Source organism: Oncorhynchus keta, chromosome 5 (assembly GCF_023373465.1).
Source record: "Oncorhynchus keta strain PuntledgeMale-10-30-2019 chromosome 5, Oket_V2, whole genome shotgun sequence".
Taxonomy (NCBI): Eukaryota; Metazoa; Chordata; class Actinopteri; order Salmoniformes; family Salmonidae; genus Oncorhynchus; species Oncorhynchus keta.
In genome coordinates this window covers 7,718,263-7,840,158 of record NC_068425.1, presented here as the reverse complement: position 1 = coordinate 7,840,158, position 121,896 = coordinate 7,718,263, and the positions used below count along the sequence as shown (strand labels likewise).

The window sequence follows — 121,896 nt, the reverse complement described above, 5'->3', positions numbered from 1 at the left end:
CCATGCTTGAAAATAAGGAGGAAGTTACTCAGTGATGTGTTGTGTTCCATTTGTCCCAAACACAAGGCTTTGCATTTAGGCCAAAAAATGTATTCATTTTCCGTGTTTTTTTCCCCCAGTATTACTTTAGTGCCTTGTTGCAAACATATGCATGTTTTGGAATATTTTTATTCGGTATATTTGTATTATTATTTTCAAAATTGTGGAGTCCCTACAATGTTGTTGATCCATTTTCAGTTTTCTCCCATCACAGCCTGTAGCTGTAGCTCTGTAGCTGTTTTAAAATCACCAATCCCTAAGCAGTTTCCTTCCTGTCCTGCAGCTCAGTTCAGAAGGACAACTGCCTCGTTGATGTGTCTGGGTGGTTTAATACATCGTCCACAGCATAATTATTAACATGACCCATGCTTAAATATATATTCAATGTCCGATTTGTTTGTTATTACCCATCTACCAATCACTGCCCTTCTTTATGAGGAATTTCAAAAAAAGCTCTCTGGTCTATATAGTTAAATCTGTGTTGAAATTCAGTACTTGACTGAGGGACCTTACAGATGTTGTATATATGGGGGAAGGATGAATGAAATCATGTCAACCACTATTATTTCACACAGAGTGAGTCTATAGAACACATTATGTGATTTGTATTACAATTACATCTATTTCAATCCCACCTTGTAATAAAAAAACATGAGGTGGCGCACACTCAGAAAAAAACATTTTATGTAGAGGTGTTGACTAACGGTGAATAAACTACAAGCTATAAAAATGAAGAGAGTCGCACACTCCATATATGCACTGTTGGGTAAAACTTTGTAACACAACAAAATGTGAAAGGCACTGTATGTAAATGACTCCAGTTGTGTTGGGCAGGGCAGAGGTGTAGAAGCTTGATGCTCTCTCTGCAACTGCTTGGAGAAGACTTAAGGAATTGGGGATCTGGAACCTGAGATGACTGCCTTTGACCCCACGGTGTGTTAAGAAGGCACCTGGCAACCTGGTCCCTAGCAAACAATCTACAGAGATTGTCTCTGAGAGAGGGCTGTGAGATGGTGTGCTAAGAGTCACCGGTAGGTCATTCTGTAGCACCACTTGTACAGCTGAAACTTGTATGTGTTATGTTTGTTCCTTATATAATGACAAACCGGGGCGTAGGTTTAACTACTTTTAATGAACATACTGTATACTTCATCTAGAAGACTCCCTGTTTAGCCATGCAAGGCATTCTTCAACCTCCTGCCCTCCTGCATAGCCTGCTGGGTAACGTAGCCTAAATGTTATTAACACATAACAACATATTTTTTCCTTTAAAAAAGTTAACTACTTTTCTATGTAACTACACATGTCACATCACATTTGTTTACTCAATCTGCATAACATGCCATTTTCAAAAACACACATTTCTTTCCCCATTTTTTTTTTATTTTTAACATTGCTCTCATCACTTAAGAGGCAATAAACATCTTCTGATGTATTGTTATTCTTTTTTTCAACTAAATATAGTCTGTCCAACAATACTTTATTGTGGCTCTATTTCTTTTCACATAAACAAAACATTCTGTCACGACTTCCGCCGAAGTCGGTCCCTCTCCTTGTTCGGGCGCTGTTCGGCGGTCGACGTCACCGGCCTTCTAGCCATCGCCGATCCACTTTTAATTTTCCATTTGTTTTGTCTTGTTTCCTTCACAACTGGTTTGCATTCCCTAATCACACTGCATGTATTTATTCCTCTGTTCCCCTCCATGTCTTTGTGTGAAATTGTTTTGTGTTATGTGGTGTTTCGCGTATAGCTGGTTTGTTCGTGTATTGTGTACACGTAGATGGTTTGTTTGTTAAAAACCTTATTCAGGTTGTGATTTCTGGCGCTGTACACTTTTCCTGCCAAATAAAGTGTGCGCTTGTTTCACAACTCTCTGCTCTCCTGCACTTGTCTTCTTCACCAGCAGCGCCCAGCCTTAACAAAAACTTAGAGCATTGTATTTGGTACAAATCATATCCTATATTCTAGACCTCAGTTGAATCTGGTAATGAATGGTGTGGCTGTTGAACAAGTTGAGGAGACTAAATTACTTGGCGTTATCTTAGAGGTTACTGTCATGGTCAAAATATATAGATTCAATGGTTGTAAAATGCAGTGGTTGTAAAAATGGGAGAGGGCTGTCCATAACAAGGAGATACTCTGCTTTTTTGACACCACACTCCAAAAAGAAAGTTCTGCAGGCTCTAGTTTTGTCTAATCTTGATTATTGTCCAGTTGTGTGGTCCAGAGCTGCAAGGAAAGACCTAGTTAAGCTACAGCTGGCCCAGAACAGAGCGGCAAGTCTTGCTCTTCATTGTAATCAAAGGGCTGATATAAATACTATGCATTTTTTTCACCTTTATTTAATTAACCTTCTAAGAGCAGGCATTCCGCTAGCGGAACCCCTCGACAACATTCCACTGAAAAGGCAACGCGCGAAATTCCAAAATATTTTTTTTAAATATGTAACTTTCACACATTAACAAGTCCAATACAGCAAATTAAAGATAAACTTCTTGTTAATCTACCCATCATGTCCGATTACAAAATGCTTTACAGAGAAAGCACAACATATGATTATGTTAGATCACCGCCAAGTCAAAAAAACAGCAATTTTCCCAGCCAAAGATAGGAGTCACAAAAAGCAATAATATAGATAAAATTAATCACTAACCTTTGATGATCTTCATCAGATGACACTCATAGGACATCGTGTTACACAATACATGTATGTTTTGTTCGATAATGTGCATATTTATATCCAAAAATCTCAGTTTACATTGGCGCGTTACATGCAGTAATGTTTTGATTCCAAAACATCCGGTGATTTTGCAGAAATACTCATAATAAACATTGATAAAAGATACAAGTGTTATTCACAGAATTAAAGATAGACTTCTCCTTAATGCAACCACTGTGTCAGTTTTTTAAAAAACTTTACGGAAAAAACAATCTGAGAACGGCGCTCAGAGCCCAATCCAGCCAGAGAAATATCTGCCATTTTGGAGTCAACAGAAGTTAGAAATAACACTATAAATATTCACTTACCTTTGATGATCTTCATCAGAAGGCACTCACAGGAATCCCAGTTCGACAATAAATTACTGATTTGTTCCATAAAGTCCATCATTTATGTCTAAATAGCCACTTGTTGTTAGCGTGTTCAGCCCAGTAATCCATCTTCATGCGGCGAGAGCACTTCGTCCAGATAAAAACTCGAAAAGTTCCGTTACAGGTCGTAGAAACAAGTCAAACAATGCATGGAATCAATCTTTAGGATGTTTTTAACATAAAACATCAATAATGTTCCAACCGGAGAATTCTTATGTCTGAAGAAAAGCACTGGAACGAGAGCTAACTCTGCTGGGAGACTGGGACACTCTGCCAGACCATTGACTCAATCAGGTCTCATGAGCCCCTCCTTTATAGTAGAATCCTCATTCAAGTTTCTAAAGACAGTTGACATCTAGTGGAAGTCGTAGGAAGCGCAACTTGACTCCATAGACACTGGTAGGCGAAGCTTTGAAAAACTACAAACCTCAGATTTCCCACTTCATGGTTGGATTTTTCTCAGGTTTTCACCTGCCAAATGAGTTATGTTATAGTCACAGACATCATTCAAACAGTTTTAGAAACTTCAGAGTGTTTTCTATCCAATAATAATAATACTATGCATATATTAGCATCTGGGACAGAGTAGGAGGCAGTTCACTCTGGGCATGCTATTCAGCCAAAAGTGAAAATGCTGCCCCCTATCCCAAAAAGGTTGGAAGGCCAATTGAGAACAAGTTCTCATTTACAACTTCGACCTGGCCAAGATGAAGCAAAGCAGTGTAACACAAACAACAACACAGAGTTCCACATGGAATAAACAAACGTAAAGTCAGTAACACAATAGAAAAGTATATATACAGTGTGTGCAAATGAAGTAAGATTAGGGAGGTAAGACAATAAATAGGCCATAGCGGCAAAATAATTACAATTTAGCAATTAAACACTGGAGTGATAGATGTGCAGAAGATGAATGTGCAAGTAGAGATACTGGGGTGCAAAGGAGCACAAAAAATATATTATCAATATGGGGATGAGGTAGTTGGTAGGGCTAAATAAAGATGGGCTATGTACAGGTGCAATGATCTGTGAGCTGCTCTGACAGCTGATGCTTAAAGCTAGTGAGGGAAATATGAGTCTCCAGCTTTCAGAGATTTTTGCAAATCGTTCCAGTCATTGGCAGCAGAGAACTGGGAGGAGAGGCGCCAAAAGGAGGAATTGGCTTTGTGGGTGACCAGTGAAATATACCTCCTGGAGCGCGTGCTATGGGTGGGTGCTGTTATCGTGACCAGTGAGCTGAGATAAGGCGGTGCATTAGCTAGCAAATATTTATAGATGACATGGAGCCAGTAGGTTTGGAAATTAATATGAAGCGAGGGCCAGCCAAAGAGAGCATACAGGTCGCAGTGGTGGGTAGTATATGTGGCATTGGTGACAAAAAGGTTGGCACTGTGATAGACTGTAGCCAATTTGTTGAGTAGAGTGTTGGAGTCTATTTTGAAAATGACATCGCCGAAGTCAAGAATCGGTAGGATAGTCAGTTTTACGAGGGTATGTTTGGCAGCATGAGTGAAGGATGCTTTGTGAAATAGGAAGCCGATTCTAGATTTTATTTTGGATTGGAGATATTTAATGTGAGTCTGGAAGGAGAGTTTACAGTAACCAGACACCTAGGTACAGTGGGGCAAAAAAGTATTTAGTCAGCCACCAATTGTGCAAGTTCTCCTACTTAAAAATATGAGACAGGCCTGTAATTTTCATCATAGGTACACTTCAACTATGACAGACAAATTTAGAAAAACAATCCAGAAAAACACATTGTAGGATTTTTTAATGAATTTATTTGCAAATTATGGTGGAAAATAAGTATTTGGTCACCTACAAACAAGCAAGATTTCTGGCTCTCACAGACCTGTACTTCTTTAAGAGGCTCCTCTGTCCTCCACTCGTTACCTGTATTAATGGCACCTGTTTGAACTTGTTATCAGTATAAAAGACACCTGTGCACAACCTCAAACAGTCACACTCCAAACTCCACTATGGCCAAGACCAAAGAGCTGTCAAAGGACACCAGAAACAAAATTGTAGACCTGCACCAGACTGGGAAGACTGAATCTGCAATAGGTAAGCAGCTTGGCTTATTGCACTGATCTGTTCCTGGAGACAATTACATACAGTGGGGCAAAAAAGTATTTAGTCAGCCACCAATTGTGCATGTTCTCCCACTTAAAAAGATGAGAGAGGCCTGTAATTTTCATCACAGGTACACTTCAACTATAACATACAAAATGAGAAAAACAATCCAGAAAATCACATTGTAGAATTTTTTAATGAATTTATTTGCAAATTATGGTGGAAAGTAAGTATTTGGTCACCTACAAAAAAAGCAAGATTTCTGGCTCTCACAGACCTGTAACTTCTTTAAGAGGCTCCTCTGTCCACTCGTTACCTGTATTAATGGCACCTGTTTGAACTTGTTATCAGTTTAAAAGACACCTGTCCACAACCAAACTATGGCCAAGACCAAAGAGCTGTCAAAGGACACCAGAAACAAAATTGTAGACCTGCACCAGGCTGGGAAGACTGAATCTGCAATAGGTAAGCAGCTTGGGTTGAAGAAATCAACTGTGGGAGCAATTATTAGGAAATTGAAGACATACAAGACCACTGATAATCTCCCTCGATTTGGGGCTCCACACAAGATCTCACCCTGTGGGGTCAAAATGATCACAAGAACGGTGAGCAAAAATCCCAGAACCACACGGGGGGACCTAGTGAATGACCTGCAGAGAGCTGGGACCAAAGTAACAAAGCCTACCATCAGTAACACACAGGGACTCAAATCCTGCAGTGACAGACGTGTCCCCCTGCTTAAGCCATTACATGTCCAGGCCCGTCTGAAGTTTGCTAGAGAGCATTTGGATGATCCAGAAGAAGATTGGGAGAATGTCATATGGTCAGATGAAACCAAAATAGAATGTTTTGGTAAAAACTCAACTCGTCGTGTTTGGAGGACAAAGAATGCTGAGTTGCATCCAAAGAACACCATACCTACTGTGAAGCATGGGGGTGGAAACATCATGCTTTGAGGCTGTTTTTCTGCAAAGGGACCAGGAAGACTGATCCGTGTAAAGGAAAGAATGAATAGGGCCATGTACCGTGAGATTTTGAGTGAAAACCTCCTTCCATCAGCAAGGGCATTGAAGATGAAATGTGGCTGGGTCTTTCAGCATGACAATGATCCCAAACACACCGCCCGGGCAACGAAGGAGTGGCTTCGTAAGAAGCATTCCAAGGTCCTGGAGTGGCCTAGCCAGTCTCCAGATCTCAACCCCATAGAAAATCTTTGGAGGGAGTTGAAAGTCTGTGTTGCCCAGCAACAGCCCCAAAACATCACTGCTCTAGAGGAGATCTGCATGGAGGAATGGGCCAAAATACCAGCAACAGTGTGTGAAGACATTGTGAAGACTTACAGAAAACGTTTGACCTCTGTCATTGCCAACAAAGGGTATATAACAAAGTATTGAGATAAACTTTTGTTATTGACCAAATACTTATCTTCCACCATAATTTGCAAATAAATTCATTAAAAATCCTACAATGTGATTTTCGGGATTTTCTTTCTCATTTTGTCTGTCATAGGTGAAGTGTACCTATGATGAAAGTTACAGGCCTCTCTCATCTTTTTAAGTGGGAGAACTTGCACAATTGGTGGCTGACTAAATACTTTTTTGCCCCACTGTATATGTAGTCGTCCACATATTCTAAGTCAGAACCGTTCACAGTAGTGATGCTCGACGGATGGGCAGGTGCGGGCAGTGATGGGTTGAAGAGCATGCACTTTGTTTTATTTGCATTTAAGAGCAGTTGGAAGCCACGGAAGGAGAGTTGTATGGCATTGAAGCTCGTCTGGAGGTTTGTTAACAGTGTCCAAAAAAAGGCCAGAAGTTTACAGAATGGTGTCGTCTGCGTAGAGGTGGGTCGAGAATCACCAGCATCAAGAGCGACATCATTGATGTATACAGAGAAAATAGTCGGCCCGAGAATTGAACACTGTGTCACCCCAATAGAGACTGCTAGAGGTCCAGACAACAGGCCCTTCGATTTGACACACTAAACTCTGTATGAGAAGTAGTTGGTGAACCAGGCTTGGCAGACATTTGAGAAATCAAGGCTGTTGAGTCTGCCGATAAGAATGTGGTGATTGACAGAGTAGAAAGCCTTGGCCAGGTTGATGAATACGGCTGCACAGTATTGTCTTTTATCGATGGCAGTTATGATATAATTTAGGACCTTGAGCGTGGATGAGGTGCACCCATGACCAGCTCGGAAACCAGATTGCATAGCGACGAAGGTACGGTGAGAATCGAAATGGTCGGTGATCTGTTTGTTAACTTGGTTTTCGAAGACCTTAGAAAGGCAGGGTAGGATAGATACAGGTCAGTAACAGTGTGGGTCTAGAGTGTCTCCCCTTTGAAGAGGGGGATGACCGCAGCAGCATTCCAATCTTTGGGGATCACAGACGACACGAAAGAGAGGTTGAACAGGCTAGCAATAGGGGTTGCAACAATTGCGGCGGATAATTTCAGAAAGAAAGGGTCCTGATTGTCTAGCCCAGCTGATTTGTAGGTATCCAGATTTTGCAGCTCTTTCAGAACATCAGCTCTATGGATTTGGGTGAAGGAGAAATGGGGAAGGATTGGGCAAGTTGCTGTGGGGGTGCAGAGCTGTTGACCGGGGTAGGGGTAGCCAGGTGGAATGCATGCCTGAATTCATCACTCTCATCTCTTCTTTTTATAAGAAACATTAATCTGATGAACATGGCAAATTGTTTGCTTAGTCAATTTACACACAGCTCTTACCCCACCAGACATGTATACATTTTTTCCCACAGTCCCCGAATCCAGAACAAATTCAAGAAAGTGTACAGTGTTATATAGAGCCATTATTACATGGAACTCTGTTCCATCTTACATGAACGATGCGACTACGTGTCTCAGCAGCATGCCGAAAACCAGCCCAGCCTCACACATTCAATTCGCGCATATATGTACACAATGTATTTCAACAGATTTCGTGCGTTTTTGTTTATTTTTGTGTGGTTCAATTCGTTCGAAAATACACGCATTTATGTGCTGCTTAATTCGTGCGAAAAAAAACACGAATTTAACCAGTAGGCGACACACAAGCCTTTGCAACAACCGTACATTTCAAAGCACCAAAATAACAAGGGTTACAAAAGCATCTCTCTCCATTGAATATACAGGCGGTTGACGTCCAGAACCCTTATTGAATATTCAAAAAACGATTACAATAATGACGTAACACCAATATAAAGAAAGGATAGACGGGAGATAGATAGACAGCCGCTGTGCGGAAATCGACTCCCATTGTTAGGGCAGAGAGACTTGTTCCTGGTCAATATATCCATAATCTTTGGTTTACCCTCTGATTATATTTGCTGTGGATTTTCTTTTTTCAATAGTTAAATGACTAGACAGACTGGACCATCGTATAATTGTGTGCAAAAAGGTTTGTACTTTAGCCTTACTTTTCACTTAGCAGTTTTACAATTGTGTTAGATTTTTCCGTTTGTATAGACTAGTAGGCTTAAATCGTTTTAAATGACTGTTTTGTATTGTCTGGAAACTCACTTGTAGAATTCGCTTGCAGTAGGTCTCTTAAAAAAGAGAAGCCGTACAAGGTTATTAAACAGAGGTGCCTAGTTTTTCTTATTTTGTTGATATCAGGTAACCCTGGCCCTGATATGCAATGTCTCCAAACCTCCTCTGATTTTAAATCAAGATCTGGTTATGGTATTTTTCATTTAAATGTACGCAGCCTGTTGTCAAATTGATGGGGTTAGGATTTTGGCTAAATCAACTGATGCAATTGTGTTTTCTGAAACCTGGCTGAGCAAGTCTGTTTTTGATAAGGATATTTGTATAAATGGTTACAATGTTTATCGCACTGATCGAGTTAAGAAAGGTGGGGTTGTGGCTATATATGTAAAAACTAAATTCCCTGTAAGTGTGGCAAAGTGTGAAACTATTTGTAAACAGTTAGAATTTCTTGCTTTGAATATTGAGGTTTCAAATAGTCTCTCTATAACTGTGATTGGCTGTTATAGACCCCCCTCTGTTCTCGGTGATGCATTTTCATCTTTGACGCACCTTATGTCAACTTCTTTACAGTGAAATGATCTTGATTGGTGATCTCAACTGGTGTTGGTTAAAGCCGGTGTCTGATGATTTAAAAATGTTTTGGAAGTCTATGTATCTTACCCAGTTGATTAACTCCCCCACTCGCCCAAATCTTAAATGCCCAGATAAATCTACCATGATTGATTTGATATTGACAAATGTTCCACAGTGACCAATGTGCTGTTGTTGCTGTTAGAGATACTACGGTTCCTAAAACAAACCCACGTTTTATTCGTAAGAGAAATTTGAAGTGTTTTAATGAGCAGACTTTCTTTCATGATTTGTTTTATTTTGACTGGAGGAAGATTGAGTTTATCCCTGATGTGGAAACTGCCTGGGAATTCTTTCATTATGGTTTTTTCCAAATAGCAAACAAACATGCCCCATTCCGCAGGCAGTATTATTCACGACCGTAATGTAGCCTGGGCTAAAGCAAGGAAATCATGTTCTGATGCTGATTGGTTTTTATTTTTAGGCAGTTACGAAACAAGTGTTCTTTTCTTCTCAGGAAGGCCATGTTTGAATATTTTATGTCTGTAACCATTGATAACTTGAATGACCCTAGCCTGTTTTGAAGGCTATTAAGTCTGTCTGTTAACAGAAACGTTAATGAATTACCTTCATGTGTTTTGAAGGACTCTGTTGCTGTATATGACAACTGAAATGCTGAATTGTTTCAATGAGCACTTTGCATCATCTGGTAGGCTGCTTGATTCAGTGTCCTCTGTACAAACCTGTGTGGATGAACCAGTGAGAGCTGGTCAAACTTTTAGCTTTTTGCCATTCTCAGTGCAGGTCCTTAGATCAGAGAGCCTGCAGGTCCTGATCTTTTGGATCCCTGCTTTTTAAATCTGGCAGTTGATTTCATAGCTGAACCACTTACATATCTGTTCAATATAAACCTGGAATGTAATGAAATTCCGAAAATCTGGAAATCAGCATTTGTCCTACCACTTTTAAAAGGGGGAGATCCAACTCTTTTACATAATTATAGGCCAATCTCAAAGCTGTCACCCCTGGTGAAAATACTTGAATCCCTTGTAAGTGAACAGCTAAAATAGTTTTTATTTACTAACTCTATTTTATCAATAATCCAAGATGGCGTAGCAGTCAGACGTCTTTGTCCTGTCGTGTCCCTTGTATATATCGTTTTACATATATTTTTTCCGTCACATATCCTTTAAAATATTTTGCTAAACCTCAACTTCTAAATACTCCCCTGCAACCCGCCTCACCCAATGTGGCGTGGTTCGTTTTTCTAAAGTATTTATATTTACTTCGGATCTGGAATCCCTCAACTGAAGCTAGCCAGCTAACTACCAGCTATCAGTCAGCAAATCATTGCCAGCGGTCATCAGCTAACCTTCAGCTTGGAAAGCTCTCGCCAGTTCGAACAACGTGACTCTAACCAGAGCATAACGGACCTATTAGTTTTATCCCTGGATTCCTACCGCAAACTGAACATTTTCATCTGGATATTCACAACTAGCTAATCGCAATCCCGGATGACTACTCCTGGCTAGCGTTTCCATCCCAGAGCAAGCACCAATTAGCTTGAAGCTAGCCCGACCAGGGCTCCTGTGCTACTACCGAAGCACACTCCTGGGCTACAATATCCGGACCCCTTTCTACAGCCGGTACGGGGCATGGAACCCCGCAGATCCCCTACGACTGGAATACCGACATAATCTGCCCGAGGACTCCAACAGGCCCCTCAGATGCGACGCCCGCTGAAGGCCCATTAGGCCTGCTAGCTACCTAGAGCTACTTGGAACCCTACTAATTCCACGACTGGTCTATCAACGTCACCGCACAAAGAGGCAAAAGAAAAACAGACTTACCCCCATCGCAACGTCCCCCAAAGGCTAACTTTCTAGCCACTGCTATCTGCTTGCTTGCTAACCCAGTCTGCTAGCTGCTAGCTTGCCAGGCCCGGTCTGCTAACTGCTAGCTTGCCTGCCCGGTCTGCTAACTGCTAGCCCCTGCTAACTGCTTGCTTGCTAACTCGGCCTGCTAGCTGCTAGCCTGCCCCGGTCTACACTCTGCCAACCCAGATGTCTTAGCCGTGTCTGAATCCTGGCTTAGGAAAACCACCAAAAACCCTGAAATAGCCCCCGTGATATGCAACTTTTCAGTGAAGTTAGGAACAAATATACACAGGCAGTTAGGAAAGCAAAGGCACGCTTTTTGAAACAGAAATTTGCATCCTGTAATACTAACTCAAAAAAGTTCTGGGACACTGTAAAGTCCATGGAGAGTAAGAGCACCTCCTCCCAGCTGCCCACTGCTCTGAGGCTAGGAAACACTGTCACCACTGATAAATCCACCATAACTGAGAATTTCAATAAGCATTTCTTTACGGCTGGCCATGCTTTCCACATGGCTACCCCTACCCTGGTCAACTGCCCGGCACGCTCCACAGCAACCCGCCAAAGCCCCCACCATTTCTCCTTTACCCAAATCCAGATAGCTGATGTTCTGAAAGAGCTGCAAAATCTAGACCCCTACAAATCAGCCGGGCTCTTTCTAAAATTATCTGCCGAAATTGTTGCAACTCCTATTACTAGCCTGTTCAACCTCTCTTTCGTATCGTCTGAGATTCCCAAAGATTGGAAAGCTGCTGCGGTCATCCCCCTCTTCAAACGGGGTGACACTCTAGACCCAAACTGGTACAGACTTATATCTATCCTACCCTGTCATTCTAAGGTCTTCGAAGGCCAAGTTAACAAACAGATTACTGACCATTTCGAATCCCCCCAATACCTTCTCCGCTATTGAATCTGGTTTCAGAGCTGGTCATGGGTGCACCTCAGCCACGCTCAAGGTTCTAAACAACATCATAACTGCCTTTGATAAGCGACATTACTGTGCAGCCGTATTCATTGACCTGGCCAAGGCTTTCGACTCTGTCAATCCCCGCATTCTTATTGGCAGACTCGACAGCCTTGGTTTCTCAAATGATTACCTCGCCTGGTTTACCAACTACTTCTCTGATAGAATTCAGTGTGTCAAATCGGAGGGCCAGTTGTCCGGACCTCTGACAGTCTCTATGGGGGTGCCACAGGGTTCAATTCTCGGGCCGACTCTCTTTTCTGTATACATCAATGATGTTTCTATTGCTGCTGGTGATTCTCTGATCCAACCTCTACGCAGATGACACCATTCTGTATACTTCTGGCCCCTCTTTGGACACTGTGTTAACTAACCTCCAGATGAGCTTCAATACCATACAACTCTCCTTCTGTGGCCTCCAACTGCTCTTAAACGCAAGTAAAACTAAATGCATGCTATTCAATCGATCACTGCCCGCACCTGCTCGCCCATCCAGCATCACTACTCTGGGCGGCTCTGAATTAGAATACGTGGACAACTACAAATACCTGGGTGTCTGGTTAGACTGTAAACTCTCCTTCCAGACTCGCATTAAGCATCTCCAATCCAAAATTAAATCTAGAATCGGCTTCCTATATCGCAACAAAGCATCCTTCACTCATGCTGCCAAACATATACCCTCGTAAAACTGACCATCCTACCGATCCTTGACTTCGGTGATGTCATTTACAAAATAGCCTCCAACACTCTACTCAGCAAACTGGATGCAGTCTATCGCAGTACCATCCGTTTTGTCACCAAAGCCCCATACACTCCCACCATTGTGACCTGTACGCTCTCGTTGGTTGGTCCTCGCTTCATAGTCGTCGCCAAACCCACTGGCTACAGGTTATCTAAAAGTCTCAGCTAGGTAAAGCCCCACCTTATCTCAGCTCACTGGTCACCATAGCAGCACCCACTCGTAGCATGCGCTCCAGCAGGTATAATCTCGCTGGTCACGCCCAAAGCCAATTCCTCCTTTGGTCGTCTTTCCAGTTCTCTGCTGCCCATGACTGGAACGAATTGCAAAAATCTCTGAAGCTGGGGACTCACATCTCCCTCACTTGCTTTAAGCACCAGCTGTCAGAGCAGCTTACAGATCACTGCACCAGTACATAGATGGGCTGTTTACAGATGGGCTATCTACCTACCTCATCCCCATACTGGTATTTATTTATTTATTTAGCTCCTTTGCACCCCAGTATCTCGACCTGCATATTCATCTTCTGCCGATCTACAATTCCAGTGTTTAATTGCTATATTGTAATTACATCGCCACCATGGCCTATTTATTTCCTCAACTTACCTCATTTGCACTCACTGTATATCGACTTTTTGTTTTCTTTTGTTCTACTGTATTATTGACTGTATGTTTAGTTTATTCCATGTGTAACTCTGTGGTGTTGTATGTGTCGAATTGCTACACTTTATCTTAGCCAGGTCGCAGTTGCAAATGAGAACTTGTTCTCGACTAGCTTACCTGGTTAAATAAAGGTGAAATAAAAATGTACCAATCGGGCTTCAGGAAGAAGCATAGCACAATTACAGCAGCCATGAAGGTTTTAAATGATATCACTGAAGCCCTTGACAAAAAACAGCACTGTGTCTCACTTTTTATTTGTCTCTAAGGCTTTTGTTAGAGTTGATCATGCTATACTAATGCAGAGATTGTCGAGTGTAGGTCTTTCAGAGCATGCAGTTGCATGGTTTGCTAACTATGTCAGATAGAACTCAGTGCACTCAATTTGATGGGCTTCTGTCTGTTAAATTCTGTTTAATGGTGTGCCCCAAGGCTCTGTACTTGGTCCTCTCTTATTCACTATTTATATAAATGATTTAGACAAAAATGTTCAAAATGCGCAACTTAATTTTTATGCTGGTGATACTGTTATTTACTGTTGTGCCTCGCCTCTTACAAAAGCTTTCCAGAACTTGCAAACAGCTTTTTATACTGTTCAACATACCTTGTGTCAATTGAAGCTTATCCTCAATACTGACAACTAAACTAATGGTGTTTTCTAAAGCAAGAAATAGACCTCTGAACCTTTCACCTATTACTACCTGTCAGGCCAAGGAGATTGAGGTTGTAACCTCATAATAATATATTGGAATTTTAATTGATGACTGCCTCTCTTTTAAATTGCATATTCAACAACTTACAAAAAAATTGAAGCTGAAATTGGGATTTTATTTTAGGAATAAATCCTGTTTTTCTTTTGAAGTCAGAAGGAGGCTAGTATCAGCTACATTTATGCCTTTACTAGACTATGGGGATATTTTAAATATGAATGCTTCCGCTCAGTCATTGAGATCAATTGAGATTTATTTTAAACGGCAAAACCCTTACGCACCACTGCACTTTGTATACCAGGGTTGGCTGGCCTTCCCTAGTCACTCGTAGGCTCAGGCACTGGTATACTTTTATTTACAAAGCCATTTTGGGTTTACTACGTTTTTATTTGGGCATTTTTATTGTTCAGAATCTGGTGGGTACTCTATTTGTTCGCTGGGCTTTATCCTGCTAACTGTTCCAAATGTCCGAACTGAATTTGGTAAAAGGGCTTTTATGTACTCTGCGCCATCGTCTTGGAACGCCTTACAAAATAGATTTTAAATCTCAATGAGCCCTTCCTGGTTAAATAAAGGTTTAAAAAATAATAGTAAACCTACGGAACATTCATTAAATGAATAATAAACATTTGCATATTGTCTTATCCAAATGTAAATGTTTATTATTAATAGCCTATTATTTATAGGGCTATGGCTATATTATTATAACACGTTTTTTTGTATTTACATTAGGCTATACAACTTACATTTTATTGTGGTTTATCCATTTAATGAGGATCTGTAAGCCATTCTTTAAAATCGGTCGATTTAAAAAAAAATATATATATATATATAACTGATATTTATTTACCTAGGCAAATCAGTTAAGAACAAATTCTTATTTACAATGAAGGGCTACCCCAGCCAAACCCTAACGACCCTGTGCCAATTGTGCACCGCCCTTTTTGTGTTGGTAATTTTGGGAGATATGCGGAAAATATTTATATATAACCATCATATTAAACATGGAGTCACGTGATGGTGTTGTGTGGTACTCCTATATCCCTGTCAATAGGTGTAACCAGACCTCACCTTTTTTTAAAATGCAACCTTAATGTAACTTGACAAGTCAGTTAAGAACCAGTTCTTATTTATACTGAAGGCCTACTCGGGCCAAACCCTATGTCAGTTGTGCACCGCCCTTTTTGTGGTAATTCTACCTGACATGCAGCAACTATTGATATAATAACATCATAGTAAACATGGAGTCACGCGATGGTGTTGCGTGGTACCCCTAATATGACTCAGGAAAGCATGCAGTTTATTAGGCTACATATCAAATATGTTATGAACTGATGGGTTTCATACTACAATAAATATCGAGGGTCTTATTCTGGTGAAATTATGATACAGTGCCTTTAACCACTGTGGCACTCGGGAGCTACCCTTGAATGTTTATCTCGTTACAATAGGTGGAACCAGACCTCACCTTCTTTTTTGAAATGCAACCTTAATTTAACTTGGCAAGTCAGTTAAGAACAAGTTCTTATTTACAATGACGGCCTACTCGGGCCGAAACCTAATGACGCTGGGCCAACTGTGCGCTGCCCTTATGGGACTCTCAATCACGGCCGGGTGTCATACAGCCTGGATTCGAACCAGGTACTATAGTGACGCCTCTTGCACTGAGATACAGTGCCTTTTAAACCACTGCGGCACTCGGGGAGCTACCCTTGCTTAATCCAGTTGACTCTCCAGTAGGAAAAATGTGTTTCTCCTTCCTCAGAGCAACATATCTATACGTGCTTTATTTCAAAGGGATATTGGATCCTTATGTCACTGGAATACATTTGTCACTAATATATGTCGGAACAAATCTATATATCTAATTGTGCTAATGGCAAAACGTCATATTCATAAATCTAAATTCACTCATAAAAAAGTTGTTCATGTTTTCTACAAGGAATTTAGCAGTACATTAAGAACAGTCCAAAACTGAAATTTATTTAGATATGATTATTATATCAATATTTCCGCATGTTTCCACTGCCATTTCTTGCATAATTACTTTTACAGACACAAAAAGATCCCACCATGTCAACGAACAAATTAGATCGGCATTTATAAAACCGTACCGAAACTTCCTGTTTTCATCACAACTGTCATTACTTTAAAAAAAAAAAATATATATATATATATATGGTATGCCTTTATTTGTATAAAAACTTGCAGAAAAACTGTGGTTGGAAACGTGATGATTGAAACTTTTGGCAAAACAATTAATAATATGCTGCTACTAACACTTCACTTTTGTTTTTCATAACCCTGTCATTCAAAGATAATTCTTAAAAATCCAAATAACTTCACAGATCTTCATTGTAAAGGGTTTAAACACTGTTTCCCATGCTTGTTCAATGAACCAAACAATTAATGAACATGAACCTGTGGAACGGTCATTAAGAAAGTAACAGCTTACAGATGGTAGGCAATTAAGGTTACAGTTATGAAAACTTAGGACACTAAAGAGGCCTTTCTACTGACTCTGGAAAAACACTAAAAGAAAGATGCCCAGGATCCCTGCTCATCTGCGTGAACATGCCTTTGGCATGCTGCAAGGAAGCATGAGGACTGCAGATGTGGCCAGGGCAGTAAATTGCAATGTCCGTACTGTAAGACAGTGCTACAGGGAGACAGGATGGACAGCTGATCGCCCTCGCAGTGGCAGACCACGTGTAACAACACCTGCACAGGATCGGTACATCCGAACATCACACCTGCGGGACAGGTACAGGATGGTAACAATAACTACCCGAGTTACACCAGGAACGCACAATCCCACCATCAGTGCTCAGAATGTCCGCAAAAGGAGGAGAGAGGCTGGACTGAGGGCTTGTTGACCTGTTGTAAGGCAGGTCCTCACCAGACAACACTGGCAACAACGTCGCCTATGGGCACAAACCCACCGTCGCTGGACCAGACAAGACTGGCAAAGAGTGCTCTTCACTGACGATTCGTGGTTTTGTCTCACCAGGGTTGATGGTCGGATTCGCGTTTATCGTCGAAGGAATGAGCATTACACCGAGGCCTGTACTCTGGAGCGGGATCGATTTGGAGGTGGAGGCTCCGTCATGGTCTGGGGCAGAGTGTACCAGCATCATCGGACTGAGCTTGTTGTCAATGCAGGCAATCTCAATGCTGTGCGTTACAGGGAAGACATCCTCCTTCCTCATGTGGTACCCTTCCTGCAGGCTCATCCTGACATGACCTTCCAGCATGACAATGCCACCAGCCATACTGCTCATTCTGTGCTTGATATCCTGCAAGACAGGAATGTCAGTGTTCTGCCATGGCCAGCGAAGAGCCCAGATCTCAATCCCATTGAGTACGTCTGGGACCTGTTGGATCGGAGGGTGAGGGCTAGGGCCATTCCCTACAGAAATGTCAGGGAACTTGCAGGTGCCTTGGTGGAAGAGTGGGGCAACATCTCACAGCAAGAACGGGCAAATCTGGTGCAGTCCATGAGGAGGAGATGCACTGCGGTACTTAATGCAGCTGGTGGCCACACCAGATACTGACTGTTACTTTTTATTTTGACCCCACCTTTTTAATGCAGCTGGTGGCCATACCAGATACTGACTGTTACTTTTGATTTTGACCTCCCCCCTTTGTTCAGGGACACATTATTCAATTTCTGTTAGTCACATGTCTGTGGAACCTGTTCAGTTTGTCTCAGTTGTTGAATCTTATGTTCATACAAATATTTACACATGTTAAGTTTGCTAAAAATAAATGCAGTTGACAGTGAAAGGATGGTTCTTTTTTTTGCTGCGTTTATTTATATATATATATATATATATGATGGCAATAACGCTGATTCAACCAGTTTGATCCCAGTGGGTAGCCCCTTCAAGATTTTACATTGCTTCCCTGGTCAGAATTTGATGCTCTTGTCTTCTACAGATGGGCAGTCTTCGACAGATGGGTCGAGGCACGCAGATACTTGTCCTAGCTATTTTCTGTCTGTCAGCATCAGTGATGTACTTCTTCATCATATTTCACTATAGCGCAAAAGAGGAAGACCCAGATCAATTAGTTCCTCAGCAAATAAGGTACATTTTTATTTTTTAGCAACTGTTTGTTTGAGCTAAGTTATCGTGAAGGCTGAAATCACTTAGACATTTCAAAATGTAAAGGTACAACATACTTGTTTTTAAGACCGTTCTGCCATCGTGAAAATTAATAAAGTACTATACCAGTTTTAAAATGGTATATCTTCAGAAATGGAACCTGTCCAGTTTTTGTAGACTATGTTCTATTTGTCCCTGTGAATCAATAGAGCCTTACCATCCAGCAGTCCCAGACAACCCAATTGCATCTGTCAGGGAAGCGGAGTGTTTGTACTGAAAGATCATATTCCAAAAGACCAGTATGATGACATAGTCAAACGAAGAGCTGAGGAGTACAGGAAGCATCATATCAGGTGGGTAAAATACTACAAATGTAACCTGGTGTTACGGAAATCAAGTAGCTTGATTAGTGAGTAACCCCCAGTTCAAGAAGAATATCCACTAAGTTGATTGTTATGTCTTAAATATGCACATGCATGCTGTCCTCAGGAAACATTTATGGGACCATTTGATCTTCTCCTAGGACAAGCTCCAGTCTGAACAGGCTTATCTTTGCTCCATCCAACTCCCCTCTTCAGTATCCAATCCAGGGGTTCACTGTTGTCCCACTTCGGAAGACATTGATACCAGGTAGTCTATGCAAGAACCGCTTGTTTTACGTAGCCTCCATCATCAACAAAGAAACTGTATACAGTATGTTCTCTGCAAAGCAGTTACACAATAGATTAGTATCTCAATATTTAAATTGTGCTATAAAAATATTATTTCAGGTTTAGTTCTCCATGCAGCAAAAAGACAAAATTACAAGGTTGGTTCGAAACGCTTTGAATGGATAATGGACTTGAGGGTCTTATGTTCTCCATGTTGTAATGAACAACTGTTTGTTGGTGTTTGATTGGAATCTTTGGTAAGACTTTACAGTAAGGGTAAGGGCAGAACACAAACAATGTACATTTTACCCTTAATGTTAAGAGTTACCTGCTCTTTTGGTGGTGGTTCTTTACATCAGGTGTCATATCTACCATTTTCTGCTTAGCTTTTACTTCATGTAGGGAGGAACCGGGATGAAAGTAACACTTCGTTTTTTCCTATTTACTCAGAGATCGATAGTGCTAGAGAAACCATATTTTATGATAAGCAACTTACAGTATATATGTCCTCTACCATTAGCAAGTGTAATTAAATGTCTAGGACTAATCACTTTTAACTAAAAATACAGAACGAAACTAGCATAATGCTACTTTTGTACTAGCCAGGTGGGTCTAAACTAAAAACAGGTTTGGGTCAAAATTAACAGCTGGCCAAAAGTGCACAATATCTGTCTTATTTAAATTGTTCTGGTTTGTAATGCCCCTTACTTTCAACAAAGGTACGATCAGCCATAGGTTCTTGTTTGTGTCGATTCAATAAATAAGTATATGGGTTCGAAATTCATTCAAATTAACCATGCGTCAACATCACAATGTTGCGCAAGCACTATTTTCATTTATTTAGCCTATTAATCGGACTAAAATAAACAATAGCAATATTAGCCATTTCTTTAATGGAAACGTCCAATGACTATTCATGTTTATCCCTACAAATCATGACTAAATGTTTAGCGCTACAAATCAATTGTCTTTGTCAAGTGTGCTCCTCGTGTCTTGATAAAAATGTATATTCTATTCTCTTCACAAATGGCAAACTCATCTTGCTTATCACATTTCTATGGCTTGAGGTAATTGACCCCCAGAATCATAGCTATATATATTTTTAAACCACTAACCTATCGATAAAAGCAAATGGTCAATTAAGGCATTATTTTAATGTCATATGCGATTTTTAAACATTTCCAACACTATGAAAGCAATATGAACTATAAGAGACAATGGCCAGTGCTTAAACATGTATTTTATTCCAGGTCATCAATTTTGTCCCACCTGGCTCTCCTGTAACTTCTCCCAGGCTAACACCCAAGACTAGCTAACATGATACTTAAAACCTATGCTGTTGTTTAGTCACTAGATGGGTTAAGACATATGTATGCACAACTCTACAACCCCAAAAAAAACATTTTGGGGTCCGATGCAGGGAGGTCATCCTTTCACATTCTAGCTTCTGTGTTATCTGAGAAAATGGGCATATTACTTTCACCCTGTGTTACTTTCATCCAAGTGTTATGATACTCCTGATTTGTCCCACAGATGGTCTGTTTTATGTTTCTACCGTTGTGACTAGATGGAGTAAGCCTACACCAGCTTAATCTCGTGGACACATCTGTTGTTGACAACCGTAGCATTGTAGCAAACCCTAACCTATTCTCCAAACCTGCTGCGTTACTTCTCCTAACCTGCCACGTAAATGATCCTAACCTGCTATGTAAACAAACCATCTGTGATGACAAATCATCAGTACCATCAAACCAGTTCTCCCTGTGTTCCTTTTTGCAATGAAGTAAAGCAGCAAATTGTTTTTCCCCCACTGGTCCATTCCTCAGTCACCGTATGTATGTATGTATGTATGTATGTATGTATGTATGTATGTATGTATGTCTGTTGAGACTGCATTGATATGAACTGGATTGACAAGGTAAATATTTGACATAGCTAACTGCCTTCCACAGACCGTTGCACAAATATTAAAGGCACTAAAGGCCCATGTTCAAATGCAAGTTTTACCATATAGAACAAATTAATCCACCCATTTCTCACATTTGTTTACAATAACAGAATTGCCTGCAAGTTTTGTGCTTCAAAAGATACAAATCATTTTTGAACTATACATCTAAATGCTAAATCTCAATTCACATGGTGTTGTTCAGCTTCAATCTAACTTCTAACAACCAAACTTAATTTGAATACACCTTTTGAGGAACTCAATTGATTAGAGAGAGAGAAGTATGCAAATGCTAACAACAACCACATTGATTCAACAACTGTACAATCACATAAGTTCCATAGGAAGTGGAAAATGGTCCTTCTCAACCTTTGGCCTGAGTTTATGAAAACTCTATGGTGTTATGTACCTGCAGGTGACTCTGAGTGTGTCCAGTGGTGTCCTGGCCATTGAGGCCCTTGGAGAGGGGGACAAAGAGGGACAGGGAGAGAAAGAGATCACTGTCCAGTCGACCAGCCTATCTGACCTCAACAATCTTCTGGGACAAATTACCTACACCAGCACTGTGTACCGAATGAGGACTGGAGATCTGGGTAAGGCCTTAGAGCCAGGTTTCCTACAATACCCATGGCTTCCTCTCTACATCTGAGACCATCATATGACACCACCCTTCCCTGCTCTTTCACCAGCTCACTTCACTTTTGAACACCATGAGGCTGTCTTCCCCATTGTCATCCAGCAGACATCAGTGCCTGTTTTATATGACATAGGAAATGGTGAGATCCCCTTTATTCCCTTGTAATGTAGCCAGTATATGAATGTGAAAATGGGGAGAAGGAATCAACCATAGGGTGAGGATCAAGACTGGTGATCAGAGGAGTGGGATATAAATAAAGGCTACACGAAAGATAATGTGATTGTCAATCCATTGTTTTTGGTCATGAAGCTTCTACAGATATGAGCAAATGGCAGCGTCTTTAAACTGCAAAACTTAGGGCTAACATCAGGTACCAAGATTAGGTCATTAGGAAGAATTATGACATCACCCCTCATAAACTCAGCAAAAAAAGAAACGTTCTCTCACTGTCGATTACGTTAATTTTCAGCAAAGTTAGCATGTGTAAATATTTGTATGAACATAACAAGATTCAACAACTGAGACAAACTGAACAAGTTCCACAGACATGTGACTAACATAAATGGAGTAATGTGTCCCTGAACAAAGGGGGGAACAAACTCAAAAGTAACAGTCAGTATCTGGTGTGGCCACCAGCTGCATTAAGTACTGCAGTGCATCTCGTCCTCATGGACTACACCAGGTTTGCCAGTTCTTGCTGTGAGATGTTACCCCACTGTTCCACCAAGGCACCTGCAAGTTCCCAGACATTTCTATGGGGAATGGCCCTAGCCCTCACCCTCCGATCCAGCAGGTCCCAGACGTGCTCAATGGCATTAAGATCCGGGCTCTTCGCCGGCCATGGCAGAACACTGACATTCCTGTCTTGCAGGAAGTCACGCACAGAACAAGCAGTATGGGTTGTGGCATTGTCATGCTGGAGGGTCATGTCAGGATGAGCCTGCAGGAAGGGTACCACATGAGGGAGGAGGATCTCTTCCCTGTAACACACAGCGTTGAGATTGCCTTCAACGACAACAAGCTCAGTCCGATGATGCTGTGACACACCGCCCCAGACCATGACGGAGCCTCCGCGAATCGTCAGTGAAGAGCATCTTTTGGCATTCCTGTCTGGTCCAGCGACGGTGGGTTTGTGCCCAACGTTGTTGTCGGTGATGTCTGGTGAGGACCTGCCTTACAACAGGCCTACGAGCCCTCAGTCTAGCCTCTCTCAGCCTATTGCGGACAATCTGAGCACTGATGGAGGCTATAGGTTTATATTTTTGTTAAGTATACAAATCAAACAGACACGTCCACCTCCAATTGCAGTAGGATCTAGGATGTCGCTGCGTTAAACCAGAGATTATCTCTCATTGCAGATATCAACTCCCGGGTGACCATCGTCACCAAGACGTTTCTGAGATACACCGAGCTGCAGGCCCTCATCAGTAGCATAAGGACCTATTACAAGGACATCAAAATAATAATCGCCGACGACAGCCTGGAGCCACAGAAAGTGAACGGCTCCAACATTGAGCAGTACATCATGCCCCCAGCACAGGTACAAGCTGGTTTTGGTCAAATTGAAAACCTCAGTGGACATTCAATGTGAATTGATGATGAACATAACATACATATTGAGCATGTGTGATTGAATTTCTGAGTTGAAAGGAACAGAAATAAGATTTTATTGAATTGTTAATTATTGTGATGTGCATGTCTTAAATAACCCAGGTATACAGTGGGGCAAAAAAGTATTTAGTCCGCCACCAATTGTGCAAGTTCTCCCACTTAAAAAGATGAGAGGCCTGTAATTTATCATAGCTACACTTCAACTATGACAAACAAAATGATGAGAAAAATCCAGAAAATCACATTGTAGGATTTTTAATGAATTTATTTGCAAATTATGGTGGAAAATAAGTATTTGGTCAATAACAAAAGTTTCTCAATACTTTGTTATATACCCTTTGTTGGCAATGACAGAGGTCAAATGTTTTCTGTAAGTCTTCACACACTGTTGCTGGTATTTTGGCCCATTCCTCCATGCAGATCTCCTCTAGAGCAGTGATGTTTTGGGGCTGTTGCTGGGCAACACGGACATTCAACTCCCTCCAAAGATTTTCTATGGGGTTGAGATCTGGAGACTGGCTAGGCCACTCCAGGACCTTGGAATGCTTCTTACGAAGCCACTCCTTTATTGCCCGGGCGGTGTGTTTGGGATCATTGTCATGCTGAAAGACCCAGCCACGTTTCATCTTCAATGCCCTTGCTGATGGAAGGAGGTCTCACTCAAAATCTCACGGTACATGGCCCCATTCATTCTTTCCTTTACACGGATCAGTCGTCCTGGTCCCTTTGCAGAAAAACAGCCCCAAAGCATGATGTTTCTACCCCCATTCTTCATAGTAGGCATGGTGTTCTTTGGATGTAACTCAGCAATCTTTGTCCTCCAAACACAACGAGTTGAGTTTTCCCAAAAAGTTATATTTTGGTTTCATCTGACCATATGACATTCTCCCAATCTTCTTCTGGATCTTCCAAATGCTCTCTAGCAAACTTCAGACGGGCCTGGACATTTACTGGCTTAAGCAGGGGGACACGTCTGGCACTGCAGGATTTGAGTCCCTGGCTGCGTAGTGTGTTACTGATGGTAGGCTTTGTTACTTTGGTCCCAGCTCTCTGCAGGTCATTCACTAGGTCCCCCCGTGTGGTTCTGGGATTTTTGCTCACCGTTCTTGTGATCATTTTGACCCCACAGGGTGAGATCTTGTGTGGAGCCCCAAATCGAGGGAGATTATCAATGGTCTTGTATGTCTTCAATTTCCTAATAATTGCTCCCACAGTTGATTTCTTCAAACCAAGCTGCTTACCTATTGCAGATTCAGTCTTCCCAGCCTGGTGCAGGTCTACAATTTTGTTTCTGGTGTCCTTTGACAGCTCTTTGGTCTTGGCCATAGTTTGGTTGTGGACAGGTGTCTTTTAAACTGATAACAAGTTCAAACAGGTGCCATTAATACAGGTAACGAGTGGACAGAGGAGCCTCTTAAAGAAGTTACAGGTCTGTGAGAGCCAGAAATCTTGCTTTTTTTGTAGGTGACCAAATACTTACTTTCCACCATAATTTGCAAATAAATTCATAAAAAAATTCTACAATGTGATTTTCTGGATTGTTTTTCTCATTTTGTATGTTATAGTTGAAGTGTACCTGTGATGAAAATTACAGGCCTCTCTCATCTTTTTAAGTGGGAGAACATGCACAATTGGTGGCTGACTAAATACTTTTTTGCCCCACTGTATGTAATTGTCTCCAGGAACAGATCAGTGCAATAAGGGCAACCTGCCATAGTCCTACACGTACAGATGTAGGATCTTAATTTGAGCCAGTTTGCTTCAGCAGGAAAATAATCCTGCAGCAACAGGAAACGTGGAGTATAATAAATGGACATTTTATTAGGGGGCTGGTGCTTTTTTTCATTTGGGAAAATTAAGTCAGTGCAAATTACAAGCGTTAGCTGTGCAAGAAAATTATCAGCAACAGAGTACATTTTATATCCTACATATTGTTAGGTTCTAATACTGAGTAAAACACTCAACGGACATTATGAAAGTTTAACCAAGTTTATTCTTCCCAGAGGATCAATACAGCTGCATTAGACAAAACATGCTTCCACCACCACAAGTATATGTATGTATGTGTATATATATCTATATTTATTACTCCAATTTAGGCCCTCCTCCTTTCCAATCTTTACATATTTTATGGTTTGACAGGAAGACAAAGTTATGGGGTAATAAAACATTCCTTCTCCCTTAAGGTTATCTAACCTGGAGTCAACCCCCTTGATGTCCAATCCAAAGATCTCCACACGTATCACCTATAGCAAACCTGTGACTTCCACCTCTCTACCCATATTCCACAGCCATCTGGCTCGTACAGATAACCATTAACTTCTGATGTTAAAACCAGTCTCTATCACCCCTCAGATACTATAGTCTTACTTCTGATGTATCATGTCTCTAGGATAGCAATGTTCCCAGTTTAACCCATAATCCAACAATATGTAACAAACTCCAGTCGGCCTCACTGGAATTGAATAAAAAATACATTTGAGAAGAACGCAGACAACCACCAAAGCCTTGACAAGTTTGAATGGTCACTATCAGTAGAAGCAGTCAAACAAATTAACAGGTTTAAGCAACAGCCTTCGCAAGCACGCACGTTTGTTTAGATGACGTAAACATACGTTTTTCTCATTCACAGTGGCTATTGTTGAAGCAAAAGGTCTGTTTAAATGATTGCATTTACACAGGTCTTTTGTCCAATCATATCAGCTCTGAAAAAGAGCTGATGTGAAAAGATCTAATGTGATTGGTCAAAAGACCAGCGAGTGGAAAAAATATTACAATTTGGCAGCCGGCGTAAACACAGCCTACCTGGCTCGAACATGAGTCCTTTGCCCTGATCTTGTCCACATTCTTATTGTGCCCACATTTTTAGACAGGTGTAGACAATTAAGAGTCATTGTGATCTAATTGTTATCACATCTTCATGACCTCCTCCCGAGGTCGACACGCATTGTGTCTGGATATCTTACAAGTGTAGATGGATGTGGACAGTGAAATCGTTTAAATCATCATTATCCCGCCCTCTAAAATCATTGACAGGTGACGCCATTGACTTATGGCATCAATATGTCTTAAAATAAATATTATTTAGAATATCTGTCAAATATTTTGTATACAGGGAGGCACTAGAATATGGTCACAATGCAGACACAGTGGAAGGTTTAGAGACATTTTATTACCATGTGTAGATGCAAACGTTTTACAATGGGGACAGGTGCGTTGTCAGTGGGGTGGCAGGGGTGGAACCCACTTAAATTTGATTGCCTCCCCATTCGCACTGGGTCAGAGCGCTGTCAAACTGGCTCAGATTGTAGGTAAATGTCCGCTATTAGCAGTTAAGTGGTTTTGGTTTTCTTCCTACACATTTCGCTCTAACTTTAATCATGACCCCATTCCTGAGCGGTAAGACTGTTTCCCTTCACAATGCTCACCAGCCACGCAAGAGACATTAGAAGGTACTGTGACAACCGCAATTGAAAGAAATTCAGATATTTTTCAATATTTGTATGATGCATTTCAGTCACTTACTGATGCAAATACAAATTGTTACACCTTTGCCATTATTCAAGTCATTTGATGTATTTTCTTATTGGCCTTATCAACAGAAAATTGTTGTGGTTTTTGTGCTACAATGGTTAAAAGCTATTCTGTAACAATATAGCTAAAACCACTATTGTTTGTCAGTGTCAGGGTAGCCTGTCATTTCGGTAATTTATGTGGTATTAAAAAAGATTCTGCTAACTCCAGCAATGTTAATTGCTTTCACCAATCTAACCATATCATATTTTATTTTGACTGTCAATATATATTGAGCAGTGGAGGGAGGAGCTGTAACAGGACAGGCTCTTTGTAATGGATTTTTAGTTTATTTTTAATTTGACCTTTTAGGCAAGTCAGTCAAGAACAAATTCTTATTTTCAATGACGGCCTAGGAACAGTGGGTTAACTGCCTGTTCAGGGGCAGAACGACATTTGTACCTTGTCAGCTCGGGTTTGAACTTGCAACCTTCCGGTTACTAGGCTACCCTGCCGAAATGAAATATTAAGAGAACACCTTCCTAATATTATTGAATTACCCCCCTAATTAATATAATAGTTTGATTAAGACATTTACATGCTTTGTAAAGAACAATTTCCGTAACAATCCTGTTTACATGGACACACCTGAAATCAGGCTACCTAATGCTACTTTGATAAATGCAGACAAACGCCAAGTAAAATGAATGTTCTAACACAGCGATAATGTTATTTTTGGGAAGCATGTTTTATTCTGAGTTCAGACATATAAAGTATGAATGTGAACTACTTCTAAGAGGCAAACATGCAGTTGTTCCCGAAAACACTTCACTCGCGCTAAAGAGGGAGGCTCGCTGGGCTGGTGTTATCACATGCGCAAATCCAATACCTCTGGTACGCTGATTTAAGGTGTTTACATGTCCTAATCATTTGAAAGATTGCCCAGAAAACCAGGTGTTTTAATCAGCCTATGCTTACTTCGATTTTGACCTTACGCCAATTAAGATAAACAGAGTAAGGTGTTTAGATGACTATTGCATAATCTGCCTACTGCCATAATCAGTTTAATATCCAATTATTCGTGTGCATGTAAACGTACTCACTGATTGAAGTGGATTTAACAAGTGACATCAATCGGGGATAATAGCTTTCACCCGGATTCACCTGGTCAATCTCTGTCATGGAAAGAGCAGGTGTCCGCCCATTTGTTAGACACCTGCAGCTGCTAAAGAATTTCTGTTAGTGCAGGGTTTCCTTTCCTATGTTATACGGGTGTAGGATCTTAATTTGATCACTTTTGCTGGGAATTTTACTTCACTGCAGAAAATACAGATGAGCTACAGATGAGCTTTGAAAACCCATACTCACTGGAAACCCATACTAACACATGGCTATTATTATTATATTATATATTAACAGTATTGCACTTTTTATTTGGTGTAATTTTGGCCAGCTAATAGCCTAACCACCAATCAAGCAACATTATGTACTAAACATTCAAATTCCTTTGCTGCAGGACTATTTTGCAATGACAATGCTGGTCAAATTAAGATCTTACATCTGTATGACTTTGAACATTCTGCAGTTACAATTCTTTTATAGGATAAAACAAAATCACAGATAGGCACTGCGACAAAGTAATTTTGAGGACATTTTCCTTCCCAAAGGGCTGGTTTGCTGGCAGGAACCTGGCTGTCTCTCAGGTCACTACCAAATACTTCTTCTGGGTTGATGACGACTTCCTGTTCACAGACAAAACCAAGATTGAGAGTCTGGTGGAGGTGATGGAGGCCACACCAGAACTAGATGTGGTGAGCAGAGTAACTGTAGCCTGGTCCCCAATCTGTCACCAGGCTACCTGTTTTGCTTAGACTTGGGCTGGAACATTTTCTCTTTACAATATTGATGGTGTCAAGGTCCTCCCCTCCAGTGAGGTTCGAAACCTTGGTGTGATACTTGACAGCCAGCTCTCGTTTGAGGCCCTCATCAAAAGTGTGACCAAAGTCCAATTTTTCAATCTATGGAACACTGGCAGGTTACGACCTATGCTGTCACAGTCTGCAGCTGAGCCACTCACCCACTCCTTTATCTCATCCTGTCTGGACTATTGTAATGTCCTGTTTATTGGTACATCTGCCAAGTGTCCAAAACTGTGCTGCACATGTTTCAAGGACCTCTGCTAATTCTATTTTAATGTCCTCTGGATCCGACAACACATGAATATAGCTTTGTTTGTTGTCTTTTTTTCCAGAATCTGGGGGAAAAAGGGGTCCAAAAGGGTTCTACAGTTGTCCCATAGGATAAACCAATTTGGTTCAAGTTAAAATATTTTTGGTTACGGGTAGAACCCTTTTGGGTTCCATTGTAGAACCGTCTGTGGAACAGTTATACTACATGGAAGCAAAAAGGGTTCTACCTAGAACTAAAAAAAAAATAATTATTCAAAGGGTTCTCCTATGGGGACAGCAGAATAATAATAATTTTAGGTTCTAGATACACTCGTAGAAAAAAAAGTGATATGTGTTTTTCTGTGCTTTGGATAGTTTTTATTGTATTTTTTTCCTACGCATTGGGTCTGAGAAATGTGCTTTACAAATGAAATTAATAATTATTATTATTTCTACTACATGTGGACCTGCTCTGTTCTCTGCCTCCTGTGATCAGGTGGGCGGCTCTGTGGCGGGTCACGGCCAGTTCTACTTCTCTTTGGTGTACGAGGATGGTAATGGGGAGGACGGGGGTTGTCTGAACAGAAAGGGTGCAGTGACATACCAACCTGTTCCAGGCTTCCCCACTTGCTCCTTCACCAGCGGGGTGGTCAACTTATTCCTTGGTCGCACAGATGCTGTGCGCAAAGTGGGCTTTGACCCCCGGCTGAAGAGAGTGGCGCATTCAGGTGGGCTTTATTACATTTTTATTTATTCAACCTATATATCCAGCAAGTCCCACTGAGGTTTGAAGATCTCAATTAGGAGGGATATGAAAGAACACATATGGAATCCTGTAGTAACCAAAAAAGTGTTAAACAACTCAAAGTATATTTGAGATTCTTCAAAGTGGAAATCTGAGAGAATGCCAAGAGAGTGTAAAGCTGTCATCAAGGCAAAGGGTGGCTACTTTGAAGAATCTCAAATATAAAATATAGTTTTAATTGTTTAACAGTTTTTTTTGCTTACTACATGATTCCATATGTGTTATTTCATAGTTTTGATGTCTTCACTATTATTATACATTGTAGAAAATAGTAAAAATGGAGAAATACACTTGAATGTGTAGGTGACCAAGCTTTTGACTGTTTATATATATATATATCCTTTTAAAATTATTTTAGGAGGGAGACTTGGCCACTATGTATTCTGTATGTAGATATACAGTATGAGAAGTGCACAATGTGTATGACAGAGGTATCGTGTAATATATGTACAATGTTGAGTGTGTAATGTACAGTCAGTCTATTTTGTACTGTCTTAAGACAATTTTCCTACCAGGGACATTTTAAAGTTCATCCTATGCTAAGAGGGCAGTTAAAAGCCCAGTAAAAACAGTTGCACACATTTCACATTTACATTTTAGTCATTTAGCAGACGCGCTTATCCAGAGTGACTTGCAGGAGCAATTAGGGTTAAGTGCCTTGCTCAACAGCACATCGACAGATTGCAGCAAGTCTGTAAACTATGTCAAGAGGAAATCTGGAAAGCTGCGTCAATAAGAAAGACAGATGGACATATTTGAGAGTGATGTTCAGTTTCAGTGTTGTGTTAAGTTTTGAAGAAGTCAATTGTTTCTATAGATTATTGTTATCATGTTGCTGATATTACGCTTAAGGCACTGCTCTGTCTTTGGTAATTCATCTTTGGTCCATTCCATTTTCCCTGTCCATATGTTTGTTTCAGAGTTCTTCATGGATGGGTTGGGCAGTTTGCTGGTTGCCAGCTGTAGTCATGTCAGCATCGACCACCAACCCAAAATTGAAAACGCAAAGTACTCGTCGTTCCGAAATCAACAATCAAAAGACATGGAAGACAAACTAGCCCACCACTTCTTCAAGAACCACCTGAAATGTATCCATTATGGCTAGTTTACAAAGAAGTAAACAGTGAAAATAGTGGCGCAATAGTGAGGTGCAATAGTCAAATATGTAGTCGCGGCATCCCATCTGTAGTGGCGCAGTTCTCTTCAAAACATGTAAAGCCACAGGGATCTACAGGAAGCAAATGAGTGAGGTGATCGTCGGGTTGGAAAATTGAACCCATATGGCTTTCACTCATATCAATCACACCATTAAAACAATCAGGCGCATCACAAAGAATGACATCCATGGTTTTGTCATTATAGCCCAAACATGAAGGACACAATACACCTTGAATTGGTATCTATTTTTGACATTTTATGATAAAATGTTAGTCACATTTAGAGCTGTCTAAAAACTGTGTTGCTCTAGGTACTTTCTCTACTGAGTTCTGTGGTCACAGGAGTGACAGAGAGAATATAGTAGACTGTTGCTGTCAAAAAGTGATTGAGTTATTCCTGTATCCTGTGTTAATGACCTTTAAGGACATCCTGTTTGAATGTGCTCATGCTATTTCGGGCTTATGTAAATTGATAGTGAAGCTGTCTCTTTGAAGTAAAGCACATGCTTGAAATAAAATGTCATGGCCTGGTGATTGATGTGTGTGTGGTGTAGAGACCTTATAAAGAAAAAGTGTTCGAAATTTGGAAACAGGTTTTGTAGTGAACTTATGAAGCTCCTGTGTAGTGAGCTTGTGACCCCTTGTAGAATGAAAAAGTAAGTTATAAGTAAGTGCTAGACTTGTCCTGTGATCACTACGAGCGACAAGAAACCTCAAGAGAGAAACTACAGAAAACATGTATCCTAGACCAATTCTAGGTGTATTGTGTCCTTCATGTCTGGGCCACAATGACAAAACCATTGATGCCATTCTTTGTGATGCACCTGATTGGGGGGTCTTGATTGCATTGGGAGGTGTCAGGTTACAAGCTATGGGTTTACAAGCAGAGGAAAGTACTCAAGGACTTTTTTCTAAGATAAAATACATTTTAAAACAGTCTTTACAACCCAAATAATTATACTTTACCGTTCAAAAATTTGGCGTCACTTAGAAATGTCCTTGTTTTTGAAAGAAAAGCACATTTATTTTGTCCATTAAAATAACATTAACTTTATCAGAAATACATTGTTAATGTTGTACATTTATTTTACGAGGCAAGTCCGTTAAGAACAAATTCTTATTTTCAATTATGTCCTAGGAACAGTGGGTTAACTGCCTTGTTCAGGGGTAGAATGACAGATTTGTACTTCTGTCAGCTCAGGGATTTGATCTTGCAACCTTTTGGTTACTAGTCCAGGCTCTAACCACTAGGCTACGCTGCCGCCCCAATTAACTATTGTAGCTGGAAATGGCAGATTTTTATGGAATATCTACATTGATGTACAAAGGCCCATTTATCAGCAACCATCACTCCTGTGTTCCAATGGAACGTTGTGTTAGATAATCCAAGTTTAACATTTTAAAAGGCTAATTGATCATTAGAAAACCCCTTTGAAATTATGTTAGCACAGCTGAAAATATTTTTCTTTGCAACTCGGCCTAGGAGGACAGCATCCTGGAGACAACTCTTCACTGTTGACATTGAGACTGGTGTCCTCTTGCTCAGTTGTGCACCGGGGCCTCCCACTCATCTTTCTATTCTGGTTAGGGCCAGTTTGCTCTGTTCTGTAGTACAGTATTCTAGGAGATCTTCAGTTTCTTGGCAATTTCTCGCATGGAATAGCCTTCATTTCTCAGAACAAGAATAGACAAACATGTTTCAGAAGAAATCCTTTGTTTCTGGCCATTTTGAGCCTGTAATCAAACCCACAATTGCTGATGCTCCAGATACTCAACTAGCCAAAAAAAAAGCCAGTTTTATTGCTTCAGCACAACAGCACAACAGTTTTCAGCTGTGCTAACATTATTGCAAAGGGGTTTGTAATGATTAATTAGCCTTTTTAAAATGATAAACTTGGATTAGCTAACACAACATGCCATTGGGAGTGATGGTTGCTGATAATGGGCCTCTGTATGCCTATGTAGATACTCTATAAAAAATCTGCTGTTTCCAGCTACAATAGTCAATTACAACATTAACTATGTCTACACTGTATTTCTGATCAATTTGATGTTATTTTAATGGACATAAAATGTGGTTTTCTTTAAAAAACAAGGACATTTCTAAGTGACCCCAAACTTTTGAACGGTAGTGTATAAACATTCATTGGTTATTAAAGTGTAGTATTGTATAATAATAATAATAATAATGTGTATGATTTTATATAAAGGTTTAGTAAAAACATTAACGTTATAGTTTAACATTGCACAGTAAACGTTTTAATAATTGTAATATGTATGCATTTCTGTACTAAAGATTTTGAAGAAAATAAAGGGTTTTAAAGGTAAATTACATTCTTTTAATGAAATCTCTGTCTTTCTCTGTCTCCCCAAGCTGTTTCTATCTTTTTCTCTACACAAGAGCGCTTGGTTCTTGGGATGTGTGCATGTGTGTGTAGTGTCTTTGAAGCAACTGTTTTACACACGAGTTCTCAGCTATCCAGATGTAATGGTCAACACGTTGTTAATCTAGGTGGTCCTAACACACAAGCGGCCAATATGTACACAAGGGGCACCCCAAAATGTCTTTGAAACAACTGTTTTAAACCTGTTTAACCTTTACCCTTATAAAAAGAGTTCTCAGGGTGGGCAAGATATACCCTTTACTGCTGATCCTAATAAAATACCAAACCTTTACCTTTAACCTCAAGGGGGGCATCTGGGGGGGCATCTGGGGATGTCCGTGGAATGTCCGGTGGATCTCTCCAAACCCCCCCCAAATAATCCAGGTGCCTCACACCATTATTGAAAGGGTTATTGTAAATCTTAAAGATATACCCTTTACTGCTGGCCTTAACAGATACCTTTTAACCCCCCCAAGGTCTTAATTCATACTCTTTGTAGACAATAGATTCTGCCGTCTTACACTGAACCCAAACCGGCTGCGCACGTGCATAAATGTATTTTGTCCCCCTACACCAAAAGCGATCACTATACGCAGGTTAAAATATCAAAACAAACTCTGAACCAATTACATTAATTTGGGGACAGGTCAAAAAGCATGAAAAGTTTATGGCAATTTAGCTAGTTAGCTTGCACTTGCTAGCTAATTTGTCCTGGGATATGAACATTGAGTTGTTATTTTACCTGAAATGCACAAGGTCCTCTACTTCGACAATTAATCCACACATAAAACGGTCAACGGAATCGTTTATAGTCATCTCCTTCCAGGCTTTTTCATCTTTTAACTATGGTGATATGGTGAATGGCATCTAAACTTTCATAGTATTACTACAACGACCGGAAACACAGTTCGTCTTTCAATCATCCACATGGGGATAACCAATTAGGAGATGGCATGTGGGTACCCGCTTCAATAAACCAATGTAGCTCAGTTGGTAGAGCATGGCGCTTGTAACGCCAGGGTAGTGGGTTCAATCCCCGGGACCACCCATACGTAGAATGTATGCACACATGACTGTAAGTCGCTTTGGATAAAAGCGTCTGCTAAATGGCATTTATTATTATTATTATTATGGGAGAGGCAGGACTTGCAGCGCGATCAGCAACAGAAATAGAAAGGACTTCTATTTTAGCCCTTGGCAACGCAGACGCTCATTGCCGTGTGTGATTTGATTTGATTTGAGCAGTGTGTGTACAGTAATTGAATAACATAGATTGCGGAATATACTTTGCACGCAACGCGAGCAGTGTGGTCAGCCTGTTAGGTTCTAACTGTTAGAAACTGGGACATGCTTAACACCCCGGCCGTCCTACAATCTAAACTAGATGCCCTCAATCTCACACAAATTATCAAGGAACCTAACAGGTACAACCCTAAAACCATATCATCCTGACCAACTTTCCCTCTAAATACACCTCTGTTGTCTTCAACCAGGATCTCAGCGATCATTGCCTCATTGCCTGCGTGCGTAATGGGTCCGCGGTCAAACAAACACCCCTCATCACTGTCAAACGCTCCCTAAAACACTTTCAGTGAGCAGGCCTTTCTAATCGACCTGGCCCGGGTATCTTGGAAGGATATTGACCTCATCCCGTCAGTAGGGGATGCCTGGTTGCTCTTTAAAAGTGCTTTCCTCTCCATCTTAAATAAGCATGCCCCATTCAAAAAATGTGGAACTAAGAACAGATATCACCCCAGACTTGACTGCCCTTGACCACCACAAAAACATCCTGTAGCGTTCTGCATTAGCATCGAATAGCCCCCGCGATATGCAGCTTTTCAGGGAAGTCAGGAACCAATACACACAGTCAGTTAGGAAAGCAAAGGCTAGCTTTTTCAAACAGAAATTTGCTTCCTGTAGCACTAATTCCAAAACGCTTTGGGACACTGTAAAGTCCATGGATATTAAGAGCACCTCCTCCCAGCTGCCCACTGCACTGAGGGTAGGAAACTACTAATCGATAATTTCAATAAGCATTTTTCTAGGGCTAGCCATGCTTTCCACCTGGCTACCCTTACCCCGGCCAACATCTCAGCACCCCCTGCAGCAATTTGCCCAAGCCCCCCACTCTTCTCCTTCACCCAAATCTAGACAGCTGATGTTCTGAAAGAGCTACAAAATCTGGATCCCTACAAATCAGCTGGGCTAGACAACCCTCTCTGTCTAAAATTATCATCCAAAATTGTTGTAATCCCATTACTAGCCTATTCAACCTCTCTTTCTTATCGTCTGAGATCCCCGCAGATTGGAAAGCTGCCGCGGTCCTCCTCCTCTTCAAAGGTTGAGACACTCTAGACCCAAAGTGTTATAGACCAATATTCATCCTGCCCTGCCTTTCTAAAATCTTCAAAAACCAAGTTAAAACTTGTTCAGGATAGGGGGCGATATTTCTCTTTGGATGAATTGCGTGCCCATAGTAAACTGCATGAAAATCCGTCCTAAATTGCTAATATATGCAAATGATTATTATTATTGGATAGAAAACACTCTGAAGCTTCTAAAACCGTCTGTGAGAATAACAGAACAGAACAGGGCAGGCAATTTTCCAAACTAGTTTTGAGATCCTGAAAGTTGGGGCAACTTTGACGTCATCGCCCCCTCCCTCCCCAACAAGTTATGGATCTGGAAACACTTCCTATGTCTTCCACTAGATGTCCTCATTCAGTAGAGCATTTAATTGTGCAAATGCTGTGAACTTTGACCCAGTGAGGCGAAAAACTTTGAGTGTCGCGAGGATTTCCATGTGCGTTAGGGCGCGCATTGGGCACAGAGCTTCATTTGTTCCAGCTAGCCCTAGATGAACTATGTTTGTCCGGTTGGAATGCCATTCGTTTTGTACGTTTATAACATCCTAAAGCTTGATTCTGCACTTAGTTTGACCAGTTTAGTCAACCTATAATATGTCATTTGGAAGATTTGATGCGCAATTATTCTGGACCTGAAGTCATTTTTTGGGCATTTGAGCTGAAAGTGGTAGCATATGCTACTACATGGACACTAGAATTTAAACAAAACGATGTATTGGGTAAGTATGACTCCTTCCACTACATTCTGATCTAAGACCATCAAAGGTAAGGGAATATTTATGTTGTAATTTTGTATTTCTGTTGACTCCAACATAGCGGAGAAATAATGTTACGTCTGAGCGCCGTACAATTTGATTTGATTTGAGGTAATGAGTAATAAGATGTTTGACTGTTTATCGATGTGAAAGACATATAACTTATAGAGTTTATTTCGGGAGATGGTAATTCTTCCATGGTGCCCCAGATTAGACAAAACTAGAGCCTGCAGGACTTGCATTTTGGAGTGCGGTGTCAAAAATCACAGCATCTCTTTACTACGGACAGACCTCTCCCTATCTTTACAACCATTGAATATATATGTTTTGACCATGACAGTTTACAATCTAAGGTAACACCAAGTAATTTAGTCTCCTCAACTTGCTCAACAGCCACAACATTCATTACCAGATTCAGCTGAGGTCGCGAACTTAAGGAATGATTTATACCAAATAAAATGCTCTAAGTTTTAGAGATGTTCAGGACCAGTTTATTACTGGTCACCCATTTCAAAACAGACTGCAACTCTTTGTTAAGGGTTTCACTGACTTCATTTGCTGTGGTTTCTGATGCGTATATGGTTGAATCATCAGCATACATGAACACACATGCTTTGTTTAATGCCAGTGGCAGGTCATAGGTAAAAATAGAAAAGAGTATAGGGACTAGAGAGCTGCCCTGCGGTACACCACACTTTACATGTTTGGCATTAGAGAAGCTTCCATTAAAGAAAACCCTTTTAGTTCTGTTAGATAGCTCTGAATCCACGGTATGGCAGAGGTTGAAAGGCCATAACACATATGTTTTTTCAACAACAGGTTATGGTCAATAATATCAAAGGCTGCACTGAAATCTAACAGTACAGGTCCCACAATTGTCTTATCACTTTCTTTCAACCAATCATCTGTCATTTGTGTCAGTGTTGAGTGCCCTTCTCTATAAGCATGCTGAAAGTCTGTTATTTTGTTTACAGAGAAAGAGCGTTGTATTTGGTCAAACACAATTTTTAGCAACAGTTTGCTAAGAGCTGGCAGCAAGCTTTTACAGGTCTGCTGTTAGAACCAGTAAAGGCCCCTTTACCACTCTTGGGTAGCGGAATTACTTGGCTTCCCTCCAGGCCTGAGGACAAAGACTTTCCTTCAGGATTCAGATGAAAAAATATGACAGATAGGAGGGTCTATATAGTCTCTCAATTTGCAGTAAACATGCTAGTCAGATATGCAGCCAGACTTATTAGCCACTCCTTTTGCCCCATCTCTTTCATCCAATCAGTTTTACAATTCCTCATCAACCCATGGAGTCTTAACAGTTCCAACAGTCAGTTTCTTAACAGGTACATGTTTATCAATAATTGGAAGAAGCAATTTCATAAATCCATCAAGTGCAGCGTCTGGATGCTCCTCATTAATCACATTAGACAAACAAATATGTTTAACATCATCCACATAATAGTCACAGCAAAATATGTTGCATGATCTCTTATACACTTTAGGCCCAGCTGTTGGAACTTTGACTTCCTGGATATAGCCACTGTATCCAATGGGTACAGACACAGCTTTAGAACAAAGTTCTACAATATTAGTAAAAACGTGATCAATACATGTGGATGATCTTGTTCCTGTAGTGTTTGTAAACACCGTAGTAGGTTGATTAATAACCTGAACCAGATTACAGGCACTGGTTACAGTAAGAAGCTTCCTCTTGAGAATACAGCGTGATGAAAACCAGTCAATATTCAGGTCCCCAAGAAGGTAGACCTATCTGTTTACATCACATACACTATCAAGCATTTCACACATATAATTTAGATACCGACTGTTAGCACTTGGTGGCCTATAGCAACACCCCAAAAGAAAAGGCTTTAGATGTGCCAAATCAACCTGCAACCACAACACTTCAAAAACACTTGACAAAAGATCTTCTCGTAGCATTACAAGGATATGGCTCTGAATATATACAGCAACCCCTGTCCCATAAGCATTTCTGTCTCTTCTATAGATGTTATATCCTGGTATTGCTACTGCTGTATCATCAAATGAATTATCTACGTGAGTCTCAGAAATGGTTAATATATGAATGTTATCTGATGTTATCAAGTTATTGATTTCATTTACCTCATTTCAAAGACTATGTTACGGATACCAGTATCCTGTGTGTGTATCCTGTGTTGTTTTCTCTCCTTCTCCCCTCACAGGTGAAAATCATCACTCCCCAATCAGTCAACAATCCAATCATCAATCAGAAGACACACCTCCTCCTGTTTCCTACCCAATCACAGTTCCTTTCCCTTGGTTTAAGAACCCCATCAGTTGTTTGCTCTAGAGCTCAATCTCTCTGTAAATGCCATGTCTGTAGGTCTCTGTTTCACTCTCTCTTTGTGTATTAACATCTCTTTTGTTTGAGCACCTCCATAGCACTTTGTCCTCACCTATGAGTATTGTTTTTGATTATTGTGTTTGTTTGTTTGCTGGTGGGAAAAGGGGAAACCAAGACAAGTTACCCATGGGCATACACTAACAGTAGGTAGACTTTGTTAAATACACTAGTTAGAACTGGGTGGACCACCCACTGTATTTTTGGTTGGTTGTTGTTAAAGTAGGCTAGTCTAGCTTAGGGATGTTTTTGAATACTTGTTTCTTTCCTTGGGTCCAGCTCAGCACCTTTTCCTGTTCCCCCCCCATTACTGTGTGTTTTACAAACCTTGAGTTTGACTTTAGATTTCAGTTGTCCTGGTTATTTTGTTTCACTTTTACTTTGCCACTATAATTTGCATGAGTTATGTTACGGGTCTCACTACCATCCCCTCTAGATTGTCGGACCAAAAGGGATTCGTAACAGCCCACATTAATATATGTAGCCTATTTTCAGCCCTTTCCTGGGTTGCTTATCAGAGACAGACATAATATAGACAAGAGCAAACCATGCAAGAGAAATTTATGTTCAGCAGTCCATTAATCAATTGGTGTGTGTGCTGCAGGGTTGAAGTTATGAACCCATAGGCTTGGCTCTCTCATCCCTTCCAGGCTTCTGGATAGTCCTCGTTGAGGAAGATATACGCTCCTCAAGTTATTGGCTCTTTCCAGAACAGCTACCTTGTCCTTGAACCTCAGGAACTTGACTATTATCGGCCTATCACCTGGGCTGGTGGCCGGTTTTCCGTCCTGTGGGTGTGCTCCACCTCAATCTTCCTGTGGTCCATTTTCAATTTCTCAGAGATAATTTCCCTCACTTTGTCCTCAGACTCCGTCCAGGTCTCATGGATATTCTGCAATTCCGTCCACAACCATGTTCCGACTTGATTGTACCTCACGATAGTCTGATTTATCCGTCAATGTTATCATGGATTCACACACAGAACTGATATCCTCTCTCAATGACTACGGATTTCCGTCATCTTTCCGTTCTCCTGTTTCAACTCATCAGGGTGACTCTGGGAGAACTGAAAACTGTTCCTCGGGTTCTTGACCTCTCTTGGCAGGTTGTCCATTCCTTTATTAGTTGAATCCACACTTGAAGCTATTTTGTTGTTACAATTGCTTGTGGGACTTTTTGATAATTTAAAAGATCCTTCACGTGTGTCCTCAACGGTACTGCCACCGGCTTTGGTCTTGGTAGCTAGCGACGTAGGTTACGCTGTTACTCCTCGCAGCTCCAGGCAGGGCAGCGTGTCCAGTCCTGCTCCAGGACAGGAGCCTTCCTCTGTGCCGAGGCCAAGTCCGGGCACGGCATTCTACCCGGCTCCATGGCCGGACCCGTGGTCTGGGCATGGGCAAAGTCCCACACCAGAGCCGCCACCAATGCTGGTGGGTACTTCCTTCATTGGAAAAAAGCTGTGTGTCCGGTGTCTTCGTGTGTGTATGTCAGCTTGTCAGCTGCAATGTGTATTGTAACAGTGGTCACGAAATATTCTGTTTTAGTTTACCCCTCCCCCCACACACAAACACATACAAGTGGAAGTTACAAGGTTCAGTCATTAATCTAATGGATTAAGACGGACAAGACTCTGAAATGGGATTGGGAGGATTTGACTCAGGAAGCGTTCTGTCTCTGGGCTAAAAGGGTTGGTCTGGGGCGATCTGGGATTGATACACACTTTTGGATTGTTGATATATAGCCTTTGATTGTTGATGAATATCAATAAATGCCTCATGAGATTAGTTAAACTGTCTTTCTCCATCACAATCCAAAATGTTAGATTTTTAACTAAATTATTGTAAGCTTCAAAACATTATTTTTGATAAAATGGATCAAGAAAATACCATCTATACATGTGACATTGTTACATTTCTCCAGCCCTACAGGTGCAGGATCTTCATTTGAGACAGTTTGCTACAGCAAGATAATAAGAGTGGTTGATGCAATTTCCGTTAGGGCAAATGAACTCGGACATTTTAAAGTGAAAATGATAAACTTTAGAAGCCTCTTTTAACATTGAATACACTAAGTTTGCATTTCCGGCTGTTCAGGAAAATTCTCAACAACAAAAGACTGATCAAATTAAGATGCATCTGTATTCATCGATCCTACATCTCTATCTGTCTGAGATGACGTGGGGCCAGATACCAAATGGGACAGGCCTCAGGTCCAGGTGGGACAGAAGCAGACAACCAGCAAGGTCACTGTTAAGATGCAAAACGTGAGGGATTGGAATTGTTTGAGCAAGTGAAGTCCTGAAGGATTTAGAAAAGTTTGAATGGGGCTTGACTAGAAACCAACTCATAAGATGCCTGACAATTAAACAATATGTCTTTGTTACTTTGTTATACTGTATAGGTCTTATACTGTAAATGTTCTTATTACCCCTCCCCAATTCAATCCATCACAAGGTCTGTAAGTGGACAGTTTTAAAATGATTTCCTGGTCAATCAGAATGCTCATATCCGTGTTCCATTTCAAACTTTTTTTCTCCCGTTTCGACCTCTGAGAGTGACCCAGGTGAGAGTGGAAGTTGCTCATAATCAGCACAGATCTAGGGCCAGTTTAAACTTTGAAACCCCATGATAAAGGTCAGGATTGGCATTGTGAGAGCTGATCCAGGACCTGTGGTTTGGGAGCATTTGGCTGGAGCTGATACTCTCTCTGTCCTCCTGTGATACTCAAAGGTAATTTGTGATTTTTGAGGTTGACATTTGGCGCAGCTAATTATAATAGACTAATCTGATTAGGTGGGGGGGTCTGTACAAGAGTCTCCTGTCATCGTGCCATCTGGAGAACTCTCCCGAAGAGGAGAGTTGAGGAACAGGGTAATTCAGTTGGACAACCCAAACACTGCGGTCCCATAGAGGGTGAGACTACACTTTCCCTGTATCGACTGTCCCCACAACCAATAGGCGAGTGTCGGCCCGAGGAAAGGAAGTAGCGACTAACTTCAGTCTTGGCCATTAGCCTGGACCAGTGTTCAGGGAGATTCTAGCTCAACTGAGCAATTCACTCAGTTAAATGTATGCATGTGGAACGTCTTTTTCAATTTTATTTTTTTATTGAGGGATGGATTTATTTTTATTGACGGGAGTCAACAAAGCCATACTACTACATTTTATTTATTTTTATCAAAATTCGAATAGGATCAATTAATCGGTGTGTTTGTATAATTGACTACCCTGAGTTGTTTTCACTATTGTTAGACAACTCAGGTCTCCTTCTAGACTCATAGGCTATATTAATGGCCTTTTTGGGACAGAAATAAATGGATGACTGCAGTGTGTTTCCTCAGTGTGGCCAGAAGTCGCAATGTAATAAATTTGTTTGCACAACCCACTGTCACAGTGGCTCATTTTGGGTTTGGCTGGTTGCCTGATTATGTAGGCACAGCGTGTTGGTAGAGGGTAGGACTGAAGTAGTACCCAAAAAAGAACACCCACCACGTAGCCTTCATGTTTTTCCAAAGTTCAGCTGTATGACATTCTTTTAGGATAGGGAAGAGTCAACAAGGCCATGGAAACAGACATGTCAATAGTTAATTGGGTTTGTTCATACACTCGGATGTCGAAGGCTCTCATTTTGCAGGCCAGCGGATTCATTTCCCTCCCCCAAAAATATAATATGTACTGTATATATTTTGGAACTCAGTCGGGGTATTCTCACATCCCCATGGCAAAACGTGTAGAATTGCAGGAAATTAACTCTACAACTTAAAAAAATGTCTCTCTGCTGTCAAGTGACCAGCGAGCCACTGCGGGCCCTCATGATCAGTTCAGTTCAGGTTTTTTTTTTTTTGTGGCCCCCACCCCATCAAAGTTGCCCATGACCTGACATGTCTTTTACTGTGTCAGTGCAAACCCATCGAGATCAACTCTACTTAAAAACATGACGTTATTAGAGTAGAATTCCTAGCGACTAGCCATACAAAGCTACACAATGGATAGGGTGATCTTATTGGCTAATCCTGTCCCGCAACATTCTTTAGCTTGCTGTGACATCCTACAGTTATTTTACCACATGACATTCTTAAGAAAGAGGAATTCTATGGATTTGAAAGGTAAAGATTAAGGTCTGGGTTCAACCCACTGGAAGCACGTTGTTCAAGACTGATACAAGAATGGCACATACTTGTTTGATAATCTGTTAAGTAAGTGAATTAATTCACAAATCCAAATTTTAGATTCATTTGGATCTTTACTGACGAGCAACTGACGATCAGAGTTACTCGATGTTTATTTTGTGTGCCCTCTCACTGATCCTCTTCCCCCTCCTTCCTTCTCAGGGCAAGATGGCTCGGGATATGTCAGACATTGACATCCTTAAGATGGAGCTGGAACAGCTGAAGAAAAGTCTCGACACCCAGGGAGCCTGTACGTAAAATCAATGGGTCCATAAAGAGAAGCTCTGTAGCATAACAAAAGGCATCACCGTGCACTGATACAGTCCCATTGAACTGAATTGGAATGCTTCTATTGACCCCTCTCCGTTTCTCTTAGGTGTCCAGGACATCCAAGGACACCATGGACTGGTGTGAGGCTGCGTCTGGTACCGACTTCCTGATAACTGGAGTACCAGATGATAAGAACCCCTATAAGCCTGAGAAGGGAGGCTGCATAATCACCTAGTCCTCCCGGGGGGACAAACAGCCCCAGGTGGGACACAGGGGGAAAAACATCATGTTGTACTTACATTGGAACACATGGCAAACTTATTGCAGCTATGTATCACTCTTTACAGTGCTGAAGAGGCTGAAACTGGAGAGAAGAAATCTGAGAGACATCCACTAAGTTAGCCAGTTTAGGACAACACAACATGTCACACTGACTAGGCTACACAAGGTCACCGGGAGCTGAGGAGTTTTATCCAGGGACGATTCAGGGGATTAGAGGGATCACTTGGTTACAATGGTGTCCTTCCTTTCTCCTTGAAGACCTATGACCCTATCCCTCTCACCTGTCAGTTGCCTCTGGCGGTTATAGAGCTTCCAAACAGGCTCTGGAATGTTCCAATTGCACCCACCACTGACTGGCTTTTGTTGAGCTTGTAAATAAAGTGTACCCAGTACAGCAGGTTCTTTGACTTCTTTTGGTTCTCTCTGACTTCTCTCTTGTTTTGCACCTCATATGAACACAAAGTCCACAATTTGGTGTTTTGCTGATGGTGGTGGAAAACAATGTCTCAGGTGCCGCTCCAGAATCTCCCATAAGTGTTCATTTGGGTTGAGATCTGGTAACTGAGACGGTCATATGGTTTACATCATTTTGATGATCATCAAACCAATCAGTGACCACTCGTGCCCTGTGGACAGGAGCATTGTCATCTTGGAAGAGACCCCTCCCTTAAGGATATAAATTATTCACCATTGGTTGAGGGTGATTGTAACGGTTTTCCTCCTCTTCTGAGGAGTAGGAAGGATCGGACCAATATGCAGCGTGGTAAGTGTTTGTCATTTTATTAAACTGAACTGACCACTACAACGTGAACAACCGAAACAGTTCCGTCTGGTAACTAATACAAAGACAGAAAACAACTACCCACAAATCATAGTGGGAAAACAGGCTGCCTAAGTATGGTTCTCAACCAGAGACAACGATAAACAGCTGCCTCTGATTGGGAGCCATACCAGGACAAACACAGAAATACAAAAACATAGAACAACACAGAATGCCCACCCCAACTCACACCCTGACCAAATTAAAATAGGGACATTAAAAAGGAACAAAGGTCAGAACGTGACGGTGATCACACAGGGCTGGCTGTGTGTTTAATTGGTGTTTACCTTTCCCTCTAAGGGGATGAGAGGACCTAAACCATGCCAGGAAAAAAAAATGTCATAATTTTTGCAAATGTTTAAAAATAATCAAATAAATATCTAATTTTCATAAGAATTCACAACCCTGAGATTACATATTTTAGAATCCCATTTCACAGAAATTACAGCTGTGAATCTTTCTGGGTAAGTCTAAGAGTTTTGCACACCTGGGTTGTACAATATTTGCCCATTCATTATTTTTTAAATTCTTAAAGCACTGTCAAATTGATGGTTGATCATTGCTAGACAACCATTTTCAAGTCAAGCCATAGATCTTATGCAGATTTATGTCAAACTGTAACTCAGCCCCTCAGGAATATTCACTGTCTTCTTGGTAAGCAACTTCGGTGTAGATTTGGCATTGTGTTTTAGGTTATTGTCCTGCTGAAAGTAAATTAATCTCCCAGTGTCTGACGGAAAGCAGAGTGAACCAGGTTTTCTTCTAGGTTTTTTCCTGTGCTTAGCTCCACCCGTTTATTTTTAGTGTAATACCCACCAGACAGGGCCAAGGGCCTCAGGGTTAGGGAGGCAGTCTGTAGTTTCCATTCTGATGATCAACCTGTTTTTCTATATGGCTTATTTTACCTCCTTAGAATAAATTGCTTTTCTTTCTCCTGTTATTGTTTCTCTTGTTGTGATGTGTGTTTTGTCCTATATTTACGTTGAATTTATGCTTTTTTTAAATCCCAGGCCCCGTCCCCACAGGAGGCCTTTTGGTAGGCCGTCATTGTAAATAATAATTTGTTTTTAACTGACTTGCCTAGTTAAATAAATAAAAATAAATAAATGTACCATTTGTGTTAAACTTGCTAGATAGCTTGCGTACTCCTGCTAGCATTGTCATTCAGAATGCATCACTATTTAGCATGCTTCTTGGCGATTAGCATTTGTTAGCATTTGTCTATGGTGCTAGGCTATTTCCGGTTGTAGATTGCTCATGCTTGTTATGTTTTATAATGTGTAGATATTGCTACATTGCTCAACTGTTCTTTATGCATCTAGCATGTGTTTGGGTCCACAGTCTGTTTCGTTGTTGACATGCAAATAGGCATATATTTTCCCATAATGTGCTATAGCCTAAGTTCTCCTCTTTTCTTTACAGAACCACAATTAATATCAGAGAGAGTGGTGTTGTGGGTGGGTGGCGGGGTGGGTGTGTGTGTGGATCTTCATTCAACCCTTGAACTGGAACTACTGCTTGTGTTCTGAATGGACACCCTGTGGTGGTTGCTACCAGCCTCAAATCCTTTTTTTCTATCCCTTTTTATTGGTCCTTCCGATTCATAAACAAACCATATTTTTCACTACCAATAGGGGCCCTTCTTTACTAGGCATTGGAAACCCTCCCTGGTCTTTGTGGTTGAGTCTGTGCTTGAAATCCACTGCTCGATTAAGGGACCTTACAGATAAATTGTATGTGTGGGGTACAGAGATGAGGTAGTCATTCAAAAATCACGTTAAATGTCATTATTGCAAAGGGGTTGAATGCTTATCGACTCAAGACATTTCAACTCTTCAATTAATGTGTACAAATTTTAAAAAACAGAATTCCATGTTGAGCCTGGCACCTACTACCTACCGTACCTTGTTCAAAGGCACTTAAATCTTTTGTCTTGCCCATTCAGTCTCTGAATGGTGCACATGCACAATCCATGTCTCAATTGTCTTGAGGCTTAAAATCCCTTATTGAACCCGTCTCCTCCCCTTCATCTACACTGATTGAAGTGGATTTAACAAGTGACACCAATAAGGGATCATAGTTTTCACCTGGACTCACCTGGTCAGTCTATGTCATGGAAAGAGCCGGTGTTCTGAAGCTCCCATTTGAAATAGAATGACGAAGTGAACAGATGCAGTTGTTCGTAAAGTGGGAATCATGCCACCTTGCTACCTGTTTTTTCAAAAGCAAGCACACGAATGGAACGTCTGGCTCTTTTTGACATTACGTGGTATCAACACTAGGTGGTGCTGTTGACCACGTTTTCAATGGTAAACTTCCAGCCAAAACAGATTGTTTTGGTATGGTTCCAGATTACTTGCATTGGAAACTCAGCCCAAGGCTAGATATCTGTACCCTTTATCTAAACTCTCTGAAATCGGTGAGTGGAGGAAAATGTATTCTCCAAAATGGCTTAATTTGCAAACCAGGCCCAAATATTAAGGACATAATCTAACATGATTTAAAGCTGTCTTTTTCCCCCTTTTCTTTTACTGAATGTTGAATCTGAAAGCCATCTAAAATACAGCAGGGCCTTCAGTGTACTCCTCACATATGAAGTACATCAGTTTTGGATGGCTTTATCCCAGAGATTTTGAAATTGTGTGAGCGTGCATGCGTGCATAAGTGATTGGTGCATGGGTGTATGTGAGCAGGCATGTGAGCAAGTGGGCATCTGTGTCCGAGCCAGCTCTGGAAACACTTGCTATCCTACTGTGTGTGAACTGCAGATCTGTGTATGTGGCAGACTTGTGACAGTGAGAGACAACCTCCTTGAACCTTCATTCACTTCACTGCTATTTCCCCTTAAAGGAGTGATGGTGGTGACTAACAGGCTTGGAGCTCCCCCTGCAGGTCAAACAGCCTCATAGCTTGCAGAGACATTTCCCCCCTGCTGAGACTTTCCAAAGCTGGGCTAGTAATACTGCACTACTTTTGAGGTCTCTGGTCAAACGTGGTGGGCTATATAGGAAATAGGGTTCCATTTTTGACGTAGAGAATAATAGTATGAAACAAATGCTGAGAGGGTATATTCTGAGACCTTAGTAGAGGACACATTGGAAGTGCAATTGAATGCATTTGAACAAGAAACAACAGGCCCTTGTTGCAGCTTGTATCATAGCTTTCATAGCCACACCAAGTGGCCTACATCACAGAAAAGTAATTGTAAGGAGTTGCTGACACCAGTTCCTCCCAATAAAGAAGTTGCAAGAGAACAATTAGGTGAAGTGTTTAGTGGGCCCTTAAGCATCAATTGATCCAAGGTAAAGTGGACTTGGAGCAAGATCTTAAGCATGAATCTGCTGAGGGCTCTGAGGAAAAAAAGTGCTAATCTTTGCTTTAGCTCAGGCACATATGGTGTCATGGGGGTGGTCTCACAGTAGGCTGCTCCTGCCACAGCACAGGCTCCAGATCAAAACCTATGGGTCTGCACTCTTAGAACCTGACACACACAGGGATTAGAAATGTAACAGCAACTTCTAGCAGTTTAAGGTTTGAAATATGCGTATTTGTGTATTTTTTGTATGATTGTGCTTTATTTTTTTATATTTTTTATTGTTCTTTGTTTTTCTTATGCTCCTGCCTTGATTGTGTACGTGTTTGGTCTTGCCATGCAGGGCTCCCTCGCAAAGGAGACCTTGGTCTCAATGGGACTCCCCTGCCTAAAATGAAGGTTACATAGATAAATAATACATATACTGTGGTCATGTATCAACATTCACTTATGGACACATCGGCATTTGACGACACCCTACTGTTCACGCAACAGATTCATCTCTCCTCATATTTCCCTGGTGATGTCATATCATTTGGTTACAATCCGTTAACTATTGCAACTGAAGAGCTTCAAGTTGTCAAGGAACGAACTAAATTAGTCAAGCGCATGCTTGTCTGCAGCCTTTGATGTTTCTTGGCAAAATATTGACAGAAGAAATGGGTGTCTTCTCTGTTATTCATTTTTTTTAAATGCCAGCAATGGAGTGACAGATCTGTTTATGAGTGTCGCTATGTCTCCTTAGTTCTGTAGCTAGGATTGAAGTAGGGATGTATTGTAAGAGTGTAATTCCTTGATACAAGTCTGTATTATCTTTATTCTACAGGTACGTCGACCACAATGCATCTGCATTTTGTGCACAAAACAGGATTTGATGCAGAGGCATTTGATGCAAAGCGAGTTGATGCCCTTTGCTACACTGTGAGGTAGAAGGACCGATGGATGGACACACACACAGACACACAGACACAGACACAGACACAGACACACAGACACAGACACTCCACCAGAACATCTGATGATACTCATGTCTCATATCCTGTAACAGCTCTGTTGCCATTATAAGATAAGACACTATGGAACATCTCACTGGCCAATCAATATTCACCAGGTGGGTGGCTACTAGTTACTGCACTCATACAACCCTCTAGAAATATATGTTTTACCTCAAGTTCACAGCATTAGGTACAGTAGGCCTCTTAATTAAACATGGGCAAAATGTAAAGTGGTGAAAGTGAGCGGTTACAAGGCTGGCATTTGAATATGAAAACAGTTTACCTTTGGAGGTGTCTGAAGGCATCCTCATGAGAATTTGTCTTCGCCCAGTGCGTTTGTTTACCAGGGGCCTCGCGGGGCTCATCCCCCCCCAGGTCGCCCTGACCCGTGTAATCGCCCAGGCAACTATTTTGACTGGGCCAGAATCAAAGGTGCTGTGGGAAGCCGTCGACTTCCTAGGACTAAGTGGACATTTCCTAAGGAAACACGGAACAGGTTGACTGCGCCCAGTGTGGCAACCTGGAGGATAATGCCCTCTTTGTGAGGAACTGGCTAGCAGCAGCTCACCTACCCCTCCTCTCTTCTCTTTACTCTCCATCTCTCTCTCTCTCTCTCTCTGTCTCGTGAATTAATGGAAATATATGCAAATTATTTTTAATACCATTTAAATGTAGATGTTTTTTGCATTGGATATATTTACCATAACATATCGAGACAGAAACATAAACCTTTTACCTTATCATAAGTAGAAATCATTTCAAATGATTAAATCCTTCCAATAGACATTGAACTGTAATTAAATGAGTTGACTCTTCAACTCATGGGATGATTTCACTGAACAACAAAATAAAGGAAATATTGAATGATCCCCAATGATCCATCACATCTCCCAAAAACATTTTCAACCTACATCTATAAAATGAAACTAAGCTTTGGTTGTCTTCCTTTCAGGCTTCCATGTCTTCTCCCTGGACCTCCTCAATGTCCACCTCTTGAACATCAGACTCTGAGGTCTCATCTTCACTGCCACTTCCCAACCTTGTTGAGGATGGCTCATTGTTAGGCTCAAAAAGACTCAAATTTGAGGCAATAGAGGAAAGAGCCTCAGATCCACAAAGTCCCTTCCACCAGGTGGCTGATGAGATATGTTGGCACGACTGCCATATTGCATCTCCATCCCAAAGCCCTTGCTTGGAAGTGTACTTCGCCAGACTGCCAAGAAACCTTGCGCTCATCCAGGCCAAGGTGGCGAGACATGGAAGTGATGACACCATAGGCCTTGTTGATCTCTGCACCAGACAGGATGCTCTTGCCAGCATACTTGGGGTCCAACATGTACTCTGCGGCATGTATTGGCTTCAGGCAGAAGTCTTCACTCTTTTTGATGTATTTCAGAACTGCAGTTTCCTCTGCTTGGAGCAACAGTGAAGTGGGCAGGGCAGTAGGGATATCTTCTCTTACATCTGCAAGCAGAGTCTGAATATCAGACAGGATGGCATTGTCTCCATTAATTCGAGCAATGGCTACTGCTATAGGTTTCATGAGTTTCAGGCTGCTTACCGCTCTCTCCCAAAATACATCATCCAGGAGGATCCTCCTGATGGGGCTGTCCATATCGGCAGACTGTGTTTTGGCCATTTCTTGTAGAGACTCCTTCCCCTCCAGGAGACTGTCAAACATGATGACAACACCACCCCAACGGGTGTTGCTGGGCAGCTTCGATGTGGTGCTCTTATTCTTCTCACTTTGCTTGGTGAGGTAGATTGCTGCTATAACTTGATGATCCTTCACATACCTAACCATTTCCTTGGCTCTCTTGTAGAGTGTATCCATTGTTTTCAGTGCCATGATGTCCTTGAGGAGCAGATTCAATGCATGAGCAGCACAGCCAATGGGTGTACTGTGAGGGTAGGACTCCTCCACTTTAGACCAAGCAGCCTTCATGTTCGCAGCCTTGTCTGTCACCAGTGCAAATACCTTCTGTGGTCCAAGGTCATTGATGATGGCCTTCAGCTCATCTGCAATGTAGTGACCGGTGTGTCTGTTGTCCCTTGTGTCTGTGGTCTTGTAGAATACTGGTTGAGGGGTGGAGATGATGTAGTTAATTATTCCTTGCCCACGAACATTCGACCACCCATCAGAGATGATTGCAATACAGTCTGCTTTCTCTAGGATTTGCTTGACATTCACTTGAACTATGTTGAACTCTGCATCCAGCAAATGAGTAGATAAAGCATGTCTGGTTGGAGGAGTGTATGCTGGGCAAAGAACATCCAGAAATCTCTTCCAATACACATTGCCTGTGAGCATCAGAGGTGAACCAGTTGCATACACAGCTCGAGCAAGACATTCATCAGCATTTCTCTGACTACGTTCCTCCATTGAGTCAAAATAACTTCTGATTCCAGGAGGACCATGAGCTGTTGCTATCGATGAGGTGTCTGATTCATCATTTTCACCTCAAATATAAGTAGAGGGACTTTTGTCAGAGGTTGCTCGTCGTGAGCATTGATGCATTGATGCACTTGTCCTGGTGATTCTGCATCTTTATTTCATTCGCCACATACGATTTGGCACAGTATTTGCAAATGTACACAGCTTTTCCTTCTACATTAGCTGCAGTTAAATGTCTCCACACATCAGATAGTGCCCGTGGCATTTTCCTGTAAAAAAAACAGAGTAAAACAAACCCAAATACAATGTAATGTACAGATAAATAGTTAAGCAGTTAGATTAAACAACTCCTTTGTAAGATACATGTATGGAAACAGGTGAATTAACACCTCAGTTAGCAGGCTCAAGCAAGCTAAAACCCACAAGGTAGCAAAAACTAAGTAGCAGAATTGGTTAACAAGTTAGAAATGATTTAAACACACTTTGCTGTAGGCTACTGGTTAACAAAAAATGTAATAGAAAATATATTCACCCCACCCAGTATTGTAATCAAAGCTTACCAGAAAGCATGTAATCCTTGTCTCAGTGTTGTAGTGTGGGCTCAATAGCATATCATTGGTGTGCAATATCTTGAGAATCAGCTGTACATGTGATGGAAGAGTGCACTGTCCATGCAGAGGGTTGCAATTCCATTGAATTGTGGATAGTTTAATCAAAATATGCCACAATACCTAGAATTGCCTTGTGTATCACATGCAAAAAGGTTCACTGTTCAACTTTTTGGGGGGATGAATTTAAGCAAAATTCCCCAAGACTTACCGGAAAGTTTCAGACCCTTTGCAACCCTACTGTGGAGCATAAGTGATGTGCTTGTGGGACTTGTCAATATTTTTGTCGAGGCCTATTTCTCCATCTTGAGAAGAAACCTTGGAAGAATTGCATAGTCTTTGAAGCGAGTAGACGGCAGGACATCTAAAGGCCCAGAGGCGGTCATTATAACGGGTCAAAAGTAGTTTATTGTGTGTACTTTGTGTGTACAATGGCATCTTGAATGGTTTCCCACCCTTTAAGATTGCAGAGCTGATGGATAGAGAAAGGAATTTTAGCCGTTTCCAAACATAACTTCTAAACTGTTGTTCTTTTTTGGAAGAGTTTATTTTTCCTTTTTATACATCCAAGGTGAGCAATGAGCTCAAAACCCAGTCAGCATCTTTCCCTAAGCCACATGGGCAAGTATCATAGTGGAATTGTTTGCAGGAGCAGGACGAGCAGTGAGATATATTTATCTTAAATACTGTAATACTGCAAATAATAATGTGCTCGCACGCACTCGCCCAGTGTGCATGACTGTTTGACCCCTTGTAGACTGTGAGCAGATGACCTCTCCCTAGGGAACTCTAGCCAGTCACAGAGCCGAGAGCATGGCCCGTGAGTCACAGTTTGTGGGTGTGGGATCGGCCTGACCAACACTGGCAGTGAGAGCAGTCAATTGTACTGGAAGTAGCATTTTCTCTGGGTGTGCGCCAGCTCATGTTTTTTTATTCGAACGTTGAAAGAGTGAAAATGTTACAGAAAAATCACTAACACGTTTTTGACCAATTTTGATAAATGCCCAGAATAGAGTCGAAGATACAGAAGAATAGTGCCAGGGACAGGCTGATCAATTCCTGTTATTTACTATCTGTGATTCTGGAAATATACATAGCCATGTTCAGTAGGACTCGTGGTTCAATTGGGAATTCAGAGATGGGGGAGCCCTATTTGGAGGGATTTAAGGTAAGGGTTGAACATAAGACTAGGTTTAGGGTTAGCAGCCCGGAGAGAGACGAGGGCTCAGGTTCAACTCACACGTGGACTTTCCTTAGAGGTGTAAGGTCCCAAAGTGAGTTTCCCTGATAACTATATTTATCATTAAGTGGGCCTTGAAGAAACCCACATTAGTTGATTGTTTGAGTGGGTGATGGAGATTGTGGTGGAACTGTTTGATTATTGAAATTATTATGGTTTTATTACCCTAATTGAACACTGAAAATACTGTATATTATGGTTCTAGATTATGACAATGTGTTATGATACAGTATGAATTAACGAGAGAGAAATGGGCCATAGTTACTATTGTGTAAAGGTTGAATTACATAGATCATGTATAGGTTGAATGACTTAGATTTACACAGACACTGAGCCCAGCTCTATAAATACTAAAACAAATACTTACTCCAGTCTCTCTACTCTAGAGGAAGTAGAACCAGACTGGCTGTTCAGCTCTACTTACTGTCCCCCCTCCCCTCCCCTACAGTACTCACTCTCACTCACTCTGTTTCCTCTCTCTCTCTCTCTCTCTCTCTCTCTCTCTCTCTCTCTCTCTCTCTCTCTCTCTCTCTCTCGTTAGAAGAGAGATGTGACGTCATCCTGAAGTAGACTGACTCCTCCTGGTTTCAATATGGCTCTCTGTACTGTCTGTAGTCAAGAGGAGTTCTCGGTAGCTGCAGTGTACAGTCAGATCAAGGGGACTGGCACTCCCTGCACTAGCAATGTATCGTACTACCATTGGGTTCAGCTGTTTGTAATATTGGCTGAGCAGCGTGTACTATACACATAAATAATGCCACATGCTTCAGCAAGCCCAGAGAAGAAGGGAGAGACTGAGGCCCTTATAGGGGGAGAGGACACATCTAATGTATTACAATCTACTGCTGTGATAGGGAAACTTGGAAGCACTGGAATGGCTAGTCTTGTCATCTTAAATTGATTGTGTCTCCAGTTTATGCTCAGCCATTAGTATGATCTAGATGTTAGTACACTCTTAGAAAAATACATTGTACCAAAAAATCAACTGAAATCAGTGAACATTCTTACTACTTCACTATATCTGTATCTACAAACTCTTGGTGAACAAAAAAGGTTCTATCTAGAACCCAAAAGGTTTCCACCTGGAACCAAAAAGGGTTCTTCAAAGGGATCTCCTTTGGGGACAGCTGAAGAAACCTTCTGGGTATTAGATAGCACCTTTTTTCTCTCCAAGAGTTTGTAGATACAGATATAGTGAAGTAGTAAGAATGCTCACTGATTTCAGTTGTTCTTTTGGTACAATATACAACGTGTGTGAAATGAGCACACTTTTGCCTTTCAGGGATATCAAAATGCCACATTGTGTGTATCATAAAGCACGAGCTCATCATCGTGACATCCTTTGTGTTCCACAGTTAGCCGTTGCTACTTCAATCTCCTATCCCTACCATTGATCTACTGTAGGAAAAGTTGAATAACGTTGGGAGTGAAGAGTGCGGTGGAGTAGGTGGGCTGTCAAAGTCTTATGAGATAGAGCGTTTGCTGGCAGAAGATCAGTCTCTTGCCTGTATCGGCAGCTATCTAGTGGAGATATGTAGGTAACAAACTGGCAGGGGTTGCAGGAAACGCTCACACCTGAAGAACTTTAGCGTTCCCTCTAGCTGAAGTCTTCCAATTCGTGCCTCTTCCTTTTTTGGAATCCCTTCTGTTCCCTCTCTGCTAATCAGTTGGATTCTCCATTTGTCCTCACACACACTCTCTAATATAGATTTCAAAGTGGAAAGCCTGAGTCTGGACTTATCTTCATTCAGAGCAATTCGAGATCCATATCTGGAGAGTATATCACTATTGAAAATACTCGTCTGTGCTATTTTGTCTCTTATGTTGACAATAGCCTCCGCTGTCGCCTGTGAGTGTGTATGTGTTTTAAGGATGTCTGTTTGTGATTAAGTGTATATTGTTCTAGGAGTGCAGAGCAGGCCCCTTTGATTTTCCTGGAAAGGTTTCAGTGAGCTGCTCTCCTATTGGCTGGAGAGAGAGAGACTGAGTGATTTAACATTTAACATTAACATTTAAGTCATTTAGCAGACGCTCTTATCCAGAGCGACTTACAAATTGGTGCATTCACCTTGTGACATCCAGTGGAACAGCCACTTTACAATAGTGCATCTAAATCTTTTAAGGGGGGGGGGGTGAGAAGGATTACTTTATCCTATCCTAGGTATTCCTTAAAGAGGTGGGGTTTCAGGTGTCTCCGGAAGGTGGTGATTGACTCCGCTGTCCTGGCGTCGTGAGGGAGTGTGTTCCACCATTGGGGAGCCAGAGCAGCGAACAGTTTTGACTGGGCTGAGCGGGAACTGTACTTCCTCAGTGGTAGGGAGGCGAGCAGGCCAGAGGTGGATGAACGCAGTGCCCTTGTTTGGGTGTAGGGCCTGATCAGAGCCTGGAGGTACTGAGGTGCCGTTCCCCTCACAGCTCCGTAGGCAAGCACCATGGTCTTGTAGCGGATGCGAGCTTCAACTGGAAGCCAGTGGAGAGAGCGGAGGAGCGGGGTGACGTGAGAGAACTTGGGAAGGTTGAACACCAGACGGGCTGCGGCGTTCTGGATGAGTTGTAGGGGTTTAATGGCACAGGCAGGGAGCCCAGCCAACAGCGAGTTGCAGTAATCAAGATGGGAGATGACAAGTGCCTGGATTAGGACCTGCGCCGCTTCCTGTGTGAGGCAGGGTCGTACTCTGCGGATGTTGTAGAGCATGAACCTACAAGAACGGGACACCGCCTTGATGTTAGTTGAGAACGACAGGGTGTTGTCCAGGATCACGCCAAGGTTCTTAGCGCTCTGGGAGGAGGACACAATGGAGTTGTCAACCGTGATGGCGAGATCATGGAACGGGCAGTCCTTCCCCGGGAGGAAGAGGAGCTCCGTCTTGCTGAGGTTCAGCTTGAGGTGGTGATCCGTCATCCACACTGATATGTCTGCCAGACATGCAGAGATGCGATTCGCCACCTGGTCATCAGAAGGGGGAAAGGAGAAGATTAATTGTGTGTCGTCTGCATAGCAATGATAGGAGAGACCATGTGAGGTTATGACAGAGCCAAGTGACTTGGTGTATAGCGAGAATAAGAGAGGGCCTAGAACAGAGCCCTGGGGGACACCAGTGGTGAGAGCGCGTGGTGAGTAGACAGAATCTCGCCACGCCACCTGGTAGGAGCGACCTGTCAGGTAGGACGCAATCCAAGCGTGGGCCGCGCCGGAGATGCCCAACTCGGAGAGGGTGGAGAGGAGGATCTGATGGTTCACAGTATCGAAGGCAGCCGATAGGTCTAGAAGGATGAGAGCAGAGGAGAGAGAGTTAGCTTTAGCAGTGCGGAGCGCCTCCGTGATACAGAGAAGAGCAGTCTCAGTTGAATGACTAGTCTTGAAACCTGACTGATTTGGATCAAGAAGGTCATTCTGAGAGAGATAGCGGTAGAGCTGGCCAAGGACGGCACGCTCAAGAGTTTTGGAGAGAAAAGAGAGAAGGGATACTGGTCTGTAGTTGTTGACATCGGAGGGATCGAGTGTAGGTTTTTTCAGAAGGGGTGCAACTCTCGCTCTCTTGAAGACGGGAGGGACGTAGCCAGCGGTCAGGGATGAGTTGATGAGCGAGGTGAGGTAAGGGAGAAGGTCTCCGGAAATGGTCTGGAGAAGAGAGGAGGGGATAGGGTCAAGCGGGCAGGTTGTTGGGCGGCCGGCCGTCACAAGACGCGAGATTTCATCTGGAGAGAGAGGGAGAAAGAGGTCAGAGCATAGGGTAGGGCAGTGTGAGCAGAACCAGCGGTGTCGTTTGACTTAGCAAACGAGGATCGGATGTCGTCGACCTTCTTTTCAAAATGGTTGACGAAGTCATCTGCAGAGAGGGAGGAGGGGGGATTCAGGAGGGAGGAGAAGGTGGCAAAGAGCTTCCTAGGGTTAGAGGCAGATGCTTGGAATTTAGAATGGTAGAAAGTGGCTTTAGCAGCAGAGACAGAGGAGGAAAATGTAGAGAGGAGGGAGTGAAAGGATGCCAGGTCCGCAGGGAGGCGAGTTTTCCTCCATTTCCGCTCGGCTGCCCGGAGCCCTGTTCTGTGAGCTCGCAATGAGTCGTCGAGCCACGGAGCGGGAGGGGAGGACCGAGCCGGCCTGGAGGATAGGGGACATAGAGAGTCAAAGGATGCAGTAAGGGAGGAGAGAAGGGTTGAGGAGGCAGAATCAGGAGATAGGTTGGAGAAAGTTTGAGCAGAGGGAAGAGATGATAGGATGGAAGAGGAGAGAGTAGCGGGGGAGAGAGAGCGAAGGTTGGGACGGCGCGATACCATCCGTGTAGGGGCAGTGTGGGAAGTGTTGGATGAGAGCGAGAGGGAAAAGGATACAAGGTAGTGGTCGGAGACTTGGAGGGGAGTTGCAATGAGGTTAGTGGAAGAACAGCATCTAGTAAAGATGAGGTCAAGCGTATTGCCTGCCTTGTGAGTAGGGGGGGAAGGTGAGAGGGTGAGGTCAAAAGAGGAGAGGAGTGGAAAGAAGGAGGCAGAGAGGAATGAGTCAAAGGTAGACGTGGGGAGGTTAAAGTCGCCCAGAACTGTGAGAGTTGAGCCGTCCTCAGGAAAGGAGCTTATCAAGGCATCAAGCTCATTGATGAACTCTCCGAGGGAACCTGGAGGGCGATAAATGATAAGGATGTTAAGCTTGAAAGGGCTGGTAACTGTGACAGCATGGAATTCAAAGGAGGCGATAGACAGATGGGTAAGGGGAGAAAGAGAGAAAGACCACTTGGGAGAGATGAGGATCCCGGTGCCACCACCCCGCTGACCAGAAGCTCTCGGGGTGTGCGAGAACACGTGGGCGGACGAGGAGAGAGCAGTAGGAGTAGCAGTGTTATCTGTGGTGATCCATGTTTCCGTCAGTGCCAAGAAGTCAAGGGACTGGAGGGAGGCATAGGCTGAGATGAACTCTGCCTTGTTGGCCGCAGATCGGCAGTTCCAGAGGCTACCGGAGACCTGGAACTCCACGTGGGTCGTACGCGCTGGGACCACCAGATTAGGGTGGCCGCGGCCACGCGGTGTGGAGCGTTTGTATGGTCTGTGCAGAGAGGAGAGAACAGGGATAGACAGACACATAGTTGACAGGCTACAGAAAAGGCTACGCTAATGCAAGGAGATTGGAATGGACTACACGTCTCGAATGTTCAGAAAGTTAAGCTTACGTAGCAAGAATCTTATTGACTAAAATGATTAAAATGATACAGTACTGCTAAAGTAGGCTAGCTGGCAGTAGCTGCGTTGTTGACACTACACTAATCAAGTCGTTCCGTTGAGTGTAATAGTTTCTACAGTGCTACTATTCGGGGGCTAGCTGGCTAGCTAGCAGTGTTGTTTACGTTACGTTGTGTTAAAAGAACGACAATAGCTGGCTAGCTAACCTAGGAAATCGCTCTAGACTACACAATTATCTTTGAAACAAAGACGGCTATGTAGCTAGCTATGTAGCTAGCTACGATCAAACAAATCAAACCGTTGTACTGTAATGAAATGAAATTAAAATGTGATACTACCTGACCGGTGATTGAATTCGAATCAGTAGACGTGTGGTGACGTTGGCTAGCTGTTAGCTGTTAGCTGTTGGCTAGCTAGCAGAGTCTCCTACGTTAAGGACGACAAATAGCTGGCTAGCGAACCTCAGTGAATTAAGATAATCACTCCAAGACTACACACACTAAACTACACAATTATCTTGGAAACAAAGACAGCTATGTAGCTAGCTAACACTAAACTAATCAAGTCGTTCAGTTGAGTGAATAGCACTACAGTGATGCTAATCTGTGTGCGTTAGCTAGCGTTTAGCTAGCGTTTGCTAGCTCCTGGGCGAATAGCAGTGAAGGCTACGTTAGGGCGACGAAATACGATAATTATGCAATTATCTCTGATACAAGGACGGCTATGTAGCTAGCTAAGAAGAATTGCTAAGATTAGACAAATCAACCGTTGTACTATAACGAAAAGTAATGAAAAAGTTATACAACCTGCAGAGCGAAGTGCGAATGCGACCGCTCGCTCCAACCCGGAAGTGCAATGTACACATTGCCAAAGCTTACTTTGGAGATTTACAATATTAATAATATAATAATATAATAATATATGCCATTTAGCAGACGCTTTTATCCAAAGCGACTTACAGTCATGTGTGCATACATTCTACGTATGGGTGGTCCCGGGGATCGAACCCACTACCCTGGCGTTACAAGCGCCATGCTCTACCAACTGAGCTACAGAAGGACTGGCGGGTACCTGTGGATGTATTTCAAGGCCTATCTTCAAACTCAGTGCCTCTTTGCTTGACATCATGGGAAAATCAAAAGAAATCATCCAAGACCTCAGAAAAAAATTGTAGACCTCCACAAATCTGGTTCATCCTTGGGAGCAATTTCCAAACGCCTGAAGGTACCACGTTCATCTGTACAAACAATAGTAGGCAAGTATAAACACCATGGGACCACGCAGCCATCATACCGCTCAGGAAGGAGACGCATTCTGTCTCCTAGAGATGAACGTACTTTGGTGTGTAAAGTGCAAATCAATCCCAGAACAATTCCCTCAATCCTGACTGGTCTCCCAGTACATGCCGCTGAAAAATATCCCCACAGCATGATGCTGCCACCACCATGCTTCACCTTCGGGATGGTGCCAGGTTTTCTCCAGACATGATGCTTGGCATTCAGGCCAAAGAGTTCAATCTTGGTTTCATCAGACAAGAGAATCTTGTTTCTCATGGTCAGAGTGACCATCGGGTTCTTGGTCACATCCCTGACCAAGGCCCTTCTCACACAATTGCTCGGTTTGGTCAGGCAGTCAGCTCTAGGAAGAGTCTTGGTGGTTCCATTTAAGAATGATGGAGGCCACTCTGTTCTTGGGGACCTTCAATTCTGCAGAAGTGTTTTGGTACCCTTCCCCAGATCTGTGCCTTGACACAATCCTGTCTCGGAGCTCTGCGGACAATTCCTTCGACCTCATGGCCTGGTTTTTGCTCTGACATGCACTGTCAACTGTGGGACCTTATATAGGCAGGTGTGTGCCTTTCCAAATCATGTCCAATCAATTGAATCTACCACAGGTGGATTCTAATAAAGTTGTAGAAACATCTCCAGAATGATCCATTTTATTTATTTAACTCGGCAAGTCAAGAACAAATTCTTATTTACAATGACGGCCTAGGAACAATGGGTTAACTGCCTTGTTCAGGGGCAGAATGACAGATTTGTATCTTTTACCAGCTTGGGGATTCGATCTAGCAACCTTTCGGTTACTGGCCCAATGCTCTAATCACTAGGCTACGCCCCTAAATGGAAACAGGATTTACCTGAGCTCAATTTCGAGTCTCATAGCAAAGGGGCTGAATACTTATGTAAATAAGGTATGTCTGTTTCAAATTTTCGAAATGATCATTATTTTTCTTTGAAAAACCAGTTTTTGCTGTGTCATTATGGGTTATTGCGTGTAGATTGATGAGGGGGAATAAACAATGCAATCAATTTTAGAATACAACTGTAAAATAACAAAATGTGGAAAAAGTCAATGAGTCTGAATAGTTTCCAATTGAACTTTAAGTGATCAGAATACAGCAACATACTGTCCCTTACATAAATAATACCTTAATCCAGCTCTACAAATACAGTAACTTTTAAGAGATTTAACATATTTTCACTGCAACCAAATAGCTGGGATTTCTTTTTTACAATGTAATGAAGAACCCTCTGGTTGGAACAGTGTAATGAAGAACCCTCTGGTTGGAACAGTGTAATGAAGAACCCTCTGGTTGGAACAGTGTAATGAAGAACCCTCTGGTTGGAACAGTGTAATGAAGAACCCTCTGGTTGGAACAGTGTAATGAAGAACCCTCTGGTTGGAACAGTGTAATGAAGAACCCTCTGGTTGGAACAGTGTAATGAAGAACCCTCTGGTTGGAACAGTGTAATGAAGAACCCTCTGGTTGGAACAGTGTAATGAAGAACCCTCTGGTTGGAACAGTGTAATGAAGAACCCTCTGGTTGGAACAGTGTAATGAAGAACCCTCTGGTTGGAACAGTGTAATGAAGAACCCTCTGGTTGGAACAGTGTAATGAAGAACCCTCTGGTTGGAACAGTGTAATGAAGAACCCTCTGGTTGGAACAGTGTAATGAAGAACCAGAAAAAAACATTTCTACAAAAGTTTATTCAAAGAACCGATAAAAAAAAGGTTATTCAGAACCTAAAAAAGGGACAAAATGATAAAACCCTTTTTTGGTACTAACTAGCACTTTTTATTTTATTTCAGAGTGTACAATCCAGTCCCCTCTCCTTTCTCTCTCCAGCCCTCATTCCCTTTTTTCTCTTTCCTTGTGAAATTGTGAAGTATCTGACTAAGAGGATAGCTGTGGTATGGTGGAGCTTGGAGGTTATTGTTATACTGTTGCCAGGGAAATTTGGCCGGCTGTTCTTAGTCATTCTGAATCAGACTTTCCACAGTGAAATACTCAGGCAGAACAGGGGCTTCACCTTGCCACAGTGAGACACAATACAGTGAGACGTGGTAGACACACACCCCGAGACGTCTGCCACACCCCTCCCTAGACCACCCAGCTGTTTAACCTAGATAACCTGTTGTTTTTTATATGATTCAGCTGAGAAACCTATTTACTCGACCCTTAGGGGAGATGACATGTTCTACTATTACTTAGTGCCACACTGGGTTTGACCTAGTGAAAAGGGTTGTTCTCCAATGAGGCAGGCAGACAAGATGCATTTGTAGTAGGATTTCCCTCTATGACAAAATACGGTTAAAATATGGACCACTCGTAAAGCAGCCAAAATGCATCGTAAGATGCGTTTGTGCCCTTCCGCGACACTTTATTCACAGAAGATCTTTCGCTAAACATAGAATCAAGTTGTTTAGAATATCGTCTGACTGTGATTACTGATACTTCAGAACGAAGTTGACTACAAATGCAAAGTTGACAAAGTATTTGGAAAAAAAAGGGTTTTATTGCAGTGAAATGTGTTGTTTTACAGCAGGGGTGTTAAACTAATTACATAGAGGGCAGTGGAGGGCGCTAAGGGGAGGACGGCTCATAATGGCTGGAACGGAGTAACTGGAATCAAACACATTTGATACCATTCCAGCCACTACCACAAGCCCGTCCTCCCCAATTAAGGTGCCACCAACCTCCTGCGATGGAGGGCCTAGTCTGCGGGTTTTTGTTTTTTCCTTTTAATTAAGACATAGACAACCAGGTGAGTGGAGTTCCTTACTAATTATGACCTTATTTCATCAATCAACTACAAGGGAGGAGTGAAAACCCACAGATACTAGACCCTCCGTGGAATGAGTTTGACAGGGTCATACATCCGACTATGATTGGGAGTCCCATAGGGCGGTGCACAATTGGCCTAGCGTCTTCCGGGCTTGGCCGGGGTAGGCGTCATTGTAAATAAGAATTTGTTGTTAACTGACTTGACTAGTTAAATAAAGGTTCATATATATATATATATATAATAAAAAATAGTAATAATACAAATTAATAAAAAATGCTAGTACGGCACCCCTGGAGAAAATTTGGGTTAACTGCCTTGCTCAAGGGCACATCAACAGATTTTTCACCTTGTTAGCACAGGTATTCGAACCAGCAACCTTTCAGTTACTGGTCTATATAACTTATTTTGTGATTTGTCCTAGAACCACATGGATTTCTGCACAGGAATGGTGCAACCACGCTGATGTCCCTATGATGCTCAGAGGCTGAGCAACACTGATCTGAAGTCCATTTTAAGTCCATTTGGCCTGGACCTTGACCTTTCACCTTGACTTTTGCGCTAGAGACAAATTGTCTGTGCAGTAAAGAAGCGTTGACAGAGTCGAAAGCCTTGGCCAGGTCGATGAAGACTGCTGCACAGTACTGTCTTTAATCGATGGCGGTTATGATATCGTTTAGTACCTTGAGTGTGGCTGAGGTGCACCCGTGACCGGCTCGGAAACCAGATTGCACAGCGGAGAAGGTACGGTGGGATTCGAGATGGTCAGTGACCTGTTTGTTGACTTGGCTTTCGAAGACCTTAGATAGGCAGGGCAGGATGGATATAGGTCTGTAACAGTTTGGGTCCAGGGTGTCTCCCCCTTTGAAGAGGGGGATGACTGTGGCAGCTTTCCAATCCTTGGGGATCTCAGACGATATGAAAGAGAGGTTGAACAGGCTGGTAATAGGGGTTGCGACAATGGCGGCGGATAGTTTCAGAAATAGAGGGTCCAGATTGTCAAGCCCAGCTGATTTGTACGGGTCCAGGTTTTGCAGCTCTTTCAGAACATCTGCTATCTGGATTTGGGTAAAGGAGAACCTGGAGAGGCTTGGGCGAGGAGCTGCGGGGGGGGCGGAGCTGTTGGCCGAGGTTGGAGTAGCCAGGCGGAAGGCATAGCCAGCCGTTGAGAAATGCTTATTGAAGTTTTCGATAATCATGGATTTATCGGTGGTGACAGTGTTACCTAGCCTCAGTGCAGTGGGCAGATGGGAGGAGGTGCTCTTGTTCTCCATGGACTACACAATGTCCCAGAACTTTTTGGAGTTGGAGCTGCAGGATGCAAACTTCTGCCTGAAGAAGCTGGCCTTAGCTTTCCTGACTGTCTTATTAGCGGAATCTTTTTTTAATACCACACATATCATATTTCTCCAATGCTAACTCAGTGTGTGTTTTATTTGCAACACAACTGTCAATGTTTGCAAATAATTTAGTCTGAGACGTCATTAGGAATCTGAGCATGGTACTTAAAAAAGTTAGGCCTACCTTTCCACCCCAGACAGAGTAGGCCTACCTTTCCACCCCAGACAGAGTAGGCCTACCTTTCCACCCCAGACAGAGTAGGCCTACCTTTCCACTCCAGACAGAGTAGGCCTACCTTTCCACTCCAGACAGAGTAGGCCTACCTTTCCACCCCAGACCGTGTAGATCTACCTTTCCACCCCAGACAGAGTATGCCTACCTTTCCACTCCAGACAGAGTATGCCTACCTTTCCACTCCAGACAGAGTATGCCTACCTTTCCACTCCAGACAGAGTAGGCCTACCTTTCCACTCCAGACAGAGTAGGCCTACCTTTCCACCCCAGACCGCGTAGGCCTACCTTTCCACCCCAGACTGTGTAGGTCTACCTTTCCTCCCCAGACCGTGTAGGTCTACCTTTCCACCCCAGACCGTGTAGGTCTACCTTTCCACCCCAGACAGTGTAGGTCTACCTTTCCACCCCAGACAGAGTAGGCCTACCTTTCCACACCAGACAGAGTAGGCCTACCTTTCCACCCCAAACCGTGTAGGTCTATCTTTCCACCCCAGACCGTGTAGGTCTACCTTTCCACCCCAGACAGAGTAGGCCTACCTTTCCACCCCAGACCGTGTAGGTCTATCTTTCCACCCCAGACCGTGTAGGTCTACCTTTCCACCCCAGACCGTGTAGGCCTACAGACGCAGAAAAATGTAAGCTTTAACTGCTGGCTACTCTTCTACCGTGGCTTAATCCAACGAGAGAAGGCCACGAGTGTTTCCCTAACAGCTGTCTGTGTTTTAACATCTTCTATTGTGCAGAAAGTGAAAAGTTGAATCCATCGATAGTGACAGAATTAGATTACATCCCCAAGCAAAGGCAGCATCTGACTGTCAAAGAAACTAAACAATGATATCACCATATGCATTGGAGTCATGTTTTTCCCAGATATTTTAAAGCTTCTTTCTAGCATAAAGCATTGCGGACCCAAGTGCTGTTATAGATCACTTTATATAATCGGATCCGCTTTTTCTTCAAAATCTTAAGCTAACAAGGGGTAGGCCTGCTCCTTTTGCCATTTTTTTAAATAAAAGGTAGGCCTATGGTATACCCTCTCATACCCCCTAAATTCGAGTCTTGGTTTTTAACTTAACAGCACTTCACTGACATGAAAGAGTGCATGGTGGGTGGAGGAATTGACCACAAATCTATGGATATACAGTAGCGACCTATAGCCTAATTTTGTCTGTCAAACAGGCAGGCATACCTCTTATTTCTTGAAGAAATGGGCTCCGACATAAAGTCCTCGTTGTTAGTAAAGTCTTATTAAAAAGAAGATTTGCCTACTTTCTCCACCATGATCTGTCCATTTCCGATTGAATGTGCTGCTACTTCAAGTTTCAGCAGCAAGGGCCTCCAGAGTGGCGCAGCGGTCTAAGACACTGCGTCACAGTGTTGAGGCGTCACTATAGCCTGGGGTTCAATTCCAGGCTATGTCACAGCCGGCCATGACCAGGAGTCTCATAGGGCTGCGCACAATTGGCCCAGTGCTGTCCAGAATAGGGGAGGCTCATGGTGCTCTAGCGACTCCTTGTGGTGGCTTCTGGGTTAAGCGAGCGGGTGTTAAGGAGCAGTGTGGCTTAGCAGGTCATGTTTTGGAGGACAAATTTCTCAACCTTCGCCTCTCCCGAGCCTGTCGGGGAGTTGCAGCGAAGAGACAAGATCGCAATTGGACATCACGAAATTGGGGAGAAAAAGTGGCAAAAAAAATGTTATAAAATAAATACATTTCAGCACCACAATATAAGTTACTCGAATCTGGCTTATTGGGAGGTCAATAACTCTGATGGGCGAGAAATCTATTATTTTAAATAAAATCAATTATAGTAGTAGGAAGGAAGCTTCTCATCTTTTCAAACTGAACAGAACCATCATGCTGGCAGGGTGGTGCCAGGATAACAACATCTCTCTCTCTCAACATGATCAAGACAAAGGAGATGATTGTGGACTACAGGAAAAGGAGGACGTCCACATCACCAACAAACTAACATGGTCCATGCACACCAAGACAGTCGTGAAGAGGGCCGGACAAAACCTATTCCCCCTTAGGAGACTGAAAAGATTTGGCAATGGTTCTACAAAAAGTTCTACAGCTGCAGCATTGAGAGCATCCTGACTGGTTGCATCACCGCCTGTTATGACAACTGCTTGGCCTCCGGCCACAAGGCACTACAGAGGGTAGTGCGTACAGCCCAGTACATCACTGGGGCCAAGCTTCCTGCGATCCAGGACCTCTATACAAGGCGGTGTCGGAGGAAGGCAATAAAAATTGCCAGAGACTCAAGCCACACTAGTCATAGACCGTTCTCTCGATACCGTGCCAAGTCTAGGCCTAAAAGGCTTCTTAACAGCTTCTACCCCCAAGTCATAAGACTCCTGAACATCTAATCAAATGGCTACCCGGACTACTTACCTGTGCTCCTGCACATTGACTCTGTACTGGTACCCCCTGTATATAGCCTCGCTGCTATTATTTAATTGTTGCTCTTTAATTATTTGTAATTTTTCTATTTTCTTTGATTTATTTATTTTTTTACTTCGGTTTCTTTTAGTGAATACTTTCTTAACATGTATTTTTCTTAACTGCATTGTTGGTTAAGGGCTTGTCAGTAAACATTTCACTGAAAGGTCTACCTACACCGTCTTCGGCGCATGTGACAACATTTGATTTCGATTTGAACATAGGCTATAGTCTAGTCCTCATGCAAGAGTGCATTTTTTGGGGGCCTAATCAACAACCCCAAAAAAATAAAAAGCTGAAGAAACCTTTGACTCTCCTCCTTAACTGCCAGCGTAGACCTACACAGCACAGCCATTGGTTTAAGCGGCACACAAAAAAGGTTTTGATCAGCAAGAGCAGAGAAGGCCTGGGCTCAGGTTTGGAATTTCCATTGCAGTGTGTAATGCAGCCTAGTTTTTATTTACAGCATCCCAGCAGCTATCTTCGCTCTGTGCTTTGCTCATTGCTCTGTGCTTCTCAAAGCATGCACTTTGTAGGCTATAGATCATTTGATTGAGACCACACTAAATTGCCTAAAGGCACACTTGATCAAAATCAGAGAGAGGGGCGACATTGGACACACATCGATATATACTCTAATAAGCAACTCATTCTAAAACACTGAGAAATACTGACATTTCATCAAATACAAATGACATGACCCTCCTCTGGACTAGATTGAAAAAGACTCCCTTTGACTGAAATAGAGAAAGCATGACCCTCCCTCATTTTCCTCCTGGTAACCATTCTGTACATTTCGATCGGCCCCTAATTTGATTGATTTATGACTTAGATAAAGGAATCAAACATTTGGCTCTTACATTTTGAACAACTCGGGGGAAAAGGCACACTAGAAAATACTTTCTGGGAGGCTACAATCATATTTAAGATCTTGATGTGCTTACTGTACTCACTGTAAGGGTTGACCTGGAACATAAACGGTGTTAGCCAAAACGAACATAAGGTTAACATAGGGCATATATAGGCTATTTCAAACATATTGAAATAAATGTCATGTTCAATCAATTGTGTCCTATTTTGCGACAAGGCTGTCTATAATTTTCGCCTCACTGTGTTTAATGACGTTTGACAACATGTGCGCAATGATGTGCCCAATCTGTGATTTAATGCATTATTATTGGGTAGGCATAATAAGCCGACTCAATAGCCTAATGGAGCCATAGGTGGTAATATAACCCCCCGTCTCTATTTCTCTCTCTCTGACTGCCTTGTATACCATATGCATCTACTCTCTCCCTCTGTCCCAATTACCTGACTTCACTTGGCCAGTAGGCGGAAGGTTGCTGGATCGAATCCCCGAGCTGACAACGTAATAATCTGTCGTTACTTTTCAAATAATCTGTTGAAAAGTAACCTTTAGACGTTGTTTAGTTTTGTAATTTACTAAAACAAGCAGACAAGAAAATCGCATTTGGAAAATGACGTTTATTCCGGTGAGCCAATGTGGTAACCTAGGTAACCACCGGTTGTTTTCCCCACAGGCAGGCCATGACGTTCTAATACTGACTGGGGCAATAACCACACTTTCATCCACAGTTTTTATGCGAGTTAAGTCATACCGTGTAAAAAAAAATAAAAAAAATAACGACAGCTGTGATTGAAAAAGGACGTTTCGGTACAATTTTGTAAATGCTGACAGATCAGTTGTTCGTTCGATATGGTGGGATCCTTTTGTTGTCGGTAAAATGTATTCTGTGAGAAGTGGTGGTGGAAACGCCTTTATGAGCAAATGTTGATATAATAACCATCATACCGAAGTAAACTTGGAGTCACGCGATGACAGATTAAATAAATTATGATTGACTTCACAGGTTGGTGAAATCACGGTGCTCTTGATGCTCCTTTTCAATAAATATTGACGGTCTAATTCTGGTGATTACAGTTTGACAAATACAAATATTCTTGCTCTTATCCATAATAATCTCATCATGTAGACTAGCCTATCCTGCCCCTCCGTTGCGACATTACCTGAACGCCCATCTGCGGGCCGCTAATCGTTAGCTGTCTTATCGGCTGCTATCTGAATAGATCTATCGGACAATTTTTCTTGGGTCACTATAACTATATCTATTTTGCCAATTGGATTTATCCCCTCGGAAACGCACGAGGTGGCTAAAAACACCTCCATCCTATGCTACCTTGCTACCGATGGCCCGGCTAGCTGTCTGAAACGCCGTGACCCCAACCAACCTCACTACTCACTGGACCCTTATGATCACTCGACTAAGCATGCCTCTCCTTAATGTCAATATGCCTTGTCCATTGCTGTTCTGGTTAGTGTTTATTGGATTATTTCACTGTAGAGCCTCTAACCCTGCTGGGACTGTAAAGTCCATAAGAACACCTCCTCCCAGCTGTCCACTGCACCGAGGATAGGAAGCACTGTCACCATCGATAAATCCACTATAATTGAGAATTTCAATAAGCATTTTTCTACTGCTGGCCATGCTTTCCACCTGGCTACCCCTACCCCGGTCAACAGCACTGCACCCCCCACAGCAACTCGCCCAAACCTCCCCCATTTCCCCTTCTCCCAAATCTAGTCAGCTGATGTTCTGAAAGAGCTGCAAAATCTGGACCCCTACAAATCAGCCGGGCTAGACAATCTGGACCCTGTCTTTCTAAAATGATCTGCCAAAATTGTTGCAACCCCTATTACTAGCCTGTTCAACCTCTCTTTCGTGTCGTCTGAGATTCCCAAAGATTGGAAAGCAGCTGTGGTCATCCCCCTCTTCAAAGGGGGACACACTCTTGACTAAACTGCTACAGACCTAAATCTATCCTACCCTGCCTTTCTAAGGTCTTCGAAAGCCAAGTCAACAAACAGATTACCGACCATTTCGAATCCCACCATACCTTCTCCGCTATGCAATCTGGTTTCAGAGCTGGTCATGGGTGCACCTCAGCCACGCTCAAGGTCCTAAATGATATCGTAACCGCCATCGATAAGAAAAAATACTGTGCAGCCGTATTCATTGACCTGGCCAAGGCTTTCGACCCTTTCAATCACGACATCCTCATCGGCAGACTCGATAGCCTTGGTTTCTCAAATGATTGCCTCGCCTGGTTCACCAACTACTGTTTGTTTGTTTGTTTTACTCCATGTGTAACTCTGTGTTGTTGTACGTGTCTAACTGCTTTGCTTTATCTTGGCCAGGTTGTTCTCAACTTGCCTACCTGGTTAAATAAAGGTGAAATAAAAATAAAACATCTGCACAGTCTACCTGTACTGTATCTGAGAGCTGACGTGCCAAGACCAGAGTGGGCACATTTGCTATTTAAATCAACAGTTTTTGTGAGAAAACCATCAGTAGAGTTTGAAAATGAGATGGAAACGCATTGTACTTCATATTTTTATTCGGTACATGAAAATCGTAAGCGAAAAAGTACATTTGTGTGCACTACGTCACCACGCACAGATTTTGATCTGAAACAAGTCCGTTTGGTGGAGAAACACCACTGGTGTGAAAATGTGCATATTTTATTCATGCAAATGTTGAATATTCGCATGAAACTCTGTTGCCAATTGGATGGAAACCTAGCTTGTGACATGCTTTTGTTCTGCACCTGTTAAATAAAGTTGTACCACTTGAAATGTGTTATGTTTCCCTATTTCTATTCTTAATTCTTTGCTTATGTGTTATTCCTTTCTGAGGACTAACTGCTCTGTAGCACTTAGTGCAGAAGCTTCTACTCCATCTTTCCAGATGTCGATGAAAATGGAAAGTTGGGAGATGTTTGATGGAGGATTCTTTTTTCTCTCCAGTAACGACTCAGAGTAGAAAGATCTGGCTTTGTAAAGCTTTTGTCCTATTCAACTCTCTTCTCTTCTTCACTTATTTTGTTCTGCTCTTCTATATTTACTTCTCTTTCTTATGTTTTCTCTTCTAACTTTTATTCGTCTCTTCTTCTAACATTTTGAATTCACATTGTGGTTTTTATTGCTAAGGACTTCATAGTCCATGTCTGCAATACAATTTCAGGCGGGAACTTTTCGCACCCTTTTACTTTTGAAATGTCGTCTTTGACACATGAGCAAAGTGTTTTCGTTCAGCTCCTTGTGGATGTTACAAGTTCAAATGCTCTCTGAAAAGGATCTTAAGCTAGGCATTTGTTTACTTTAGAGTCACTCTCCAAGTGGGTCGATGGGGAGGGTGATGATTCACACGCACGCACGCAACCTAACCCACAAAAACACCAAGTACAGCCGGTATGTGTTTTGCGTCATCGTATGATAAATACAGCATCTTAAACTTGATGGCTGACATGCCAAACATTTTGGTACTATATCAGCCATGGACTAATGAAACAAATACCAAAATATTGGTTTTCTTTTAAATGCAGTTGGATTGTACCCTTGGCACCTGCCCCTGGGTCTCCTGGCAGGTTCCAGTGTCTTGGACTCATTCCACATTGCTGTCTTCAGCCCCAGGGGTAGTACCATTGGGAGGGAATAGTGAGGAGTGAAAAAGTGGAATGAGGCAGGGTGTGGTTTTAAGGTCCGGAGGGCCTGCTGCACCAGTGTTATTGAGAGACGGGGAAGGGAATGGAGGGAGGGAAGGGAAGGAAGGGAGGACAAGTTAAGAGTGACTGAGGAACTTGAGCTATGCCTCAGACAGGTACAGACAGGTACAGACAGGTAGGCTGAAGGGGAGGATGGGGAAAAGGAGAGAAAGAAAGATGGGAAAGTGGAAGAGTGACTGGGGGAGGTAGTGAGGTGAATAAAGGAGAAAGGAGTGTGAGATAAAAGGCGATGAGGTACTAGCATACAAACAGAATCACAGCTCAGATACATACTTCGTATAGAGCGTGGCAGAGGATGAATGAAGGTGTCTCCAAGCCTTTTCTCTCAGCAGCCGCTCCTTGCTCTTCCTCGTCTCGGGCCACGTCAAATGGTCAGGAAAATATCTTTCCCTTTACATCAGAAGAAAGGGTGATTAGAGAATGAACGGAAGAAACACAACATACTGTCCTAGGAGATGGCATCTCCCACAAAAGACTGTTACGGTCTTCTATGGGAGATTGCCATCCCCTTGTTATTTTTGGGTTGACATGTTTTAACCCAGATGTTCACCCCATTACAAGGAAGCCTTTTAGTAGATTCCCCTATCTGTTTGTATGGCCTGGCTCTGATTAGAGGAATGCTGCCTGGTCAGTGTCTCCACAGGCAGGAGGAGGGAAGAAAGCATAGAGAGGTGACGCTTTATTCGTCTCTTTTTATTGCAAAATATATCCTTTATTCCACCAGCCAGGTTCCATTAGAGATAGATATATAGATAGATGGATAGATATATAGATAGATAGATACATAGATGGATAGATGCATAGATAGATACAGACTCTTTTACAAGGCAGTCCTGGCCAAGAGCCTTCGACACGTCACAGTACGTGTCCATAGCTGAACGCATAGAATCCAAACCATCCATGAAAGCTGCCATTGCAATGTATCTTGATTTACAAAGTAGGCTACTGCCTGTCCACACACAGTGAGGGTTACTTTACCTAGTGGTAGTAGTAGGCTTTTACAGCACCCCAAATCATTATGGTTTCATTTTACCATGAAAAGAGCTATTGATTCAATTCCACTTTGATGAAATTGAGCTCTTTCTCTTATGCCCTTGTGGTTATGAAGTAGCCTATTAATAATCATCATGAGTTTCTGGAAACGGGGTCAAATGGAGTCGAGCTATATGTTCTGGTGTCACCGGGAAGATCTCATTTACATACTCCTCGCATCTACTCGCCTCCTTCTCAAAACCCATTGGACGATTAAGCCAGAGGTCCCTCCCCTCTGACCTTTTCCAATGGGTTTTGAGAATGAGACGAGAGAGGACGCGAGGAGTATGCAATTGAGATCTTCCCGTTGTCTCTTCCTCCCTTCTCTCCTGAAAGCTACCTTCAGTTTCTGGCTAACACATGCTCCAGAGCCACTCTTTCCTCCTCCTCCACTCATTGGCTGATCACTCCAGCTGGTGAACTCATTCTCTGCAGACCCAGATCAGGACCATTCCATTTCGTTGCCTACACTCTCCAGGCAGCTCTCTTTTCCTCTCTCTGTCTCTTGTTTATTTGTGTACATTCCTCTCTCTTTTTGTCTGTTGATTGGTGAGAGAGCAATCTCGCTTTTTGCTTTCTCATTGTCTGATCCTTAGGTCCCTTTTCGTTCTCTATTACAAAAATTGTTGCTGACGTATACGCAACAGCTGTCTCTCTCTCCATTACAGTAATGTAAGCTACCAAGGCTTATTACTATCCTCCTGGTTTAAAGAATTCAAATGACTGTTTAGAGGGTTCCCCTGCAGGCGCCTGGCTGCTATCATGATCATTATCGTGTGGTTGCATGCAGTGCCGTTAAGGAAAAAAAATTGCATGAATTCCACATGGGATCTCATGGGATTTTATGTGAAGTTAATGTGATAACCTGAAACTACACGTGGCGACGTGTGAAGCAACACGCGGTAACCCGAAACTACACGTGACAACATGATCTCATTTTAAATGAAGGTGACAACAGGCGGATGCAAAATTACACATGTGAAATCATGTGTTTTTGGAACACTTCACATGTGACATTTCACTTGAAATCATGTGAAAACGTTTTTTTTTTTAATACTTCACATTTGTGAAACGATGTGCAAATGTGTTTTTGGAACACTTCACTTGAGATATTGAGGGGATCCGATTATCTGGCGTGGGTTGCCTAGGTGAGAGGAGTTTGCACTGGGTGAAAATGGATTGCATTCGTTTTGGAACCGGGCTGCCTCCCGGGCATGAGACGGGTGCCCCGTTCAAAGCCCACGGTGAAGTCGGCTCAAAACAAAAGTGATAGATTAAGCACATGGACTAATGAGTAGGGTTTTTGTGTTTTCACATGCAAAAGTGATTGCTTTTGATAAAAACACTATCTGCCTTCCCAATAAAAACTAGTTTGAACATTTGAACATATATTTGATTGAAAGTAGATTTTGTATGTTTCTGGACGATGCTTCACGTGTCACAATCGCCTGGAGTGGTGGGTGCAGAGTCGATTGCAGAGAGCAGAGGATACTGGGGAAAACAGTCTTTATTGGGATTCCCACGCGAACGCCCAAAACCATAGGCGATAAACAGACAGAAAAATAGTCCGACCCAACACGGGGCACAAACGGACAGGAACACAAGCACGCACACCCCGACTAACAGAAAATAACCCCGCACGAACATAGGCGGGCCTAACAGGCTTAAATAGACAAAATAAGGGACAGGTGCAACCAATAAGACCAAACGAACTGAAAAAGTAAAAAAAGGATCGGTGGCGGCTAGTAGACCGACGAGCGCCGCCCGAACAGGCAGGGGAGACACCTTCGGTGGGAGTCTCCCCCCGAGCGGGGGAGATTACTGTTCAATTTGAGAAGGGCGCTCCTTCCTCAACACTTTTGCCCGTTCACGTCACGGGCCACAGCCCGAGGTGTGCTGATCTTTCTGCTGTGCCATAATGTATGTAGAAGTCCCCTAGACATGAATGACCTATAATTACCTATAATACAATTACCTATAATGCATGGCACTGTTTTGCTATTTTATTTATCAATGAATCCGACTATTCTCTCATCATTGGTTTCATTGAAAACACGTTTTCACATGTGAAATGTCAAATGTGAATTGTTCCAAAAGCACATTTTTTGCTTGATTTCACATGACATTTTCCCTAAGGGTGATTAGGGGGTACCCACATTGTTATCTCTATGGAAGATTATCACTACATTGTACTTGTACCCTCAAGCCATTGAAACAGTCTGGTTGGACTCAATTACCAAACTCTATGATCATGACAATATATCATTTTCCCATCTAGTAGATTCTTGCAGTTTTATTTCCAACCACATTCCAAACCTGCGGAATCCCACTGAATCATACCTTCTCTCTCTGATCAAACATCTATACAACTAGCCGGTGGAGATGTACCTGTAGACCTTTCTCTCCTCCAACCAGAAGCTCTCCAGTTGAACTATACCATCCATCACTCTACAACCCCACCTCATATGCACAGACATCTAACCACTATGCCTGTATGTCTCCCCATATTTAGTTTTTCATCTTCGAATACTGACCTGACATAACCACGTACTATAATCTCATCCTCGTAGTGTGTCACAATCAGTTATATAAAATGACCACTATATTAGAAGGCCCAACAAAGTGGCGTGGCTTCCAGTCTTTATGATAGAACCCCACATACCGGGGCTAATTCTTTTAGTCTGGCTGAATGGGGATTGGGTGGAGAGATGGTGTTTTGTTGGGTGGGGTTCTGTAATTGTAGGTAAGACCTGGAACTAGGCACCAAGCCAGGTACTGGCACCTGTATGCAGGGGAAATCATCTGCTTCTGCTCTTGCTGTAATGAAGGGTTTGTGTGTGTGTGAGTGCCTGCGTTCTCACATGGAACCATACAGTCCTCAGCTTTTTGACATAATGTGCCTCTCTTCTCTCTTTTCCTCTCTTCCGTATGAGCCTGGGATGAGGATGTTGGCATTTTTCTCCCTCCTTGTGTTCTCTTCTCCCTTCCCTTTTCTGGAGTTTCCTATCCCCGACACTCCAGCAGCACTCCACTACTGTTGATGTGGCAGTGAGGAAAACGGAGCTGGGCGTCGTGAGAATGGTGGGGCTGGGAAATGGAGGAGGAGGAGGAGGAGGAGGAGGAGGAGGAGGAGGAGGAGGAGATGTTATTTTGTCATTACACAATAAGATCCTCACTTGAATGAGTCCTTAACGTTTTGTGTCCCTGCTAAAGGATTGTTTATATGAGAAAGTTCTAAAACGAATCTTAAACAACCTATTTTTTTTCAACTAGCACATTATATGGATTGTTTGAGTGTGACGACATTAAAATAGTGGATTTACACAATATATATAAACTGATGGTTAGATAGGACAGCATGTGTCAGTTAGATAAACAGTCTAGATCCCCGGTATTAGAGAAGATCTGGTAATAGCAGCAGATGTGCAGCTCTAACACACACACAGCTATGTGTCTGCTGCCTGGGGGGAGGGGAGGGGAGGGTATAAACTGGATTACTGCCGGGGGCTTGTCGGCAGAAGATTTCACATCTCCTTCCATTGTTCTCTCTCTTTCCCTGTCTTGCTGTCTCTCCCTTTTGTGTCCGTTTCTCTCACTCTCTGTGTCTCTCTAACGCTCTCTCCCTATCCCAGATTCCCAGGGAGTCTCTCTTTAAGTTTCATAGAAGCAGACACGCCTCAAGCTTCACAGAGATGAGAGGAAGAACAGCAGAGAGGAGCGACAGAAATATGGCTGGCCAGACACCCAAACGCACACACCAAGGTGTCCTGCGCTACGTGACCTTCGACACCTGTAATTGAAGGGGTGTGGAGGAGTGGGAACCCTGAGCCTTTTAGCATTCATTTAGAAAGTAAGGTTAAGGTAAGGCTGAAGGTTTGTGATAGGGTTACAACAAAACACACCACCATCCTATCCAGAGTGATGGGATTATGCCACAGAGAATGATAGAGGTCATAGAGAATGACAGTGTGCACGCTTTCAGTAGGTTTGCCAACTCATAGCAGTAGAAGAATAAAAAGGACTACTTCAAAATGGAGATTGCCTCAATGGCACTGCCCATGCTCTCGCAGAAGCCATAAAGGGATAGATACGATGATGCGATGTCTATCTAAGTCTATGGATTACGCCCATCCGCCACCCCAGTCCACAACGCCTTAGAAAAGCCCAAGCCTACTTGATGGTAATAGTGCTCACTTTTGCCCCCAGTGGCCGGTTTTGAAGGCATTTCCTGACGTCCTCAGGACACGGACAGACGTCCAATTTCATAATCAATCTTGAACGATCTCCCTGATAACAGACCACATTCCCCCAGCATGTCTTGTTTTTACAGTCTGTATGCGTTGGTACTGTTTAATATTGTTTCCATTTTACTGAAAATAATTACTGTACTTATCAAGAAGCACAAGCTTGACATTGAGGGATCAGATCAGTGTTTATAAGAATTGTCAAGTTGAATGAGATATCATGTCATACCCTGGAAAAAAAGGAAGGCCTACTAGTTTCAGATGCATTCCTGCAGATGCAGACTGGACAATGGCAGACGCAGTACAGAAGGAGGATCTTGCATTTTCCAGGCCTTTCTAACTTGGATACAGACAAAGGGAGAGAGTGAGAGATCCCACACAGAAAGAGAAAAAAACAGACAGATGTGAGTCGAACCAATGAAACGACTCATATGGTCATCCTCAACGTGCCAATCAGATAAGAGCATGCCTGTCTTCAGCCCCACCCCCATTTTCACCAAACCCAAAACCCTGCCCTCAGCATGACTCCAATTTTTCCACTGAGGCGCCACGTGACCTGAGTGAGTCCAGATACCCAGATGAGCCATTTAAACAAAGCTGAGACAAATAAACCAGTGAGGTGGAGGTTGTCGTCGGCCATTTTCTTCCACTGCAGTAAAATAAGCAATTCCATGTTGTGAGTCATTCCCCCCCCCCCCCACCCCCACCCCCCAGCCCCATCGCATTGTGCGACGTGACCTGCAGCTGGGGTCATCACCTTGTTTGTTACGAAGCGGCGACCCTCACATCTGGACATGTGATGCTTTCCTTTTCCTCGCCTCCTTTATTTTCTCCCCTTCTGTCTATACTTGTCTCTTCTTCCCGCAGTCGGGCGGCGTTGGGGTGTTGTTGACTTCATCAGGCAGCCACCAGGGGGACATGGTTTGGGTTTGTTCCCCACCGCCACCCTTACTCAGGACTCAGGATTTGTTTTCGCGAACACTTCCTTTTGAATGCTCCCCTCATGGACACTGCGCATCATTTAGAGGTTCCACAAACTATCTGAGGAGGACATTACAAATGTTTCCACATGTGAGATGTGTCAAGTCTTAGGCTCACTAAAAGTGGGAGGGTACTAGGAAGAACTAGGAAGAAAACAGAGACAGTGGTTGACAGTTTGAGGGATGTATTAATTTGATTAATCAGGCTGAGGTAAGGGTTGGGTGACGCAGGCGTAGGAAGACGAATGCTTTTCTCCCGGAAGTTGTTTTCCTCTAAAAGAATGTAAACAGTCATTGACCCAAATAAATAAGGTCAAAAGGGGAGGGTTTAATGATAGAGGGAGGGGTGTGGGGCAGAAAGAATAGGTGGAGAAGAGGAGTACAAAGGGAGGGTGGGGAAGAGAGAGAAAGAAAGAGGGAGAGTAGAAAGGGAGGGAGGAGAAAAGAGAGAGAAGCATGGAAAGTAGGCCATAACAGTCAGTCTCCTTCCACTCTGCAGACACCATCTAAGATCTTGTCCTCTCTAAGTGGCTGTGAGATGGCATTTCCCTAACTCTCTAACCTCACCTATGTTCTGAGTCTCATGAGTGTACACTCCTAGAAAAAAAAGGGTAGTTCGGGTGTCCCCATAAGATAACCCTTTTTGGTTCCAGGTGTAGAACTCTTTTGGGTTCCAGGTAGTACCCTCTGTGGAAAAGGGTTTCACATGGAATTCAAAAGGCTTCTATCTGGAAGCAAAAAGGTTTCTTCAAAGGATTTTCCTATGAGGACAGCCAAAGAATCATTTTTGGTTCTACACTGAACAAACATGCAACAATGTCAAAGATTTTACTGAGTTACAGTTCATATAAGGAAATATATTCATTCGGCCCAAATCTATGGATTCCACATGACTGGGAATACAAATATGCATCTGTTAAAAAACGGTAGGGCCGTGGATCAGAAAACCAGTCAGTATCTTGTGTGACCACCATTTGCCTCATACAGCGTGACACACCTCCTTCGCATAGAGTTGATCAGGCTGTTGAGTGTGTCCTGTGGATTGTTGTCGACGAACTGCAGTCAGGTTAAGACCCTTGTGAGGCCGACGAGCACGCAGATGAGCTTCCCTAAAATGGCTTTGTTCAGTAGAGATACAAAAGAAAAGGTGCTATGATGCAAGATCAAATCTTATAAGAACTGTCTGTGTGTTTGTTGCCGCTTCCGTGTGTCTTATGTGGATCTCATTAGAGACCTGAAATTCCAGGAGCTCGTAAGTCACATGACGCTGGGAGGCAATTGGACAGCACTTACCTCAATTGAGAGTCCCGCCGCCTCAGCCCACATCTTGCCCAAGGGGCTCTGGGGATACATGTTATTACACCTATTAGCCACAAGGGGCATTCCTACAGAAATACCCTATAGCCTTGTTGACATTGGCAGTTTGAAGTGACACAAAAATAAATAAATATGTGCATATCCAATTCAAATCTGTTCTTTTTCCTGGAGTCTGAACATCCAAAAAGCACATGGCATTGGATATTTGAAGCCACATTTCTGTAGGTGGTTTGAAATAAGGTCTGATTCCTGGACAAGCAACTTGTGTCTGAACAGTCAAATCTGATTTATTTTATTTGCCCTCAAGTGGTTTTTAGACTGTTATTTGGCATATCTTGTTACTTGCTAATGAGGTAGCTAACTATCTTATTAATTGATTACCAACAAATGAGTGTATGTGCTAGACAGCTAAACTGTTATAGCTAGCCAGAGGAAGGCTGTGGCTAGCCTAAAATGACTTGTTTTGATTGAGAAATTTCAAAGCAAGTGGGAAACGTCCATGGCATTGTTTTCACTTTAGCTTTCCATAACTTCTAAGTGATAGGAAGCACGAACACCACCACCAATCGGCCGACACCAAAGCGCACACACCCGTCATTGCTAGCGTAGCCATGTCAGCAAAATTAATGCTGCATGACACAAGTCATTTTTTCCAACAATTGTTTACAGACAGATTATTTCACCGTATCACAATTCCAGTGGGTCAGAAGTTAACATACACTAAGTTGACTGTGCCTTTAAACAGCTTGGAAAATTCCAGAAAATGTAAGCTTTAGAAGCTTCTGATAGGCTAATTGACATAATTTGAGTCAATTGGAGGTGTACCTGTGGATGTATTTCAAGGCCTACCTTCAAATTCATTACCTCTTTGCCTGACATCATGGGAAAATCAAAAGAAATCAGCCAAGACCTCAGAAAAGTAGTAGATCTCCACAAGTCTGGTTAATCCTTGGGAGCAATTTCCAAATGCCTGAAGGTACCATGTTCATCTGTACAAACAATAGTACACAAGTATAAACACCATGGGACTACACAGCCGTTATACCGCTCAGGAAGGAGACGCGTTCTGTCTCCTAGAGATGAACGTACTTTGGTACGAGAAGTGCAAATCAATCCCAGAACAACAGCAAAGGACCGTGTGAAGATGCTGGAGGTAACAGGTACAAAAGTATCAATATCCACAGTTAAACAAGTCCTATATCGGCATAACATGAAAGGCCGCTCAGCAAGGAAGAAGCCACTGCTCCAAAACCGCCATTAAAAAAAGCCAGACTACGGTTTGCAACTCCACATGGAGACAAAGATCATACTTTTTGGACAAATGTCCTCTGGTCTGATGAAACAAAAATATAACTGTTTGGCTATAATGACCATTGTTATGTTAGGAGGAAAAAGGGGGAGGCTTACAAGCTGAAGAACCTCATCCCAACCGTGAAGCATGGGAGTGGCAGCATCATGTTGTGCGGGTGCTTTGCTGCAGAAGGGACTGGTGCACTTCACAAAATAGATGGCATCATGAGGAGACAAAATTATGTGGATATATTGAAGCAAGATCTCAAGAAGTCAGTCAGGAAGTTAAAGCTTGGTCGCAAATCGGTCTTCCAAATGAACAATGACTCCAAGCATACTTCCAAAGTTGTGGCAAAATGGCTTAAGGAGAACAAAGTCAAGCTATTGGAGTGGCCATCACAACGCCCTGACCTCAATCCTATAGAACATTTGTGGGCAGAACTGAAAAAGCTTGTGCGAGCAAGGTGGCCTAGAAACCTGACTCAGTTACACCAGTTCTGTCAGGTGGAATGGGCCAAAATTCACCCAACTTATTGTGGGAAGCTTTTGGAAGGCAACCTGAAACCTTTGACCCAAGTTAAATAATTTAAAGGCAATGCTACCAAATACCAATTGAGTGTATGTAAACTTCTGACGCACTGGGAATGTGATGAAAGAAATAAAAGCTGAAATAAATCATTCTACTATTATTCTGACATTTCACATTCTTAAAATAAAGTGGTGATCCTAACCTAAGGATCACCACTTTATTCATCACACTCTTAACCTAAGACAGGGAATTGTTACTAGGATTAAATGTCAGGAATTGTGAAAAACTGAGTTTAAATGTAAACCTCCGACTTCATCTGTATGTTTTTATGTATCTGGGTATCTTGCTTAGAATACGTGACAGTGGTAACAGTGGAGTTATGGGACAATAAAGTTTTTCTGTCACAACGTACTCACACTATGTCTCCTCAGTTCTTGCCATCTGCCCAGTGAATCTCCATCTAGATATAATTTCACACAGCAGAAACGAAAGGTTATTATTGCCGAATGCAAGCTAGCCTAACTACAGCTACTGTAATTCAAGCTCTCTAATAGGGGTATTGTTTTTGTGAGGTAGCAGCAGAGCACTGATTCACATAGTTTTAAGTTGATGCTCAGAAAATGTTAAAGCACAATCAGAGAAGCAATGTATGTTTTTATTTTTGTGTCCCTTTTTTCTCCCCAATTTCGTGGTATCCAATTGGTAGTTACAGTCTTGTCCCATCGCTGCAACTCCCATATGGACTCGGGAGAGGGAAAGGTTTGAGAGTCGTGCGTCCTCCGGAATATGACCCAGCCAAGCCACACTGCTTCTTGACACAATGCCCGCTTAACCCGGGAGCCAGCCGCACCAATGTGTCGGAGGAAACACTGTACACCTACAGTAATGACCGTGTCAGCTTGCACTGCACCTGGCCCGCCACAGGAGTTGCTAGAGTGCGATGGGACAAGGACATCCCGGCAGGCCAAACCCTCCTCTAACGTTGGGATGACGTTGGGCCAATTGTGTGCCGCCCCATGGGTCTTCCGGTCGCGACCGGCTGCGACAGAGCCTGGACTCGAACCAGGATCTCTAGTGGGACAGTTGGACCACGGCACCACTCGGGAGGCCTCGGTAATTGACTGTTTTTACTTGTGAGGAGTGGAGAGAAGGTGGGAGGGATAATAGAGCACACATGAGATCTCCAAAAGTACTTGACCACGTCCCCTGAATCATTTTGCTCCAAGTAAATATAGACCCTGGCCAGCTTTATAGTTTTCTCTGTCATAGTACTTCAGAGTCAAGGGTCTATCTTGTCACCCAGTGCTCAGTTGACAGGTAGAACCATGGGCACAGTAGTTGCCATGTTGGCTAGTCCTCCACGTCAACACCATGGAAAGGTGCTTAGAGGGCTTTTTCTCCTCCCTTTATTGGCTGTTTTTAAAAGGGTACCCCTACGTGTTTCCACCCAGCTGGGGACTGGGTATTGCGCTCGTTTTGGGCTCTTAAAGCTCCATGTTCCCATAGGCTGTGGAAAGTCACCTCTATCACCCACTGACTCTCTACTTTACCTGCCCTCTGTTATCTATTAGCGCTTAGCATTTTAGCGGGGGGGAGTTATGAGATGCTGGAGGAGGTGAGCTAGGGGGCTTTGGCCACCTTTTGATGTCCCAGCTTACCTGCTAATGGGTCGGAGGCCGGGCTCCTCACGTGAGCCATGCAGGGCCATAAATGGCCGGTTAGAAAGGCCCAGGTAATGAAGCCTCCTGTTCTGTTTGCGGGCCCCTGAAAGTGGCCCCTGCTGAGGTTCTTCCAACTTCCTGCCAGCCGGCCGGAGGGTTGGAAGAACTGGAGCTGATAAGAACAGGATCAGAGGTATACTTTCTATAATTTTACAGAAGAGGGAGTAAGCAGGGGAGGAGGAAGCCGCATTAATGCAGTCAACTCTGACTTTAAAAGTGCTTTGGTGTGCCGATTCTGGTTCCTGAGCTGATCATGTCACAGACACTTGGCTCTAACTGGGTTCTAAGAAGTGTTAAGCACACCCCCAACGGGGAGATTTGTGATCATATGTTTTAATAACGTGCACCTGTTCATAGTGTAGCAACACTTTGTCCTGTCGTCAGCAGACTCTGAGAAAGTGCTGATTAGAACAACCCGTAAACTACAAAAGGGCTACTTTTGAGTCACATTTCTCAGTCTCACAGATGGACCGTTATTGACTAAATGAGGCAGTTTGTTATAGAAGTGATTCAACTCTGATGAGGTACAGTAGATCACATTGACTATCACTTCATCTCTAAGGTGGATGTGTTTAACTTCCATTATATTACCCACCTCACCTCTGTTTTTTTTGTTTTGTTTTCCCCACCAACCATGTTCATCGTTTTATTATTTTTTCCAAGCTCAGCCTCTTATTTCCCCCTGGGGGGGGGGTTCTAGTCCACTCTGCCATTTACTGTGGCCCCCTGCTGGTTCCTGGCTGCCGATGAAACGGTCTGTGAGACCTGGGGACACTGTAAACGCACCAGGACACCCAGCATGTCCCTCCTTGATCCTCCGCTGTGTAAAACTGTTGCTGTCGGCAACGTCAGGTTGCAGTAAGCAACCGGTCCCATCTATCCAAGGCAGTGTAGACTGCTAAGGGGAGGACAGCTCATAATAATGGCTGGACAAAGAAAATGGAAAAGCATTAAACACATGGAAACCTTGTGTTTGATGTTGATACCTTTCCACCTATTCCGGTCCAGCCATTACCACGAGCCCGTCCTACCCAATTAAGGTGCCCCCAACCTTCTGTGATCCAAGGGTTGGTTATTAACGCTGTGTAGACAGAAAAAAAGACTTGGACGGCCAAAATTAATTTTCTCTGCAGATTACTGGATAGAGCCGATAAGAACACAACAGACAGGTGTAGTAGGTAAAAATGTCAATCCTGGATTGGATAGATAATTTACATTCTTGCGGGGATTCTGAATGGTACACCAGTGAACTACCACATACTGTATCTGTTGTCATAGTAATATTATCCCTATTGACTCAGAACCATCAGAAACAGTCAGGACAGTTGTCTTCACCCAGGTGTATTACCAGACATGGCTGAGTCCCAACTGGCACCCTATTCCCTATATAGTACAGGGCCCTGGTCAAAAGTAGTGCACTATTTAAGGAAAAGGGTGCTGTTTGGGGTGCAGTTAGTTCTATATGGGAGTCCAGCTCCCTATCCACTCCACCACACAATGCCAAAGGGTTAACAATCCACTGAGCTAGGTCTGGGCTCCTTCTCTTTAGAGACGCATCCAGCACAATGCTCTCTCATCAAGTCTCTTCCTGTTTAAGATTAAGTGGAATGCTGGCACTTAAACAGTAGTGGTGGGAAGAGAAGGGGAGGTGACTGAGGTTCACAGCCCAGCCAAAGAAACCACAGCTTCCTCTGAAAGGAATATCACTGAAACGCCTTAACTACCAAGGTACCACTTTTCCCTCTGTTGCATTGGTTAAATAGCAATTATGGCAAATCATAATACCTGACTTGAACCGTCAGCCATTAAAAGGTCTGGTCTTTGTCCCTGTCTTGTTTTTGTATAGTGAAAGCAGTAAATAAACAAATATCCAACGCTTTCATCATTACTAAGCTGTTGTCTGTTTCACTATGAACTGAAGTGTTTTACTGCAGTACCAGAATGTCACGTTAACTTCGTTAAGGTCAATCTAAGCCATTCTTAGATTGACTTTTTCCTTGTAAGGAAAAAAATTTACATTCCCAGCATTTTTTCCTTCCATCTCACTTTTCCTAAATTGGAAGATTCTGGAATCTCAGTAAATGAATGCAGGTTGCTTATATTTTAAGTTCTGGACTAGGGCTGGATAGGTGGAAGTCCCCACCTCCCACCTCCATTAGCTTCAGCAGTCTTCAGCCTTTTTAAAGACTATCTGGCCCCGTTGAAATGCCAGGACTACTGGCTACTGTATGTGTCCACAGAGTCTAGAGCTCCACTCTGGCTGCAATTTGAAGGGTCTTGGCTGCTTGCCTGTGAGAAACCTCTGCTATGGGCCCTGTCTTTTTGCTTTATGTCACCGTGGCCTCTGGAAAAGCAGAAGTCTGCTTTTGTGTCATCCGGTTTTACCGCTCCCCAGAGAGTTGGTCTCAGCAGTAACGGGCCCAGGACACTTCAACTCCACCAAAGGGAACAGGGAGAATGTGCATGAGATTTCCCCACCGAGAGAAAGAAAAGAGATTACTGCTGTTCCTAATTGTATTACGTGATACTCACCATTTTATAGACCCATTCGGTCTAGAAGACCCTGTGTACTGATGACAGACATAACACTTTGACCATCTAACAGGCTGAAGTGCTTTAGCTAGTTACTTTGACCAGAACATATATAAAGCCAACATTTCTTTGTAACCAGCTGGCAATAGTTTTAGGTTTGGTAACCGTACAATTGAACCAGTGGTTGACATCATGATGTTTGGAATGTTTCACACACCTGTTAGGTGATGTATAGTACACTGACCACAAATATAAACGCAACATGTTTCATGAGCTGAAATAAAAGATCACAGAAATGTTCCACACGCAGAAAAATATTATTTCTCTACAATGTCATTCACAAATTTGTTTACATCCCTGTTAGTGAGTATTTCTCGTTTACAAGATAAACCATCCACCTGACAGGTGTGGCATATGAAGAAGCTGATTAAACAGCATGATCATTACACAGGCGCACCTTGTGCTGGGGACAGTAAAAGGCCACTCTAAAATGTGCAGGTTTGTCACACAACACAATGCCACAGATGTCTCAAGTTGAGGGAGCGTGCAATTGGCATGCTGACTGCAGAAATGTCCACCAGAGCTGTTGCCAGAGAATTGAATGTTCATTTCTCTACCATAAGCCGTCTCCAATGTTGTTTTAGACAACTCGCGTCAGTACGTCCAACCAGCCTCGCAACCACAGACCACGTGTATGGCATTGTGTGGGTGAGCTGTTTGCTGATGTCAACGTTGTGAACAGAGTGCCCCGCAGAGGCGGTGGGATTTGGTGTGGGCAGGCATAAGCTACGGACACAACTGCGTTTTATTGATAGCAATTTCAATGCAGAAATACCGTGACGAGATCCTGAGGCCCATTGTTGTGCCTTTCATCCTCTGTCATCACCAAGTTTCAGCATGATAATGCACGGCCCCATATTACAAGGATCTGTACACAATTCCTGGAAGCTGAACATTTCCCAGTTCTTCCATGGCCTGCATACTCACCAGACATGTCGCCCGTTGAGCATGTTTGGGATGCTCTGGGTCGACATGTACGACACCGCGTGTTCCAGTTCCCGTCAATATCCAGCAACTTCGCACAGCCATTGAAGAGTGGGGCAACATTCCACAGGCCACAATCAGCAGCCTGATCAACTCTATGCGAAGGAGATGTGTCACACTGCATGAGGCAAGTGGTGGTCACACCAGATACTGACTGGTTTTCTGATCCACGCCCCTACCTTTGTTTTAAGGTATCTGACCAACTGATGCATTTCTGTATTCCCAGTCATGTGAAATCCATAGATTAGAGCCTAAAGAATGTATTTTAATTGACTGATTCCTTATATGAACTGTAGCTCTGTGAAATCTTTGAAATGGTTGCATGGTTGTGTTTTATATATTTGTTCAGTATCCATTGTTTCTTCTCACAAACAAGACCATTGAGGCCAATAGGCTCTTGCAATGTAGTTGACTGCAGGCACATATAAGTTTCAAGCCAATGAAATAAAAGCTTTCATTGTGAGGCTCTTCATTCATTTTTGTATGTATGTCGGAGCATGTGTTTGCTTATGTTGTGATTCCATTTCTGTGTCATTGTGTCAGGAAATTGGTCATAGTCATGTGACTGTAGAAATGTGTATGTGGTGTGTGTGTGAGGGGTATTGTCAGATAGTGAGTGCATGGCCTGGATCACAGAAAAGTCAGACTCACTTATTTTCTCACTCTCTCGCTTCTATTTTCCATCATTCATATTCCAACTTACTCTCAGTCTCTAATTCAAACTCCTGACATTCCAAACATTTTCATGACTTACATCTGAAATCAGCATTATTGTTCTGTCTGTTCTGTCTGTCAGTCTTGGTCTGGTCTGGTCTTGTCTTGTCTTGTCTGTGCCTTGTCTTGTCTGTGCCTAGGAAGGAATGGAAAGGAAGAGGGAGGCCAGTGGTCAGAAGCCTCGGCGCTCTCCAACTCTGTAATCTGTGTGAGGCAGAAACGTCCAGCCGATCTCCCAGGCAACAACCTCTAATTTGGGATGTATTTTGAGAGGTTTATTGGGCTGGCTTCCCTGGTCTGAGGCTGAAACGTGGAGTCAACAATTACATTGTGTTATTTTCAACTCAAGGCCTATTCACATGCAGGCAGGGAAGGATCCTACGGGGCTTTTGATCAAGCTATTGACTTTTTATTTTATTTTTCAAAATGATCTTGGAAAGTAAGGGCAAAGCAGGATAAATCAAAGCTGCATTTCGGTGGAATGTAGAATTTTCACATTCTTTGAGGTCAAAATAGCTCTTATGTGATACAGTAATTAATTAAACAAGTTGAGATGCACACTACAACACTTAACAGTTGATAGTAGCTCGTCTTCCCTATACTTAGAATCGAGTGTCCATCCTTCCATACAGATCAAAGAACAATTGTCCAGTCAGTTAATATTGCTGTGTTGCGGTTGATTGGTGTTTTGATGTGTTTTCCCAACAGCACATCACACTGACAGTCCACACTTGATAATAAGGCTGACTTTCACACAATGACACGTTTGACATAAGGCTACATAATAAATAGCATCAGTCATCTGCCTACAGTTTGGGGCTACAGTATGTAACATGCCTTGTACCGTATTCATTTACCCCTCTGAAGTCGACCACGTGAGCCACGTAGATCACCACATTTAACAGGAGTAATAGGCTCAACCTGTAAAACACACGTAGCTTCCTATGTGCAGGCGAGCAGGCCCATGGTGGTACATAATAACCAGCTACGGCCTCGTCCAGGTGTGTGCCCGTAATACAATGCCATTCTGCTTAGGGAGCAAGCCTACAGTTAAGCCAAGCATGTGCTGCGGTGATATAAAACAGCGATGACAAACAAAGATATACTACTGTATGCAGATGACCTTTCACCCCCTCAGTGGCAGGGTGCCTAGCTACACTAGAGGGCGAAATGTGTTAACAGCTGCCAATTGGAGTTAGCTGGTTATTTTATTTCCCGTTAATTTGGGCTGTGATGTGTGTATGAAGGTAGCATATTTCAATTGAAAAGAAAACTGCTTTCATTATGTCAAACTGCTTTCAATGTCAAATGTATGAAAATATACAAAGCTATATATCATGTTTACTGTACAATCCATGTGTACTGTTCACAGCATTTGAAATATTAATTTGATACAAACAGTCAGTGTGCCTTTGCAAATTGCAGATTGAGTTAAAAGCTTTTCTCAATTTCAGAATCTGGGAAAAATGTGACAATGTCACAAATCAAGAAACTGTCAGCTTTGAATGAAATATCCTTCAACAGTGCCCTAAAATTTGTGTCCAACTTCTCGTCTCTTGGAAGCCAATTTTCCACACAGAGTGCTGGTACTGGTGCGTCAGGCCAGGAATGAGAGCTAAGCTCACTCGTCTCAGGCCTGGACCTGGACCACGCTGTTCTGGCATACTGTAGGACTACGTCCAAAATAGTACCCTCTTTCCTACATACTGTAATGCACTACTTTTGACCAGAGACCTATGGGACCTGCTCAAATGTGATGCACTACATGGGGAATAGTGTGCTATTTGGGACACAGCTTAGGCCTCTGGACACATTCCAGCTTCTAGAAGCACCCGTCTCTTCAGCCTGGAAAATGACTCCTCATTGGAAGAGAGTTGAGGCTATACTTTCTGTTTTTCATTCATTCCACATTGACTGAAGACACTTGGTTAGGAGTGAATACTGTTGATCTATAAATCAACAATTCTAATTAGGAACAATATAGAATATAGACAGTGTACAAAACATTAGGAACACCGTCCTAATATTGAGTTGCACCCCATTTTGCCCTCAGAACAGTCTCAATTTTTTGGGCGTGGACACTACAAGGGATGCTGGCCCATGTTGACTCCATTGCTTCCTACAGTTGTTTCAGTTTGGCTGGATGTCCTTTGGGTGGTGGACCATTTTTGGTACACGTGGGAACCGGTTGAGAGTGAAAATCTCAGCAGCGTTGCAGTTCTTGACACACTCAAACCAGTATGGTAGTCGGTGTGAATATTATACCCCCTTTCGAAGGCACTTACATTTTTTGTCTCGCCCATTCAACATCTGAATGGTACACATACACATTCCATGTCTCAATTGTGTCAAGGCTTAAAAATCCTTCTTTAACCTGTCTCCTCCCCTTCATTAAATCCCTTCGTTGAAGTGGATTTAACAAGTGACATCAATAAAGGATCATAGCTTTCACCTGGATTCATTTGGTCAGTCTATGTCATGGAAAGAGCAGGTGTTCCTAATGTTTTGAACACTGTATTTGGCCATAATGTCACATTATCCCAATCCCAAGTTTGCAATAACTTAAAGCTGAACTTCAAATAGTTATAAATAAACAGTGGAAGTGTCCGAATAACCCTTACTTGCATTCTAAATAATAGCAATTTTGGGTATGCGAAAATGAAAGTTTTATTGTATGTGAAATGTTGAAAACTGAGGAATCTTTAACCCTTTACACTTGTGGGAATTGGCCTACATGGAAAGGGCTACATTTAAATGTTTCTTACAGAAGAAATATGAATAGCATATGCATAAGCATGGTAGTAAAAGAGAAAGGGTTTGGAAAATGTACTTGTGGTAAAAATTCGTAGACCAAAGTTGAGGACACAAAAAGTTCACCTGAAACAAGACTGAATCCAAACATTACACTGTAGATTGTATGTGATGTTACATTTACTTGCCATATTTGTTGATAAGGATTTGGATACATTCGGTAACACGATAAGAATATTCCTGGAAAATGTGGAGCAGGTGCAACACAAGACAACCAAAATGACAAGGGTTTGAGTGAGAGGACTAATTGGCCACACTTCTCTCCAAAGTGTGCACAGTTCCTAAGTCATTTCAATGCACTTTTATGACTCAGAGTCTTCACCTATAAAGGTGCTTTGTTGACCTCTCCTAGCTGTGCCGTTGAGGAACTAGAGCAAGCCCCCTTCTGATGGTTTTGTTTGGAACACAACCCTGCATCCTGCCATCACACAATTACTGTTGTTTACGCAATCCAAAACCTGCCCATTTATAAACCGCAATCTGGGTCAAGTGGGCACAATTTGAAAGCGTGTTCTATTGCCAATGTAACTGTCTAAGTTTATAAAGTGAGATCTTACAGTGTTCGGCTTTCACAAGGCAATTCGGAGAAACAGGTCGTAATTTTGGTTCACGTTGAAAGGAGAGTCTAAGAAAGGAGTCATGAGTGCATTCAGGTGCATGTTCCCTGGCAAATTCTCTTCAAAATAGCTGAACATAGGCGTATTCTGTTCAGAACAACACGGGGTATAACATGTCACCTTGTAACCGTAACACCAAACAAAGTGATCGGAAAACGTTGACACTGTATGACAGGTTTTGTGATAGGGAAATGTGAGGTGCACATTTGGACTTTTCTTGGCTTGCTCGTATGACGTCAAAGCAGTATTTATTAGAATCAACATCTCATCTTTCAAAACACATCAAGTCCTCTTCATTTACAGCATTTGCTTCACTCAGACAAATGTGGTTTTTTTTTCCCAATTAGCGCGAGGAATGACAAACACATGTCACATGCTGTCACATGCGCTACTCAAGTTCAAAACGGCTGTCATTTACAGCATGTTACTACTGTACAGCCACCGCGTTTGAATTTAGGTGCTTAGTAGTGCCCAAATCTGCCATTTTCAACCTGTATATGGGTACAAGTGTAAAGGTCTACATGCTAGGAGGTCATACTCATTTCTGCTTTTCATCTAGTAGAATTTGCTGCACACTATTGAAAGACTCTTCTCTTCCTCGAGACCTGCGTGTCTGACAACAGCTGATTATGACCCGAGGGGACACGCTGTACCAAAAGGAACGAATGGCAATTAGATGACATATTCTCAGTAGGATGAGCCTAGTATGCTGATATTTGTTGCTTACTGCATTTAACTATCATCATTACACTCAAGCATTTTAATTGAACCACAACGTTGGTACCAACATTGCAAGCTGTTAGTACAAACTTTGTTTTTGGCAGTATTACTCGGGAATGTCATAAGCTAATTTGTGCTTACATTTAAGACTATCCTGTCAATCTCGGTAGAGTTATTGTAAAGAGACGTGAAGTGGTGAAATCGTTAACCCATTTATCAGTCAAGAAATGGCAAGTGGTCATCATTTTTAACTGTAAAATCCTACATCCTAAGTTGTCACAGCTGTGGCTTACAGTGCATTAGTGCAGTATCTAGTGCATCTTATCTAGTGAACTGATGTTATAGTTCACCCAATATCTTTGATACATAGTTTAAGATGGGGTAAACGATCCCTTCCATTCATTTCGACTCTGCCTACAATGTTAGCACTGCTCTACACGGATGTCCAACTCTTATTCAGGTAGCTACTACCACTGCAATTGCTATGCCCTGGGGTTGAGAAGGGAAAGTTTTGCCTGGCAAGCGATTTCAGGTGGAATTGTAGATGGAGGACGATACAGTAACAGGTGGGCTCCTCTGGGACCGTTGGAAAAAAACAGAGGCAGGTATTTCGATCAGGCGTGGGGACACTCCTGCACTGCGGCAGATGGCTATTTTTCCTCCACTCACAGGAGCATATGGATCCAGAAAGCAGATATGTGTGTGTGTGTGTGTGTGTGTGTGTGTGTGTGTGTGTGTGTGTGTGTGTGTGTGTGTGTGTGTGTGTGTGTGTGTGTGTGTGTGTGTGTGTGTGTGTGTGTGTGTGTGTGTGTGTGTGTGTGTGTGTGTGTGTGTGTGTGGAAGCAGATTTAAATATGAATCACTCTTTCCCGAGGTCAAAGACTGAGCACTAGTGTCTTGGACCTGAGGTCTGCTGGGTGGGCCATGATGTGGCCATGGCAGGGACTGCCAAAATACCTGTTTATTTGAGTTGGCAGTGGCTTGAAGTGAAGGTTGAAAAGGGGAGGACACCGATTAGGATACTGAGGAGCACAGGGTTATTACAAAAGGCAAAATGAATCAATAATCCTGCAAACTTTAAAAAGTGCTGTAAAATAACTCCATTATTATTATTATATTATATATTTCCTCATTCACTTATAATTTATTACATACATTTACCCGCCTCCCCTCAGGCTTTCTTAAACTCTCCTCTAGCTCTCCTCCCAACCTTAAACTCAGACTTATTTCCAAACATACATAATAGTAAGCTGACTAACCTATTGACCCTGCTTTGTTACTTCCTTATTGAGGTCAATCTAAGCTGTTTTTATGTCCACCCCAAAACTGATCCCAACCAGTCATCCTGCTGAGTGTAAGACACAAGCCCGCTCTCATCCTCTACTCCCCTATTCCAGCGAGATGTCTTTGTGTGAGGATAGTGGTGATGATTTGATGTCCTCCATACTTTTATGGGCCGCCATAGCCCTTTAATTTGGCAACCTCAGCTATATCACAAGGGCCTGCATCACTGTGGTCGCCATCTTGCCAAAGAGAGCAAGCAGAGCCCGGGCAATGTAAAAGTCAAGGCTCGTAGGGAGAAATTGACACTAGGCAGTGGCACAGATCTAGGATCAGCTTATCCAGCTTCAATGTTAACTGTCATCAGTAAGAAGTGAAATGGAAAACTGCCAATGCATGTCGGGGGCAACTTTCATCACCAACTCAACCTGTTAGTGCTGTTCCTTACATTTCTATCTGAAAATCCAGAGCCTGAATAGATCATATCTTCTCGGTCTCTACAAGAGTCAGCAATAGATTACACGAAGATGAGCCTGTTTCATTGATTTCCAGAGAGTTTTTGATTTTTATATCTAGGGATCTTTTAGCCTACAGTTTGCTAAAGGGATTGATGGGATATTTTTTTCCCGCAATCCAGTCTCTTTACAAAGTACCAATTGCTTGTGTGCATGTTAATGAATATCGTCAGACGGGTTTCCCACTAACTCAGGGGGTAAAACAAGGAGACGCTTTATCACAGACTTTGTTTGCTATGTTTATTAATGATTTGGCAAAATAAATTAGAACAGTTGAAAATTGGAGTAAGATAGGATGATGAAATGCTAAGTATCCTTTTATATGCTGATGATATTATTTTGATGGCAGAAACTGAACAAGACCTGCAGAACATGTTATTGTGTGCAGTCAATTGGTTCAAAAGATGATGAAAAAAAACACAGATGATGCGTTTTAGAAAACCAGGTACTAAGTAAGAGAAGTGTTTTTCCGTTTTGGTGAAGGGTTTACTAGCAATTGTAAATATTTGAGTCTTTTTATTGATGAACATATGACCTTTCTATACAGAACAACTGTCCTGGCCGACTCATGAAGTAGAGATCTTAGAAGAGTTATAGGAAGAAAAAACACTTAAAGATATTGGTTACGTGTTGCTACGTATTCCAAACTGTATCAGACATGCGTTTGTCCTGTTCTGAACTATTCAGCAGGAGTGTGGGGTGATAAGAGGTAGGAGTGTGGGGTGATAAGAGGTAGGAGTGTGGGGTGCTAAGAGGTAGGAGTGTGGGGTGATAAGAGGTAGGAGTGTGGGGTGCTAAGAGGTAGGAGTGTGGGGTGCTAAGAGGTAGGAGTGTGGGGTGATAAGAGGTAGGAGTGTGGGGTGCTAAGAGGTAGGAGTGTGGGGTGCTAAGAGGTAGGAGTGTGGGGTGATAAGAGGTAGGAGTGTGGGGTGATAAGAGGTAGGAGTGTGGGGTGATAAGAGGTAGGAGTGTGGGGTGCTAAGAGGTAGGAGTGTGGGGTGCTAAGAGGTAGGAGTGTGGGGTGATAAGAGGTAGGAGTGTGGGGTGCTTAGAGGTAGGAGTGTGGGGTGCTAAGAGGTAGGAGTGTGGGGTGATAAGAGGTAGGAGTGTGGGGTGCTAAGAGGTAGGAGTGTGGGGTGATAAGAGGTAGGAGTGTGGGGTGCTTAGAGGTAGGAGTGTGGGGTGCTAAGAGGTAGGAGTGTGGGGTGATAAGAGGTAGGAGTGTGGGGTGCTAAGAGGTAGGAGTGTGGGGTGCTAAGAGGTAGGAGTGTGGGGTGATAAGAGGTAGGAGTGTGGGGTGCTAAGAGGTAGGAGTGTGGGGTGATAAGAGGTAGGAGTGTGGGGTGCTTAGAGGTAGGAGTGTGGGGTGCTAAGAGGTAGGAGTGTGGGGTGCTAAGAGGTAGGAGTGTGGGGTGATAAGAGGTAGGAGTGTGGGGTGCTAAGAGGTAGGAGTGTGGGGTGATAAGAGGTAGGAGTGTGGGGTGCTAAGAGGTAGGAGTGTGGGGTGATAAGAGGTAGGAGTGTGGGGTGCTAAGAGGTAGGAGTGTGGGGAGTGTGGGGTGCTAAGAGGTAGGAGTGTGGGGTGCTAAGAGGTAGGAGTGTGGGGTGCTAAGAGGTAGGAGTGTGGGGTGCTAAGAGGTAGGAGTGTGGGGTGCTAAGAGGTAGGAGTGTGGGGTGCTAAGAGGTAGGAGTGTGGGGAGTGTGGGGTGCTAAGAGGTAGGAGTGTGGGGTGATAAGAGGTAGGAGTGTGGGGTGCTTAGAGGTATCTAAAAAAAAAAACATGTCCATAACAGATCAGTACGTTACTTTTTAGGTGTCCACGAGTTTGAACCTTATATTTGCAATAACTGGGGACATGAGCTGGGGACCCTGTGTATGGTGAGACTTTGGAATGATTATTGGATATGCCAATTGCCAGAATCTATCCATATGGGGAGCCTGGGAAACTGATATGTCTGACTGTGAACATGTGTACGAAAACCAAATTATGGGAGACATAGATATGATTTTTTTTTAAACAACTGCTGATGCAATATGAGAAAAAAAAATGGGTGGAGGAGATGAATCAAAAACCCAAATTGAGAACCTTTTGTTTAAGGGTGAATTTGTGTGTGAGAGAGATTATGTTTAACCTACCTAAAAACCAGAAATCGCTATGTGAACAGGTAAGATGAAGGATATTGCCTCTGCGTATTGAAACACGTTGGTATTTTGGTGAAATGGAAGATTTTCCTTTCTACCACAATATATGCTCGCTCTTATTTACCGGAAAGCCCACCAGATATACCCTGGCATTATGTGGCTGACTGATGAGGAGAAACTGAAATATTTTTGGGTCCATTGTGTATTTCTGTTTGCGGAATATTTAGATAAAAGCCTGGAATACAAGAAAAAGGGCTACCTATAATTAAATTCTAAAAATATTTAGCTTCTATGTGGCAAATGGCACGTGTGTGTATGTATATATATATATATAGATTGTGTATAGGCCTGTCTTCCATATAAATCTTCGCTTTGTGCCAGGCTGGGTTCAAATGCCTTACGTTTCATTTTTCTGTTTTATTTTTATCTATATATGTAATGTATGTGTGTATGTATATTTGTATGTATCTAGTTACTGTTTGGATAACCTTTTTTCCTATTATGTATTGAAATATATATATTTTTTAAATATGTATTGTTTACCCGTTATGCAATGTGCACTGCAGAGAACACAGAAGAAGAATTATCACTGAATTATCACAGTGAATTATTGTAATGTTTGTTTATGTGTCAATTAATCCTATAAGGTTGCCAACTGCCGATTTGACACGAAAATAAAATGTCATTCATTCATTCATTCTGAACACTTTCCCAAAACGGGATAACTGATGTTTGCTTAATGTGGTGGGGGGGTTGGCTGTCAGGGGTTGACCCTGATGTTAGCATACTAGTAGATCAAGCCCCTCCTGGGTGGAAATATGAAGTTCCCAGCTAGCACATAACGTTCTGAAAACAATATGTTTCTTAAAGCTTGGTGAGAGAGTGGTCGTCCTATGGTTATTTTGCATACAACCTTCCCACAACATTCTGTGAATGGCGCACGATAGTGCTTCCCAACTAGCACGTTTGGTTCTTTGGAAGTTGTGGGAATGTACATTTTTGGGACTCCTATTGGTTCTGGGAACAAAGCCATATGTTTCCTGACCGGTAAAACTGAAGGTTTTTTAAACATTCCAAGAACGGAAGTTAAACATTTTTCCTGTTCGGGGAATGTTCATTTTTAGGTTGCAGGAAGGTTCTGAGAATGTTATATGATGGTTCCCTGAAAGTTTTCCTGGGAGGTATTATTATCATTCTGAGAACTGAAATATTAGGTCATTTTGAGGTTTTTGAATAACTTCCATAAAACCTTCACTGAATGATTCAATAAGACATTTAATATCACTACTAGCTTTGTTTGGGTTAACTGTTCTGACATCCAAGCATAGGTGAGACACATGGAAATTAATTTGCTTAGGCATTAATCACAAAAACACTTTTTTTATTGTGGCATGGCGTCAGTGAGATTCAAACCTATGATCTTCTATTATCTATCCATGGAATTAGTATAGTGGACAATTATTGATTTTTTTACTCATACAAATCTGTTCACTTTAGTCTATTAGAACACACATAATTTCGAAGGAAACAAGCACTCATTAAGATTAGGTGTGGCCAATTAGTGGATAGGGGATAGAGAGTGCTTTGTTGACGCTGAGACAGGAATGTATATGTTTTTCAATAACATTCTTAGAATGTTCTTTGAACATTACTAATGTTTTCTTGTGTTTTTTACTGAATGTTTTCTTAATGTTCTGAGAACATGACTTTAAATAGAAACATGAGGAAACCTGTACTGAAATTCCCACAGAAGAACGTTGTTTCTTAACGTTCTCAGAACAATTTGATTACCAGGTTTCCTCATGGTTGTATTTGAAGGCAATGCTCTCAAATAGTTACGAAAATGTCAATAAAACTTTCCATAAAAACCACAAGAAAACTTTAGTAATGTTTGGAGTACAATCTAAGAATGTTATTTAAAAATATATACATTCCGTTCTCAGCGTCAGCAAAACCCTCTCTATCCTCTAAGTGTGTTTAGGTGTGTTGGTCACCCCACTAATTGGCCACACCTGATCTTAATGAGTACTTGTTTACTTTGAAATTGGGTATGTTTGAATAGACTAAAATGAACAGCTTTTCATGAGTTTAAAAAAATCATGACATTATAGCTCCATCCTGGTGGCTCCGTGGACTAATTCCATGGATTGAGAACAGAAGATTATTGGTTTGAATCTCACTGATGCCACACTCAAAAAGAGATGTGTTTGCATGATTAATGCCTAAGCAAATTAATTGTAAAGGTGTCCTATTGCTGCTTAGAGTTAAAAACAGTCAAAGTAAGTTAGAAGTTTTATTAAGTCTTCTCAGAACGTTAATGAAAACATCCCAGGAAATGTTTCAGGGAACCACAGTAAAATGTTCTCAGAACCTCCCTGAAACATAAAAATGAATGTTCCCGGGCACGCTTTTCACTGTTTTACTGTTTTACTGGTCAAGAAATGTATGGCTTCTTTCCCACAACCAATGGGAAACCAAAAATGTACCTTCTCACAACTTCCAAAAAGCCAGGCCTTTTAGGCCTATAACGTGTGTGAACAAGCCCCCTTCTCTCCCAAAGCTCTAATTATTGTCCCAAGAGTGTTTTGGGAAATGACAGACCTTTACCTCATAGGCATTTGGTGTTCATAAAAATGCACCTTTTTGCACAGTACATAATGTCACACATTTGCAAAAGCAGCATTTGGCACAGCTGTAAAAAAAAACACAAAAAAACAGACGTTGCATACAGAAGTATTGTGAGAAACTACCACTTTGGGGTTTGTAATGCAAAGTATTTGTGGATGGTTTAAGGATGTGGAGTTAGCTGTTGGTGATCCGGATGGGTACATTATTACCTCACTGTATGTTGAAAAATAGAAGACCCGTTCTGAGATCAAATGTTTGATTCTTTACCAAATTGAATGACTCAGCAAAAACAAAAAAAAAACTTTAAAAAACTATGTGAAAGAGTGCACATTATGGTAATCCATCCATCCCTGTCATGTACTCTATAATTGTATGAAGTTCATCAAATGGTGAATCCTTTTGTACAAATGATTATAGTAGCCCCTCCCATTTTGTGGAATGACAAGCACCCACTTCCTGTTTTGGTTTGTGCAGGCAGGAGGTCCTTGGTGCAGCGCTCAAGACTTCCCCTTGTAAACAGAGCATGCTACCCACACAGCCCATGCCTCTACAATCTACACTGCCTGCCGAGAGAGAGAGAGAAAGAGAGAGAGAGAGAGAGAGAGAGAGAGAGAGAGAGAGAGAGAGAGAGAGAGAGAGAGAGAGAGAGAGAGAGAGAGAGAGAGAGAGAGAGAGAGAGAGAGAGAGAGAGAATATAAAACTGGAGCAAAAGAGAAAAACAGAATGGCCAAATATCAAGTTAGAGTAAGAAATGTTAAGAGCAGAAATAAACACATATACAGTAGATGGAGAGACGTGAAGTGAGACAAAAGAATGACAAAATGAGACACAGTAAAATAATTCCCAACAGAACCAAAAAAAATGACCATGAGAGGCTAGAGAATAGTAGAGAGACGGAAAGAGAAAACCAGACAGAAGGATGGGAAAGAGGGAGAAAAAGGGAGTAACAGAAGTGGGGGAGCGAGTGAGGGAAACGTAGTCTCGGTCTGCGTCTTGGACTGTAGTTTTTTCTTGGTTTCCTGATTGCCGGTTCCCTTGAGGTCTCTGGGTGAGTTTGGTCATGATTCACTATGCAGAAACGTAACACTGGGCCTGAAAAACACATTTACTCGGAAACTTCTGGATTCCGGAGCTACAGTATTTCAAGTCTCTCCCCTCCTAGGTTGATGCTGTGATAATGTTGAGATTGCTCTAGTAGCAGAACTGAATCTCAGACTCTGTTCTGTGCTCAACCTTTCTTTCAGTGTGAGTTAAACAAATTCAAAAACACATCCAGCCAATCACAAACAGAACGTTTGAATTGGGTGGCCATACACGTAAGCCTAGTCTTTTTCCTCAGAGAATTGTTTGTATCTTCTGCTTTGTAACACTAACCCCATGTATCCCTCTCTGTCTTTGTAAACAGTCAAAGCCCACTGGGACTTGTCATAGATGAGCCCGGGGGAGTCTCCATTGTGCCTCGTACGTGTGTCTGGCCCCGGGTTACACATCGTCCCTATAACCTCAGATCTAACTCAGACGTAAAGGCGACCATGAGATATACATCCCAAATCTGACCATGGATTAGTTCTTAAGGGGGAGGCTTCCTCCGGAACCCATACTGCTGCCTGCCTGCGGTGTAGGGGAGGACCTTGGGAGAGCGGGCTTGGAGATAGGAGGTACCCACTGCAGTGTGCCTCTGAGTCACAGGGACTGTGGACCACATGCCACACACACACCACCGTAACGTATCAGGCTATAACTCATTCTGATGAGGGTGGTTCTGAGCATTTGGGAAATGGAGAGGGGGAGGGGACTCATGATTGACTTGACTATTGGCTTATACATGTAGTCATGAGTGTGAGAGGGGGGAATGGTATAGAGTGAGGAAGAAAGATTGGGGTGAAATTACTCAAATGAACTCAGAGGAGAATATGGCAGATTAAGAGAAACGAGCAAGGCAATAACAGTCAGAATGCAATTACAGTCAGAATGCAGTTAGTCAGAATGCAATTACAGTCAGAATGCAGTTAGTCAGAATGCAATTACAGTCAGAATGCAGTTAGTCAGAATGCAGTTACAGTCAGAATGCAGTTACAGTCAGAATGCAGTTACAGTCAGAATGCAATTACAGTCAGAATGCAGTTACAGTCAGAATGCAGTTACAGTCAGAATGCAATTACAGTCAGAATGCAGTTACAGTCAGAATGCAGTTACAGTCAGAATGCAGTTACAGTCAGAATGCAGTTACAGTCAGAATGCAATTACAGTCAGAATGCAGTTACAGTCAGAATGCAGTTACAGTCAGAATGCAATTACAGTCAGAATGCAGTTACAGTCAGAATGCAGTTAGTCAGAATGCAGTTACAGTCAGAATGCAGTTACAGTCGTAAAATATGGAGATTGGGGACGGGAAACGTAATGGAAAGACTGAACAAGAGGTGCAGTCTGGAAGTGATAGCACAAAACGAAGGGAAGAAAATGAGTTCATAATAAAAAGAGGAATCAGAGGGGGAGGAAATACAATAGTGCAGAGAGGAGGAGAGAGAGAGAGAGAGAGAGAGAGAGAGAGAGAGAGAGAGAGAGAGAGAGAGAGAGAGAGAGAGAGAGAAAATCCCTTTGAATTGAATTGAGAGCGAGAGAGAGAAAAAGAAAGAAAGAGAGAGTGGTAACGGATTTTTTAAGTGTGTGAATAGTTGGACCAAGGTTCAGAGAGACAGAGTGAGGGAGGGAGGGGTTCAGAAAGGCAGACAGTGAGAGTGAGGGAGAGCGAGCGAGAGGAGGAGTCTGGCAGAGAGAGAAAAGAGATGGGGGGGTGAACCCAGATGGTTGACTGTGTACATTTAAAGATTGTGGGGGTTGGGTCTAATGGAAAGATCTAACATGGGGGATTAAGAGTGTAAGGTACTGAGCTCTGGGACTGTACTGCTGCCCCCCCATTCTGTTTGCCGGAAACTACCAAATCCAGGTGGAGTTCCAGTCTATGAGAATGGTATTGGGGTATATCGATTTGGGGGGAGGGGTGCACCCTGGTATATGTGGTGGGTGGGTGGGGGGCATCCATCTGATGTTCATCAATCACTTTGGCACCCCGAACGTAAGGGGTACGCAGAAGCTAGTACTGTTATCAGGTAAGTGAAGACCTGCTACATACAGCACCTACCTCATCTATGACACATTCCAACTCAATCCATCCATACCAGCCATGGCTAAAAACAAACTTGTAGGATATGAATAATAAAAACTGTATTGCTCGATAAATGTGTGGAGTTCAAACAAAAGAGAAATTACTTCACTTCAATTCTTCAAAAAAAGGTAACGATAACCATGTGTTATGATTGTGCCCAATAAACGGGGAGCTTTTGAGGGAAAAGATGCGTAAATAAATCTGTGCGGAAAATAGAGAATAATGTACATGTACAAAAGCTTTGCTTTTTTTAGCTGACCGGAAGAGGCGTCCAGAGAATTCCACCTTGGCACTTAAATACACATACATATCTTCCATCTGGTGGCGATGTGATCACTGGGTCCATTTTATCTGTTTGTTTATTGTTCTCCAAAAATATACAACAAACTCAATGTGGATAAAGTTGACTGAGGAGCGATGGGGGTTGTAGCCATGGTTTGTTATTGCTTCCACCTATCCAGCCCTTCCTGATAAGTCAAGGCAAAGACGTAAGACACAGAGAAGGTACACTGAAATATATAGCTAAAATATCATCAGCTCAAGACTACCATCACAGTACCAGATCAGGGACTTCTAGGGTCGACACCGTTGTGATGCTGAATATGGCATAAGCAATCTATTTGACGGGGAAGGTGTGGTCACGTCATCAGATAGGGGTAAGCAGGATCTCAGGTCTGATGTGGAAGCCACTTCTCCCCGTTCAGGCCAGGCAACTCAGTCAGGGAGGTAGCAAAACACTGACCTCAATGGAAAAGAATGCAAATCCTTTTTCTTTTTCCCTTTCCCCTCCCCTGCAATTTAATTCAAGCAATATGTGCCGTTGGTAACTCTCGTCTTCTGCAGCGAGAAGAGAACACCCCCCCCTCCTCCCTCCCCCATCTGATCCCCCCCCTATGTCCCCCTCGCCTCCTATTTAGTTCTTGCTTTCTCCACTGCTCTCACTGTTTTTCTCCTCATCCCTCCCTCACTCACTTTCCCTGCCTCTTTCCCTCCCCCTCTCATTTGTCTTGTGGCGGGTTGGTGATTGTCTTCTGGGCTTGGTTGGTCGGTACGTCACAGTGCCACGTCGGAAAGCTCTCTTCTCTTTCCATCTCCCCATCGCCTCATGGCCAGAACTTTGCCTTGGGAAAACAAACCCCAAACAGTCCAAGTCAAGGCTCTAATTTAGTAACCCGAATACAGTTGTTCCAGATTTTGCAAACGCAAAGTGTATGCTTTAGCTTGGGAGAAGAGAAGCAGGGCTTTAGGAGTTTGTGTTGAGCGGGTTTTGTTTTTGCACATTTCGGGTGATTTATTGCAGACCTGTATTGACCCGGAGTTCCATAGGTCATCCTTCCTGTGATCCTAGGCCTCACTACCAGCCCCTCCTAAAAACATTTGTTAGAGGGATGCTCTCAGGTTACCCATACCCAACACACAAGATCTGATCCCAAGACACATCGTAAAAGACACATCATAACGTCCAATTCAATTGGACTTTTTTTTAGCTGGGCGGGTGGAGGCTCAGAATACTTTCCTGATGCTTTTCTCATCACTTGCTCCAACACAGGTGGGAAGTTAGCACTGTACCATTTCTAAGGGTTGTCACTTTAGAAAGATTAAAAGGCTACTGGAAGTGTTCTTTGTGATCTCATTTGACGGAGTTCAGATATAGATGGCCTGTATTCATCGCTGGCCTCCATCACCAACTCAAGAAAACTCTATCCACTTATGCAAAAGACCCATTTCTCTTGTAAAAGCCGTTCTGCTGCTTTCCAGTAGGGAGTGAATTTTCAATTATCTCTGGTTCATGTGCTTATTAAATCAATTTACTCTGCTATTTTAGACTGGCTCTAACTGAGAGAGGGGGAGAGTGAAATTAAGAAGAGGGCAGTGGTGGCAGCTATTCAAAGCCCTGGGCTGGGTCGTTCCATACATTTCTGTGGTCCTGGCCCGGTCATGGAGGGTGCTGCTGCTTGCCTCTTCCAACATTAGCTAAACGCCCGAACGTGAGCTAAAATGACTAGATAGATTTTCAAAACAATACCTCTTTTAACGCTTCAATATTGTGTCTTTCAGGCCAAAATTCAGATATTTAGAGGTTACATCAATATTTGATTGTAATGGTCCAGAACCAAAGCTGGTCAAGGCGAAATCAATCGAGTGTTTTTAGAAAGGCAACACTAGGGGTTAAGCCAAGCATTATCCTACAGCTGGCTGGCATGGGTCATCTGGTTTCTATCCTGTGGTAAGACAGCCTTCAGTATCACTTGGATGACATAGAAGGAAGAGATGGGGGAATGCTCCTACTATGACTGGAGAGGCCCTGTATTTTTGTGAGAGTACACAAAATGCAATTCTTGTCAACATGTTCCTGCGTTGTTTTTACGTGTGATATTACATTCATGAAGTCTATAAGAATTGTTTGTAATATGCAACGAATTCTCATTGTTTCCCTACTAATAATTCATTTAACATACAGGGCTTATTTTTCATTTAGTTTGTTCATTAAGTGTTTACAGGTAAATTGAATCAACCTATGAAAAAAGCTCAAACGCAACCATGGAGCTCTTACGCCGTCGACCTGTGCATTCAGAACTTTACCCCCAAAGCCAATGAGGCACAGCAGCCACTGAGTCTGCGCTGATGGGGAAAACATCTGGGGTCAAAATGGAAGGCGCTGGATTTTTCACCTCTTGCCAGGAGGCTCTTGCCATGGACTTGCTGTACCACACTGCCAACTGCTAAAACTAGCACCTTATCCATTCAAATGGATTAAATGTTTTATTTGACCTTTATTTAACTAGGCAAGTCAGTTAAGAACACATTCTTATTTTCAATGACGACCTAGGAACAGTGGGTTAACTGCCTTGTGGATTATATATATTTTTTCACATGTAAAAGGAAATGCAACTCCTGGTCAACAAAGAAGGAAACTAGCTGATAGCTGCTGAGGAAAGTTGGGTAACACTTCATTTTTGAATCCAGGCCCTGCAGTGCCGAGCTCCACTCCTATTCCCCAGGCACTCTCTTTTGATGACTTCTGTAACCGTAATAGCCTTGGTTTCATGCATGTTAACATTAGAAGCCTCCTCCCTAAGTTTGTTCTATTCACTGCTTTAGCACACTCTGCCAACCCGGATGTTCTATCTGTGTCTGAATCCTGGCTTAGGAAGACCACCAAAAATTCTGACATTTTCATCCCTAACTACAACATTTTCAGGCAAGATAGAACTGCCAAAGGGGGCAGTGTTGCAATCTACTGCAAAGATAGCCTGCAGAGTTCTGTCCTACTATCCAGGTCTGTACCCAAACAATTTGAACTTCTACTTTTAAAAATCCAACTCTCTAAAAACAAGTCTCTCACCGTTGCCGCCTGCTATAAACCACCCTCTGCCCCCAGCTGTGCGCTGGACACCATATATGAACTGATTGCCCCCCATCTATCTTCAGAGCTCGTGCTGATAGGAACGAGCTCGTGCTGATAAACTGGAACATGCTTACAGTTTTTTTCGATTGCTAAATGACAGTGGACACAACTGGAGTCACATGTGCAAAACTCTAACTACAGTCTGCACAGCAGCAGTTCATATGAACCAAACTCTAGTTCGTTTTTCATTGCTTGAACACAGTTTTCAAAACTCTACACACTTATCCCATGACTTTAACCACAGCCTGCACAACACTGTGGATTTACAGCACTTTGTTCAAATGCTAACACACTGCTGTCAAAACTGTGAACCACACACTCAAAACGGAATAGATTTCAGCCTTGTGCCTTTCAAACACTGCTGATTGCAATTTCAGCTGAAAGGCTAAGCAGGTGTCTTGTTTTAGACTTGTTAGTGAACACACACACATATTACAGTATATATAGGTAGAGCTCAGAAAGACTCATTTTGGAAATGGAACAAGGAAGATGGGTTCGTGGAGGGAGAAGGGTGGCAGGGAGAGGGCGGATGCATGGAGGAAGACAAAGAAGACAAAGAGCTGTTATTTCAGATGAAATAAGGGCTACACTTATAGACCATGTCGTGAACCATGGTCTCTCATTGAGAGAGGCAGGGTTGAGGGTGCAACTCAATCTGCAAAGATCCACAGTGGCATCTGTAATGCGAATTTTCCATCATGCAAACAGGTGAGAGTTACATCCTTACAGTAAATGAAAACATTACAGGAATCTATTTTGTATTGCAATTATTGAATATTTACACAGATATATATTACAGTAAGTTTGACTCTAAAATATATTTTTACAACAGGACCCAATGGAGGTGGAAGCACTGGAAAGACCACATTCATTTGTATTTATCGATGAAGCTGGATTTAACCTTGCCAAAACACGGCGCAGAGGAAGGAATGTTATAGGTCAAAGGGCCACTGTGGAGGTTCCAGGCCAAAGGGGGGGAAATATCACCATGTGTGCTGCAATGGCCAATGATGGTTTGCTTCTCAACACACCACTCATTGGCCCATACAACACAGAAAGGCTTATAGCTTTCCTATAACAGCTCTATGCTCAGCTAGTGCCAGCAGAACAGGGGGAGCCAGTAAGAAACCCCCAAGTTTTTGTCATAGTTTGCGATAATGTTGCTTTTCACCACTCTGCAGCTGTCACAGATTGGTTTGCAGCACATCACAGATTTATGGTTTTGTACTTGCCTGCATATTCACCCTTCCTCAACCCAATAGAGGAGTTTTTCTCTGCCTGGAGGTGGAAAGTGTTTGGTCACCACCCACATGACCAAATGTCTCTTTTGGAAGCCATGCATGCCGGATGTGAGGACACGAGTCCAGAGGACTGCCAGGGATGGATAAGGCACTCCAGAAGGTTCTTCCCCAGGTGCATGGCAAGAGAAAACATTAGATGTGATGTTGAAGAAAACCTGTGGCCTGATGCTAGAGAGAGGCAGGATTAGCCCCTCAATTATTTGTTCGAATTACAGTATGTACTTTTAGTTTCTACCTTTTTTTTCTCATTACTATAATTCCGTAAATTACTACAGACTATTGAAGCAAACTGCTAATTTTCATTTACCTTAAAGAATTGTTATGTTCTAAAAATTGTAATAAATCATGTGAAAGAATGTCACTTTTCTTTGAAGAGAATATTACTTTGTATGAAGTCACTGAAATTGTTCAAACTGTAAAGATGAAAAGTTTGTATTTTCTGTATTGGTGTTTGATGCTAGTGTTTTTACTCTCAATGCGTTCTGAGTGACAGTGTGTGTTATCTCAGTGAGGGTTGTGCATAGTGTTTGGCTGCACTGAGCGTGTTTTGAGCCATGTGTTAAGAGTTGTGTTGCTTGAAATGAGTTTTGCAGGTGATGTGAACTGTTTAGCTCAGGTGACTGTTGGTAGTGCAGACTGTAGTTAAGAGTTTTGCACATGTGACTCCAGTTGTGCCCACTGTCGTTTAGCAATCGAAAAAAACTGTAACACCTCAGCCATCCTACAATCTAAGCTTGATGCCCTCAATCTCACACAAATTATCAATGAACCTACAAGGTACCTAACCAACTTGCCCTCTAAATACACCTCTGCTGTCTTCAACCAAAATCTCAGCGATCGCTGCCTCATTGCCTGCATCCGTAATGGGTCAGCAGTCAAACGACCTCCACTCATCACTGTCAAATGCTCCCTGAAACACTTCAGCGAGCAGGCCTTTCTAATCGACCTGGCCGGGGTATCCTGGAAGGATATTGATCTCATCCCGTCAGTAGTGGATGCTTGTTTTTTTTTAAATGCCTTCCTAACCATCTTAAATAAACATGCCCCATTCAAGAAATGTAGAACCAGGAACAGATATAGCCCTTGGTTCTCTCCAGACCTGACTGCCCTTAACCAACACAAAAACATCCTATGGATTTCTGCATTAGCATCGAACAGCCCCTGTGATATGCAGCTTTTCAGGGAAGCTAGAAACCAATATACACAGGCAGTTAGAAAAGCCAAGGCTAGCTTTTTAAAGCAGAAATTTGCTTCCTGCAACACTAACTCCAAAAAGTTCTGGGACACTATAAAGTCCATGGAGAATAAGAACACCTCTTCCCAGCTGCCCACTGCACTGAAGACAGGAAACACTGTCACCACTGATAAATCCACTATAATTGACAATTTCAATAAGCATTTTTCTACGGCTGGCCATACCCCTACCCCGGTCAAAACAGCACTGCACCCCCCACAGCAACTCATTTACATTTACATTTAAGCCATTTAGCAGACGCTCTTATCCAGAGCGGCTTACAACTCGCCCAAACCTTCCCCATTTCTCCTTCTCCCAAATCCAGTCAGCTGGTGTTCTGAAAGAGCTGCAAAATCTGGACCCCTACAAATCAGCCGGGCTAGACAATCTGGACCCTTTCTTTCTAAAATCATCTGCCGAAATTGTTGCAACCCCTATTACTAGTCTTTCGTGTCGTCTGAGATTCCCAAAGATTGGAAAGCAGCTGCGGTCATCCCCCTCTTCAAAGGGGGACACACTCTTGACCCAAACTGCTACAGACCTATATCTATCCTACCCTGCCTTTCTAAGGTCTTCGAAAGCCAAGTCAACAAACAGATTAACGACCATTTCGAATCTCACCATACCCTCTCTGCTATGCAATCTGGTTTCAGAGCTGGTCATGGGTGCACCTCAGCCACGCTCAAGGTCCTAAACGATATTTTAACCACCATCGATAAGAAACATTACTGTGCAGCCGTATTCATTGATCTGGCCAAGGCTTTCGACTCTGTCAATCACCACATCCTCATCGGCAGACTCGACAGCCTTGGTTTCTCAAATGATTGCCTCGCCTGGTTCACCAACTACTTCTCTGATAGAGTTCAGGGTGTCAAATCGAAGGGTCTGTTGTCCGGACCTCTGGCAGTCTCTATGGGGGTGCCACAGGGTTCAATTCTTGGACCGACTCTCTTCTCTGTATACATCAATGATGTCGCTCTTGCTGCTGGTGAGTCTCTGATCCACCTCTACGCAGACGACACCATTCTGTATACTTCTGGCCCTTCTTTGGACACTGTGTTAACAACCCTCCAGGCAAGCTTCAATACCATACAACTCTACTTCCGTGGTCTCCAATTGCTCTTAAATACAAGTAAAACTATATGCATGCTCTTCAACCGATCGCTGCCTGCACCTGTCCACCTGTCCAACATCACTACTCTGGACGGCTCTGACTTAAAATACGTGGACAACTACAAATACCTAGGTGTCTGGTTAGACTGTAAACTCTCCTTCCAGACCCACATCAAACATCTCCAATCCAAAGTTAAATCTAGATTTGGCTTCCTATTTTTCAACAAAGCATCCTTCACTCATGCTGCCAAACATACCCTTATAAAACTGACCATCCTACCAATCCTCGACTTCGGCGATGTCATTTACAAAATAGCCTCCAATACCCTACTCAACAAATTGGATGCAGTCTATCACAGTGCTATCCGTTTTGTCAACAAAGCCCCATATACTACCCACCATTGCGACCTGTATGCTCTCGTTGGCAGGCCCTCGCTTCATACTCGTCGCCAAACCCACTGGCTCCAGGTCATCTACAAGACCCTGCTAGGTCAAGTCCCCCCTTATCTCAGCTCGCTGGTCACCATAGCATCTCCCACCTGTAGCACGCGCTCCAGCAGGTATATCTCTCTAGTCACCCCCGAAACCAATTATTTATTTGGCCGCCTCTCCTTCCAGTTCTCTGCTGCCAATGACTGGAACGAACTACAAAAATATCTGAAATTGGAAACACTTATCTCCCTCGCTAGCTTTAAGCACCAGCTGTCAGAGCAGCTCACAGATTACTGCACCTGTACATAGCCCATCTATAATTTAGCCCAAACAACTACCTCTTTCCCTACTGTATTTATTTTATTTTATTAATTTATTTTGCTCCTTTCCACCCCCATTATTTTTATTGCTACTTTGCACATTCTTCCACTTCAAATCTACCATTCCAGTGCTTTACTTGCTATATTGTATTTACTTTGCCACCATTGCCTTTTTTTGCCTTTACCTCCCTTATCTCACCTCATTTGCTCACATCGTATATAGACTCGTTTCTACTGTATTATTGACTGTATGTTTGTTTTACTCCATGTGTAACTCTGTGTCGTTGTATGTGTCGGACTGCTTTGCTTTATCTGGGCCAGGTCGCAATTGTACATGCGAACTTGTTCTCAACTTGCCTACCTGGCTAAATAAAGGTGAAATAAATACATAAAATTAAATAAACATTTTAAGGGGTCCTGGTTACAGTGTAGTTACATGTAGCAAGTATTGTGGTAAACTCATAGTTGCACTGTATTAAGCACATGTATTTGGTGGTAATTGCAGTCTGTCATTTCAGAGGTGTAGCAACAAATGCTTTTTACAAAATGGGCAAGTTTCCACTTAATTCACCAATTTTGTGTTTAGTTTCTTCAGTTGAATCCTATCAGTAATAACTGTCACAAGGTTGTAATCTCTTGTGGACAGATGCACTGGGTGTCCGAGATTAAAGGTTGGAGGATCAATAGGCTCTAATTACCTACCTGTGAATGCGCACTCTTCAAAATCTCCACTCACTGTTGTTGCTATCACTTGCCCACGAAGTCTAAAAATTGGGTTACCTTGGTTGAGTTTACAAAAACAGATCAGATATAGATCAACCTCACTGACTTGGGTCAACCATACGGGTGTCATTACAGATTTTAATTTGACGTATTTACGTATAATTCATGTGTACGTTACCCATTATGTCAACCTGAAAGGGAAAAGGAAAGGGATACCTAGTCAGTTGTACAACTGAATGCATTCAACTGAAATGTATCTTCCGCATTTAACCCAACCCCTCTGAGCCTCCTTGCCATCCAAGTGAGAGGATAAACCCACATGTACAGCACAGAATGCATGTACTCTCTACATAAGTGCAATGCATTTACTCGGTTTTAAAACAGGATTATTTCAAATGAAGTGTATCTTGAGGGGTACTTGTAATTAATGTGTACTTATATACTGTAGTACGTTACCCATCCTGACAACCTGGGCCTAATCTTAAAGCTTCTGGAAGCACCATCCAAGTGAGAAAATAAATAAACTAGTACACAAGAGTTCATGCAATATCTGCATAAGTACAATGTAATTACTAGGTGTTACACAGGATTTAGCTCGTTAAAATTGAGTGTATCTTGAAGTGTACTTACTTGTAATTGTGTAGCTACAAAGTGCGTTACACATTCTGAAAATCTAAAATCGTCAGCTTCTGAAAATAAACACAAACACACTAAAACATCAGAGTACATATCTGTAATATCTGCATAAGTACAAGATTGTCACTAGTTGTTACACGGCATTTAACTATTTAAAGTGAAGTGCAACTTTAAAGTTACCTAGGAGTCATTTCTATATAATTTCTTATTACTCATTACCAAATGAAAATACTTACAAAAGATGAGCTTCTCCTTTAGTCAACTTTATTACATGTTAAAAGACCTTCCATTTCTTACAAAATAATAAGGATTTGTATTGTTAGATTTAAAAAGAAAAGTGGATTAAACAAAGATATAGGCATAGGCCACAAGGTTCAGGGAAGATAAGACCATTGAGCCCAGCTAACGTTAGCTAGCGAGTAGCGACCATAGCATATTCTCCAGCTTTAGGTAGCTAGCTAGCAAGTCAAGGCTAGAAAACTAGCTAGCATGCTAGCTAATCAAAATGGAAAAGAAACAGATTGCATATGGAACGTCTATTCTGTAGATCTGTGGTCACCGACAGATATTCCTAGTTTCTTTTTTTTTTATTTCTGTTGTGCTGTTGGCGGTAGGTGCACTTGATTCAGAAGCCCTGCGCACCGGATTGGCCAATTGTTCCCATTTTGAACCATTTCATTTGTCTGAAAAGACAAACTCGGCCGACTGGGAGATCTGTGGCTAAATTGAGTGTGCCTACTGCGCTGGCCAATCGGATATCTTAAATCACCGTGCCTACAGCTTCCATGACCCCGGCCACAGCAAAATTTTATACTAGTCTACATGAGATTACAGAACTTTTAAAACGATGACCAGAAAGAGACTGTCATAGAATACAGCAAAGAGCTGCTGTTTTTATGAGTGAGTTCATGCTTGCTTTATTCAGCACTGTTTTTATTCAACACTTTTACAAAACAAAAAACACTTCTCCCTACTTCCACATGTGTTGCAGCTGCAATGAATGAGTAGCCAAGTGTACAGATAGTCCTGCGTTTTTATTATTATTATTTGCAGCTTGTTGTGTCCATTTTAATATCAAGGAATATTTCACTTTCTCTGGTAGTAGGAACAACATGAATTAATTAATGAGGCAGATGTGGTGAGACTTGATTTTCGCCATCAGGTGGAACAAGATGTCCGCTCTCTCTGGTCAGTCCCCCCTCCCCTCCCCCACTGAGAGGAATGCTCAAAACAACAGGGAACTCTGAAATCTCAGACTTCTGACTTCAGTGCGTTCAAGACAACTGGGAACTCTGAAAAACTGGGAAATGTTATTTTGAACGGTCATCCAACTCGGAATTCCATGTCGGAAATTGGGCATTCTAGAATTCTGACTTTCCCACCTGAAAATCACTGACATCATGATTTGACCTCATTTTATTCGTCCCCGATGAACCAGTTGTCTTGAAAGCACCATGGCAGATGCAAGTACCATCAGTCCAGTAAAATAAAAAAGCTAATTATTTGCAAACTATTTCAATTTATGCTCAGCTGAGCCTCGCAAGTGCTCCACCAACGAATCTATTTTCCTATCAAAGCTCAAAATTTTAAATATAGATGTAATTAATTTTTTTAGATTTGAGAAGAGCAATATTGCCAGGCATATAGCCTATATGCTGTGATACTGTGTTAGGCCTACTGCACAAACCTTATTCCTTCAGAACTGTTTTTATTAGGTTAATGATACATTTTTTTGAAGTCATCCTTTATTTATTTGTTGGTAGATCTTGGCTTGCTTTTTGACTGCGAACGTGATTTTGAGTCAGAATAGGTTGGTGACAACTGCTGCAGATAGTAACTATTGTAGTTCGCTAGCCTAGTTGGTATCCCCAACAAAAGCGCTAGCTAACATTTATTAGCTAGCTAACTCCAGTTAGCTAGCTTGCTAACTCGTCCAGCAGAATGCATGTATCCAAAAAAGCTCAAACAAATTGCATGGAAAAGTACTCTCTGTCCTGTGTTGACGTTTCTGACTTACAACACGGTTTATTTCACGGCATTCATTGATGTCAGAATTTTGCCCACTGACCCTCTCGACCCGGTCTTTGCCCACTGTTACATGATGTCAGTGTCAACACGTGGGCACGTTCGAGTTTGTCGTTATTTTCAACGTGTTGCCCAGATGGGCAGATCTTGACATTATGGGATAAATAAATCATTTCACCAATGCATCCCTTCCAAAAGTGAGAATATTCCTCAATAGTGAAACCCTTGCAAGGTTACACGATGGAGTTAAGAGTTATAATGACCACTTTAAATGCATTTATAAACCATTATTAGGTTTACAATTTGGCAAGCACGAATGATTCACACTTTTAAGCATAGCTGTTTATTTAATGTTTGTTTTTTTAAATGGTTAAAGTAATTGACTCATGGCCAGATGCTCTGTTAAATGATTTAACAATTGAAAGTATCTTTTTTATGTGAACCCATTTGTGAACCCTTTTTTGCCATTGGGTATGGGCATCAGACGCCAGATCTTTATTGCAGAGTTGTGTCAATGAGGTGGTCGGTTTTCAATTGGCTAACACTTATGTGGTTTGTTCAGGCTGAAATGTGGCATTGTTAGACCCCTGCAATTGCAGACCGCATTTACATGTTATTACAGTGTAACTATGAATTATTACAATGAATTACAATACTTGTGGGTGTGATAAGGACCCCGTAAAATGAAGTATTACTGAAAGTTGGCCATTTTAGAACTTGGGCCATGTCTACAGAAGCAGACACGTCAGATGGCCTCCAGGGACCTATCCTCTGAAGCTGGTGTGGACAACTGCACCCATAACCTGAACGTTGACCTTTCATAGGGATGGCAGACATCCCCATAGGTTACCCTCCCTATCTTTGAGTTTGCAGGTCCATTAAACCCAGACACCCATCAGGCAGTGTTCACATGTAAAGCTGAGGAGGAGAGAGATTTACACCGTTTCCAAGCTTGGAGGAGTCCCCATGGAAACCTAGCACTAAACGTTACCAGATGTCGGTCAAATGTGGTTCTTGTTGTGTTGTTTTGCTAATATGATGTGTACAGGGGATAAGTTCTAAGCACAGAGCTTTGGGACAACCAAGGGAGGAAGTGTAAATTTAACAAACCTTTTCATGAACTACCGACTACAATGTTCTGTCTGTGATACATGCCTATCTATAGGCGTTACCGTCAAATGCAGAATGAGAGAGATTTGGCTATTACTTACCACCCTTTCTATATGGAACAGTATGTAAAGTGTTGGTCCCATGTTTCACGAACTGAAATAAAAGATCCCTGAAATGTTCCATGCACACCAAAATATTATTTATCTAAAATGTTGTGCACAAATGTGTTTACATCCCTGTTAGTGAGTATTTATCCTTTGCCAAGACAATCCATCCACCTAACAGTTGTAGCATATCAAGAAACTGATTAAACAGCATGAGCGTTACAGAGGTGCACCTTGTGCTGGGGACAATAAAAAGCCACTCTAAAATGTGTAGTTTTGTCACACAACGCCACAGATGTCCCAAGTTTTGAGGGAGCGTGTAATTGGTGTGCTGACAGCAGGAATGTCCACCAGAGCTGTTGCCAGAGAATTTAATGTTAATTTCTCTAACGTAAGCGGACTCCAACGTCATTTTAGAGAATTTGGCGGTGCATCCAACCGGCCTTACAAGTGCAGACCACGTGTAACCACTCCACCCCAGGACCTCCACATCTGGCTTCTTCACCTGTTGGATCGTATTTCTGTGTGTAATAAAGCCCTTTTGTGGGGAAAAAATATATTCTGATTGGCTGTATTCTGATTAGCTGGGCCTGGCTCCCAAGTGGGTAGGCCTATGCCCTCCCAGGTCCACCCATGTGAAATCCATAGATTGTGGCCTAATTCATTTATTTCCATTGACTGATTTCCTTATATGAACTGTAACTCAGTAAAATCTTTGAACTTGTTGCATGGCTATTTTTGTTCAGTGTATATCGTTTGGACTCTATTAGCATAATAATGCCATGCCTTGTAACAGCAATGTATCTGATGTTGCCAACCAAGATTTGATATGAGACACAGCATGACAGGTATTTCTCTCATTCCCACAACCGCTCAGTGAGGGTGCTAGCATTGGCATTTAAAATAAAATGTTCTGTTGTCTCCTGGCTAGCTGCCAACCTAAACGTAGCTGCAGGGAGCAAGCTGATCCCAGAGAGCCTCCTACTCAGCACATGCCAGAGGGCGTGATGAAGAACAAGGACGGGATGGGGGCGGTCTGTCTGAGAAGCCCATCGAAGGGTTAGGAGTTAGGACATACTGCCAAGAGTCTGGCGCTATCCCCGTCCCACTGACCCACAGGCCCGTCTTGTACAGGATACGCTGGATCAAAAGGTGGTTAACCCCTCGACACATTGCGATTTCTAGGATTTTGCTGAGATTTCCCTTCCCTTTGTGACACGTTATTAAGAGGAAGCACTGCATGTTAACTATTCTTCAAGCTAGCAAGTTAATTGAGAAATTGTCCCCCAATAGGGTGTCATTTAAATTGAGGATTCAGAAAGAGGATGGTGCTGGCTTTTATGCTACTTTCCAGCGTTGACAATAGACAATGGCAGGACATGAATGAGTAGGGAGGAAGATGGATTAATCATTCAAGAGGAATCATTATATTTTCATAGAGGAACATTTATCATTTAAATAAACAGCACAGCAGCGGTCATGAGAAGTTGTCCCTAAAGTCCAGCTTTGACGACAATGATCTTGAAGGATTGGGTTCAGTATGCTTTACCATGATCAAACTGGGACCACCATGGTCATTTCTAGTCAGCTGTAGGAATCCTTCCTTCTCCCAATTCCCTCCCTTTCTTAATCTCTCTTTACTTAACTTGGTAACATTTGACTACCCCGACCGTTCTTTCCTGCCTTGGAAATCAGCCCATGGGGGAATACGATACACCAACACACAGACCAGAGGTAGACTTACCCATTCCCTCCAAACGGTGACACAGGTAAAGCATACATTAAAGCTCTGTGTTCATCTGTGCACATTACGCTTAAATATGATCCAGTATGTTAAATGTTATATTTCAGTGTTTAAAAGACCCTTTGTTGTCATCTGCATGAACCTTGAATGGTTCCCCTTTATATGTAGAAATCTGACCCTTGACTTGACTCGAGCTCCAGATACAGTATTTGTTTGAAACATCAACCCAGTCGCCCTTCATTTCCTAGCTCCCTGCTGGACAGTGCTGTGAGAGGTTGGGCAGGGTCACAGTGCTGTGAGAGGTTGGGCAGGGTCACAGTGCTGTGAGAGGTTGGGCAGGGTCACAGTGCTGTGAGAGGTTGGGCAGGGTCACAGTGCTGTGAGAGGTTGGGCAGGGTCACAGTGTTGTGAGAGGTTGGGCAGGGTCACAGTGTTGTGAGAGGTTGGGCAGGGTCACAGTGCTGTGAGAGGTTGGGCAGGGTCACAGTGTTGTGAGAGGTTGGGCAGGGTCACAGTGCTGTGAGAGGTTGGGCAGGGTCACAGTGCTGTGAGAGGTTGGGCAGGGTCACAGTGTTGTGAGAGGTTGGGCAGGGTCACAGTGTTGTGAGAGGTTGGGCAGGGTCACAGTGCTGTGAGAGGTTGGGCAGGGTCACAGTGTTGTGAGAGGTTGGGCAGGGTCACAGTGCTGTGAGAGGTTGGGCAGGGTCCCAGTGTTGTTTGAGGACAATCTGTCGAACACAAGAAACCAGATTTCTCAAATGTCATCCCGAAATCTCTCTCTCTCTCCAAAAAAAACAAACAGTTCCCTGTTGATTTGAGCTCAAATAAAACATGTTATGATTGATGTGGTAGCTGTGTCACCCTTTGTAACATACCTGCATGCTGTGATGGGATTTGAATTGGCAGGCAAACATTTTTCTAAATGATATGTAAAAGTATTTCTCCTTACATCGAAATAGGCCTATTGTCTCTACTACTTTTCAGCAACGTGCTGCAATGGCATCATTATACAACTGAACCCGCTAGAACTGCTAACTCACTCAGTGGTTTGGGAGATTTGTTTACCGTCAACATGGGGATGAGGTTGGGAAGGTGAGACTTAACTCCACATGCCAAGGTATCATTTGTGGTCACTAGAGGCAGGGAGAAGACGAGAGAGAAAGATGGCAGACGAGAGACAAGTGTGTAAAAACCCTTTAAAAACCCTTTGGCGCGTTATAAAGTCCAAATGCGCCATGGTGAAACCTTTTGGAATATTTCTGGAAAAATTGCTAACGAACAGTAAGAGCGAAAAAAAAAGAAAATATGTATATGTATATTGGGTGCATATTTCCCCCTTCTGGTAAATGGGGAAACAGCGCCACTGTTCACCCCAGCGACTTGGTCATTGTTTCTGTTTTGTTTCTGTTTTGTTGATCCAGAATCGTGGTAAAACAAAAAGTTTCAGTACAAATTTTGCTGTTCCATCGTGCAATGAAGTCCAAGGGAAAAAAACTGTTTGGTGTTTGAAATAGCTTCTTGGTTGTTGTAATATCGCAAAATGGACGTGGCCGTTTCACCAACTGGGGATTTCAGCTTTGAGGCCTCTTTCTGAAAGAAGTTGTTACACCTGTTACTCTCCTTCACAGGCCTTCTCTAACCTCACCTTACAGTCCTGACTACTAATACCTCCGCCGATGTTGTGTTTCATGATGTCCAGGATACTGAGCAGCAGGACCTCTAGTGAATGGTGAAAAATGCTATATCACAAAGGAAACTGTGATGTCGTTAACGGCATTCGTTAACCTTGAGAGTTCTCACACACAGACACACACCAAGTAAAGTAAAAACTCCAGACATGCAGCTTGCCCAACAGGGACATGTTCTAATTCTTTATTTTAGAACAAATGATAGACATTACACCAAATGTTGGCCATGACTGGTTTTACTAATCCTTTTTTCTTTACCATAACACAACGAAAGCATGGAAGAGGAAGTGACATGGCTATGGGTCCGACCTCTACCCATGATCCTTTGCAGCAGCTAATTGGACCGTGGGTGCCGAGTGTGTGATGTAAGGGCAAATACTGAGTGTTTACACAGCGCTGCTTGGTAGGTGCTGTACTGCCCTGTCGCTGCCTTCTAATGGAGAGAGGATTGTAAGTTCCAGCTCTCAACAGGCAGGCTGCACTACTGAGAGCATTCTTTCCCCATTACATCACGTAGTAGGCCTCATCATCTACAGGAGACAATTCCTGGGCTTTTTTGTTGTTGCTTTAGTTCCAGTAAAAGCCTGTAGCTCTTCACACAAGTTGTATTTAAGTGTTGTACACAAGGTACACGCCTCTTGATATATCTACAACATTAAAGAGAATGATAAATTCTATATTTAATATTCCTTAAAAACAATCGGGTTTGTTTCTCTATAACCGCTGTAGCAATCTCTCCAACATATTCTGTTCCTCTCCTTTCCCTGTACTCCCTCTCTAAATATATCCTCTTTGATCCACTTCTCTTTCACTCTCTCCTTTTCTCTTTCTTTCACCCGTTCTCTTTCCTCAGTTCCTCCCGGTGTCTGTGCAGAACTGAACCAGAGGACCAGAGACCCAGATAGAAGACAGGGAGTTAATGTCATCTCCAGACAGGCAGCTGAGCTCACTCTCTGACTCATTTTACCATACTGGAACGCTGTACGACGGGGGGAAGGGTAAACCTAATCGCTGCTCCAAGAGCTGTTTTTCCAAGGCTGCGCAGGCCTGGACAGTATTTCCAGCCAAGCTGGAGAAAAAGGCCTCTAGACTGACTGCAGTGATATTCAACCAAGAATCCCTTTAGATAAAATAAGGCTAGAATAATTCTCTAACAGCTGGTTTCCCAATGTATTATTTTCTAGGGAACACGCCGTGATGCATGCTATAGGTGCATTAACATTCAGTGTGTGTGCAGTCATAATCTGTTGCTAAACCATGGATTTCCCCTTAGGCCCATTCTAGTTTAATTAAAAGGTAATTAAATCAACTCCTAGTTCAGACAATCACAGTCTGAGGTCACAAAACATACTTTCCCCTTTAATGCTGAAAAGACACCAAAATTAGCAATATAATTTTGAAAAATCTGGGGGAATATTTATGGGACATTTATTCAAATATCAACATTTTTCAAAGAATGCTAGGCTACTGTAGGTTTGCTAGGTGGTTTCTGTCAGTTGGCTTACCGTTTAAGTGTTTACCAGTCGTCCCAATGTCAGTGTGTCTTCAGAAATTCCAGGTGTGATATATATGCAATTGTGTTGGTGTCCGTTATAGTTAGCTACACAGTAAATCAAGGAGAGTTGAAATCACAGAGGAAAACAAACTAAATTTACTCTACTGGAGTTATCTTAACCCTCGACAGAGTTATACGCTCCCGGAGTTAGTGTTGATAACTGGAGTTGATTTGAGACGGAGTACTTTTAACTCCATTAAGAGCAACCAGAGACAGGGAGTTAAAACTATGGAGTAACCACAAATGTCTCCTAATTCCCAGCATGCACTGTTGAAGGTTGATTTTTAAAAATGGTTTGTTTTAATATGTACATTGATTAATTTTGATCTTGTACTACACAATTATATGTAACATACATTTTCCAAAACTAATCTCATCTGTAAATGGTTGGATTTATTGCATCCATTACTGAGAAGGCTGTTCCAGGTTACATTTTTTTTTTAAACTAGGCAAGTCAGTTAAGAACAAATTCTTATTTTCAATGATGGCCTAGGAACAGTGGGTTAACTGCCTGTTCAGGGGCAGAACGACAGCTCGGGATTTGAACTTGCAACCTTCCGGTTACTAGTCCAACGTTACCACTAGGCTACCCTGCCGCCCCATGATGTACATAGTCTCACATGATGGTACCCTCCTCCTTACTCTGACATGCATTCTGAATGTACATTGTGGATGTAAAATTGCTGGACATCCTCCCTCTTAAATGACACATTATGTAACTGAGACTTTACACTTCCACCTCAAATGAGACCATATAAACCCCAAAATAGTCTCCATAGGAGTTGAATTAACTAGTGTAATTATGTTGTGAAAGTAAATATTACTCTAAATATTAAACTATAGAATATTGAACAACATTGCAGAGTTTTAAAAAGGTAGTTATTTTCAGTGAATACTGTACAGAGTGAGTATGGCTTTCTCAAGACCAGGAAAACACATGAATTCAATTTGGAAATATACCTCCACATTGTCAATTTCATCATCTGTTTTCACTTTTGTTATTCAGCCAGGAATGTTCCATTACCCACCCCTCTCTTTGGCCGACCCCCATTGAACAATGTGCAATGGTCTAACCAAGTTCTGGACTGTCTGACATAGAGCATGTGGCTCCACTGAAAATTCAGATTTTTCTACTAGTGAGAAAATACCACTATATATTTAGCCTCTGTGGCATCAGTAAGAGTGGAAAGGAAAGGATTGAATATTGAATAGAGATTGCAATGTCTCCCCCTCAGGTCAGAGTACTTACCAGAGAATTTACCACTAAGAAAATGCCAAAGTATTTACCCCTAAGGAATCTATATAGCATGTATTGTTATGTCTTGAAAAGGCTGTGGACCCATAGAGATCCTTTAACTATGAGTGTTCTCATTCTTCATTTTATGAGTGGACCACTCTCTTTCATCCAGAGCGAATTACGTTTCCTGTAGGGCGTTTCCTTCTGGTCTGAACCAAAATGGCTGCCACAGTGATGTGGGTTCACAGATGATCAAAGTGGGAAGCTTACACAGGCAGGAAGCAATGGTGAGGTCACCGCATCTGGCCCAGTATGAAAACCTAGCACTATTTATGTTTTTCATCCGTGGGGGTCCACGTCAGCCGTGACTAGCCACCCTGGAGGCAGAATCTACTGCGGGAGCACACTCATAGCTATCCCATGAAGCACCCTGTTCTTGAATTAGAGTCAAGCAAAAGGTAGTGCTTGGATCTAAAAGGCATAATCATATAGTAGAAAAATATACACTTCTTTGGGCGCTTGGACTCAGAAACCCATGTTGGCATCTTCCAACTGCAAAGCGATATCAGTGCTTTAGAAGTGAAAGAGTCATGTATATATAAAAATAAAGTGTTATATTATGTGACAGAAATCTGTCCTACCTACTACTTACTTAAACTGCATACTGTGTACTAATCGTACGACATACTGTTTAGAATGTACTCTTTAGTAAAAACAAACGCGGCAAGCAACAAATATCAGCATACTAGGCTCCTCCTACTGAGAATTATGTTGATTCCAGCCATTCTTCATTTTGGTACAGCTGCATCCCCTCGGCTGATTATCAGCTGTTGTCAAACACGCGTGAGTCTTGAAAGACGATTCTCTTCTTCCATAGTGTGCAGCGAATTCTACGAGACGAAAAGCCGAATGAGTACGACATCCTGGCATTTATAGCATGCATACACCGTTTTTTTTCAAAATGTCACGTAATATAAAACTTTATTTTTTCTCATACCCAAAATGCCTACTATTTATAACGCAGATACGGGTATTCGGACCGTGGATCTGAAAAAGTCATAGAAAAGAACAAAAGAAAGAAGGAAAGAGCCTGCCCTAGGTTTCAATGGGCAGCCTGCCTATGCTAATATGAGAGTCTTACAGATGGCATACAGATGATAGGTAAAATTGGTGTCCATGACGACTCCGCTCCACGTTGCTATACTGTAGCTGCCAATGATGTAATTCCACCCTGTAATTGAACCCCTCCCATGCTCGTGTTCGTCCTCGCTCTCATTTAGTAAAAACACTGCTTTTGGTGCTCTCGATCTCCCTCTGCTTTGGTGTATTTGCCCTTCCCACTGGGCAAAAACTGGTTGAATCAACGTTGTTTCCACGTAATGTCAACAACAACAAAAATCAATGTGATGACCTGTTTTTACTAAATGAGAGAGAGGAAAACTGATTGGATTTGAAAAAAAGTACTTAATGTTTGCACATTTTGTCATTTCATTCACCCAACTTTGAACCTAAATCCAATGACATGGTGACATGTGTTGTTGATTCCACATTGAATTCAGGTTAGTTGACAAATCAAGCAAATGTAAATCAAAACAAGATGTTGAACTGACGTCTGTGCCCAGTGGGCTCTCTCTCTCTCACCCATTCCCTCTTTGGCATGGCCTACTATACCTGTGGTCTCACACACACACACACACACACACACACACACACACACACACACACACACACACACACACACACACACACACACACACACACACACACACACACACACACACACACACACAGCCTGGTGCCAGACACCAGTCCTCAGGCCCTGTCTGTGTTTATGTTGGGTTTGAGAGAAACAGCCTGTCTGGGTGGGTGGCACTGGCTGGATGCGGCAGGTGTGTTACACACTGTCAAGTGTTTGTAGGGCGAGTGATGTTTTCTCACACTCATCTGAGGTCAGAGGATTAAGAGCCATGCCAATTAGGTTAAGACGCTTATAATAGATCTGAGACCAGATGATCATCACTTTAACATTTCTCAATGGAAGCTTAGTGTGGCCAACCACACTCTATCCCTGGGGTTTCTCTCTGGAGGGAACAGAGAAGTAAACTGACATTAAATAAAAAAACATATATTAAAAAAATATATTTTAAAAAAGCTACTGTCAAATGTCACTTTTTTATTCATGAAACAAAATTTCAAATCTAGTTCCTGGATTGACTGAATCAACATGGAATTGACTCCAACCCTGAAACGAACAACTCTAGCATCTACAGACACGTCATCAAATTGCTCCATGTCGATGTGGCTACCCCTGGTTTTGGCTTCATATTCTCCCTCTCCGTGTGCTCCTCCAGTGTCTTCCCTGACCAACAAAAACAAAGGCAGAAAAGTACACACAGAAATGATTCAGTTTGGGAATGTTGAAAACCCACTGTGTGGGGACAAAAGTAGTTCGTAAGCTACAGAGCTAAGGCTTTACCTTACTTTCAACAGTAAACCATGAGAGTTCTACAGTTCCCTGCTTCCCTGCTTACCACAGTACAAATCACTGTACCATGGTAAAACATATCCAATGTTTTCAGGAAATGCAGTTAACTTGGTGGGTGGCTCAAGCAGGACTCACACCCACAACCTTGCATCAGAGAGAGAGCAAGAGCTCACAGAGGTCATTAAGCACCTTGCGCTGTGGTGTGAATGGTGCTGGTGATATGGTTGTTCACACCTCAGCCGTGTGTAGACACTGCTGCCCATAGTTACAGACCTGCCTGCTAATGTAACGGATGTGAAACAGCTAGCTTAGTTAGCGACGGCACTTACTCTGAGACCTTGAAGTAGTAGTTCCCTTTGCTCTGCAAGGGCCGCGGCTTTTGTGGAGCGATGGGTAACGATGCTTCGTGGGTGACTATTGTTGATGTGTGCAGAGGGTCCGTGGTTCGCGCCCGGGTATGGGCGAGGGGACGGTCTAAAGTTATACTGTTACACTAATGGCATTGGAAGCCAGGATTTAATGCTCTACTTATAGAAGGTTAACTTGCTTTTCCCCCCTCAGTGTTTGGTCTAAGCACATCTATACCTGTAGTTATACATTTTTCTTCAAATCATCTTAACGCAATTCTCTCTGTGAGGACTATGACATTTTCTATGTGTTTTTGTTGTTGTGCCCATTATTTATTTTGGTGCTTTTCATGTCTCCTGAATATAGCCTTACATAGAACCCTAATGTCTGAGTTGAGCTGCCTTAGCTGTGTTAGAGCCAACCTGAGGTGTCTTTTATAAAACTAAGCAACGGGGAATACTTTCGGTAATGAGCAAGGATATACGATATACACATATTGTTATTTACTTTTTGCTCCTTTGTACCCCAGT

General features: G+C 42.5%; 1 protein-coding gene and 1 pseudogene across 1 annotated transcript; both read left to right on the top strand.

The window, feature by feature from the left end:
- The first annotated feature begins 8,425 nt into the window (after positions 1-8,425).
- Positions 8,426-31,338, top strand: LOC118384140 (beta-1,4 N-acetylgalactosaminyltransferase 1-like). Its single transcript, XM_052518628.1, has 11 exons — positions 8,426-8,602; positions 18,154-18,302; positions 18,530-18,673; positions 18,844-18,950; positions 19,091-19,128; positions 21,331-21,508; positions 21,605-21,691; positions 22,911-23,092; positions 28,344-28,487; positions 29,341-29,572; positions 30,570-31,338. Exons 2-11 carry the CDS (start codon positions 18,154-18,156, stop codon positions 30,752-30,754), a joined length of 1,446 nt encoding a protein of 481 aa, XP_052374588.1. The 5' UTR covers positions 8,426-8,602; the 3' UTR covers positions 30,755-31,338.
- An 11,683-nt stretch (positions 31,339-43,021) lies between these two features.
- LOC118384776 (guanine nucleotide-binding protein G(I)/G(S)/G(O) subunit gamma-T2-like) lies at positions 43,022-43,741 on the top strand (annotated as a pseudogene).
- Positions 43,742-121,896: the final 78,155 nt, after the last annotated feature.

What these genes read in the sequence shown, in the direction of transcription:
- LOC118384140 (XM_052518628.1), top strand. Translation starts at nt 18,154, where the DNA reads ATGGGCAGTCTTCGACAGATGGGTCGAGGCACGCAGATACTTGTCCTA. An exon ending in ACATCATGCCCCCAGCACAG is followed by an intron (nt 23,093 to 28,343) that starts GTACAAGCTGGT and finishes TCCTTCCCAAAG; the next exon opens with GGCTGGTTTGCTGGCAGGAA. An exon ending in CCACACCAGAACTAGATGTG is followed by an intron (nt 28,488 to 29,340) that starts GTGAGCAGAGTA and finishes TCCTGTGATCAG; the next exon opens with GTGGGCGGCTCTGTGGCGGG.